This window comes from Amyelois transitella, chromosome 10 (assembly GCF_032362555.1).
Source record: "Amyelois transitella isolate CPQ chromosome 10, ilAmyTran1.1, whole genome shotgun sequence".
NCBI classification, from domain to species: Eukaryota; Metazoa; Arthropoda; class Insecta; order Lepidoptera; family Pyralidae; genus Amyelois; species Amyelois transitella.
Window position 1 is genome coordinate 4,554,479 of NC_083513.1, and position 144,179 is coordinate 4,698,657.

At 33.1% G+C, this 144,179-nt stretch overlaps 1 protein-coding gene across 4 annotated transcripts; it reads right to left on the reverse strand.

Moving 5' to 3' along the window:
* Positions 1-15,665: 15,665 nt before the first annotated feature.
* On the reverse strand, positions 15,666-62,100 carry LOC106137716 (homeobox protein abdominal-A homolog). Of its 4 annotated transcripts, none has more exons than XM_060946126.1 (3): positions 61,396-62,100; positions 54,858-54,890; positions 15,666-19,233 (listed from the first exon to the last, which is right to left on the reverse strand). In XM_060946126.1, exons 1-3 carry the CDS (start codon positions 61,994-61,996, stop codon positions 18,836-18,838), a joined length of 1,032 nt encoding a protein of 343 aa, XP_060802109.1. In that variant the 5' UTR covers positions 61,997-62,100; the 3' UTR covers positions 15,666-18,835. The 4 variants fall into 4 exon arrangements, with proteins under 4 accessions (XP_060802109.1, XP_060802108.1, XP_060802107.1 ...); XM_060946125.1 differs by having other exon boundaries at positions 54,846-54,890; XM_060946124.1 differs by having other exon boundaries at positions 54,858-54,905.
* Between the last annotated feature and the right edge of the window lie 82,079 nt (positions 62,101-144,179).

Genomic DNA, 144,179 nt, shown 5'->3' on the forward strand with positions numbered 1-144,179 from the left:
CATGTCATTCAGATTACAAGATATGTACTCAGTACATGGAGTGACTCTGCAGGAAAACTTTACTTAGCATGATAGTAAGGAAATTGGTGACCCAATTGTTAGGTACCTACATTTTTTTAAATTAGGTAGGTGTATGTTTTAAAAGTAAAGAAGAGATAAAACGCATAATTTTTATTAAGTTATTAAACGCAACTTTAAGTAGAAAGTAAGTTCATATTATACAGAAAAAAAAATGTATTTTGTTTATAATAAGGTAGGTAGGTACTTTATTTAATAGAATTTGTTAACGACTGATACATTATACGGACGTTTAAAATAAATTAAAGTCAATTAATGCATACTAAATTTATTGAGAGTATAAAATAATACATTAATTAATTCGCAGTATTTTTTAAATTTTTAAAACATCTAGTAGATATATAATAAAAAATATTTACAGCACCATCTCTTGGCCACATATTAACTTAAAATGACCATGCCATAAGTCCGTGCTACTGATTAAAAAATTACAAAGCATACTTTTAGTGCCATCTATGAATCAGCGCGTGCAACATTTAGCATGCTGCATGGTGCAAGTGAAGCAGCTGTGTATGCAGTTCTTCGTAGTTTTCATAATTGTCAAGAGATGTTTCTTTTTGTAAGTGCATGACATGATAGTGAAATAGCCTAAGATAATAAATAATTTATGTATTCTAATTATGATTATTAAACAGGCATACTAAAGGAGACTCTGACGTTCGATTTATCTCGCATCGTATTTTTAATAAGTTTCAAAAAACTATCTATTAGGATGAAATTTCTATTAGGTATTTTAAATATTATTTGACAAAGTTTTATTAAACTTCAAAATCTGATTGGTTATGAGCCTGACATGCTGACCGCTCTTTGAATTATTTAATACATAAGTAGGTACCTACTACTTAAAAAATAAAAGATTAGGTTTGAAATACTTTTCAAAATTGGATTAAAACTGTAAAGCACATACCGTAACATGCCTATTATGGTGAAACAATAAATACAGTCACTATAAAACTAATAAAATCCGATGTTATTAGCGATAGATAGAAAGATAAGAAGTAAAGGGCCTATTGCTGTCCAAATTGATGTTTTGTTTATATTGGCGCAATAAAATAGTTACGACGTGTTGAATAATCGTTTCCAGTTTGAGTGACCATAAATTTGTATATTTTTAAAGTCTTGCAGTTTGAAGTCAATAAAAATTTAACGACAGCAAGGGTGCTGTGAGATGAAACAGTTAGGGCTTTTATGGTACGATTTTTTGTGTTTTGTTCAGCTTGTTAAGTTTAGATGTGTCGTTGAATACTAACATCATCACATCTCTTTCTTTGAGAGAGGTAGGCAGAGTCTACATCTTTCAATTTGCTTTGATTCTTGCATACTTCTATTGCTTCCTCCTCATTGATCAATATTTCACCTCTTGTAAGGTTTAGGTTACCTAGGTACTCTTAACCTGAACTTTCACCAAAACGCTCTTAATTTGACCAAGGTACGTTTTTGGGTTTTCTTTTTCTTTAAAAGCATGCAAAACAAAATGTAAACTACTCTGTTTGAAAAAAAATTATCTTGAAAATAAAATGGCAGAAATGTATTGTTATGAAATTCTAATAGGTAACTACAATGCAGCGTCAGCGTTATTCTGATACCTATAATAAGGTAATCACTACGCAATTCGGCACTCGCCCATAAATAGACAATCGTCGGAAAGTTATTTCTGCGTTCCCAAAGTAATCTATCTCGAGGCCTTACCGCAATATCGGTTTCTCGACGATTAACAGAGGGCGTGCGTGCCCTTCGCTTTTACTGCATACTTTTACGACGTCGTAAACTCGACCGTATAAAAGCCATAATCTTTTTCTTCCTAACTCCAATAGTCATTCATAGATGGCGCTTAGGACAAATCTTAAAATCACTGTTACAAATGTTAAAGTTTTATTGTGTGTTTCGCTAATGTGGTGTGAAATTAATAGGTAATAATGCTTTTATGGGCACTCCTGAAGGTTTATGGGGGTATAAAGCTATGGCAGGTGATTGTGGTGTGCTTGTGTTTGTTTTAAGTTGGCCGCAGGTTGTCTTTCTACTTATTATTTATGAGCTGATGGTAGCGACAATAAAAGTATCTATTTAAATGAGTTGATACTATAAATATTGGTAGATATTATGAATTATATGAAACACTGCCAAACTGAAAATGTAAAGAAAATGATGCAGGCAACCTCAGCCATGAAATAAAATAGCTTTGAAGATACACTCAGAATAAAGCTTTTCAATCAGAATTAAAGTTTATACTAACGGTGGCTGAAAATTATTGCACTTAGTAGTTATACCTAATTACTTTTTTATGGAATATTAATAATTAATAATTTTGTCTATCTCTGCAGTTATTATTCAACATTGATATTCGTAAAGCCTTAACTAAAATTCTCAGGAGAAGGATCCTCTCATCTATTGCCACGATACTGGACTGGACTGGACACTCTAGTTCGTTACCGCAATGTGTGCAAGGGATCCTAATCCAGATTGGACCATGTTGACATATCAGTTCCTTCGATCTGAGAGAGCATCGATGAACTGATGATAATGAATGAATAAATTAATTATAATATTCAGATAAGAATCATTGGCAATTTGGCACTATAGCTGTGGTAGGATTTTTTTAGTTCTCTTAGAAGTAGTAAACACACTATAGCCTTTCTTCGTTACAACTCAAGCTTGAATGGCACAGATAGAGTGTTTAAAATAGATCGTTAAAAGTTTCATGAATAATATTCGTAAACACTTATCTTCTTCCTCCTGGCTATAGTCCCGGTAACATCCTCGCCACTCTAAAGAGGAGCCCGGGGTACGCTCTAGACCTTGACCATGTGACAGCCAAGACAGGTTACACGAAGTGACTTCCATCTGACCTTGGCAATTTTCGCAGGGAAACCTAACCCGTATTGGATCATGGTTATAGGTATATTCAGTTACCTGAATGTTCAAGTTTCCTTTTTTTTCCCTGTATGTAAGTATTCGCCAACTCTTATGACCAAAACTAAACCTTACGCGGCACCCACATAAATTTAAGTAAGCGTAAGTTCTATAACAATATATTTTAACCAGAGCGAGTCACGCCTGTAATTTTCAACTTCCAGCAGTCTAGACTGAAACTATTTCGTATTACGGTCAATTACCATAACTTACCCTCCGTCTCTTTTGCTCGTGTGGAGAACAGGGTTGGATTGAAAGGGATAGGTTATGAGGATGTTGGGCGGGCTGAAATCCGCGCGATTTTCCTTGCAATTGAATAAAACGTTACGGTGTGTCGACGTCACAGTGGGATTATTATACTCCATGTTCCATGCAGATAGAAAATAGGACCGAATCCGGGAATAGGCGGAAATTTTGAATCATGACAAGAAAAAAATTAGACATTAACACAGAAAATAATATCGATATGCAGAAATAGAATATATAGAAATATCCCTTTTTATTATGATCAAATTGTTTGTATTTCTGTCTATCTCAAGTAGGTACCTTACGGGTAAACTAGGTGGTCACAATTGTGATTAAACTTATTGTTTTTTTTTTATTTACCCAGCAAAGCATCAGTTAATAAGAAAATCAGTAAGGCAACTAAACATAATTACTAACCACTCTTAATTCAAGAAAGATCATCAACTCTTGTAATACTTGCGCATTTCTGAGAAAATTACCGACAAAGACATTTGTATTCTACAAAATTTCCAGCGAAATTACACAAAAAACACTTTATAAAGAGAAAATAGGTGCATGTTAAGCCTACGGGCGTCGAAATGTTGCTGAATTTTCAGTAATGGCGCCTCGAATGTTCTTCTCGGCTATGAAATGGCGGAGTTTGCATTATGGCGATATTAATACTAGGGTTACACAAAAACGCCATAGCATTATGTAAAGAGTAAGGATAGGACAGATATGTTTCTTGATTTTATACACTTTTTCAGGTACAAGCATGGAGTAAATTATTTATTTAATTATTTTGATATTTTACTGCGCAGATAGACGGACATGACGAAACTACGAGAATGTGACTGTGACTCTTAGCTATGCCTTTTCCATAAGAAAGATTTTGAGACGTGATTTTATTATTAAAATAAATAAATAAATAAAATAGTATCATCTTTATCTCCACGCTCACAACTTAGCATCTAAGCTTCGCAATTTTCGCAGGAGAACCTAACCCGTATTTGATCATGGTTGCATATTCAGTTATCTGAACTAAGTATGAGAAATACCTACCTAATATTATCAAAAACAAAACTTCTATACATTTAATAACTTATATTTACGTGGAAGAAAATGTTTACATAAAAATATTCTGTGCTTTAATTGTGATGGAATGTTCCTCAGATAGTCCAATAAGAAAATTCGTATAGGTACAACCTGATATGCTTTTTCTATTTAGTTGAAATTTGTAAGGCATTTGTTGAAGATAAACTATACACACATACTTATCACGCTTTTATCTCTTATGGTGAAGACTGAGCGTTGTGTAGGTAAATTTAATGTTTAGTTTTTTCATCATGGACGCAAAACTTAGATGTAAGTTGCTTGTAAGGTAATTTATTTAAAACTTTCAAACACCGCCAATTTTATGGAAATTAATTAACTCAAATATTTACCCGATGGAGAGCTTAAAAGATTCATATAAAATTTAATTATACCCTTCCAATTTGCATTCAAAATGTGCGCTCACGTACTTAGATACTTATACAAACAACTACACAAGTACGAAATGTTGGAGCCGTCCGAATTCGCCATTATTTTAATACCCTTATCAAAAAACAAGGCACATTACAAAATGGCCGCCGTTTTCATGAGTTTGCGCGGGAAAATGCTCGTGAGCCAGCCTGGAAAATTATAACAAAAGGCATCCACCGCTATCTTTCTAATTATAGTAAATCACCTTGCTACAGGCGAGATAAGACTGTGTACACACGACTGCAGAAAGTCGTAGCAGGCATATCGCAATTCGTTGCTTAAGACCTTCTTAGTTTCAACTGGGAAATTCCCGAGAGAATTTAGTCTAAAAAGGCGTAAGTCGAAATGTATTATAGGTGAGTCGGTATGTTTGTAAGCAGGAAGGGTATAAGCACGTTTCGGAGGTCTGAACGGCGATTTTTGCGTTGCATTTGATGTGCTATACGTCGTTTTGTTATTGAGTTTTGAAGTCGTTCGATGAACGGATCCTCGGTCGGTATAATAGCATAGAAAAGTGTTTGAAACCGTAATTGGAAACACAGTAATATCAGCTCATTGTTTTTTAGTGTGCCATTTAAGTTGCTTGTAAGTATTATTTAATATTTTCATTAAATTCGAGAGTAAGATTCATTTATATATAAATAGTATTTTTTTTTTCTATTTTAGTATGATTAAGACTCCATATTTTGAATCTGAACAATTACTTCAAACCTACTATTTAACTTTATCATATACCAAGTCGTAAACAACTGCACTGACGCTGACATAAAAAGACATAAACACTTTCAGGGTTAGGTTACTTTTATTCCAGGAAATGACAAGGGAGCCAGAAAGCTTTCTACCCAAAAAAATATATTTTATAACCTGGTAGCTTTTTGTCGAAATTTATTTTTCTACCTGATTTAACGTCAATAAGTGATACCTTGTATTTAATAATAAATCTTTTCTATTCTAATGGTTTTCCCGCTAACTGTACTCATCTATAACTGCTCAGGGTGGTGCACCAAAAACGCACACATTCGTAGCAGCACCTGTATCTACAACTTTCCCCACACACACTACAGTTTCATCTAACCAAACAACAAGACCTTCCCATCCTCCTTGTTTGACTGTTTCGCGGACCAAAAGAGGGATGCGTAACACTTACTTTAAGGTCTAATAAAATTGGTTAAACATTTCAAAGGGAGTGTTTACGCGTCATAGTATGACTTGCTGCAGTAAATTATAATTTAATGCAAAGAAGTTTTTAGTGTTGTTTCTCAAGTGCTGCTATCGTCAGGATAGTTAGTTTACGCGTCTTCTGGGATTTTCCGGATATTTTAAATTTATATTTCAGATAGTGATCTAAGTACTAGAGATATTGCCCTTTCTAAACATTATTGATAAAGGAAAGTAGGTACCTATGTTATATTACTTGTATACCTACTTAACGGGAAGATGTGGTGCAAGTTGACTGCACCGTTATGTGATTGATAAAAATGTTTTCTTTTTTAAGCCTGATGGTAGTTTCAATATGCCATTTAGAAATTGCATATCATGAAAATTGAAAAAATGTCACAGAATCAAGAATCCAGACGTCCACTCTGAAATTATATGTACCTAAGTATTTTTAAATCCATTATTATTATACTATCTTTCCTTCACCATTACGCTACCAACACCTTATTCAATCTTTCCGGAAAACCAATTGGGAAATGAGTAAATTTGTTAATTCGGAATTGGTTCAAGCTTATTCAAATTAGTGTACTTGCAATTAACTTTTCTAACAAGTATACTTGTCAATGCAAACAAAGCACTCAGAAGGTCCTCCCAACGAGCTGGCTAGTCGTAACTTTCGCCGGATAGTTAACTGTACGAGTAACGCCCGATATTGCTCGCGGCTCACTTCGCCGATCTAATACGATACAATTAAATTGTAAGCAATTTATGAGCATTAGTATTCCTATGGGGGTGTTTCTAATTTGTTTGTTTTATAATTATAATTATAAGGATGCTTTATAAAACAAATAAAGATTGGCAACCAGTCGACCTTTATCAATAGAAATATCCAGGTTGGTGTAAATGTATCTTTAGCGACAGATGTTAAAGAATTATAAAATAAATAATGGATTATAATAGTACCTGAAGCATTTCCTAAAGTACAGAAAATTAGAATAGTAATAAGGAAAAGGAACAAGTCTATTTCTTTCAATATTCCATGGCATTTCCCTTTCGAAACTCAATCGTCCGAGGGCAGTAATATTCCATTTTGTTATATAATAACGATTTTCCTTCCAAATAGCAATTCGTCGTCATTGAGCGTAAAGTACGAACGTAGCTCCAGTTGAAACGAACATAGGTAATAATAATATAGTTATTGTTATACCTACCGGCAGCCGAATCTCGTACTCATATTTTTAAATCCAATTACAGTACCGCAAATTATCGCAAGTTTCGATTTCCAATGCTTAGTTCGTTCCAGAGATTGGGTTTAAAAATAGAACGTATGGATCATTGGATTTGATTTTCCTTGATCGTGTTGTTTTTCCTTCGGGGTCGGGATGGAGAGGTAGGTTTCCACGATCCGACCTGCCTGCTATCTGCAAAATCAATGTGGCCATTAGCAAGTTGGCGCGCAGTCGCAAACCGCCTCTGGACCGCTGTCGGCCGGGAGTTACTGTACGGATGCTATGCAGATGCGGTCTCGAATTTTCTGTGCATGGAATGCATTTAGTATTGATTGTTTTACTACTCACTAGTAAATTTAACGTAGAGATTCGATGGTCGAATCGGTAAGGTGCCCGTTTAAAATGCGTGTGGCACAAATAGGCACGGGTTCAAATCCCATCCCGGCCATGTCCAATGACTATTTTCGAAGTTATGTACATAACTTATATATATATATAGTACATTAGTTTGAATACTAACCGATGCTTTTTCGCTGTGGGAAAATATCATGAGAAAACCTGCATATTCAGGCAACTGGATGTGTAGGTATGATCGATCCAATACGGGTTAGGTTCCCGTGCAAAGGTCAGCGGGCAGTCGCTTCGTGGTAAAAATCTGACTCACCCAATTCAGGATCCATGGTCAAAAGGCCCCCTCTCCAGATTGATGTGGATGGCACCAGGACTAATGCCAGGAGGAAGAAGTAAATTAAACTTCGTTTTATATGTTTGAAACTAAGAAATCTTATCTTTTAAAGTAGGGTTGAGATATTTTTTTCTGGCTATTCTTATTAGAAATAAACTGCTGAATGAAATCTCCCCTCTTTCCTTTCAGACATACATATTTCTAATTTCTCTTATACTCAACGCTTATCTTGCCTTAGTTCTCCTTTCATGACTTATCGTCCAAGATAATCCAAGTCTTAGGTGTTATGAAGTTTAAGATGTCATTTTTAAACCAACCACAAGATATTTTTGAGAAGTTTTATCATCTAAAATATTTTTCGTTCAGTCATAATAAATAGTCAAAATATCTGAAAATGATGCTGGAATAAGACAAAAGTATTTCTTATGTCTGAAAAAGAGAAACATATTAACTTTTTTATTTTTTAGCTACTCCATATATGGGTATGTGAAAACCAGAACATGTAAGTAAGTATTCGTAAAATACCGAATGAAGCTTTATAAATATCGAACAAAATCCATGAATTAACATTAACAAATGACATACTACTTAATTGCAAACAACTAAAATCGACTTAGTATCACTGGCGACCGATAAATCTGAATAATGTTCAATTAAAAATCAATATACCAGTAGTTAATTTTGTTACAAGGTGGGCGAATGGAATTGTGCCGCGTTTAAATAATTGGCCATAAATCTGAATAATTATTGTTAAACGCGGTTTATAGGGAGTGTCCGTATATTCTTAAAGTTGGCACTAAATTTAACTGTTCGGTTATACAATATGTAGATTATAGAATGACCTACAGCAACCTTGTTTGGTGTGTTGGCTATCTCAAGGATGTCAACATTTAATTTTGCAATAGCCAATCAATCTTCTTCCATTGAAAGATTTTGACATGATTGCCTATATTTAAAGAGAAATCGTAATAAAGATCTTACCTATCACAATTTATATTGTATCTTTAGGAAAAAAAGAAACAGATAAAATAGATAATGGAAAAAGATTTTGCAAGAGTTGATTTTAAAATACTGAAAATAAGGAAAGTTTACCTTCCCTTGTTACGGATATAAACAATTAAAATTAAAGTAGCAATAGTTTGTACAGCTTTATATAGATCTGCTATTTTACTATAGGTAAGGTGCCAAGTTTAATAAGGATTTAATTATCTGATTGCAAATGGCCGAAGAGGTAGCAAAGGCGCTACAGATAATCTCGTTAGGTGATAAGACCCGGCAGATAAACACTGTACCTATCAATAGACTACTTGTATTAATTTTCTTAATGTATAACTTTACTCGTGACGCTTTCGTTTTCGAAGGGAGTTTCCCCAAGTAAATGAACGTTTTTGTTATAAATTATGTTAGAGATAATAAGAACAATAGAGTAATTTTTTACTGGTTTACCCATATCTAAGATGGTTTTTTATTTCTTATATGCTATCTGAATATGTTCATTGAAATTTTTTGATTTTTATACGCCTGGTGTAAAGCTAAGATGTTGTCTTAAGTTAGACCATACTAGGAAGAATTCCATGGAAAAGGAGCGCGTCCTTCTCACTACCACCCTAAGAATTACTATGGCAAGATTGACTTAAAAAACCTTACCTTACCTAAGGTTAATGAAGAAAAATAAGCAAATACTTTGTGCTTATCACAAATATACCGTAAAATACTGAATTTTCACTTACAGTTGTTTTCGTAAAAGAACATTTTTCTTGAGATTAATCTTAAGTCTTTGATTGACATACCATATGATCATACCAGCTCAAATCTTTCATACGAATATATGACGTGAGATAGAAGTGCCTGTTAGCTCTCGTAACATTCACAAATATTTATTATTATGTTTATGTCGCCATCTGTAAGTGTAAGTTATAACATCACTCCATTTTCAGGTCTGTGTATTGTGTATGTTAGCGTAATGTTAACTTGTTATTGTTACTATATCTCATTTGTTACTTTATTATTAAAAAATACTATCAATCAAATAATAAACTCTTATTTTAATGAGTAATCAAGATAATAAATTACGAAAGGATAATGGTACAGCCTAAAATCCAGAGTGTAGAAAGCTGAAATTTCAGCATAGTAGGTACTTATCTATATTCCTTGAAAAATGACGCACTAAGGCATACCGAAATTCTTGAGGAACGTAAAATATACACATAGGTAGGTATATAATATATATATTTTACGGCAAGCAGAGCATGCATAATGCAGTACTTTTTTTAAAATACGCTTTTCGATATAAGGTACCAAATGGTTCTTCTTGTTCCAACAAATTAATACAAATATGTCATAGACTGCTTTACATATTAATCTTGTGGAACTAAGTCGTCGCAACAGGGAGTCTAATCTTTAGAACGTTATTTTCTTGCACAAGAATACCAGTAAGGATTTAGTCCATAAAATCTACACTACTTACATATATTTTTTCAAGGAATTATTTGACTTACTTAATTTAAATCATTACATTCTATAAGCACATGGTATAATCGAAAGTCGAATTCATGCTTTTTGAATTATAATATTCTTTTTGTATCATCATATTTGTATTGTGTTACGGTTTAAAAGTAGGTGCTTTATCTGTAGTGGATATTTATTAATAGTATTGAGGAGAACAACGTATTTGTAAACTTCTAGCATGCCAATGCTCAAGTTAATGTCTAGGTATAGTTTAAAGTCGCCCCTAAGTTGAGCGTAATCCGTATACAAAAGAAAAACCTCTTGATATTGAGAAGCATGTTAGTATCCTTACTCTTATGTATGTTTATTCGTATATCGTGGAGGGATAGCTCGAAAAACGTAGATAAACTATCTTCGTAGACTAAGGAATATGACAATTCTATGCATGAAATGTAATTCATGCAAATTTATTTCTTGTGCGTCTGTCTTTTCTGATGGCTACTCTCCAAATTGTATGTACTGGTTTTAACTAAAAATGTGGTTTCATTTGCCAAAGTAACATAGTAATATAAATATACCTACATATGTGAAAAGTAAGTAAAGTATGGTATGTAAATTTATCCCAACTAGTATTATAGGTACATTCGAAAGTATGTTTATTTGTTTGTTACCTCTTCACGGGTTATCTACTGAATTAACATTCTTGAAATATCACGTAATTAAGTCTAGAGAAGGAAATAGGTCCCTTCCGTCCCGGTAAAAACTTAAGTTCCCGTGAGATTTGCGAAAAACGTTTAATATTGTCTTTTTTAAAAAAGAAACCTGTTTGATATTGAAAATACGTATAAGTATTAGTCAAATAATCATACTAACACTACCATTACTTTTAACTTTTACTAACTAAAAGTATTCCCATACTGTGTTTGCTAGTAAATAGTATACAAAATACTCTGTTATAATATATGTATTTAATAAATACGTCTCTAATCTATTTCTTTCATATGTATGAGACGATAAAGTTTTCTAAATCGATACTGCAGGCTCTCCCTGACTTCAGAAGCATTGGAAACCTTTCCTTTATTCCAGTACCTTCACGTACCATCGATATTTCGATATGCCGTTACAATACTTTATGTTATCGATATAGGCGATACTTTCGTCCCTAGAAATGACTTTGAGAGATTTGTGTTAATTGAATTATTTTTATCCTCACCATAGGGTTATATTATTCTGTAGCAATAACTGACTTTGTAAAGCTGAAAAAGTTGAATATGAATTCGGACTGACATTCAAAATTGTACTTATACCTATCATGAGGCTTGTAACTCTTGTGAGATTAGAAAAGTACGTGCTGAGAGCATGTTATGTAAAATATTATTTATTTTCTAAGTGTCAATGTTGTAGAAGTTATAGATCCGCAGTTAAATAATATTGTCTTTTATACTTTATACCTATTAATCTAGTTTTTATTATTTCTTTTTTACTAAAGATACTGAAAATTTATAACAATGAAGATGGATACATACCGTAATCTTTTAAAATTTACCAAATTAACTTTTCCGTATGAGACAGTGAAAGGCATTTTGAAACGTGCCAAATGTCTCCTCGCCTTTCTAATTTACCAATCGAAACTTTACACAATGAAACGGAACGGTTTCCTCAATAGAATAAAAGCAAAATCGAAATAAAAGAATTGAGTTTTCTATAGTATCCTGAATAGTTTGCAAGCGGATCGCAGTCGCCATGCTCAATTCAGCTCGGTTCCTATTACGTGTAGGTACCATTTCAGGCTATATTTTATTTTATAGTACGTGAGAAAAATTAATTTTGGTAGGTGCTATTTTATGTGACCAGTTGATTTTAATCAGGGGGTCAGTCAATGTTAGAATTTTTCGGGAAAATAGTTTTGCGAGAGAATGCATACCAAAACTGATGGTTACTTGTACATTTTCAAACAAAGTCAAAAATCCATTTTAGACTATTGAGGTCTAATTATTTCTATATAAATATATTCTACGGTTATATGTTTTTCTATGAATTAACATACATATTTTATATGAGTCAGATCAGATCTGGACTTGTTATTATGTTGCGCTATTTCTTTTTTACTTGCACATAGAATGCCGTAGTAGCTTTCATGAATACTTAGGTCACCTTTGACGTCGGTATGCGATAAACGTCAATATTTGCATCAATAGAATTTAAAAAGAATCCTATATATAATATGGAGGAGCATTCATGAATCCAGAATTAAAGACGCTAAAACACGTATTGAGTGACCTGGTTGCAGGGGAGCGTTAGACCATGAAATTGGCCCACTATACAGTCATGGCAACGCATAGCTATTTAATAGTCCACCAGCAAATAGGATTTTAGCCATTTTCATAAACAAACCCAGGATTCATGCTAATAGTCTTTGGGAAATTAGTTGTAGACGTTAATATCGACAACTGTGTTTTAAAACTCCCCAATTGGTGACTGAAAGGATTAATTGAATTGCGTAACTCGCGTGACTTAGGTATAATAAGGACATTCCGACTCAATGATTTTTTTTTGTAAGAAAATTAAAGTTGTTGCTGGTGTAAGTAACAATAAAATATTTTTTCATGAAAATACAAAACATTAGAATAAACGGTATTATACATATATATACCTACTTGATTTTTACTTATTGAAAACCTACTCGGCTATATTAGATAATGGCAATGTAAAAATAAATGTTAAAATAAGTTACGTAGACATTTTTTAAATTTCTTTATAATAATTGTCATAACATTAACAATTATACTGCAACTGAATTTGTTTTGGTTCTTAAATCTGCTTTAGACAGTTTTAAGAGCCATTAGAATTTGCTATGATCCCTCTTTGTGATATCGGGCGCCATAAAGGTAATGTTAGATAGGGGTGCTCCAAAAAACTATCAACAAAAACTATAAGGCAAAAGTATGAGACGAAAGGTCGAAGCAAAAAATTGTTTGCCATTAAAGCGGAAGATCGCTTGCGGTTACACATTCTTTCGCGATACTTTCTCTTAGTAAAGGGATAGAGGTACCCCAAGCGATTTTCGATTTAGTTCGGCGTAGTCCCACCTATTGTGAATTCTGTAGCTCTGAAATTTATTAGACAGCAACAGTGTCTGTGGAGAATGGAAAATGGCGGAATGGTAGAATATATTGCATTATGGATATAACTCATGGTTTGTTTTTGGCGGGGATCCGACAAACGTTATTGGTATTTAGGGGCAGTTAGCTGTTAGGTTAATGTTTTTTCTGTCTTCCTGTGAAATATGTGACATTGACGGTCTAGGAATGTGCATGCCGACAGTGGGGCCATTAGTTATGGTGGGAATTAATATTGTTTTAAGTATGCAGTGACAAGATAAAAGTTCAAGTTGGGTTTCTTAGCCAATGCTAAGGGATTTTGGTATAGACAAGTGGGGAGACTTTTTTATTTAAGCCTGTAGAAAAAGATCCAAATGTTATATACGATATACGGAATAGTTAAAAAAATAATTTAAACAAAAAATAATTAAAATACCTATTCACTTCAGTACTAATAATGTCTTCACTACAAATTTCTCCCCCGTTTTTAAATGTTTTTTTTTAAGAAACTACACCTAATGTGGTCGTTTGAGTTCGTCAAATTGAAAGAAAGTTCCTGATGACTACCTACCAGTATAAATTGTTTTAGAGACTTCGGAAACAACGAACTTACGAGTACCTAAGTAAAATAATTAAAGCGGATCCTTCTCAGAGTAAATTTTGTTTTTTATTTGAAAGTTATTTTGAATTGAAATGGACTGTCAGTTTCTTATTAGACAATCCATTTTCCCACTAGTGGAGAATTGGAGATAGCCTTCTGAATTCTTTTATTTTTATTTTACTTCAAATTTCTTCCTGTGTCATTGGAGATGGAGGGACAATCAACACGTATAGTAATTTAGACCTAGATTCTACACCAAACGAAATGACCTATGCCTTTCAAGAATTCATTTCATGTTTATCAATTAGATTTTTACTGAAACTGGACGATTTTTTCTACCTCCTATGTCCATCTCCTTTTTTAAAGTTTGCTGTATGCAATTAGGACTTCGCTCTTGCATGACTTTCAAGATTATTTTTTGGGTAAAAATGGGCGATTTTAAGTCATTTTTTTCTAAATAAAATTATTAATTACTTACACTAGCTTAATTTCTAACTGATGTTTTTACGGTGATGCCAAAATTCGTGAGCAAACCTCCTCATTTAAGCAGCTGGATATGATTGCGCAGGTCACTCTCGTCTACTGACCGTGGGTCTTTGAATTGTAACACTCATCATCTTTTGCCCATATAAATGGTATATTTAATAAGAATAGGTGCAAACGAGACAAACGGTTCATTTCAAATTAAAAATTTTTAATCATTATTTTGGGACATTTGAACATCACTTAACAATTGTCATATCTTTTGGTTGCACAACATTGGTTGACGTCAAATAAATTAATTAAAACTAACTTTAATGCCGCTTCCAAAGTGTCAGCGCAGAAGAAGTGGAAGAGAAGAGAAAGAAGAAGAAACTGCACTGCAGCTTTTTTCCTCAATAGACGACATTGTCTTTTTTTCGTGATGTAAAGTGTAGGTAAACGGCCTAAACATATAACCATGACTTTCTATAAGTAAGTATATAAATATAGGATATATGGAAGATAATAGTATAGTTATATGAGAATGGTCAGATGGCGGTCGTTTCATTTTAAATTTGACGTGGTGAACAAAACCCTTTTCTATGATGAGAACTTCTTAATATTTGTAACCGGTCTTAGATTAAGGGGTACTTAATGAAAAATATAATAAATAGGCATTATTTTATTAACTCTTTATTCTCTTGAATTTTTGAAATTAATATTACAATATTCAATGTGGGCTTCATATACAATCACCCAACTATTTGCTTATATACCACGACACAGTCACGTAGAATCGTACCAAAGAATACACTTGACCATAAATGCCATATCAGACCAAGTAATGAGTAAAACCCATCCTTGCCCTGAAATTGAAATTAAACTAAAATTGTAAAAATTGTATTGATTGCACTAGATTATCGTGGTGATCAAATTTTCTTCTAAAACTTGAGAAGAAAATTTTGTACCACGATATTATTTTCAAATACACTTTAGTATTACAACTTAAGTTTTTCTGAATTGTCATTAATGGCCAAGTATAACATAAGTCTCAGTACATAAATACAAAACATAAACAAAAAAATATATAAACAAAAAAATAATGCGCCACATAAACTTTCACAACTATTTACACTTAAATTTAAGACGAATTAATAACTATTTTCAAAAATATAGATATAGATACATACATACATAGCTACATTTATGTTATAAATGATAGTTTAGTTAACTTACAAGGGGAAGTCTTGTTAACATTGAAATTAATGAAATGTTTAAACGCAACAATATAAACTTAATAAAGAATAATTAAACTGATGATAATATGTATTTTTAAACAAACAAAATAGGTTGTGCCGAAAAACTGACAGTTAAAACGATGCTTTGCTATGCAAAGCTTTAAAAAAATAGATCCTTTGAAAATTATAAAGAAGAAAATATAAATGACTTTAAAGAGATGTGACAACATTGGTGAACTTTAAAAAAAAACGAAAACAATTTCTGAATTTGCACAGACATCGCTTTGGTCGACGTTGCATGCATTGAGGATATTCTAGAACAAAATATATTAACCGCAATACTAAGTAACTTGCATAGCAAAGATACGCCATTCTTTTCCATATACACTGAATACTCAGAAAGGTATGTAGCTACTGACTACAAAAATACTAGCAATATGGCAAGACAGCATTACGGATGGAGGTCGTATATAATCTATTTAACAAATTGCTCATTGTTTCTCTGAATTACAACTTTACGAGTCAGAAACAATAAAGAAAACCTGCGGTAAATCATGGACGTACATATACTTACGAGTATCATTACTATGTTACAAGTTTTGCTTATTGTTGAACGAAACTTAATAGCCAATTATGAGGAGACCACCAATTCACTATTTCAAAGTGGTTCCTAATTTGCACTGTCCCATAAAAACGACGGTAAAACAAAATTTTAAAACTGAAAAACAATCATCAAATGCACAAACAACAATTTAATTCGTATACACAAATTGTGTTATTTATTTCAAATTCAACATTGTGTACGCCCCTATTTCCAAAACCAATGATTTATGTAGCAATTACGAACCATATTAAATAATTAAGCGTTTATTCAATACTAACCATCGGAATCGCTTAAATGTCATTACAAGGTCTACGACTAATAACTATGCATTATAATTTATAAAGCCTACTTATACCAAAGTTACTTAAGTACATTTTGTTCGATAATCATTCTCGATTTTATAGTTAAAAGTAAATTGGGGGTGATATATTACTAATGACAACCTTATTTCGTATGTTACTACAACATTTTGAAATTTTGTGGTTGACAGCCGAATCAACGTAATTTATTCTCTGAGTAATATGATGATAAAAATATGAAGAAATTTTTTTCAGCTCTACTTTTGTAAATCAGACCATAATTATTCAACATCAGTACTTACATCCCAAATAACAAAAAATTGTATAAAAATATAGAAAAGAATCAGAAATCATTACTCTGAATAGGTTTTTTTCAAACTTTAATACCAATTATATATCTCGTATAGGAAATCTGGATACGTTAAATAATTTGTGCAATGACTGAGGATGACCTTAATCTACCGACTTTTTCTAATGATATCACGACATTGATACTATTTACGAATAACACAGTGGACAGATATTAAGAGGAGATTTATCAAAATCAAGCGAAGAATTCCAATTTTAATAGGTACAGATATTTATTTATTTCTTTAATTCTACCCTGACATTAATTTACGTATAATGGTGACTATCAACACTAATTTATTTCTAATTTTTGTTCAGATATACGTATTCGGGTTAAAAATTAATAAATTGGACACCGCTGTAAATGTGAATGTGGTACTGCACTAGATTTTGTATATTTTGGCACAATGTAGCTATGAAAGCAACGATAACTGGTTTAGGTTTATTTGCAAAACATGAAACTGTTATGTGAGATGGAGCGCTTGCTTCTTTATTTTTTCAGTAAATTTCTGTATTATACAGACTATTTGTAAAGCCTTATATCGGGTACTCGCTCATTTGGCAAATTTCTATGTGTGTGAATTTACATAAAAAATATAAGAGAAAAATTTGTGAGACGGGATGTTGCTCATGAAATGTTAATATATTTTTTCAAACTGGAATTGTGATAAAGACGACCACTGCTTACTCTACTACTGGGAAAAGGATCTAACCATTATTCTTAGCAATACTTCATACAAAGTCGAACCTATTTAACTATTTATATTATACACTTAAGCTACTCAACTTTAATTTTACGTGTAAAATTTATATTTAGTCACATTATTGTAATTTATTATATGTATCATCGTTACGTATATAATTTTGAACATCTGATGACTCGGAATTTTGGACGCTGCGATACTCACAAGCAGCTCCCATCCTTTCATATTCAATTTGTTCTCGATCTATTTCGATTTATTGGACATGGTATTCTTTAGTTAGAATTATCAAAAAATACCGCATTATAATATCTTATTTATTCTGATAAACAGAAATTACAAAACACAACGCTCGAATACGAAGACTTATTTGCAATTGTACTTCCATACGTATTTTGTTATTAAATATACACTATAAGTTCTTACGGAATTAGCTACGTAGGTAAATCAATATGTATCTTAACCAGTTCTATAATTGTTATTTACTATTAACCAAGTCTGGAATATAATTTAATGATTTTTTTTCCTTAGAGGTCTCTAACTGCACTTCAAACTGGTTAAGATATTATTTTCTTTAAAAATGAAAAGCTCAAATCATACAACAATCTGTGGACTTAACAACTGAAATGAATCACAATCCGGTCGAAAATAAAAGAAACTCTTTTGAAATCAACTGATAAAATACAACAAATTTCACAATCATAAAAAATGTGACCGACAAAACATAACTTCCCCGCTAAAAGCGGGCAAAATAATAAAATATACATCATAATGTACATAATATAATAATCTATTAATAAAAATATAACATAATGGATTAGAGTAAGTGGTAGCAATAAATACTATGAGATTCACAGATTTTAAATCTTAACTAACAATACCGAAGTTCACTCGGGCATCTATGTAACCTTACACGAATCTAACGCTTTTGTAAATTTTAGTAAAATATTATTGCAAAATACAAGGTGTGGTTATGGCAACAAAATAAATGCTTAAAGCACATCACCAGCCTGTCACCCAGCGAACACCTAGGCAAGTCCTTCGCACTAAAGGAACATTAGACGAACAGAGTCCTACACCTCCACAACGAGGTCATATCAGCCGCAAAACATAAACCTAGAGGATACGAGACGACTAATGCACAGTCCATTTGGACGTAACACTTCTGTTCATGTATTCACACTATATGATACAGGGTCAGTCAAGAACGGTGTCACAGGCACCTTACGTAGGGACTTTGTTCACTTTTAGAAGGTCGTTGGAACCTTTGTCGATGGGCATTTTCATAGGGTCGTGATGATGAGTGACGTGGTGCCCGTGGTGCTGCCCATCCAGCTTTGATTGCTTCTCCTGTTGCTGTTGTTTCATCCTCTCCTGCTCTTCTCTGTCTCTGCGTGCCTGCTCGTTTATTTCTTTGACGGCACGTAACTCCTTCTTTAACTTCATGCGTCGGTTCTGAAACCATATCTTTATTTGTCGCTCTGTGAGGCACAGCGCGTGCGCAATCTCTATCCTGCGCCTGCGGGTCAGGTAATGGTTGAAATGAAATTCCTTTTCTAGCTCTAGCGTCTGGAACCTCGTGTAGGTCTGCCGGCCTCGCCTCCGCGGACATCCATTCGGACCTGGAAACAAAGAAAACATAAATTAATTAATCAATTCACGGAGCTGATAGTTACAATGCCGCGTCGGGCAGTTAACTTAGTGACATCCATAAAATAGGTTGAACATAAATAAACATAATTGTAGTAAACAGCTATATTATGGATTTAAAACCGATTTATTGCTCCATATATCACTGAGCTGCATCCCGCGCGAGGATTCGCAGCGCGAAATCTCCTCAACGAGGTCATTAAATTTCACTTTTATACCATCTTAGATTTTAATGGCTCATTAATATTTTATTGCGGCACTAAAGTTAATTTTAGAGTCATCCGCTACTGAACCCGACCTTAATGTAGATTAATCGTCGGATTTACAAGTATAAAGTACTAATCGATATCACCAATAACGGTTGTGAAAAAATGCTAGGCAGAATACTATACCAAGTGGAAGCAATAAAAATAAGTAAAAACAATCTCCTCGCAGCAAAAAGTAACGGAAAGGGTTAAGAACAAACGGTCCACGAACTAACAATAGTGTTTATTCTATAAAGAAATCGCTACAAAGAGTCAGGGATGCGTAAAAAAGGGTTGCGCAACTTTCTAATTCTTTGTAAGGTGACTCTTTATGCGCGTTACAGCGAAGTCATTTCTCGGAATTTGTGAAAGTCAACCCTTCTGCTGATAATAAAATCGATCGAATAATAGCGGGTCCTTATGATAAAACTAACGCATCATCTAACAATGTGGCGTTCTTCAAGGAGGCACATTTCTCACGTACGCTCCACATAAGTCCAGAAGGCCGGTGTAGTGGTATTTACCTCGGATCGGGTTTCAAACAGGTTTTGGAGTCAGCTAATAAATAAGGCAAGATAAATGGCCGTCCCATCGTGTATAAAATTGATAGCGGACCAACGCCGACTCTCGGAATGTCTGGCCGTGTAGGCTGGGCTTTAGTTATAGCTCTCAGAACGGGTAGATACGACTAATGGATTTATTTATAATTAAAAAAAAAATAAACGTTTTAGTTTTCTTTTTTTGCAATTAAGTACATAATTTCTTATTATAAAATGTTATCTGATATTAAGTAAATAATGAAAAGACCAGAAATATAATTGGTAATGGGTTGTGGCACTGCAAGTAGGCTCTAACATTAAATCCACCTAGAAATGAAGTACATAGTACTAAATAAATAAAAAAATTTATGAAAAATCTGAAGAATGAGAAACTGGGACAATAATTGTTGTATTTTTATTTATTTTGGAGCCATTGTATATGATACTTTGATTATTTATTATCCGAATTTATTTAAATGTTAAATGAAATTGAAATCAGGGATCAACAATCAGACAAGGAATTTTCTTACTATCATAACTCTGATACAACTACAGATTTATGTGATTTTCACAAGATTATATTGAAGGATCGAACGTGACGATTGGAAATAATTGGCCACCAAAGATATAAATAAAGTATGAGATTTCTAAAAAAGGTTGTAATATTGTTAAGGTTTCTTATGTTGCAAAATAAATTACTTAAAGGAATTAAAGCGATACAGTAATTGCACGCATAAACCCAAAAACATTTTAATAAGGAAAAATATGCAAGATCGAATAAATCATTTGGCTGCGCCGAGAGTTGAATATCACATTTACATGGGCAATAAATTAATGTAACTGCGTTTTTACGGCCGTAATAACATTTACGGGCCATGCTTATTTCAACAAAAACTTAAAAACTGTTTAAAATCTCATAAATAGAGAATGGAATAATTATGCGACTGCGGTTAGAACAGATAAGGGGAACTTCACGGTGAGAGTGAAGAAGATAGACATAGCTATTCTAATTTTAAAAAGCAAAGATGGAACCCGAAACACAATACACGCATCCCAATAATGCCATTACGGAGAAAGGTCGTAAGCGGTGCTTGATGACGCGTGAAAGAGATCCTTCTGGTTTATATGGTAGAGTCCAAAATCTGTGTAATATGGGGTGCGCTTATCCGTTTTTTTGTAGGGGTCGGTGATATGTTAGCGAGGCAGGTTGGCCACCCTTCGTACGTCGCCATGACAACGGACGTTAAAGCACCTCCCGTCAGCTGGCTTCCATTATTATCTGCAGCATTGTAGTCGCGAGAGACTTGTTATACCGTATACCTGTAGAATTTCTTTTTTTTAATGGTAACAGTCGTAGATTCCCATGGCTTGATAAGGATCTATTTGTAAATAACATAAGATATCAGCCAATTAACTCTATCAGTTTCGAAACGCTTCCAACAAAGAACATGTAAAGAGGACTATTTATCTGACGCCGACGCCGAGCATTAGAAAAATAAAAGTGCGAGTTGAAACGTTGGTTCAAACGCAATATATCTTGGAGGGCGACGGCATAGCATTAATTAGGACCGTACATTGTGAGCCGACACCGGCCGCCTATAAACATACTGCGACAAGACCTGGCTCTTACCTTACCTCCCTTTTTTCTCCGAAATAAATCTCACGGAATGCCGTCGTATATATTTTATTTAACTTTGAATAAACCTGCTCGCCTTTGTGGAAACCAGTTTGGTGTAGTATTTGATTAATATTCGCCGCCGGGATCGGAATATTAAGGGTCTGGATATGAATTATAACGCTTTTTGTAATGTAAGGCTGTTATTTATAGCTGAAACAGACAGCGAACCGGTCAGATTTGTGGCTAAGATGTGGCTAGGTCGACTCTATATAAGTTTCTTCAGAAAGTTGTCTTATATAATTTCTAGGGCTTATCTTCGCAGACCTTTAAACTTAGTTGTTCAACAATATTTATAATTCACAACAACCAATGCAAAATAAATTTTGCTCAAGCGCAGACCAATAAAGCAATCAATTGTGTTGTTTATACGGAGTTTATATCAATTAAATTGACGTTGAATGCTGGCAGGGGCTACTTAATATAGAAAATCGTCAGAAATAATTCAATTTATGCTCTCTGTCATATAACATTATATTTATTTTATACTTTTTTCAAATATGTAGTATCTATAATCACCATAAAATTTTTCCGTCTTACATAAATTAGATTCGAAATGCAAAATCCCATATCTATCATCTTCCTAGCTCTTAATTACTTACTTTTGACAACTGGCAACTCGCTTCCGGTTAAGAAAGAACTAATTAATATAAAATATAGGCAGTGTAATTAATGAGATAGAAAAGTAGGTGGGGAAATAGTATTTTACGGAAGTTCATCGTAAATTCGTAGGTAAATGGCACAAAGCATCACATCAGAGGCGAGTTTTACGATTAATTAGTAGGTATTTTACTAGGCAGTACTACTAATATCTATAAAATACCTATAAATTACACACTTCTTCTATAAATTGAAACTAAAATATTTTGTTGGTGGAATTAAGAATGATACGTCTTACTTTCACAAAATCTTTATTTCCTTGCGCATATAAAAATAATATTTTTGATATAAAAGCCAATATTTTTTCAGTTCTTGAATTTGTTAAAACTAGAACCGACTTCACATGGCAATACGATTGTATGGAACTAATTTATTTTTATAGATAGATTTGTGTGTCCTTAAATTTGAAATTGAAGTTAAAATAAAGGCGAACTTCGTCTCTTCTATATAGAGGTTACCGGGTTTAACGGCAAGACGAAAAGAATCACTAAGTAATGTAAATAATGCAAAAAATATCAATAAATTATTTATAATTGTTAACCAAAACTAACCAGACTCTCATAAATCTTGATAAACAAGATTGAGAGATCAAAAGAAATTGACTTAATACTATCTAATAATACTCTAGTAATCTTGCGAGCAGTCTATATTTCAGCAGCTGAGCGTCGGAAAGGACTATTTTTGCTCATTGCGAGTCAGTTAAATCATCACAATGTGGTTTTGTACTGCGCTCGGCTACAGGACATTGCCTCACAATAGGGTTGCTGGGAGACGAAAATGAAATACCTAATATATAGTGTACATTGCAAAATGGCTAATTTAGGTGACTTTGAATTTCCATGGAGGAAATTTTAGGTTTCAGTTTCTATGGCTGTCTTCGCGACCGTGTCTTAACAGAGTAACTACCCCAGTTTGGATTATGGACTTTTCATTAAAATTCCTTGGGAAGTCTATTGCATTATTAGACAAATATACAGAATTACTTTAGAACTTAATTAGGATACAAAACTTAATTTCAACTATATATAGAAAACAGATCAGTTGATCGCTTTATAAGCCATCTTAATGTAATGTATTATTAAAACCATTCCGTTATTTTCAGCGAAATCTCTAAAATTACATCCCTAATAGATCTCTGCGCTTGCTCCGAGTCGAGTTGAAACGTTCTTTGATTCGCGACGGCGCGCCTCGCTGACGTCACGATTTATTCATCCCGACTGTACTTACATTCACTACAGCTGTACAGCGTGTTTTATTTACAAACGGCACGAGAATACGGCTAGGGATACACTACTTGACATTGGGTTAGTTTATTTTTAGTTTGAGGAATAGGCTGGGCTGGAAATCCTCAGTAAGGAATCCTAAGGGACTTACAGTCGAATTTGCAGATATCTCAACATGCAAATTAAATATAAATAGTGCAATCTTTGTCTTATTCCAAAATGTTAAAAATATGACACCAGGCCTAAAAATTAATATGAAAGGTTTTAGCAAAGTTTTATCGAATCTGGTACTAATTCACCTTGGAAATCCGTCTTTGTCCCCACACCGCCTCTTTTTTCGTATTTGACATAAGTACCCTTAATATAACTGTATCTGTTTTTATAGAAATGACTATAAATTTCCACTGGATAGCTACTATTCTTATATATCTCTTTTGCTTCCTCTTCATAGGAAAATACGCATATCTCGAAATCTCGACGAACACCGGTATTCTCAAAATATCCTTTTAAGGAGATCTTCAATCTTTTCTGTAGGTAGTGAATAATGTTGCAATAATTCACTTCCTATATGCATTTGAGCATCAGGCATAAATGTTACACAGTCGCTTATTTAAATAGAAAGAAATAGGTTATTACTTTACATTTGTAAGTACAATGCCAATGTAAACGCATCCCTGGCCACGATTGCTCCTAACCAGCCAATTGTGTGTGAATGCAGCCGAGGACTATAGCACAAATGCTGCAGCCGACTGCAACCTGATTTAAAGCAGGTCATTGCTCCAACGAGCTGCTTTATTAAGTATATTCTCCACACCCTTGGTTATGGGTGTATCGAAATAAGTTCTTTTAAGGTAGATACGTCATTACTACACATGCCTTGGAAAAAAAATATTTTTTTAAGTTCTTAGATTTTTTACAAACAACAAAAATAGAGGGTCATATATATATACCTAAATATTTAAGTTTGTTTGCAAAATAGAAAAAAAATCAATTTACTTATTCTTGAGTAAGAAGTATTAATAAATTAACCTCATTTTAGGGGTTTCTTTTTCTATTGCAATAAAATTAATAAAAACCTAATTTATTGTTGCCAAATTATTGTGATCATAACTATAAAACAAATGAGACATCTCGATATAATTATGTCACCGCCATATCGACAGCTGGATAGGTATATCGTCGACCCATAAACGTTTTTACGAGACGATAATAATATTTATCGTAACAACCTAAAGTGTTATAATAAAAATACAATAAAACCCTTGTTACATGTCATGAACGATTCAATTATACCTATCACCCGATAGCCTCTAAGAGACAGCGGAGAATTTGCAGATTGCACGTTTATTGCCGTAATAAACTTCTATTTATTACCAAGGAATAATTATACATTGTGCACTGTATGACTTTATTGATAGTGATGACTTTATCCAAGATAAATAGGTTATACGCTATCGCGAATGGCATATAATGATCGATTTAATTGGTCTGAATGTTTCTATTATATGTTACATATTAATACATATTCATACTTAGAGATATAACTGTTATGAATTTTAAATATCTATTATATAATAATTGAATATACTCATTTAATTGTTATGTTCTGTCTAACACTTAGGTTAACCTGATATCAGAATATTTGATAAACTTGCATCATTTAGGTCATTTTTGTTGACACAATTTTGATAAGTTATTATCTTTAAAATTATATTTTAACACTTCTGTAAAATTAAAAGTTTCAAGTTTTAATAGAATTACGTTTATGAAAATAATTTTGTAGGTACTAATTTGGGCACCAAAAATGACTGTTAGAAATAATTATGTAGCTATATAAAGAATAATAATAATAATATCATGTACTTTTACATAATGTTCGCAAAATACATGATATTATTATTATTAGGTACAAAGAAATCTTAGTATTTTGAAAATAATTTTTTAATGTAAAAATTGAAAATATTAGGTTGAATACGTAAATTTAAAAATTAAAAAAATAATATGTATTCATTTTCAAGGTACTATGTAATAGTTTGAACAGAAAGAAGTCACTGGCCTGTGAGAAAAAAAAAAATGCAGCAATTTTACCCCAATTTTAAAAAAAGAACGTAACTATCTTATTTTTAATGCAATGTTTATCTCGAAAAACTTAGATCATTGTCATGGACGTTATATTCTCTGGGTACTTCTCGGTAGCTGTCCAAACGGGTTCGTATGCACAGAGCAAAGCACAAACGCATGCTGAATGCACAATGAACATAATTAAATACGAGTGTGTCGTAGTAGTGAACGGCGCCAACGCAAGTACTAAAATGGAGCAAAGGATTGATATAAAAGCGTAGTAGTTATTAATGACAAAAGGAAATGATAAAGTTTAATTTTCAGACTACCTATCAAATGACAAGAACCTCTTTCTGCATTGAAACGAGTTTTTTGATCCATGGTATCATATTCTGCCGTGTGGTTCCCGGCACCAATACAAAAAAGAATAGGACCACTCCATCTCTTTCTCATGTATGTCGTAAAATGCGACTAAGGGATAAGCTTACAAACTTGGGATTCTTTTTTAGGCGATGGGCTAATAGCCTAAGAGCCAGTGAACCCTCCGAGTAACGGTGTTCCTGTAAGGCTAGAAATTTGTAGAGTGATGATTCATAGCACACCAAGGCCAAAAATCATGACCTGGCAGGCATCTGCCCTGCACGTCATCAACACTTTTATTTCTTAAAATGTAAAAAACATAGGAAAAAAAAAACTTCCTGCTGTAAGCTTCAAAATTTAATATCATTGTAGGATTTTGCAAATGAAAAGAGCGTTTATAGCGTAATTATTAGTTTTAATAAGAGAGCAATTTTATACACACGCAGTACAAGTGATCGTAAAACGGAAGAGAGTGCTGCCACCTTAGCAAGTGACAAAAACCCTAAACTAATTAGATTGCGTTCCATTTCTAACACCCACCCCAGAACGCAATCCCATTTTTGACATACAATAAAAATGTTTATCTACGGTGGTTCCTTTAGTTAATATATCTGAAGTATTTTCTATACCCTTTACATAACAAAATTTTAATTTTGAATTACTAACATGCTCTTTGAGAAAATGATGTCGTATATCTATATGTTTAGACCTAGGTAGATAACAGTCATTAGCAGTTAGTTTGATTGCACTTTGATTGTCACTGTAAATTACTAAAGTCTGGTTACACTGAGCTCCAAGTTCTCCCTGTAGCTGCTGTAGCCACAGTGCCTCTTGCGCTGCTGATGACATGGCCATGTACTCAGCCTCCGCCGTAGACAGGGCCACAGTTTGCTGTTTTCGCGAACACCAAGACACCGCGCCTCCCTGCAAGATAAATATGTAACCTGTGCACGATTTACGATCGCGGACATCACTTGCCCAATCCGCGTCACAAAAGCCTGTGATCTCGCTATTACCATCCTTAGTGTAAGTCAGTCTATAATGTTTAGTACCTTGTAGATACCTGAAAACTCTTTTCACTGCTGCCCAATGCTGGGATTTGGGCTCTTTGTTGTATCTACTTAGTGTGTTGACAGTATATGCGATATCCGGTCTTGTACCTTGTGCCACATAGAGTAGGCATCCAATTGCATGCTGGTATGGGCAGTCATATGGCTCTTCATCATTCTCATTGAATTTAAGTCCAACTTCCACAGGTGTTTTCACAGCTTTACAGTCTGTCATATTGAACCTTGACAATATTTCTGTTATATATTTCTCCTGATCTAACATAACCGCATCTTTGCTTCTAGTTATGTTAAGACCCACACATTGTTTAGCTTCACCAAGATACTTCATGTTCAATTTCTTACATAATTTATTTTTTAACTCATTAATTAAGTCTGGAAGGGAACTAAATATAATGAGGTCATCGACCCACACTGCAATAAAAATCCTCTTTTTATCATCATAATAAATACAGGGATCTGTTTTCGACTGTTCTATTCCCATCTCTTTCAATACTTGGCTAAGCTTAGTATTCCACAGTCTGCTTGCCTGTCTGAGCCCATAGATGGACTTAAGCAAATAACATACCTGTTTCCCTTCAGCATACATCTCTGGCTGTAACATATATATTTCAGTGTCTATTTTTCCCTGAAGGAAGGCTGACACAGCATCCATTTGATGAATCTGCAGACCATTTTGTGCTGCCAGGGCAAACAAATAACGTATAGAAGTGTATCTTACTACAGGAGAATAAACTTCTTGGTAATCTATACCTTTCTTTTGTGCATAACCTTTGATTACGAGTCTCGCCTTGTATTGCACAACATTTCCTTGCTGATCTGTTTTAGTCTTGAAAACCCATTTACTTGGCAATGCCTTTTTGTCCGCTGGTAAGTCCACAAGCTGCCAAGTTTTATTTTCCATCAACGAATTGTATTCTGCATCCATCGCTTTTCTCCATTCAACAGCATGTGATGATGATAGAGCTTCTTCTACATTTTGTGGATCTGAAACATTCATATAAAGACATAACAAACCCTGTTCTTGTTGATCAATGTGTGTACTTGTTTTATTACGTGGTCTGAGGGTGATGTTTCTTGTCTCATGGCTCTGCACTGATAACCAACGCGGTGGATGATAACTTTCATTATGGTCATCAGTGTCAGTTTCATATTCTTCTGAGCTACCATCATCATTTACCGATTCACTTAGCTGAGGGCTAACAGGACCGGTTTGCTTTGTGTCGACATCACCTTCCGCCTTGATTGACTCATTATCAGTAGGGTTTGCTGTAACTGAACATTCCTTAAGTTCATAAACATTTTCAAAAAATACAACATCCCTACTCTTTGTGATCTGATGAGTTGACGGGTCCATAACACGATATCCTTTTGTTTCGTCACAATAACCAACGAATATCATTTGCATAGCCTTTTTGTCCCATTTAAGGCGTTTTTGTTTCGGTATATGCACCATCACCTTTGAACCAAATATTCTCAAATGACTCAGTGTCGGTACCTTTCCTGACCACATTTTATATGGTGTAGTATCTCCTAGAACTCTGGTAGGTGACCTATTAACTAAATATGCAGCAGTGGCGATAGCTTCAGCCCATGTAGGTTTTCCAAGATTTGCATAAAACATCATACATTTTGCCTTTTCTACTAATGTTCTATTCATCCTCTCAGCAAGCCCATTTTGCTGAGGGGTGTATGGAGTACTAGTCTGGTGAATGATTCCCCATTTTTTTAAATAGTTTTCAAAGTTGGAGTTACAATACTCTTTACCATTGTCAGTTCTTATGGCTTTAATGTTAACATTTAATTGTTTTTCTACTTTATTTTTAAAATCTTTAAAGACTTCTAAAATATTCTGCTTATCTTTCATAAAGTATATAAAGACCATTCTAGAGTAATCGTCTATGAAGGAAATAAAATATTTCATACCTCCATACGAAGGATGCTCCATTGGACCACACAAGTCTGAGTGTATAACCTCCAATGCCTTGGATGCTCTGGTACCTGCATGTTTGAATGGCAACCTCGCTTGTTTCCCTTCGAGGCAAGAACAGCAATGAATGTCCTCTTGCAGACCTTGTGTTAATTTTACTCCTTGGGTACACTCTGGTAGTTTCTTAAGAGCTGAAACATTTAAATGTGCCATCCGTAGATGCCATAGATTGATATCATTCTCATTTACCTTATTGGCAGCCCAGTGAGCGGTTTCATCTTCACTTGAATGAGTATCCAACACATATAGTTTATTTATTAAAGTAGCAGAACACAGTGGTTTCCCAGCCGCATTTTCAATTTTACACCCCTTTTGATTAAATGACACCTTGTATCCATTTTTTGTAACAGTGCTGACTGACAACAAATTGGCCGCAAGTCCAGGCACATACAGAACATTTCTTAGCTGTATCTTGTCAAGTTGTGAAACATTAATACTGATGTCTCCTACACACTCCACAGACAACGGCTCTCTATTTGCCACTGTAATTGTTTTTATATTTGTCTCACGTACATTACACATCCATTCCTTGTTGCTACACATATGCATAGATGCGCCTGAGTCAATGTACCATTTCTCTTTATGTTTGTCGGAGAAAGCTGAAAAAGCTGCAATAAAACTATCTGGTTCCTTACTCTCCTTGTTTGGTGTTTTCTTTGATTTCTTGCAAAACTTTGCGAAATGACCATAACCATTGCAATTGTAACATCGTGGGCCTTTAGTCTTCATGGGCGGCTTTGACTTATTGCGCTCATCTTTCTTATTTTTAGAGTTAGAATAAAATGCACTGCTTGAATCTTCAGTTTTCACTTCTTGTAACAATTTTGTTTTGATAAAATCTGCACCAATTTTTGCACCTGAATTTTCTAACCCCATTATCATCGGTCTGTACTCATCAGGTAGACCTGCTAGCATCAACGTGCCAAGCCACTCGTCATTGACTTCAAATCCTATATTTCTGAGTTTGTGAGCTGCATTCATTATTTTACTGACGTAATCTTCAATACCGTTGCTGGATTCGAGTGAAGTGTTAATCAATTCCTTCAACAAGCCTACTTTTCTCGTCAACCCATTATCATCAAAGGCTTTATGCAAGTTGTCCCATACTTCTCTAGCAGTCTTACACTCCTGAACATGGACGTAGTTTTGAGTGTTGATAAGTAGAATGAGTTTGGATTTGGCCTTCACATCTTTCGCCGGGTCGACTGTAGCTCCTTCGGTCGGTTCTATGCATCCCCATAAACCTTCATGCTCCAGATACGTTTTTATACAGAATTTCCAAGTTGTGAAATTATCTCGGCCGCTCAGCTTTTCGAGATTAAACATATTTGAGCTCGACATCTTGTTTTTATGGGACGCACGTTGTGATTCGTGTAACTGTATAACCTCAATTGCACTATTCGGTAAAACTTCGGAATCACTGCTATTTTTCCACTGATATTCTATATTAAGAAACTACGCTCTGCTACCATGTAGGATTTTGCAAATGAAAAGAGCGTTTATAGCGTAATTATTAGTTTTAATAAGAGAGCAATTTTATACACACGCAGTACAAGTGATCGTAAAACGGAAGAGAGTGCTGCCACCTTAGCAAGTGACAAAAACCCTAAACTAATTAGATTGCGTTCCATTTCTAACAATCATCTATTTTATTTATTGATAATTATAAAAAAAAAATTGCCAGGCGATTAGAGTAAGCACAAGTACCTGCCAGGTGCATCGAGAACTGCACAGTTTAGGAAGAAAAATAAACTTTCTTCTGTAAAGTTGAAATTTAAGTATATGTTTTAGTATATCATTTAGAAGAAATGTGTACAATGACAGGCGGTTCTGAACAGCATAAGACCTTGACAGGCGAAGGGAAAGATGCTAAGAACGTGCTAGTAAGAGGCGTTACGTAAATGCATGTAGTGTCAGTGACATGTAAGAAAGTTAAAAATTATAGATGCAATATACATACATATGGTCACGTTCATATCCCTTGCGGGGTAGACAGAGCCAATAGTCTTGAAAAGACTGAATGGTCACGTTCAGCTATTTGGCTTAATGATAGAATTGAGATTCAAATAGTGACAGGTTGCTAGCCCATCGCCTTAAAAGAATCCCAAGTTTGTAAGCCTATCCCTTAGTCGCCTTTTACGACATCCATGGGAAAGAGATGGAGTAGTCCTATTCTTTTTTGTATTGGTGATGGGAACCACACGGCACTCGTGGTATCACCGGCAGAATTTGTCTAAAGTCGCCACAAAAAAGAACAGTTATTCCACCCATGGGTTATTTACACGCATACAATATTATTAATTCCAATAAGAACGACAGCCCGCGTTTGCCGCAAACGGTTCAAGCCAAAGCCGACTTTCGGCGCTACAGGTTACGGCGCTTCATCCACTGCGGGTAACGCAACGTGTGTTCGCGGCTCTACAGAACAATGTCTGTAGATAAAACTGAAAAATTAAGATTTTTTTCTACGTATTTTTCCAGGATAAAAAGTATCCTATTTTATGCCCATGATAATAAGGTATAATTATACCAAGTTTCATCGAAATCGAACCGTTAGTTTTCACGTGATGCCTGAACATACAGACAGCCAAAAATTTTTTTAATCACATATTTGTGTTTGGTATCGATCCAGTAACACCCCCTGCTATTTATTTTTTCAATATTTTCAATGTACAGAATTGACCCTTCTACAGATTTATTATATGTATAGATAGATATAGATTGGTGCATTTTTGTTTTTCTGAAGAATGAATGAATTTTTAACTGTAGAATACATTTCAGGTAATTGTTATTTGATTCAATATACAGTCCTATGTTATTGAACGCGATATTCCATTCTTTATGACATTACTAATTTACTGAAATATTTTTTCAGAGGAGGAAAACGATATTGGAGAGTCGGGTGATGATAAAAAAAGTAGTAGTGAAGAAGGGTCGGATGATGATGATAATTAATACGAAAAAACGTGTAAATAACATAACAATTAGTAAAATACTAGCTGTGCCCGCGACTTCGTCCGCGTGGAATAGTTATTTTGGGCATCATATTTATTTTTGCAAACATCCTCCTCGGCTTTATCAATTATAGGGTCACGCGGTCACGCGTATTAGAAAGAACGCTGGTTCGCCGTATTAAATGTTTCGCTGCAAATTGCTTATAACGACTATATCTCAAAACCTATTCGTCCGATTTATATACTGTAAATGGCAATTTTAGTCTACATGAAAAGCCGAAAGTAATAAATATATTTATTTGGATAAGGATTAATACTGAATTAAAGAAAATTGGTTTCAAAATAACTTATGTTTATAATGAAAAAATAATCTTAAAAAATGAACATAAAAGTGGTTATTGTAAGTAAACCTTAAGAGATAGATATATGCTCTCGCGGACTTTTTTGTGGCAAAAAATGAGTACTTCACATCTTTAGTACATTGTTTTACTATATCTTTGTTGGTTTGCGCAGCGTTCGCGTGGAAAGCTCGCAGATGGCCGACTCATTCAACTTTCACCTGCATTGTTGACGTTTCCCGTAGGAAATCCGGTATAAAATGTAGCCTATAGCCTTCCTCGATAAATAGACTATCTAACAGTGAAAGAATTATTCAAATCGGTTCAGTAGTTTCTGAGATTAGCGCGTTTAAACAAACAAACAAACAAAACAAACTCTTCAGCTTTATAATATTAGTATAGATATTGCATCTATAATTTTTAACTTTCTTACATGTCACTGACACTACATGCATTTACGTAACGCCTCTTACTAGCACGTTCTTAGCATCTTTCCCTTCGCCTGTCAAGGTCTTATGCTGTTCAGAACCGCCTGTCATTGTACACATTTCTTCTAAATGATATACTAAAACATATACTTAAATTTCAACTTTACAGAAGAAAGTTTATTTTTCTTCCCAAACTGTGCAGTTCTCGATGCACCTGGCAGGTACTTGTGCTTACTCTAATCGCCTGGCAATTTTTTTTTATAATTATCAATAAATAAAATAGATGATATTAAATTTTGAAGCTTACAGCAGGAAGTTTTTTTTTTCCTATGTTTTTTACATTTTAAGAAATAAAAGTGTTGATGACGTGCAGGGCAGATGCCTGCCAGGTCATGATTTTTGGCCTTGGTGTGCTATGAATCATCACTCTACAAATTTCTAGCCTTACAGGAACACCGTTACTCGGAGGGTTCACTAGCTCTCCAGCTATAACAACCTGTCACTATTTGAATCTCAATTCTATCATTAAGCCAAATAGCTGAACGTGGCCATTCAGTCTTTTCGACTGTTGGCTCTGTCAACCCCGCAAGGGATATAGACGTGACCATATGTACATACGTGCCATACCGTACCATATGTACATATGTATGTATGTATGGTATCATATTAACTGGAAAGATCAGTTTAAAATAATGTAGGTACCTACTTATATAAAAATTAAAGTTCACTACAAATACGTAAGTACACTCCTTTCATTGGACATAGATAAGAAGGTAAGTTAAGTACATACATGAATTTTGAATACTTATATTAGGTATAATTTTTTCTAAAACTGAATATTTTTTAAAAATATTTTTAATTTTCATTTCTCAAGCTTCTTCAATTAAAATGACGGTTTTAAATTAAAATGTGGCATTCCAAAAACAAACATGTAACATACATATGTGGGCAAGTTATACCTAACGAAGTCGCGCGCCGCATCCAGCCAGCCAGTGTAATCACCAGTTTGCAGGATGCATTTACCTGCCTGCATAGTATACAACATATAACGTACAAAATACTGTCAATATAGCTTCTATCACATACGCATAAGGTCTCATTTTCCCGTGACTTCAGGATTTTCAGTGAGGATTTCCCTTTTTAAGCCGCGTCTGAAATACACTGGAGGCACAAATAAATGAGTGCGCTTGGTGCGCCAGTGCAGGGATTAATTCACTTTGCCTCAGGTATTTTAATTAAGATTTTTTGCAGTCAAAAATTATTTTGAGCGTAAGAAAATTTGGTTTTATTCTGGTTTAATTATGAAATTAAAGTAATTTTTTGGTATTATCTTTTTAAATATAAAGATTCTAATGTTTTTCTTGCGGAATGTTTCATGTGTAATAAATAAGTGCCTATACCTACCTTTTATTAATGTTCTCAAATATGCAGTAACTTGTAAATTGATCGGAGCTTTGATGTTACATTTCGTAGTAATGTTTACAAATGATTTTTTTTCTAAGAAATAGACGATGTTATTCTAACCATACAGAGTCCGGAAACAATTGGCTTACTCTTTACTTTTCAGCTTTAAGTATTTACATTACAGCGCACGTGTTAATACTATGACAGGATGTTTAAAACTTCAAATTACCCCGCTAAGTACATACTTCATTTCCTATTCGATATTATTTTTATTCCTGTTTGAAGATAAGCTGTTTATTTGGTTAAAATAGCTACAGTATAGAAGAGTAATACGCTTTTTTAGTCGCCCGTTTTTCTTTTTCACATGAAACTACATACATACCAAGTTCTTTATTAAATATTTAATATACAAAATCCGCAAGAAAAAACTAAGTATAACCATTCACTCTTAAAAAAATTATAATTTTTATATTAATGACTGAAACTGAAATTGAAAAACTTTTTAACGAATGATATTTTTATACATTATCAAACCTTAGAAACAGTCAAAATCCCACACCGAGCGATTCCAAAACACACATGGAGTGCCGTATCTGTTATTATCTTTAATTTGAACATCCACACTCTTGTGCCATGTTATTTTGATAATATATTAATGTGAAGTGGTCGTATATTCTCATAGTAAGAGAAGAGGGCCGTTTTATTTTCGAGAATGACTCCATCAGTCACAGATAACGTTCTTGGGCGTTAAAAAAAACTGTTATTTGGTATTACGTGTCACGTACCGTTCCGAAGTAACTAAATATTGTTGGGCTTTGTGGGTATTTTATTGACGTTATTGCCTGTTAGATTTGGTAATTGGCATTAGTTTTATAAATAAAAGGTTACTTATGTTGTGATACATATATTTTTTAAATAAAAAAACCACAGAACGAATTTAATAGTTATTTCTTATTGTTTTATACAAGTGTTTGTTTGTTTAAAATCTTAAATTTTAAAGATATAAAAAGATTAAGCAGTTTTAACTGAAACATACTTACTAATAGTCTGAAGAAGTGTTTGATATAGTAAATGGTACCTACTCTTTATTATTTTTTCGCCTGGTGCGAACTCTACAGGTCCGGGTGGAAAGAATCTGTTCTACCGCAGTCGTGACGTACCGCTACTATAAATGTAACTACTATGTATATGTAAACAGGTGAACCTTAGCTTGCAAAAGTTCGGCCAATACCACAGCACACAACGCTTAAGCGAAAATTCAGTGGACAAAGCAGTGATTCATAACCGGACAACGCGTCAACGATTCAATGAAACGGTTTCCTCATCTCAAGACTAAAGTCCAAAATCGCATAGCTACACGCCACAAAGAGTAGTTGTTCTACTTAGCGTTCTACCTACATTGGTCGCATGATAAAAGAGCTTTAACAACATCGTGCTATCTTAGCTGCCATTGAGCCTCGAGTTACGCGATGTTTTGAAAGCGCATAGACCTATTACGATTACGTTTCTTACGAACAGACTTCGGGTTACGTTTTATACCGTCATTTGAATCTCGCGCTCGGATGTTTGGTCCGAAACGCTCGTTCATTAGCATTTTATGACTGATACGACCGATAAAAGTGTAATAAGACGCATTCGACGGGTCATATCGTGTGATAGAACCGCCCGGGCCGTGTCGCACATCAGAGGAAGTCGCCACTATGTTATTGGGCTATACTCGTTCCATCAGAGCGATCTGATTCACTCAATGGGAATTATTGTACGTTTCTGATGCTAAAATAACCATTTTGTTTGTTTTATGAGCTCGGTATATCAGTTTATGTGCATGTTAAGCTCTATGAATCATAATTTGTTTTAGAATTGGCACTGTCTTGTCTTCGAAGTTTAATTTTGAACTTTAGAATGTATTTAAAATAACATTCGATATGTATATTAGAAATGTATGAATTTGTGTTGAAATAAAATCAGTCAGCGCAACGGTACATATGGCGCAGGCGCAGTAACAGCTTCATCGTTTGCTTTCGCGAGACCTAATGAAATATTCACAAGTTGAAAATATGACCTGATAACAACCGAAGTATGTTGAATCAATTTATATAGCTTTGCAAAACGTTTATCAAATTGCTGTGCAGTGTTTTAGCGACGAAGAAAGGACAAATGGAACGTCGTAAAATAACTCGGTATGAAAATATTTTGAGCTACCTTTTCTAATAGGTGGACTGGTCATAAAATGGTCATAAAAGCTGCTTGAAATTAAAATGAAACGAATGATGGTTGTAAAAGAGCCCACGCTGGTGACAAATTATAAAAGTATTCAAACATGTAGAAATACCATTACAAATCATAAGTGTGTATTTAAGTTCCTCATAGTTATCTTTGTATCTTTATTCATAAAATATTTATAGATTAAATATATAAATATTCATAAAAAGTTAATACATTTATATCTATTTGGGCGCCTATATAACTGTAAGAACAATTAAACTTATATAAATTGTGTTTTGTCAGAAGTTACAGACAAAAGTATTAATTAAACAACAATATTCAAATTTTCTAATTCAAATATGGGTATCTAAAAGCAGGTGGTAGTCTCGTGCGGCAGCTGCCTTCGATCCGATTGTCCATGGTCCTCAGTAGCCTCACACCCCCCGCATGTAAACCAAACAGACCAGGGGAGAGGATCGTAAACTTTTTTTACTCTGTCTCTTGACAAAACGCGAATCATAAAAGTAATTGGAGCCCATTCATATTAATAGACGTTTACGAGTTCTCCTCCATAAAACAGAGATTGTCATCGACTTACACAACGCCCGAATCTATAGCCCATAGACTAATACTAATTCGCATTTTGTCCGCTAGAATTTTACTACCGATAAATCATATGTATGCCGGATGTGTTCATTCACAGGATTGTCTTTTGAAATCTTAATCTGTGCGAATAATGTCGCACGAGTAAATCGTCTTGATTATGACATTAATCGGTTTTGCATGTCATCGCATCTGTTCTTATTTCGGTAGCACGCGAGTCATTTTCATCTGGTATATTTCATATCGCACGCGTTATATCGCCATGTATACGTATACGACATATTCCCGATCGCAGATAAATAGAAAGAACATTAGGCCGCGCAGCTGTCGCTCACCCACCTCCTTGGGGAATCTCGCAATTTTCCCTACCCTTAGTTTAATTCGAATCCCGAAAGGTTTTCCTCGAATATTTATTATTATATCTTTATTAACGTTCTCGTTTTCGTTTCGTTTCGTTTATTGCGAATAAGATTTGTGTCGGTAAGTTGATAGTTTTTTATGTGTTATTTTATGTTCAAAGGCTAATGAAATGCGAACATGATTAACAAGTATTAGTGCAAATATGGATGGGATAAGAATGGGAATTTCAATGTATGTATATGTAATAGTAGAACACTTGGCCCGTCGAATCTGAGCAATTGAAATATCAGGTATTTCGCAATTTTATTATAAGTTATACTCTCTTGAATGCATGATTATATCACATTAAATGTCTCATACTTCACTTTATTAACTGTATTAGTCACAAAATTAATGCTACATCAACATTGGTGACCAAATATTCAGATATCGTTTCAATAATAACTTAAGTTCAATTGCTGTCATGGACGAAAATATAAGTCATACTGGAACCAAAGGTATTATCGTTAATTTAAAAAAACATATAAGGCATTTCTATAGTTCAGTTTTAATTAAGCTTATAATTCATCGCGTCTGTCATTTATATTTTACAATCTTCTCAGCATCCGCCATAAATCGCAGAACGGGAGTGCGTATCTAATAGATAATCTAATTACGCGAACCTGAGTGCCTCCTAATATTTTATTCCAACCCTCTCTCGTCGTTTATATCAGCTATATTTCAGCTCGAAACGCAATATCGTAACGTAATTTAAAACGAATTAGTTTCCCCTGCGTTCTAAATTTGAATACGGAATAGTCACGCCCTATACCTATCGTTGGAATACCTTTTTAAAAACAACAGGGGCTCTAAGCAAAGCAATGTTATATATTATAATTTCGCCTTTACCCCATACCTCGCCCTACCGGGGCGGATAGCGGAAAAATGTTTTTAAGAATAGACCCCTGATGTTATAAATGAATGCCTAGGTGAAGAACTTTGCAAAAAAATGTAATCTTTTATCGTTTTAAATGACTGTAGATAGAATGAGGTGAAAGTTACCTAGTAAAGACCGAAATAAGTACAAGACAGTATATTTTATTGAAGTAAGTATTGAAGTTGCATGAATGAATTAATAATTGTGAAAAATTAAAATTACTAATTTTAAAAATAATTGTTTTGAATTGTATTCATATAAAAATTATTCACTCCTCCACATACATGCCTTATATTCTTTCATCCCATTTGATCAGATTGATAAGTAAATAATGCATACTCACCCGCATACCCGTTTAATATTTAATGTTGACCATTGCACCCCTGATGGGCAATTTAAAAATGGCGGCCAACCGGACTTGGAGTATCTAGGGGTGAGTGGGGTTGCCACATGCAAATTTAATTTGTATGCAAGTCTTTGCATTGTCCAGTTATTAATTCAAGTACACAATTTATGGCTCAGTGTCAGATCGCTCTTGGCATAAATTGTTTTAATTGAATCTTAATGCGGGCTGTCTCCTCGTTGCATTTAATTTGTTTGTGGTATTTGTATAGGAATATTTATGAACTGGCTTTGCACGTAAATAAAAAAAGGTATATTGTATTTTGTAAAATGTATCTTATACAAAAACTGACGCCAAACGTGAAGTAATCTTGAAGCATAAAACATTTATTTCATTTATTAAAAAAAATCTTTTAATATAAAATCTGAAAATATACATTTATTTTTCATTTTGTATTTAAATATTGCACCCGGGGCTTGATAAAAATCGTACCTAATCGAATGACTACGAAATTATGTATTTACTTACCAACAAACAGTCTATATCACCTTTTTATATATACGCAAGATAACTGAAAATTATTTAAATCGCTTAAAAAAGACATTATTTATTATGTAAACATATCATTTTAGGTATTTCAGTAATAATAAATCATCTTGTCAAGGTAAAATGACGTATGATAGAAAATATACTCAGTCATTTACGAGTACATTTATGTTTTAATATTGATCGCAATGTATTTGAAATGTGGTTAGTAAAAACGTGAACTGAGTAGTTATAACTTTTCATCTGTTGAGCATATATATTTTAGACACGAAAGACTATTTTACTAAACTTCAAAACTACTCTAAAATTCTGGTTGATCGAAAAAGAGTGAGTTAGAGCTCTACATCTTTAATGAATAGACAATGTTACTGAAAATACCAGTCACGATAATAAGGACTCACCAAAGCCCAGTGCTGTGTGGTTCCCAGCACCGTAAAAGGCGACTAAGGGATACTTTTTTAAGACTATGGGCTAGCAACTTGAATCTCAATTCTATTATAAAGCCAAACAGCTGAAGGTGGCCTTTCAGTCTTTTCAAAACTGTTAGCTCTGTTTACCCCGCCAGGAATATAGACGTGACTCTATGTATGTGCTAGTATTAAAATGACGACAAAATACAATACGATTTTCTACAACCCACCTATTAAACACTTAAACATAACACATTAATCAACAACTTAAGGACTTCTGGCCAACATTATTTATTTACACACCTGTACAAGTGTACAAGTCGTTGAAAACTCCTAAGTCGTCACGTCACTTCATAATTGCTGGTTTAAGGCGGTTAAATTACAAAGGTCCTATTTGGAGGGTGTAATGCGCCCTTAAGCGTCAAACGCCCATAGTACAGTACCGCGTGGAATATTTGTCACATAGAATGCTATGTAAGGCTGTGACTATGTTGGGGAATATTTGTTTAATTAAGAAAATGTGATTATTGGTGTTAAAGCGGTGAAAAGCTAAAGGACTTTATAGTTTGATCCCCTCTGGGACCATGTGAAACTAATAATTTATTAAGAGTATTATTATTTTTTTATTATGAATTTGAATGCGTTTAATCTCAATCTGCCCGATAGATAGAGGGTGTCTACGGTAGGTAGTGTACGTAACATCAAAAAATAAATTCTCTATTTGCCTTAAAACATACTAAATAAGTGATAATTAACAGGATACACAAAATCTGGAAGAGCATTCCAGATTTTTAAAGAATCGCATAATATAGGTAAGATTTGCCATTGTTAAGATATGTATATAGGAATTATTGTTGATGAAACTACTACTTAAATGTTTATTTTTAGAGCTATCCAATGGAACCACAACCTTATAGCTGCCTAGTTTAATACAGTAGATATTATTGTCTTAATAGTCAGTAAGAGTAAGAGTTAAATGTTAACGTTTTGGGTTAATGATGTCCATTTCACATTTTGGTACATTGCGCGCCATACCTTTTAAATTGCGATGAATGGGACATTTTGAAAACCCAATTTTTTATCTTATTGCAATATCATAATATAATTAGATAATATCACATAATAACTTTATAGTACGCGCCGTCGAAAATAAAATAATATTTTTTTCACTTTCCACGATTCCAGCATACATTTTCGCGGTTTTTGTAAATACATTTTAGACGATAAAGGATAATTTAGTTTTAAAGAAATAATTCTGATATTAAAGTTACTCTCCTTACATAAATAATATTAAGAACGTTAAATTTAACATAAAACAGTCATATACGTAAAGACGATGCCACTAATAAGTAATAAGATATTTTCTGTTTAATTAACTGCTTGAATAAACATTACAAGTATTAAATTTAAACCAATTCTCTTCCTCAATGGAAGAAAATATCGTGTCAATGTCAGAAATTTTAATTGCCGCCTTTCGGCAGAGTCTCGAAGTCTCGCGTTGATTCCATTCACGACCCTAAATGTATGTTAGCATTCTTCGCTGTAAGATATATTTATATCTTCGGGCAAGGTATCAGAAGCTTGGGTGGTCCGCACGAGTTATCAATTAAAACTTACTTTATTTTTATTTATTTCAATAATTGCACTTCAAAGAGCTCCTTCATTTAAATTCCCGTCACGCCACCTATTTTCATCCCTACATTTTCATACAAATTGTTGGTATTAATGTAGGATATCTGGGTGTAATTAAGGGGCCCTTATAACTCAAGAATGCGTTTAATATGCCGCCCTCCAGCCCTCGTTATAAGGCGGGCGATTAAATTGCTTAGTTGACGCATGGCGGTTAGCTTCTAGTATGGCTTAGTTTTTTGCATTAAAATTAATAACTAATAATATGCATAGTACTGGATAAAGTAAATTACTTTTGCTGAAATTTGCCATATCTACAGATCAAGCAGTAAGTATCATTCGTTACATAGTAACCAATAAATGACTTGAAGGAAAATAAAATTAATATGTGAATCACCTACAGGTAATCCCCTTTCCAATACCTATTTAAATTTAAAAAAATATGATAAGTAGACACTCCGTGAAAATTCCTCACTAAAACAGAAAATGTACTAGTCCATAACAAATTCATTTTCGAGATGAAAGTGTTCAAAACGTGTAAAATTGGGATGATATTCATAAAGCAGGAGTAGAATCACCAACATACAGTTATGTTAATGTCGGACCTCCCTCACCGGCGAAAAGATAGGATTGCAAATTTGCGGGCCGCAATTTATGATGGGCCCAGAACATAGCTCCCCTCGACTTGGGGTAAAATAGGCCTATTGGCATTTGGGTGAGCTAGCCAGGCTCGTTGTCGGCCAAAATGACCCTAAACATTTTATTTGGTAGCATCGCTGTTCCCGTAACGTGGTGGAATTGCGCCGACTAATCTTAAGCCACCATTTAGAGGGTGTTTCGCACCCGTTTCGTATAAATATAGCCGGAGATTACACGTTCGTGTGTTCCGTATGCGAGGAACAACACATTACTACACGCGTACTATTATAGTCTTTGGGCGCACGCAACATTGACTATAATTGCTTACATTGTTAAAGGAAGTGTTGAACCTAGTCTGTGACATATTAGTAGGTCTGCTAGTGAAGCCGCAGGGTGCATTGTATTACATTGCTAATAAGTCGAATTACAATATGTTGCCAAATAAATAGTAACTGCAGGCGCTTTGTTTAATGAAATTATACTGATGCTTTTTGGAAAAAGGGATATGGGCATTGTTAAGTGTAGGAAGTGTAAGTAGTATATATTTTCACGTAAAATTAATGAAAAGGTAATTCATATCATTTCGTATTCTACCTTATCCTTTTCTATGTAGATTAGTCACACAGAGTTATGTAGTTAGTCGACCTCTAGAATTTCGGATGGAAAATAATACAAGCAATATTGTATCCAATAGTACACTGAAGTACTTATCTGTATTCCCACATCGATATCTTCCCGAATGTAAATATGACACCCCATAAACTGAATGTTTTATCGGCTGCCACTACCATTCCAATTTATTCTGGTCATTTTTGTCTACTTCGAGGGTGACCAATTTTGGGGGAGAATTTATCGCTTTTATTATGTCTTTTTTGGTGCTAATACCTTTGATCTACATGGGCCATTCCTAACTAGGCGTAATTTACTGTCTGTAATCCATGTTTTGTGTACCCAGATCAAGTAACTACAAGTTGGAAATGCAGTGAGCAAGTCATACGTTACACGTTTTATTGATTTCCATAGTAAATACATCAGTGGAATGGACAAAAACTGGTTTTTCTGCCATCGACAGTACTGAATTTAATTTGTATGGAATAACTGCTGGATATTTTACATCAAACCGATACGCACGTTGCGCTCGTAAATTTGTAACAGGTTTACAATTTATCAAGCTAGCGAAGATCGGTATCGTTTCGAAGTAGCGTTCCCGCATTGTAATCCGTTGCTTAGGACGATACGACTACAGCAAAATATTCCGATCTCGTAGTAAAGTAACGCCCCCTACCGCCGGCCCCGCTATTTATACCCCTGTTATTGGCACTTCTTCAATGTCAGCCGCACCCTGCTTCTGTCCCCTGATCCTCTAAACCCCACGGATGCCCCCTCGGATCTTCTAACATACATTACGCAACAACGCTCGAGTAGCTATATAAAATTATATCAATTGCATGGATTTTATTGTCGAATTACAATTTCAGATTTGGTACCTCGTTTGTTATCTGCCCGCGGCAGCGGAAGGGTTGTCGTCTTCGTATTGCGTGTGTCGGGCATGAATGGACATATTTGTAAGTCTCACGTTGTCTGTAGTATTTGTTGGCATAAATTCGAATCTATGCTAAAAATACTACAGATTATATAATGCAAAATTACTTATACATAATAAGATATTACACAAACCATTTACCTATTCTCCAATACTCCCTACAACATGAAGAACTGACCACTGATCCAACATTCATGTTGTCTCCTACCTACATATAATTTAAAATCAACGACCAAACATACTAATTCCCAGAACATATGAGAATAAATTGGCCAGTTTAATCAATAAAGCCTCCATTCCCCGCCCTTCATTAATATTAATAACGACCACAACACACAAATCTTTCCGAACGAAAAACAATCTGCGTCTGTCGACAGCATGTCGTACATAAACTTAGATACAAATCGTAAATTATGCAAATATGGTCTTTATCACTATGTTGGTCGATATATGCTAATGGCTAGGCAAAGAAAAACTGCCCAAGCGCATTGGCAGTGTTCCGTATCACTAACAAAAACATCAATCGCACCGCGTCGCTGGGAATTTCTTTGCAATCGTAATCTTCTGTAAGGTTTCTCACATTTTTCTCTTTGAGTGCGGCCAATTACATTGAGTTCTCTCAATAAATGATTTTAACGGTCCTTGTGGCATTTTTATGCTTATGTGTAAAACTGAAAACGAAAGTTGTACTAATTACATCGTTACAGTAGTTATTAACTGTAACTAGCGAAATTAAAGACTAATAAATTAAATTAATAGAAAATAAAAAAAAAAATTGTTTAGAAGAAGAACCACAAAACGCCTTAAGCAAATTGCTTATAAGATATATGGCGATGTTAAAAATTACGGATCACTAAAATCGAAATACTAATATAGATGATGTTTTAATTTTATAATCATGCAAGGGCTCAATGCGTAGGCAGCACGGCTTCATTGAAGTATACGGTATTTACTTTATCTTCATTGAAGTAAAACAATTTACATTATCGATATTTTTCTAGATTACAGATGTAAGCATCACTATTTATGTCGGCGATGGAGTAGTAACATGCCAGCATAACTCCAGTAATACTCGATGAAAAGATTTTTATTTCCCATCGTATTTTTTTAAATGCTGTGTGATTTTTTTAAATTTTTTTTGTTTAATCTTTATAATTATTATGTATATAAATAAAAAAACGCATGCAGTTTTTGTTTTCTCCCTTTCTCGCGAAATCCCGATATTATCAACTGTCAATGGAAACTCCTAATCCGACCTGTAATTTCGCATACATAAAGCAATTAACGTAACGTAAACAGTGCTTTCTACGTGGGAAACAAATTATAGTGTAAAAGCTAGTCGACTATAAATAGATTTATTGATTACAATCAAAAGACTTCAGATACCATGGGTGGCTCAGCAAAGTAATTAACAAGAGCCGCTCACATTTTCCACGCCCATTTCCATAAAACCTAGGTTATACGACTCGACACTAGATTATAACTATAACTCTTGTACGACATGAACACTGACGGCGAAACAGCAGCACAGATAGAGCCATTAAGTTTCTTAATTATTAAATCTGATTCAGAAGTTGAACGTCCTATAAATATAGTAAAGCGGCTGAATTCAAAAGGTATAATCGCGTCAAAAATTCTCGAAACACAATTAAGTTTCTATACAATAAAGTAACAATTTAATTTCTTATTAGTGCCAATTAAATTACTTAAATGTCACCTTAATTGGCCAGGGTTGCTTTTCTTGTTCTAGAGGTAGGTCAGATGGTTTCGCTTTAAAAATTCTTCAATGAGTTTTACGGTTTGTTTGTGTGTGTTGATGTAAATTTCTGAGTCACACGAATGTGGTTAATTATACCGCAGTACGTAAATATAACGATCTTGATGACTATAAAACAGTGTGAAAATACAATTAAAAGTTTGTTTTATTTTGGGTTATGTTATAACGTGTTTGACGAATAATTTACAAAAGTACAAGGTGTGTATTGTGGTATTAATCACAAAGTACCTATCTCTGCTTGTCGTATAAACAAATAAACGATTGCTGACATTACAGATGATTTCATGCTCCATATGAGTCATTGAAGAATGAATGCTTGTAAATAAACTTCACTTACTTACATTGGTGTGGAACTAGGTAAGCACTACTTTGCAATTGAATAAATAAATAAATTGATAATTTGATTAGATCTAATAGATATGATAGCAGCATGTGCAATCTTTATAAATCTAATATCTCTATAAAAGTTAATATTACCTACCTAGGTAATATTAACTTTTATTCGCTATTTGTTCATAATTTTTTTCTAATCAAAATATATAAAAGAAGAAAGTGAATAACTGTCATATCCTAACTAACATCAACGCATTGCCCAAACCGCTGTGTTTAGAGACCTGAAATTCAGCGTGTAGGTCCTTCATGTGCTCCAGGGGTGCACTAAGAGAGGATTTCTCGAAATTAAAAATTATTTTTATCAATCTTTAGAATAATTTTGCAATTCGAAAATATAAACATATAACTACATAAGTACAACAGTATAATGTAAAAGTAGGTAGAATTTAAATTAAGAAATGTATTATTCTGATAAGAACCGAGGTGTCGCAGTCTTATTCCGTAAGGCTTATGGTATCGTCCCCTAGCAGGTAAGTACAGTATATCAAGATCTGTATCGGAGATTTACGCCCAACGTTCTGCCTGCGATTGTATCTCACAGATTAATGCTGCGTCGCGTAGACCGAGCCTAACCGCCTGTAATGTAATGCCTCTGCCATGATATTTATTTATTTCCGAAGAAATATATTTAACTGTGAATGGAGTCTCGATAGCTTTATGAATGGTAGGTAATAGGATAGTTTTTACTAACATTATAATACATAGATATTTTGGAATAGTTTCTTTTAAACTCTGACAATTATTTCGTGACTGAATACCAACCTATTAATCAAACGCTATCTAATTTTACTATCACATCGCATAAACTCAGTAAAAGTACACAGACTCATTTGAATATAACGACACGCAGCTCGTGAAAATGTCAGTAAATCACCTTCAAGCGTGTCGCCTTCCTCGTACGTGTATAATGGCGGCCCTGGTCAACGGCAATTTGTTTTTATTGAGACTACCCCCGGGTTATGCAAACTGGAAACGCTGAGAGTGCTGTAAACAAACTACAATGCAACCACACATGGAAGAACGTTAAAAATCAATGTTTAACTCCTAAACACGGTTCAACTTTATCCGGCCGTGTTCCACCTTTAATCTCAAGCGTATGTTTTCGCAGCATGTTTGGCCGTGGTCAGTCGTATAAACAATACCCACGGTAATAGAGATATAAATTGTACTCGTTTCATTTAATCCCTTTGAGCCCAATCGACACTTATGATATTGTATGTTATCGCCAAAGTCAGACGTCTTAGCGAAACTAATAGCAGTTTCAGATCACTATTTACTCCCCCCGAAATATATGGCCGATGAATTTGCCGAGGTTTACTTAGGACTCTAAGCTAACATGTTTTGGTGAAAACTGTTTATGTACCAGAGACTCCAGTGTTTGTTTAGTAGAGCGGTAGTCATATATTCTAAGCTCATTTAAATTAATATTTAATTCTATATGCAAATCGGGGTTGCATAGTAAACTGAAGTATAATTACATATTAGATGCAGCGTTGGCTAAATTTTAACTGATTTTTGCTGACTTTTAAATTGGAGTGTTTTATTATATTAAGAGCATATGACGTGATAAGCATCTTTACTTTCTATTAAATCATTAGAAAGCATTTAAGGTAAATATCGGTTATCTATCAAATATTGTACCTTCGCATTGTATTATTTGTTATAAATAGTTTTTGGTTAATATAAATAACGATAGTTGCAAACAAATCAAGCTGGTTTTAAATTTTGCAAAAGAAAGGGACCAGGTACTAATGCAGTAAGGTGTATTTGCCTTTTAACAATAACTATAAAAATAGATATACATAAAATAAAAAAAATTAAGATAAATCACGCAAAATGAGCTATCCCCGAAACAAGTTCAAAGCTTGTGTTTGTTTATAAATACTTTATCTAAACTGATGTTTTCCACTAACCAGTATAATAACACCGACTAACCAATTTCTGTCACCAACCAACATCACTGAATACAAAACAATACGGTTAATTTGATGCAGTGCAATAAACTGTCTCGTACATGCCATTACCATAGGATATTCGAATCATAGCAGACAGATAAAATGAATTCAAAGTATTGGCAGACGAGTCTGAAGCGACATTAGCATAACGTAGCGAATCAAAAAAATAAGGAGAGTACAGGCGAATAACTACGAAAAACGCACAGTCAATGACAGACGAACGTTAGGTAGCTAGTTCATATAGGTACCAGTAACATGGGCTGGGTCAGGATTTTCTGTATTTAGAATATTTTTATATTTTCCTGTAGATATCACTGCTATTAATACTAATAGAATACTTGAAAAATATATTGGAGCTTATACCTATTTCATTATTATTACAGATTTTAAAACCGTTCTGAATACAATCTATTATATATCAATTGGATAAAATCTTAATTTTAATCAATGTTATAATCTTTTTTCTGGCTATTAAATGCAATTTCGTATTTATAAGTAGGTTCCAGTAATTTTTAAACTATGTATTTCTAAATACAGCGTAAAATTCAACTATTCGTAAAAATATCAATGATTCCATCCTTGTCTTAAATTCTTTCCTGTTTATATGCTTTGCGAAGGCTGCTTTATTTAAAAGGCTAGTGGTGTATGCTCTATTTCTTAGCCAAATAAATGAAATTATATCTGTACTCTCCTTCTTCTGCAATACAGAAAAGCTTTCTAGAGGTTCGACGACTGAACAATGCCTGTGGCCGCGATTGAGTCACGTCTCGACTAGATGACATTTCCCACGCAAATTTAATACTTGCAGTGAAGAATTAAGGTTGAAATTTAATATAATAGAGGTGAGCATATGAGGAAGTAATATGTTGTAGTTGTAAAGTACTTCGTTAATATTTTCAATAGTTGTTTGAGTGTTCCCAGAGAAAATAACCCAAAAATATGTAATATAATCAAAAAAGAAGAAATCATTGTCATCTACGAGTATTCCAACAAGCATATACATAAACATGAAAGTTTATTTTGGCTAGAAAAAAGGGATATTTAAAAAATATATATAAAATATTATTTAATTGAAAATTTAAAAAAGTATTTGGACAAAACTGTAAAACTGTAAAATTATTTTCGCCGATGTCAAAACCCTATATTAAATTCAATATTTAAAAATCCAATTTTATTTAATGAGTCACTTTATCATATTGAAAATTATTTTGAAATTATTTTTTTCTTTAAATATATGACAATTTCAGAGGCAAGTGAAGAACTTTCTACGCCGCTAGAGGTTGTTGACCTGTGTTACATCTACTAGCAGGCAACTAGCCAACAAAGTTATGACAATTGTAAGTATAATACTAATTTACAGAACACCAACGATTTCTAAGCAATGTTTTCTTATTTCTTATGTTTTTGAATTATTTGAAAAAAGTTTAATTATTAAATTCTCATTACATTTATTCCATCAAAATATTTAGGAAATAATTTTATAAATATGGTCAATTTAGAAAAAACATTCTGTATGATTAAAAAACATTTTTTTAAATATTAGAAGTAGGTAAAAATTAGGTCAACTCATACGATTATTAAATAAATAAGTATAAAGCAATGCGTTGCCATATTAAAACAAAAAATATATACCTAGATAAAAGTCTGTCTCTTATAATCTGTATTGAATAATGAATTATTAAACCATTGTGCAGTCATTGCACATTTTATGTGAAATGTTTGTATTTGCCGTGTACTGAAACAATACACCACAAAGATCTATTGGTAATAAAATTTAGCTTTTACATCAACAGGATGCGAATTAAAATTGCAAAGTGATGTTCGATTTTCCCCATTAGACATACCTTCATACATGCACGTGAGAAACTTTTACTAAGAACTTCAACGCTTGCTCGAAGATAATTTATGTATCATAAAATGAATATTAATAGGTTTGTTTTATGAGTGAAAAAATGTGAGTAGAGAAAAAAGGGTATATAAGGTATAAGGTTTGAAACATATGTGTAAGATACATTAATATATATCGACATAAAAAATTTCATAGCATATATAATACAACTAAAAAAGTAAGAGTTCCTAAATAAATTTGAAGTCGAACTTACATATTTATTAGGAGTTATTCCTATACAAACAGACGGGAAAATGTCGTTTTACTGTTATTCTAGATTATAAAAAATCAAAATATAGTTTTTTTAAGCATAAATCAGCCAATAATAAAAGGTTTTTAATTGACTATAATACACAGCCACAACATTGTTGGATTCATTATGCATTAATTACTCTGAGAATTAGCTCAATTGATTTCCACTCACAATAACGCTATTAATTTTATTATGCGTAATAGGAATGGTCAAGTTATATATTGACGTAGAAAATAGATATTCACAATTTATAGATCTACAAAATTAGAGTTATTTTTCCAAAATCATGAAATATTTAAAATATGCGGGGATCACTTAACAAAATCGTACTCATACCTATTACCTTCTTTACCACTATAGCTTCTTTTGAATTGAATATTTAAATTGATAAACAATAATTAATTCCTAGTAGAAAATATAAAATAATAGTAAAGAAAACGGCTGTCCAAAAGTCACAGAATTCTATTATAGATGTCAACCAAGACTTGAAAGCGTGTGGGATTTCTATATGATTTTTAATACATGTATGTAAAAACTTATATAAACATTACTGTGTACAAGCAACATTATATAATTATATAAATAATGCAGACGTGTCCACAGAATGTCCTTCTATATCACAGTCCTATTGTGTGCAGCACGGAAACTTGACGCTGTGCCAAGAATATTAAAAAGTAAATTTAAATATATGTCGACATAACATCGAGATAATAAATCATCTGCGTTATGAACGTAGTAATGGAGGAATTTTTAATTATGTTATTCGGAATCCATCTAATTCGATATTCAGAATTTTTGACTGCATAATTAAATCATAAGTGACTCCCCATTGCGTTATTTCGTCTGCGTAGCAGAATTTAAAATGGTTTTATTGGTAATTCTAATAATTTAATCTATATTTTAATATTTTAAGTAAAAACCAAATTCTATTTATTAACGGAAATATATACAATACATAGTTTGATTACATATTTTCTTAAAATAATGCAAACATTTTATATTATTCTTTAATTTAATAATTTGTTGTATGTGAATAAACAAAAACACAATACCTATCTACCTAAACTAATCCGATTTAAGCAAATCATAATAGTTAATAAAGCGATATAACAAATAGCTATACAAAACTTTTCATCTACGTTAGCTGCTTCCTACAAAATTCATTCATAGTTAAAAATGGATCTGTGCCAAGCAGGTATTTGGAATTTTATAAGCATTCATAATTTTTTATTTATAGGTAATTTTAAGAATACACATTCCAATGTTTTACGTAACAAAAAAGTAGAATAACATTATTAAAAAACTCGTCATGATATTCTGACTGAATAAATAGAAACAATATTTGTTAAGATCGTAATGAATAATAACGAAATAAACTCGGGAAAATTTTTAACCTAAATTATTACATCAAAAAAAAATTTGTCACTCAAAGTTGAGGTCGACAAACCTAGATTTTACTCTCTAAAAATAGTAACTGACGTAACTAGCAAAAAGCAACAATAACAACAGCCTTGAACGACAAACGTGAGCGTATGTGTGCACATTGTCCTTTACTAGATACTAATAGGCTTGTAGTAGTAAAGACATTTCACTTTAAAATACTCTCGAATAAAGTAAGACGTCTCAGCTTTTATCTCGCTCACATTTGCTTTTTTAAAGAGTGAAAATAAGAAATAGTAAGCTTTGAGATAAGCTAGACCATGTAGTTATGGAGATTAGCATGGCGGTGACAAGATTATGCTTCAAATGTTCATTGAAATCTTTATTCTCAAAATTCTTCCAACACGACTCAATGAATGTGAAAATAAACGTATTCAAAGTAAATGCAACAAACGACGACTCAGTAGAAACAAACCACAAAAATAGACGCCTGACTTGAATGAAGCTCCGTTAGATTTCTTTTCGTTTTATGCACAAAAAGCGGCTCATAAATCAAGGCTTGTAGATCCCAACTCTTTACTTCTAATTGCCAATCCATGTCTAACGCCTGCACAGATGCGCCACCAGCTGTTTCCATGACAGTCACGTCTGCGTCCACGAATCCGCCTGTGTGTACTACTACAGGCTTGGCTCGTTAAATTTTTATTGCCACAAGGTCGCCACTTTATGGTCAATTCTCAACAGTTATTGTTCGCGGACAAACTTTTTTTTCACTAGCGTCAATCACTTTATTACATCCATTACGATTGACAGTGATTAGGCCTTAATTGTTATGAGCTCGTAAAATGTCTTTTATAAACTCCGAAAGTGTTATGATAATCTGTTTTGTTTGGATCTTTGGTGTAATAACGTTGATTATAACGTTTATAAATGCTGCATGCCGTTTATGCGCAGTAAATTCGTTCAAGACAGTTTTATGTAAACGAAAACAATTCTAATGTGTTCACGTTACATTGTCTGTCGCACGCGTACTCTACTCATGTATGGTTTCTTTCACATGTTAGGTGTTGTCACAGAGCTGTTGTAGTCGCAGTTTTTAGATAAGGTGTTTTGCGTAACATTTGTACTGTTAGACACTGATAGTACTTACTCAAGCCTTTTGGCACTGCAAGGTCAATGTTACTACAGTCATAACTAAACAAGGTTATCGTTATTAGCATATTAAAAAAATATTTCAATGATGTGGGGCAACAAAACAAGACTTAGTTATTATAAAATTAAAGATATTCCCAGTACTGATGATTCATGCAGAGCGTAAAATGTACGTTCTCTTATTCGAACAAAGCTTGCGAGCCTTACTCACGTGTGCAGCCATATGATAACAAACGATGTTTTGACTGCGATTTGGGCAATATCGACTTTCGCCGAACGCCGCATTACTACAGAATATTTAAAATACAGAAGAATATCCAATAAAGACGTATCTATAATTTGTGAAAAAAACATTAAAAAACCAGGTTCATTTTACAAGTCGTCTCAAAATATATAATGACTCAAACATTGACGTTCTTATGCAACATTGAAAAGCAAATTTATCAAAACGAAATCTCTTAGTAGACCAAGATGATACATTCGGCTTTAACAGTGTAACCTATAGTACTAATTTGATATGACCGAAAATTTCCGAGAAAAGCAAGAAAATATGTCCTGAAAATATACCTGCAAACTTGACTTTTGGCGCTGTTTGTTGAGACAATTGTTAAAATTATTCGGCCACACTTTCATATATTATTTTAACAAATCAAAAACTCCATCTTAAACGTTAGGTATATTTGATTACTGTCACTTAGCTTATTTTTTTTTTTCAATCAGAAAAATCCTGTACGCTCATTATTTTGTGGTTTAACGTTCCTAATAAAGTAATTTGCGAGCGTGCCAACAAAACAATAGCCTTCTAAACTCCTTTCAAGCTTCGACTTGTGATTTAAAACCCTTTGACTTTAACCTTATTTGTAAACAAGCAGCACAAAGGATGGCTGTTTCGAACAAAAGGAGATTTTGCGCAACCCCATTGCCGTGAGCTTTTGTTCAGTTTTTTGAAATATTTTTAGTAAATCGAGGGAAAGTAGCAATTTGCGCAGTCGGCTCTTTTTGAATTTTTATTTTGTGTTTAGGGTGTTATAAATTTTTTGAAGTTTTACTTTAGAAAGAGAATAATCAATCGATTATTTTGATCGCAAAAAGCTGTAACGTTTTGTACTGCCTAGGTCTTATAATATGAAGATTAAAATTCTGAAATCTTATGAAATCGGGTTCGATTACTTATTTTTTGTGTCAGATTTAATATTGTATCATGGATTCTCGTATAAAAAAGATTAATTCAGATTCATTCGTAGGTGGGTATTCTACATTTTCCTGCAAATACGCTTTTTACATTAGTAAGTAATATTCGGAATATGAAATAAATTATACCCACGTACCCAGATTTTACAATATACCCAGTAAAATTTTAGATATCAATGTAAAAACGACAGGTAAAAAATCACTCTTTCATGTAAACAGAAGATGAAATAAAACAGCTTTTATAATAAAAAAACTTAAATGTTCGGTCCCACTGACCCACTGTTTGTTTTTTTCTATTAGAAAGTTTGTGTTCATTGCGAAATTTAAACCCTTTCTTTACTTTTTTGCAAATTTGCACAAGAACACAAAAGACATTAAAATTGTTTGTTGCTTTTGAAAAAAACATGCTGCGTTGTTGACGTTCTTTTTTTATGAAAGGTGATTCTTTCATTTATGTTTTAGACATTTCTTTGCAGATAGAATGCTTCTGTTTGGTTTTTGTTTATCAACTTTCTTTAAACTTTAACTTTTTTCAATTAATAAACTAGTAAGCAATATTTGTTTAGTATGGATTTGTCCTATTTGAATTATAGCTAATTATTTTGTGTAACTACAAAGATCTTTTTATCCACATTGTGGCCTTCTACTGTTATTTTATTGCGCGTTAATTTTTTGTTCAAGAGAAAGATTGTGTTCTTTGCGAATCTGAAACCCTTTCAAGTGCTACTTTCGATATAAAGCTGTGAAATCGGTTAAGTACAAAAAAATACGCAAATAAGCCTATAAATGTTGTGATTAGTCAATCGAGAATCAAATTATATTCGAAAAGTAATAATTCTAAGATGGCATAAAATGCGAATTTATACGATTATAAACATTGGTAAAAAGACTTGGTACAGCTTCCTATAATCACTGATGAGCCAATGAAATGAAAGAACAAACACATCCATCATTATTTAGTTTTATGGAAAAGCCTCAAGAAACTGGTATAGTTTTTTGCAAAAATTCAATGAAGCCATATAAAATTAATAACTGCAACAGAAAGTTATAATAGGCTTTGGACTTTCGATGTAACATACCTGTAAACTTGACACACGAAAAACTAAATATAAATCACAAATAAATTAGTTACTAAGTGACAATCTGTATTTCATAAGCGTGTAAGTACAGCTTCATAAAACATTGAAATGACTTTGGCAACATACAATTTCATTACGGCAGAATCTTAAATAGCGTATAGCAAAAGACCTGATCATGATTAATTTATAAATCATATAAAGTATTAATATCTCAATTAATCTAAGATGTAGTTAAATTCACAATTTACCTACTTATAACAGTTCCACCAAAGAATTAGTAATTAGTAATTTAGATTAAGTTCTACGTGTGTCAAGTAATTTATATCTAAGCTAAATATACTTAAAACTAAAAGAAAATAAATTTGAAACGATAAATACCATTGAACTCACCGCAGACCACGCGGTCGAAGGGGCTCATCCAATCTGGAAATGGAAAATCTATTATCAATCGTATTGCTAGTTCACTCGCCGGCTAAGGTACATGCATAACATTGAAACATGACGAACAATAAAATCTGACCTTCTATCAGAAACTCTTGTGGTTCAGAAATTAGTGATCTTCGTTGTAAAAAAGAACATAAATCATAAGTGAGCTATATTCTGAATCAAAAATTAGCTATAAGTCCCAACCAGACTTAGAAAAAACTCTTACTCTAATAATTTATTATAATGCAGAAAGTATATAACCTACGTAACACAAGTACAGTTTTGCCTAGAAAAGTAAACAGTATAACAGTTATGATTCGTTTTGTAAAATTATGAGAAATAAAAAAGCTGAGTTCACACACATGCAATTACAGAAAGAAGCTACAGCAGAAAATGTTACTTTAAGCATGATTATAACTTTCTCAAAAGAGATGAATCAATAAAGTAAAGTTATTAATAAAATAAAAAGTTGCTTAATTAAAGGATTAAAAAAAATAGTTATATTAAATTAATGTTAAACTCTATAGTGTATTTCATAATGAATGCTTATAGACGAATAAGTACCTATATACCTAAAGCACCTGAAACTTTAAGTCCTAGATGGAACAGCAACATATCATCTGCCCTTTTAAATCAAAATGGCAGCACACTATACCATAAAGATTGAAACTATATATGTATTAATTATATTCGAAACTAAAAATTATATATAGGTAGGTACCCAAAACGATCCTTTTTTAGATAGAGACATTGGGTGTTTTTGCATTCAGTCAAAATATATTTCGAGCGATCAGAAATAAAACAAAAACATAGCTCTACCTAACGAAGATTGCCATAATCTGAATCGTTGTTGTTTTATTTTTATCAAGCAAAAAGATAATTGAATTCGTAGAAGAAATTTATGACTTAAATTTTATCAACATCGTGGTAGAATGATATAGGTATTACTTTGAATTTAAATTTTATGATAAGAATGAATATTTATTTAATGTCATTATATTTAATAAATCGGTAGTCGGTATCGGTCGGTATCATCGGTAGTCAAGTAATAACAGTTTAATGGTAAACATGATCGAATAGGTGAATGATTTTTGTAATATAATTGTATGCCAACATTTCACAAAATCATACAAAAAGTAACTTCCCTGCACCTTTTCCAACAGTGTAAATAATTGAAACATAATAATAACAGTTACTAAGAGACAGTTCAACTGCACCTGCACAATATTTATACCTAATGAAACACTGATTACCGAAACCGTGTGACAATTTTTTTGTTCCATATTTAAGTCATTATCACTTACGATTTATCAACATAAATAAAAGTCCGCGAAACAAGATTACACATACGAAACCCAGTTTTAATTGTATGTGTTTTTAAATTTAATGAGTTCTACCGATCGGAAACATTTAAACTGTATCGTTCGAGTGCACTCGTTAATTACACGCGATGTGAATAAAAATCGAGTTATCGAGTGCGGTACCATGTAGGTATCGATACTCACAAATCAACTAGTCGTTCTTTGGAGATAAGATGGCGGGCCCTCATTGGAAACTCCAAGAAAGTCGTATTTCTCCGAGTCGCAACTCTAAAACGGAAAAGGTTAAGAGTTCCATATCAGGTTCATATTTCACGAGAGGAAGATAGTGATGTTATTTTTCAACCGTGATTTTTTATAGTTTTTTTTTTGTAACTTTGCAACAATGTTAAACCTCGTAAGAAAAGAAAAAAGGTGTGCACTCGTTACTTTTAGTTCTTTGACCCCATAAATTAGGTGATAAAATAATTTTATGTGCAGTAGAAACATGAAAATTTTATTTATTCACATAGTAATTATAATCACTTAATTATAACATTTTGATTGTTAATTGTGTTGTTTCTCTGAAGTTTTATTATTACACAATTAGCTTTGAATAAAACGGTTTTTTTTTTCTAGAACATACTTATATGATTTGTACATTATATGTTATCGCTATTAGAAAAAAGGAGATTTAATTATTTGATATACCTAGATAAATGACACTATGAAAATTTATTTGAATTTGAGATCAGTAAATACAAATCGATCAACATATAGGTATTTCTGTAAGAAAATTCTTCTAAGTAGTTTTTGAAGCGCGAGTATTGCCAATATTTGACTAGATTAAGTACCTTTCAATCTTTAAAGAATAGATCATTCTGTCGGTGTAAAATATCTATGTAAGTAAACTTTATTTTATTATATTTAAATTTAACATATTTTGTTTTATGAACACATTGCATTTTAATCATATTAAATTGTGTTTACGTAACACCAGATAAAACTCCGTTTATTACTAGATAAATATCCGTTTATTAGTTACAGGGTCTGTGGTGGTAAAATCCGTGATAAACAAGCTAATAGACGCAGCAAATATCAGACAATATGGCATTAGATAGTAATTAATAAAGTGCTACAAATAGCAATCAATAGCGAGCACTAGCTAACATGTGGGTTCCGCGTTCGGCGACTTCTGATTGGCCACGCTGCCCGCCATCTTTATTTGACGCATGCGCTTTGGGAACGCACACATGTGGTCGAACTTGTTCTTACGGCACACAATCAGATACACCAAGTTGGTTAGTACACAGAAGTTTGAATGAATAGAGGATATTGGATTAATTTTTATCTTTACTTAAATTTTAATTTTTTTTAGAATAAAAGTTATGTACTTTGATCTTATTATTTGAATTATATCTCTACCTATATTTATTGCATAGTAAATGAACTTCATTTTCATCAGTGAAGTTTTCAAATCTATTCTATTTGCGCTTTATATGTCACCTAAATATAAACCCGCGTTTTAGAAAAATATTAAAGTTTGCCAGTTGTATAATTTTTTTTTGCATAATAGAATTATATATATATACTGAAATGCATAAAATTTGAATAAATTTCTTAATCAAAAATTATGTGCTGTTTTTCTGCCAAATTATTGTAGAGCACATAAATACTCTTTCTCTATCTTATTCCTTATCTTTTGCTTCAGCAAATAAATGTCTGTGTATCGTGACGTCTCCGCCATTTTAGATGTGGATGCGCGCGCGCCACTTTGTCGGCACCTGCCACTTTATTTTCGATCTCCGAGACGAATCCCTGCTCACATCGCTCCGGACACTTTTATAACACAGCATTAGCTACAAATCACGAAAATAGACTATTTCTAAATAAAAACAAGTCGATTATAGGCCATTTTGTATAATTTAACTGAGCTATGAGCCTGTTACGTGTCTCCATAGCCTTTGATTATGAGTTTTTTAAGATGTCAACGTTATTAATTGCACACATGTGCCAGCAAGGTCGGCTCTGGAACGATTTTGATTCGTGTTTTTCCTCGCATCGGCTGTAAAAGTTATTTTTATAAACAGGCCATTCGTCTACTTTCTTCATTTTGGAATGTTTATCTCGTGTACGATTGCGACTCATGTCTGGCGATGGAAAGACAAACGTCACGACAAACTTGTTCAATATTTTTAATGTATATCTCACGTACGATAAGATTCAAGTCAGGGAGCAAAAGAAGAAAGAAAAACATATGCTAGCTGCTTCCCTTCCCGTGCAGATCGTACCTAGAAGTCGATCATGGGATAAGACACCGTGAAACTATGCCTATCTTACGGCAAGTTATGGTTTTTCTCTAGGGTTGTGGAGGCCAGACGGCAGTTGCACTGTGTAAAAACAAGTAATCTTGTCAAATCGCTTAGGAGATGATAGGAGTAGCGGTCCTGGGTCTCTGCAGTAAGGCTGGGATGAGACCGGGGGAACGCTTGGGCGGAGAAGAAAAAGAGATAAAATACTTAGAGAAAATAATTCTCTTCATGAAGTAAAAAATTGTAAAGTAAATGAATAAAAATACAGTTGAGTACTGTTATTATTAAAATTTAAATAATAAATATTGTTAGTATTTAATAATGTAGGTATTTCTCAATTAAAAAAGAAATATATTTGTGTCAACGTGACTTTAATTAATATAAAACGAGCATTAACTTCATAAATTATTTTTTAATTAAATCTAAAGCCGTGTTTAAAGTTTGTTTAGTTGAACTATTGACCACTAATTTAACTGTAACGCATTAATACTCACAAATGTATAATTTATTAATTAAATACACTACTTATAATTTTTATTATATTTAAATAAATATAATAATAAAATATGTGCAATATAAATCACTATTATTATCTATATTGTAAGTTTTTAATAACGCGTTAATAAAATTCAACATATTTTAAAAAAATGCAAAAAAAAAAAATTATATATTTAATAAAAATAACAAGAATAAATGTAGAGTAAGACGTCGAAAAGGTAAAATGCATATTAATGTCACACTAAACCCGCAATGGCTGGCATGTAAATATTGCAAAAGATAAATCGGTAATAAAACTGCAAGTAAAAAATAATAGTAGTATTGTATGCTAAGCATACAGACCATTTACTGCTGTAATAGCTAGCCTTTTTTGGATACCAAGTAGACCCCACATGACGTATCGCCAAAATATTTAAAATGCAATTTAAATTGGTCTAGCATTTTAACTGTGACCTAGGTTATGTAACTATCATGACTCATTGTTGTTATCATTTTTAATAGCTCCACTGGACTATAACTCACTTTGTACAAAACAGCCGCACAACATATGCGTTTTAGTTCGTTTTTACAATTTGGAGGGGTTTTTTAAGTATTATATAAGTAATATTATTATAATATTATTAGATTAAACTCATAAAAATGTGGAATTAAATAAATTTATAATAATTTATTTTACTGTTGGTTTTATTTATTTAAAAAATATTAGTAGTAAGTAAATCAATTAAACAGAAATTACATCAATTAAAGGCAATCAATGTTCAAAGAAGTTTAACTAAAAAAATATTTAACCTATGAAAATACACCTTATAATTTTTTTAAACTATTGTAAGGATGTAGGTAAATAAAATCAACAAACAAAACATTAATTTTATGACCAAATAACATTTTGTATGCTGATTGAAATTATTATAATAGTCCATTATTTCATAAATTTAGTTTAATTAGAAGTACTCTTAATAGTATAAGTTCTTAATAAGTTTTTTATTAATTAAATTGTATTTTCCGTTTTAAAAATGCAGTGAAATGGAAACATGCAAATAACATGAATAGAACAGTAAATACTGTTTTACGAGAGGTGTAAGGTAGTTCCACAAGGCAACCCGCCCAAGTGTGGGAGCCGACGGCGGGCTGGGCGGGCAATAGCCGGCGTCGTGGCGGTAGCATTGTTGACTTTATAGCCTACTTATTGTTTTATAGCCCTTTTATATGAGAACTGAGACACTTTGCGAACGATTACTCATCTATTTAAACTTTCCAACTCATTTTATATAGGTAATCGTAACTTTTTGTGAAATAAAAAAAAAAAATTTTTAGGAATATTTATCCCATGCTCTATTTTCTGGAACAAATAGAATATACCTACCTATTCAAATTAATTTTATTTTTCGGTTCAGTACCATAAAGTGGTTTAGTTATTTTGTAATTTCTAGCTAAGATTATTTTTATTTAGGGATTTTTTCTAATTGGTTCATTGAATTCATTGAAGTTCAAATAGCACCGGACTGAATAATTTCAGTACCTGCATTTGTAATTTAAGTTACTCATTCGTAATTAAGTAGTAGCCTCTTTTTTGCTTTAATTAGATGTCGGGAAACAGGTAAGATCTAGGTATTGGTTCTCGATACTACCTACTATTGGCTATTAAATGATACATTTAATGAGTGTGTTCCCTTAAAGTAGTGTTAATTACACCTACGTATGTAATTGGTGATTTACTTCGCAGCTTATTGCATAGATGTAGGTACATATACTTGGTAATAATAACTTTAGGAGGTTATTTATTGGTTTTTATCTTTTCTTTTTGGTGTTCCTACTACCTACACCTATAAGATTATTGAGAAATATGAAAGGTAATAACTAGGTCCTGCGCACCAAAGAAAAACTATTTTTTATCGATTAGCAGGTTATCAGGTAAACCTATATACCTGTTTTCTTAATGAGATACATATTCTGTCTTAGTCGGTGGCTATGTATCTTACAAATTTCAGTAGAATCTATTAAAAGGTGAGCTATTAAAATGAGCTGTGCTTTGATAAGTACTAATGTCGTAACGCGTCTTTGCCTTTTATACAGAGTATCAGAGTTAATATAGGAAAGTCAAAGATTTCGATTGGTAAATCACAGATCATTTAAACTAATGATCTGTGATCTAAATTCACATAAATAAAAAAAAACGTACCTACAACACATCATAAAAAGTACCTAATCTGGATATATGTAAATAAATAAACAAGTAATTAACAATCTACTTCTAAGTACTTAGGTATCTGTATTAAACTACTAAAATATGGATTTTGTAACAAGCAATTTTATCCGATAAAAAAGCAACATAAATTTCATTTCTACTTTCAGAATGAAACAACCAGCATGCAAGTCAAGGAGTAAATTATTTACCGGTGATGGACATCCACGGATACCGCGGTATATCTGGTAGCGGCTGGGCCGAGGGCTGGGCGCACGCCGCCCCCATAGCATCCACGGTGGCCGCCGTAGCCGCTGAAGCCGCCGACGCCGCTGCCTGGTGATAGAACTGAGCTGCTGCTGCCATGCTAGCCGACGCCGCCGATACCGCCGCCCCGCCATTATGCTGACCCAGTGCGTAATTCACCATCGGATCACCTCCTACCGCCGTCGGGTACCGGCAACTCTTGTCATCCGCTGCAGACAAGCCTCCGGCGCCCGTGAACGGTACTGATCCCGCGAACTGCTGGTGGTGGGAAACGTAAGGATACATCCTCGACGGCGCACCCGGCGACGCCGATGACGATGATGATGACCGCTGCGGGCTTCCTGCCCCCGGAGAGCCAGCTCCCAAAGCCGCTGCCCCCAGCCCGCCAGAAAGACTCGAAGACAGCGACGTCGAGAGCGACGACGATAAAGAAGATGAAAGCGACGCCTCTATCGGCGACGCCCCAGCACCCGCGAACAAATTTTGGTGATGGAACTGCTGGTGGTACTTTGGGAGCATGCTATCGATGATGAACTTGGAACTCATCGCTCGGCGGCGACGCGGCGCGCGACGATCGCCTCGCGGGAGATGCGTTTATCGCCGGCGATTCGGATCGATTCTCGCGCGTGCACCTCTACTATGGCCGCGGATCGTTTATGACCCGCGTATGAGGCTCTACGACTCCGAATTCCCCGTCGTGGCGAGCGTTACCGCTGCCGCGCGCCGCTTGCGAGATAGCAGAAACGCGGTATATGCGTGCGAGCGGGATGACAAATACGCGAAGGGCGACGCGCCGGAACCCTCTCCGTCTCATTAATTCCTACCTGCGTGGCTTATATTAGAAAGAGATAAAAGCTATTCGCTAACGACCATTTCGACGGCCATTGTTCGTAATGGCGCCGGGCCCCGCACTTCCCCGCGTTTACCTCGTCTACGCCAATAGTGATCCGGTGCAGAACATTCACCACCAATCACAAACCATTCTGGCACTTCTAGCTGTCAAAATGAATGGCTTTAAGCAAAATTGCAACATTTCACATACAATAAATTGGAGGTTGATAACGATAGAAACACACGTAAGTAGTATTTGCAATTTGTAGATTAAATTAAAACAAGATCAAAACGTGGTAGTCAATTTATTATTTCAGTTTTATGCAATTTAACAACTTCATTAATTAATTAACATTAACAATTTGTGATCAATACAGAAACCTTATCTAATTGTTTATATAATTTATAAAAATGGATTATTGGGGTATCTCCACTAACACCATCGATTTGCCAGCAGTGGTTGTACCATTCTTGTATTGTTGTTAAATTATTATCAAAACAAACTTTTCTTAAAAGTATTGAATTATAGTAGTGTTCAACAGTAATAACCTTTTTTATACGTTATTTTAAATTAAAAATGAAATTGTTAGTATAAGTACTGCTCAGCTATCATTATTTCAGTAATTTTGTCACTATTTGGTATGGTAGTAAATGTATTCTACTTATAATCTCAAAATATCTATAAAGGTCAAATATTATTCTTAATTTTTAGAAATAATGTAATATTTAATAGAAATTTTAATTGTGTAACATCTCAAATAGCATGTTTACAACACTTAATAAAAAATCGAAATAAAAATTGCACCAGCTTGTTTTACGCCGGCCACGTGGACAGACTGGTATCATTCATCTCACTTCAACGCTCTACCCATCCCACTCTGGCATTTCATTCATCCTTACAAGTCGTAACCACAAACGAGCACATGTGCAATAACAATCTTTACGACTATTAAAATAAAACTGTTTATTGCCTGAGAAGTTTATTTATTTACTACACTTTTGATTGTTACGTGTGTTTAGTGCATGGTTTTTATAGGCTTAAGTTGCCTTTTCAGCTTTATCAGGTCGGTGGTACGGCGGTGTGGCAGTAGAACATTGCATAACTATAGCTTTTATGATGTTATTGCAATGTTTTTGCCGTAAACGTATGGAATGCATGATATGGACAGTTAGAGTCATTTGTTTTATTCCTAGCCAATTTTTTATCGATTTATAATTGTTTTTCCATCATAAACTGAAATGTTAATGGGCATTTGCCTTATTAATTAGGTGGAAAAGTAGCCTTAAGCTGGTAAAAGAGCGTTCTAAATGACTTCTATTTAGCCTTTAAATTGGAACAAAAAAATAATAAGTAAACAAGGAGTCTGTAAGTCTGTACCTACTTATAAAAATTAAATGAGTAAAAAGTTTTTGAAATGTTTAAATACCTATTACCAACCTTGGTATGGCACAGTCTATTAAAATAACACAAACCAAGTATTTCTCTGAGACTCTATCGACACTTTCGACTAATTAAAAATTACTTGCAAATTTAATTATTACAGAATTTACCCCCAGGTTAACAGAAAACATTTATAAGGTAGGTACTTATTTATATATGATGGATGGATGTGATAATGGGATATAGGTAACATAAAATAATTATTTATTAATAGAAAATACTTCACACCTAATAAGTAGATAAATTATGAAAAATTCATTTTGAGATATTTTTTCAAAATAATCTATTAGGTAGGTACTACCGTATGTCAAATCCTGATAAGTACCTACTTTAGTTGTATTACTTATCAGGATTTACTTAAGTTTACTTAATTAATTATAACATCATTTTGTGAACATATTTGATTTTAATTTTTTATCGTCAATAATATACCTACTTATTTGTGTATACCTACCTAGGCTGTTCCTTTTCAATCGATTTTTTGTTTTTATTTACCAAATTATGTAACTAATCAAATTCACGTAATACAGTTCTATAATTTGAGTAACATATACCTAATCACTTACCTAATTCCAAATTTCCAAGTAGGTATACCTACTTGATTACTTTAAAAATTAAAAAATAAATAAATCAAGCAAATAAAAAAATTAATATCTACTGGGGCAATATAAATAATGATAAGTACCTACTCTTACTTAGTTAGACTTTCCATAATATGATAACTAGTACTTACCTGGTGTGATCCAGAGACCAATGTAGGTATGAGATGATAAACTCCGTTTTTAAAAAAAATATTTTTTTTCTTAATTATATAGAATAGGTGTTAATCGTTAAGTAGGTAGGTAAATAATTAATATGTAGATTTGGGGTAAAAAGTATAAGTATTTGTGTTGTGTTTTTTATATAATAATAATAAGATGACTGAATACAATTGAATTAGAGAATTTGAGTCAATTTTATTTATGTTCAAACTTAAATAAAATTGACTCAAATTGTCTACAATTACAATTGTCACACCATCAGACCGACGAACTACAAATCTCTCGCTACATAGATAAAAAATTACGCAACCGCCTTGATAAATAGCGTGATATTTGTCACCAAATGTGTGTTTCATTGAGACAGACCGAGTTTATATCGAATTTAAAGCGATCTATAAACTGGTCGTTAAATCTCGCCGCGATAGTTGTAAATTTCCAAGAGTAGTCTTGAGTTTTATAGGCCTCCGCCCACCTGAGACTTTGTGGCCTGTTACATTGGCTTTGTGCACCGATCCCCCATAAAACAGGGCGTGATGGGTTGCCGGCCTTTCTACCTAAAAGGCCTTATTGTCCCATTCGTTTTTTCTAATTAAAATTATAAATAAATCACGGTATCTTGGCTGTAGTGCTGGGCTATAAATTTTGTGTGCTGTAAACAGTTTTGTACTATAGTATTTGCTATTAAAAATGCTTTGTAAAAAGGAAAATGTTTAAAGTATTTTTTGAAATAAAAAATGTTCCTTCTTGTATCTTTCGAGCTCTACATAGCTGTACTTTCTACAACCAGATGCTTTATCGCTTTTACTTCCATTGCAAAGCTATGAATACATCTTCATTCAGATCTAGTTTTATAAGTACCTATTGAAAAGGCTAATATTTAAGAGTATTATTTTGTACTCACAATTTGATCTTATATCACAACTTTACCGGATACTTTACTAGAATGAACTTAATAGATTCTAATTGGTTCTTACAAGATATCGACCATTGATCTAATATGCTACATTAGAATCTTACCTTATAAACAGAAGCCTTATCTATCACCCGAGCTGTAAAAGCATGGCACCAAAGTTAGTTTATGACAAAGTATGTATTTATATAAAAAGTACCTACATGAAGTAAGTTTCATGGACGTGATCAAGCGAATGTGCAAGCCACCAGAACCCGGTTGACTATATTCTTATCAGAAACTCACCTCAAGTCATCCAGTCACCTGTAAAGAAAAAATAATTATCGTTAATAACAATTTCTTATCAGCTTTTGCAGGTCAATTGACAATATTTCCTTTTCCCAATTCCTTATCGTTAATAACAATTCTTATCAGCTTTTGCAGGACACTATTTCCTTTTCCCAATTCCTATTGGATTTTTAGAATCATTAGTGATCTATCAGAAAGTTTCTATGAAATTGTTATTTTCATATATTAAGCAGTTTATGCTGGTGGTCCATCCTGGTGTGACAATAAAAAAAAAAGTGTATCAGCGGCTTTTCTACTTGTAGTACATTCATACATAAGTAGGTATAATACCATCACGCCTGTTTTCTATTGGGGGTGGGCAGAGACTTTGGATTTCCACTTGCTACAATCCTCACCGACCTCTCCCGCTTCCTCCACACTCATTTCTCTTTTCATGTATATTCTACGATAAAGGGTACCTACTCCTAACATCTCCTCGTACTTGTAGTACTAATTTAATTAAGAAAAATCTACTTAAAGGTATAAATAAGATAGCATGAAATATAATTTTCAAGCCCAAAAACACGGGGACGCCTAAGTAGCAATATTTATTTAGCAATTCCAGGAGTATCGTATACAAAAAGGGGGGTAAGTAGAAAATTTTAATTTCACGTCTAGAGGCGGGCGGTACGGAAATTTGTGTGGCATAATAAGTGAGATTGTTGCGAAATTTGCTACAAGAAAAAGAAAGAGGGCTCGCACCACACTAGCGTTGGGCGTAACGTGGATAAGGCTGAAAAATATTATTGACTTCAATTTACTATAATAATAAGTACATCTTCTAAAAACCATGAATAGATTAGATTTTTTCTTTATCTAAATGTAGAAGCTAACATATAAAAGTATTATATTACATCAAACAAAAATCAAAATACTGAACTAAATTTTCTAAAAAAATTAGGAATAATTCTCAGGAGAGTTAGATTCATCGCTGGAAATTCTGACGAGAAAGTCAAAATCAAAAGCTAGTCTTTTTCTTACCTCTTAATATTTACTAGTTAGTTCTTCTATTTTTTTATGGGCATAGGCAATAACTGAAAAAATAAGTCCTTCAATGATTCAAAGATATAAAAGTACCATAGTTTCTAAGTAGGTACTCGTATAAGGTTCAAGAACTCACTAAGTTTAGAGCCTTTATACCCAAACTTCTTTATTTAAATTTGATTCATGCTTATGTTTGGTAATTATTGTTAACTGTATTCTTATAAAAAAACTGTCTAGTAATAACGGTGTATCCTCTCAAATCTAACGCAAGTCGACTGGCGCACGTGTAAGTGGCAGCTTCAATATTTATGTGCAATTTTTCCGGCAGCCCCCGGCGTGATAAAGGATGCAGCGCGCGATCTTCCCTCCGGCTGAATTGCGTAACAATGAGCCTTATTTATGAATTATTATAATTATTAATACGCAAGGGTTAGGTAGGTAGACAAGGAAAGGGCTAAACATGATATTGTTAGGCGATAGGTGTCAACATGTTAACTACTAGTATCTCAATTGTATGCTCAAGGCAGCCAGTTGAATATGGCAGTAAGACATAGAGACGTGATAATATGTATACATACATACATACATACATAAAATCACGCCTCTTTCCCGGAGGGGTAGGCAGAGACTACCTCTTTCCACTTGCCACGATCTCTGCATACTTCTTTCGCTTCGTCCACATTCATAACTCTCTTCATACAAGCTCGGCGGTTTCGGGTACTTTTGACCTGACCCTTTACCAGGACGTCCTTAATTTGATCAAGATACGTTCGTCTAGGTCTTCCCACTCCGACCTTTCCCTCCACACTCTCCTTGTATATCTGCTTAGTCAACCTGCTTTCATTCATCCTCTCCACATGACCGAACCATCTAATATGTATGTTTGTATATATAACGATTAATACACAAGGGTTAGGTTTGCAAGAAAATGGCTAAAATAGAGATTTTGTTATGCGAAAGTGTAGCAACCTGTCAGTATCTGAATTTCAAACCTAATTAAACAACTGGCTGATTTTGACCCTTTCGAGACGGTTATATTTACCTCGTCAGGAATAAAAGTTTGATATATTTATTTAAGGTTAATATACTACCTATATATTACCTGATGTAATTTGCTCCCGATGAAGTCATCAGGAGCAAGTGCTCTTGGATATTTTTGGCGCTTCATTTTGTTGATGTGTACCTACTTAATATGTATCTTACTGAAGTTTATTTTACGTAAGTGCATTTCAGGTTTATGCTTTAAGTTAGTAAACTATTGCATTTATTTTAGTGGACCTCAGGATCTGAAGCATACCTTGCGGTTAGAGGGTGCAAAGGTAGGTATATGACAGAGTGCTGGAATAGATTAAATCAGTGCTACGATCTTAACACGCTTTTGAAGCTAATCAAAAAATATAAAATCACCAATACTGAATAAAATACCCTTATGATTATTTCTTATTTCATCTTACTTTTATTTCGACAGACTTTTTCATCTTAGTTTTAAAAACCTTTCTAGAGACTCAGCTACGAGAACTATGTTTTCAGACATTTTTATCTCAATGCCACACGATCTTCGGCGTCTTCAGTTTTAAGCACGTTTAACTCGCATATCATCCCTGCTAATTTATTGGTACTAAGAACTCAATGAATACTAAGTTTGGATGACTCATGATTCTATTTTGGTAGGTAAGAGTCTACACATTTAGTTTATATATAAGTAAGTATAGCTTCAATTTGTTAGCAAAGTAAAAAGCAAAATGCTTTTCTTCCCGCGCAAATGGGATTGTTTTTTAAGGCGATGGGCTATCGACGTTTCTCTACTTATCTGAATCTCATCTTTCCATCATTAAACCATTCAACTAATCATTGCCTTTTAGTATTTTCGAGACTGTTGGCTCTGTCAGTCTCGTAAGAAATAAAGACGTGATGTGACGCGAAAAAGAAAGAAGCGTCTGCACAGTTTGTTTTTCCTAACAAAGAAGTCGATATAGAATAAAATTCAGCAGAAATTATTCAAGTCCCAATTGGAGTAGGCTGGCTTCACTTTAATAATGTAGATTTCAGTTTATGAACCTCAAGATGGCGGGCGAACAGGTAATATTGGACAAAAGACAGAAACTACACGCAGGATCATAAAACTGGCGTAAATTCAGATCCGGAGTTACGGCTACCCTCACAGTAAACACTGGTGCGAGTACTCATATTTGTGGAAGCTTTAAAGTTTCTCAAGTTATTAGAATTTTATGGCGTTTCTTATAAGTTGTTCAAGGGTGTATAAGACCACTTATGTTACTGGTAGTTGGAAAAAATAAAATAAAATTAGAGTTTAGCTTAGCTTAATTCAAGAAATACTGCATACATTATTAATATTTTTAAGCAGTTGCTTTGATTTGAGAAAGTTTAGGTAAGGCTAAGGTAAGTCTAGATAACGATATACTTGGGTAGGTACATCTATTTCCATTAAATAAAATATTCACACATAAATATTTGGATTCTAAATACTTAATCTGTAACCACTAAGAGTTACGATACGTCCAATTCAATACCACTAAATAGACAATCGCGTAATATCTAACAAAAGCACTCATGCCCCGCAAGGCTGTACAAAGCAATATTATTCAAATAAAAACAATTTCAATTTGTTCCTAAATTGAAACTGAGAACAGGCGGCGATATTACATTTGGGCGGAGGTTACCAGCGGCAGAGCGTGTAAAGTGGCGATAGACGCCGCTACGGGCCCTCTCATAGCCCATAACCCCAGCGCTGGGCTTTCCTCAAAAGCCTTTGAGAACGCCTCAAATTTAGCGACTAGAGACATTTCGCTCTCAATACTTTTATAGCGTGGATATATCATGTGCATTATATTATAGGGCGCGCATCACATGACGAGAAATAGTTTTATAACAAAATTAAAAGTTTTGGTCAGTAACTTATTCATTTTCTTATAATGATCCCTACAATTAGATATAAACAGATACCCGTCCTTTAATAATTTTATAACAGCTAAGTGTTTGTTTCGTATGGGATAGCTAGGGTAAACAGTCCTGAAAAGGTTCAGTTAGAGGTCAAAGCTTCAGTAAGATGACCTAATATTGAAACTGAGATGCTTATAATGCCGGCGCACCATAATGTAAATGACTATTGATATGTTTTTTATCCTTTGACTATTATTAATCAGAGACGTTGCGCGCTCTTATAAGAAAATATTCACTCTAAAAGACTAATTTTATTTACGTCACTTTTCTTTCGGAAAATGTACATGTTGCAGGTTGAGCGTCAAAAATTGGGTGATAGTATGTCGGAGTACAATCAGTAAGGTATTTCTTATTTAGGAAAATATGCCGATCAATGTTTTCACGAAACTTTGGGTGTTCAGTGACATTCTGTAAACGACGACAGGGTAAACATAGTATCGAAACAGTGCTTTGTTTTTATTTTACTTTTTTCTATTGCATAAATAATTTCTCCCGTGTGGTTTCCGGCACTTGTTATCTCTCGCGGGATACGTAATAGGCGACTAAGTGAATAAACAAACTGAACAAAATGATCCAGTGCAAATTTGATCCATGCTGATCTTGTAGCGAAGAAATAATATAATATGAACCAGCCGCTTCTTTCTTCTTGAAAATTGTTTTTTTTTGATTGAGTGAATTGAAAAGTCAATCATAAGATAAGATTACTGTATCAACACATACCCGTCTTGGCTAGTGACCTATATGAAATTATGTTGACAAACAAAGCTTGCATGTAAAATAAAAAATCCAAGCTGTTAATATTGTGGTAGGTTTTCTTAACAATTCATTAGCGGTCTGGTCTGCAACATTGTTGAAGTCGATACTACAGGAATATCAGGTGGCACGAAACTGATATGAGGTGTGTATGCAAACAGACAAACCGGTCCAATATATTGGAATGTTATCTTATAAAACATTATACATAGTCACGTCTAAAGCCCATGCGGGTTAAACAGGGCCAACAGTCTTGGAAAAACTGAAGGGCCACGTTCAGCTGTATAGACAGTGAAAGGTTGTTAGCCCGTCGCCTAATTAAAAATCCCGAGATAATTAGCCTTTCCAGTAGTCGCCTTTTACGATATTGAAGGGAAAGATATGGAGAAGGCTAAAAGGCGGGGAACCAGACGGCACCAGAACATGTTCATAGTAGAACATTAGTCATTTTTTTTTCTATAATAATGGAGTCCATATAAACAGTCAACACCAATAACTGGTACTCGTGGTTATCTATTTAATAAAGGAACAAGGATGACAGACTCATAGTAGGTATATATAATGGGTAGGGCTGAAGTTTATTTTTATTTCTCCACCAATGCATACGATCAAAATATACCTGTTACCAAAACAAACAAATTACATTCTTGATTAGTGGTCAATTTATGATATTTTCAATTCGTGAACTTATTTATGTTATTGATTGAACAAGTATTAGTTTAAAACCATAAACTTAAGTAAGGCACTTTCAGAAAAGCAGTAGGTAGTTTTAAGTAAATATAAAACAATGACCCAAACTAGGTGAACTTTTCCTGTTTCAATAAAATCATACTTCACTTATGTTTGTTTAATCTAACTTACCTATTCCTGGATCGGGGTAAATGGCAGACCCCAGGCTCTTTCTCAGAAAAGACGTCACTACCAACGCCTTTATAATGAGAATTCTATGACATAGGGAATAAATTTAAATATAAGTCAAAAACAAAACCACAGAAAGAGAAAATACATTAAAACGAGACTTGGTGCTATAAACGCAGAATTACGGTGGCTCTCAAATTATTCAGTCTTTTTTTATTAAGCTTAGTTCCCGAACTGAGTCAGCATTCAATTTTTAAACCTCATGAGGCGATTCGTTTTGCAAAATGATGAGCGTGATCTGACGAGATTGAAATTTGAAAATTATCTACTGTAGGTAGTTACTACTACTACTTACTTACAGTAGATTATTTTTTAATTAACACTGACGTAATTTTTTCTTTAATACTAATACCACCTGGATCAAAGTTCTTCAAGGTACGGTAGAATTAAAAAAAGATAAGAAGAAGAATAGAAAGAAAAAGAAATAATTTAAACTTTAATAAGTTTTAATGGCTCTGGCTTTGTTTACACCTTACGTATAAAAACGTTATAATCTGTATGTGTATGCGTGATGCCGTTTGGTTTCCGGCACCAATTTAAAAAAGAATAGGACCACTCTACCACTCTTTCCCATAGATGTCATAAAAGGTGACTAAGGGCTTAATAGGGTTTTAAACTAATAAGCTATTATACTTGGGATTCCTCATTTAGGCCACGGTATAGCGACTTGTCACTATTTGAATCTCAATTCTATCATCAAATCAAGCAGCTGAACGTGGCCTTTCAATCTTTTCAAGACTTTTGGCTCTGTCTGCCCCGCAAAGGATACAGACGTGATTGTATGTATGTAGGTATGGTGTATGTATATGACAAAGAACTTCATATAATGTATCAAAATATGGAAACAGATCTAATATGTAGCTGTGTCTTTTGGTACTAAATGTGTGTTTTTGTTAAAAAGGTACATACTTCATGAAAATATCGCTCAAAATATTTTTAATTATTTTGCTGATAAAATTGAACTAAATTCACTCCTAGTTTATCCTCAAGATGAGCACCTAGTGACATCTGTGATATTTTTTGGAAACCAATGTAAGCCAAGTTTGGCATTAAAGGGATGTTTAAATAGCTATTAGTATTTAATATTACAATTAGCTAAAATTAAAGTTCATAAATAAAATAAATAATAAAAAAGGTACTAGCTATATTTCTTTTTTTTAAATCATATATTTTATGTTAAAATAAACCTAACTGTACAATGTACAACCTAACGCCATCTCTGATGGGGTGAACGAACTACGTCACAGGAAATATGGGATTCAATTGCAGAGTGCAAGGATGGGTTTCAATGCAACTAGCACAATGCATCTGCCATGCTTTTGACATAACATGGTTTATTTTTTTGCAAGAAATGCATTATTGATATGAAATTCTCTCAATACTTCACAAGATATATATAGGCCCCGTGAGCGTGATTATTTTTTAGTTAATTAAAAATTTCACACAACACTCAGGTAACTATTTAGTTAAGCATTATTGGAACGTTTTTTTATCGTTATACAATTACAGTTATCGACCAAACAATGATTATACTAGTCTGAAAACTGAAAAAAAAATTTAACACAAGGTCAAGCTTAATTTAAATTTATAATTCTATAGAAACACCCAAATACCCACACGACAAACAATACGCAAAATATTACCTTTAACTCTAAGTACAATGCGTTTCCTGAAAATTTGAATCTCCCGGAATTCCTCTGAAGGCTTCCTAACACGTAAAACGGCAAGCCACGTATCGCATATTGTCTAAATAATGAATCCATTCTCACGTTCTCCACTGATTTACGGCCGCACACAAAACCGCTATAAGACTCCATAATGACACCTACCGCAGCCACTTTATTTTTGGACCTCATACAATTTTTTTCACACGCAACGTATTAGAATTTTTATCACGTAAATTTTCCGCTTGAAAGGGAAATCCTTATTGTCATTCGGTTCGTATCGCGCATTTCCTCACGAACACGTGTTCTTATGTATTTATATCTTATAGTTATATAACAAAAAAATATTTATTTCAGTCACGCAATTCAGTTTGGGGGAGTTTTTTTTTTCGGATTTTCTTAGTTACCTACGTCGTTTGTGTGCTACATAGTGTTCTGTAGTCGATAGTGACTCAATTATGAACAATTTATTAGAGATTGACACGATTTTGTTTCAGTTCAGCAGTGGTTTTTTGTAGAAATGTGGAAGTTGAGTAATATTTTGTTGCATGTTTCGAATTGTACCGCAACACCATTGGTTAAAAAAAAAACAAAATGAAAATGTAGATTTAATTGCACTTAAATAGAAAACTAAATTTTCCATATTTTTTTTTATTTGGACGGACCACAACTTCTAGTACAAATAAACATTTTCTGCATACAAAGCAATATAACCAAGAGGGAAAACTCAAAAACTAACATGGCACTGACATAGACTAAATCTTCAAGGATTACATAATTCCTCTGAAAATTCTAACGCTGATCGAAAATCTAATACTAAACAAAATTACTGAAATTATGCTCAAGTCTTATATACCTATATATACATATAATTGTTAGGGGATGAACAAGCTGGAAGTAGACACCTAACATGACTATAATTTGAAGGTTGTATTACATATCGCATACAGAAACTGCAAATTATTAAATGAAAAAATTAGGTACCCAAATACAATCCTATATACCAGCATGTAACTTATTTTTAAATTATAAAATGTCTTTTTCAGTAATTGTACATATACTTATAAGTACTGAAAAAGATAAGGATAAAGGTACCCTACCTTTATCCCAGAAAAATACTTTAAAAGAGCATCGTTGGTCTTGAGTTTTGTATTTGCCATAATTAGATATATTTTCATCATTAAAGCTTAAAATAAACTTCTTTAAACCTTTATACCTACTAATAATGGCAAAACTGAATGCGATACGTAATAGGAACCTTCACTCTTTGCAGGCGTCCCTACAAGGGTGGCGCATTGTGCAAACCTAGAGATGGTGCTACTGTATTTTGCACTGAACCAAAAAGTTCCAGTTTTGACGAATAGAGGGAGCTCTGAATATTTATTTAAATTAAACTCGACTTTTTGGATTGATCGATTGGCAAATACAATATAAACTAATATATAGAATAATTTACAAATTGCACAATTGTCAACACAAATATGTTATTTTTAATAGGTATTTCAATGATTTCAGATATTTTATGGTTTGTACAACATTACAATTAAATAAGAAATATCTGTATTTTATTGCCCCTCTACCCATTCCAAAATACCTGTGAGTGAAAAGGAAAGAGTAATATAACTTTAGTATTACGAATCTTTTAAAAAAATGGCAGGTACGGTATACATTTTTTTTTACTAAAATACGTTTTATGTTTTAAATCAGCGAGAAAGGGTTAGCTTTAGAGAAATTCATTGCCATTGTAGTACTTCAATTGTATAACATTCGTCGCTTGTTTATTGTCGGTCGAGTGGTTAATTGCTGACTAAAACAAACAGTGTACTACGAACAAACGGAGTCGATACTTTTCAGTTGTTTTAGCTCGTCGTTTGTTTGGCGTAATCCGAGTGGCAGTTAGTTCTTATATTTTATCTATTTACTTAACGAAGGATTATTAAGTTATTCTACCCAGTCTCATCTTGATTCTATTCCAATGTAATACTTTACTTTTTAATGATTAAGCGAATTCTATAAGAGTTAATGGACAGAACGTATCCTCTTATTCCTAAAAGAATTAATTTTTACAGGTAGTTTAAAAAATATATTAATTTGCATGATCCAAAGTGTTCTGAACAAGCATAGTTACATATATTTCAATTCGACTTGAAGGCTGTGTTTATATACTAAATGAGTAAAATTGTTAAAAATAAATTAAAAAATGTTTATATGTACATAAAATCACGTATTTATCCCTTATACCCCTTATATATATAAGGGACAGACAGAGCCAACAGTCTCCTTAATACCGAAAGGTCACGTTTAGCTTTATAGCTTAATCATAGAAGTTAAGATTCAAATATTGACAGATTGCCAGCCCATCCCCTACATTATGAATTTCAAGAAAACACTAAAAACTTAAGGCTTAATATCTATTTTGCCTACAGTATCAAAATTAGTGTTTCCCTAAAGTTATATCTACGTGGACGCAGCCCACCTCCACGGTGCACAATGCAAGAAAATTGCACAACGAAAACCCATAAAACCATCACCGTTATACCCAACCCTTTGAGGTGTAATAAATTCAGCTGTCAATAGCCACAAAGCTGCATTTCTACACAAAATATAAGCTCTAATCCATTACAATAAAAGTCAAATTGAACTGAGAAAGTCAGTGAAGTAACTGTAAAAGTAATTAAACGACAATAGATGTGATAACAGGTAATAATTGTTAAAAGGGATAGAGAGAATATTGGCAGAAGAGGTTTAGTTGTCGTCATGAGTGGTAAATAAATGTTATGTTGTAATATTTGTGATACTTTATATTAAATAGAATATAATATGCAATTTAAAAGTTGCTTAATGTGGTTTATTAGCATTTGCAAGATTCAAGTGACGCATATCCGGTTTATCTAGTGTTGTGATTCTCGAGTACCTACGAAGTGGTATTACCAAAGTTAAAACCTTGAAAAAAGTTCTTCGAAGATGGAAAAAGCCAGGGCACAGCAATGAGGCTTACACACATGAAGGTATAAGCTATATCAACAATAGACAAGTATGAATGATGATTATTACTTGCCGTATTTTAAGTTTTTTTTTTAATTATGTTTCTTTACTGTTGACTTAAGTTTAGTTATTTATTTCAGTTTATCATCAGGTGGATTTTAACAAACAGGTATAAATGTGAATATAAAAAATTAAATTTAAAGTAGCCTACGTGATGATGGTAGGGAACCCTTCGCGTGCGAGTCTGACTGGCACTTGGATGGTTTTTTCTTTTGTTTAAAAAAATAAACGAACTTGAGACCAAAGCGAAACATGAATGTAGAGCACATTTAAAGTCTATCAATTGAAGCCGCAGGCAGGACCCTGCAAATAACCAAAGAGAAACGAGGCTACATTCCCGCTGATATAGAAAATGCACTTTCTTGAGCAACCTTGCAGAAATGTATTTTGTGTTTCAAGTATCTTTAGACATGAAAAGAATTGTGGTTGATGACAAACGGTCTAAGATTTTTAAAGATAGAGCCAATAGTCACATAAGACGTGATTGTAAATAAAAAATCATGTATTTTTATCAAATGCATTAGTTTGTAACGCAAGACATTACCACATTTCAACTTAAATCTTTCATAACAGATTCAGTTCAGTAAAAATTAAAATTTTAGGCAATTATTTTTTGTTTGGTAATATAAATTTTTCCTTTCTATTATAACGTTATCTTTTTCTTGTATTTTCACACATTAATTAAGCAAAGCACGCAATATTCTATATCACAAATATTTGCAATACATTACCACTATCATTTGTCGAAACATTTTACGCGGCACAAAACAGTACTACATGACATCACGTAAACGCACTCGATACCGTAACTCGGTGGCGGACGATAACATCAGTTTCCTTGGCAGTGGCGCACAAGGCCGCCTCAATCTGAGATAAACGATAGTAGGTTAACGCCACAACTACCACTAGATTTGGGCAATGATTACGGAAACGGTTAGTGAAAATGTTGAAAAAGGGCTAACTCTTTCAGGCGAACAAAGTCGTCACCTCGATTTCATTAAATATATAATTATATATGTTAAAATAATATAAGAGTACATTTGTAGTATTTTAGGTATTTATTAAGAAGGTTTGTATCACTGTCGTGCATGTCACTTAGTTATTGGTACAGTTTTAGATAATAACTCAAATAATACAGTATTTCCATTTGCTTGCTAAAAAAACTGTTAACATCATGCCTAGGACAATATAAAACTATTAATTATTTTATTAAGGTTTGCTTCCATTAATCAGATACAATTTACAGACATCAATTTCCTTGGCGAGATAGAAGGCAAGGTCACGTTAGTCTTCAGATAAACGATAGCGCACGTGTCGGTTTTATATGAAAACATTCCGTAGTAGTTGTATAACTAGGACGTCTTTTTTTACCGAGAGTTTTTTCAAATGTTTTAAGATCCGACCTATATTTCTAGTCCTGTTCTTCAATTATTCTCTTTAGAGCGAATTTTCTTTAACCACATAGAACACAAAGGTGGTTAACTTTCTTCTTGTATATAGTCAACGGTGCATAAGCTATATAAAATGGAAGTTTTAACATATTAATTCGCAAGTATCGAGGCTACGTTTTATTTAAAGCTCAATTGGCTTGACGCCAAACATTTTGTTTGTAACCAATATGTCCAAAAAAAAAAAAAAAAACAAAAAACGGGTTAATGGCCCAAGCAATCGATATGCCTAAAGACTTCCTGTAACAGTTTAAAAAGTATTAAATAAAATTAATTCATACAACTAATTAGCGCACCAAAAAAATTCCGTAGCTGCAATGTAACAAGCAGGCAACCGACTGGAAATCTTTTCCAAATTCTTATTCACAGAATGAACGAAGTATTTTGAAATATGATCATAGACCGGATCATAAAGCGCGTATTCCACTTTGCGAAATTCAAACGAAATTTCAGTAACATCATTAAAGGGGTTTGAATTTAGTCAAGTGATGCATGTCTAAAAGCTTCGAAGACTACAGCTGATGATGCAATTGGGAACACGCTTCGTACGATGAGAGTGTGGGAAATATGCTGAAAATAGTAAAATATTTGCGCTGGAAAAGAAAGATGATGCACTCTGTCAAAACTGTCTTTTATTTTTTTTTCTTGTTTCTTATTTTAAATTAGATTATGCTCGTTTTTTAAAAAGGCGTTCGTAACAGAGAGAGAAAGATCAACATAACGATCCTAACACCTCATAGTGCTTCCACCATTTGAATACCTCTCACCTCAATAATATCAATTTTGTATGGCGCTTAGATACCAATAAAAGCAGTTCCGAGGTTGCTCAGCAGTAAAATGTCTCATAAAACGGTTTATGGACCATACATACACACATTAAACTGATATGCACAATAATAAATCATTAAATTCGTTATAAACAAAACGCGGGGTAGTCTTTAGTAAATAATTTTATGACATTTACAACTTTGGAAGGTTCACGTAAATTTTATCGTGTAATGAATCATTTTTAGTTATAACGAGAGTGATTTAAGTTTCCTTTTTAAATCATTTGTTGGTTCTACATTGTTGTTATCAAGACTTAAATTATATGAATGAATGAGAATAGCTTTGAACCATCTTGAAGCTTTATGAATTGTGCTTTATCAGTATAAAATAAGAAGGTGACCTAGGTCAACTTTATCATAATATAAGGAACTATTATATTAAAAGCAAGTTACTTGATAAGTACAATTGCTCCCATATTGATTCCAAGTACAAGTATTATACAATTAATATGCTAAGGCAATAACATAGGCATAATGAGTTTCGCAAACTACAATAACATATCAATATTTCTTGAATTAGTTGTAGATTATAAACTATGTATACCAAAAGCTAAATTCTGATGACAATGTACAATAGATTAAGTTATCAAGTGAACACTTATGATATTTTTTCTATTCATTAAATACTTCTTAAAATGTAACAGGTCAACTTTCATTTTATCAAACTTATCCCTCCAATCTTTCTTAAAAACAAAAAACACTTCACATCATCTCAATTTTGACCAAATTGCTGAAAAATTCAAACTCGGTGCCTAAACATTTTCTATTTAAAAGTTGGTGACATAGACCGCATTTCGTAGCTAGTTTTACTTTTCTCATTCCAGCGGGTATGGTGGAAACCAATTTAAACTTGCGACGACTGGTTAAAAAGCAAAAGTTTTTGAACTTCGCCGGGTCTTTTACTGCTCGGCCTTTTACGAGCCGTGCCGTGATGGCCGGCCGACTGTGTCATCATATTCTGCCGCTTTGTCCCGCCTTTTTTGCGAACAGAGTCTAAAAAGCGTTTAAGTTCAATAATGTATTTTTTAATTTACAATAAAAACGTATTAATTACATTATCTATATAACGAATCGGATAATAATAATAAAAACAACGAAGAGGCGGCCATTTTTTTTATATTCGAGAATTTTTTATTTGTCTTATATTCGGTCATACATAAATACATAGTAGTATAATATATCAATGCTTTCTCATACGACAACAGATATGTATATTATGAACTCTTTAAGTACCTAGAAACCCGCAATAAGATCATTCGAATTATACATTCCACTCAACTAGCAATTCAAATCCTACTACTTATTTAAAAACATATATTGGAGTACAGTTTCAGAAAACAGTACGTGACGATCCAATATTGTACAAATAGAGGTAACGATTACAGAGTACGTGACATAATACACAAGTAGAGTAAAACAAATTGTGTTGAGTGTCGGATACACTTTATAATATTAGCAAGTAAACTTATTATTTATATAAAACTGTACTAGCAATATTTGTTTAGATATTGACTTTCAGATCATTTCAGTCAAGTTAAGATTTCAAAGATGGTTACAATAGTATTCTACTATGCAATATACCTAGGAGATAACTAAGCTACTTGCTATATATGAAAAGATTATTTTATTTACCAATAGGCTATATTGGCAATTATTTATAAATTGATATGTATATGTATATTGGACCACGCCTAGTTAAGGATCATGTAATTTTTTTTTTACGATTTAATTCCTACCTCTGTACTCTTGTATTTACTCACACAGCTATATGTAGGACTGTAATGATGTTAATCAGCATCTTTGCAAGCAAATCGAGTGCTTAAAACAACAATTAAAGCAAGTTCCTACCCCAAATTAACGATAGCACGAACTTTCTCCGCGCCGACTCCGAATAGAAATGGTTTGATCCCGTTTATTATAGGTGTAATTGTATCTAGGGATTAATTAAAAGTGCAAATTGATTTAGTTGGCCGCATTCATGAATATGTTAACGCGAGGCAGATTTTGTTTAAATTGTTTCTGTGCTTCGAGTATTTAAGTAATTTTGATCATTTGCAAAAATGTGTATGTGTATGGCATTTCATATATGCCGTACCGCTGAAAATATATAGGTAGGCTAAACTTCAGTCCGCTGTCGGTTTGTCTCCTACCTAACTTTGAACGTTTCTATGCACTAATTACACTTTATCCTGTATGACTACAGATATAAGAGATAATTTAATCCTATTCCACATTAAGACATACAGCTGAATGTGTCTTTGCGTTTTTGTTGACTGTGTTTACCCCGTAAGGGATAAAGACATGATTATATGTATGTAGGATGTATTCTACACTGCCGCAAACCTTACGCATTATGATTATAAAACATGTAATTTACAAATAGACTAGATAATAAAATAATAAAAATTAATATAAAATTGGAAATGATAAAAGTATCTCCCCTTTGAAATAATAGTAGGGGGTGTGAAAATTTGAAATTGCAATTTCAATGAAGTGAACGGTAGGTATCTGGCGGTGGCGGTGAATACAAATTAGAAATACCACAGATGAATAACCCTTTTTAACCTTTTATTCATTAGATAGTTGACTCTAGCTTTTTAAATATTTTTAGGGCATTTATTGTGTAAGTTTTTGTCTTAACGGATATCTAGTCTTTAAATCGACAGCTGACAAACCAATCGAGAAATCGGTATACGTTTACTTAGATAGTAGGTACCTACTAGAGTTCTTACTTTACTAGAATAAACTTACCAAGGTATTGAGATATTATGATAAGATAGTTTAATATATAATGAGAGGATGGATAAGGGAGGTTGCACATGGCTTACTTTCAGGCAGATATTTCTGTTTGAAATTTACCAGAAATAGTTAAAGTTAGAAGCGTTATGTAGTTTTATCTGCTCTTGTCCAAAACCGGTATTATAAAATTTAATCAGAACATAAACACATACACCGAAACATGTCTTTATCCTTTACGGGATAAACAGAGCCAACAACTCTTGCAATGACTGGAAGGCCACGGTTAGCTGTAAGATTTAAAGATGGAATTAATATTCAAATAGTGTCATGTTGCTAGGCCATTGCCTATGAGAATTATCTCAAGTTTATTTGCTTAATCATTAATCATACAGATAACATGTAATCACCTTCTTATCCCATACGGGGTGATAGAGCCAACAGTCTTGCAAGACTGAAAGAATTGCGATTACAAATGTATAAAATATTCTGTATGTATATGTCTTATTCTTCTATAGTTCCACGATTTTTACATTATGGGGGTTGAGAGGCGAGACACGATAAGGCAAACTTTCAATTACAACGAAAGTAATTAAGCGCCAGCGCAGCCGGGAAACTTCTCTCATTAATTGTTTCACTTTAGCGCTAAGTGCTTCTGAATTTTTGTTGGCGGAGAACGCTGTCTGCACAGATATTTATTGATCGCCTCCTAAATTCCATTCCAATGTATTTTTATTTTGAACACTTTAGTTGGATTGAGAAATAACTTCTGATATTATCTTTTTGTTACATTTTTAATCGTCCATATTTTTATTTTAGAATGACCAGTGCTCTAATAAAAGGTTTTGCCAAAAATACTCTTGTAAGCAAAATGTAGGACAGTATATTACCTATAACAGTATTTAACATTCGATCTAAATAAAACTTTTACAAATATCAACTAAGTAAGTATAATGGCGTCAAATTCAAAATTAGTTTTATTGGCTTTTGAATATTCAGTTATTTAAATAACTAAGAAATACAATTAAAATCAATTAGCTGTATAAAGCACGGCTAATTAAAATCATTAAACCAGTTTTAAATTTATCGTTTCATCGGGAAACGAAATGGGAAAATTCTTATCACGAAGTTATCTGAAGAACCTGTATCTCGCGGTGAAATACTCGTATAATTATATCCACAATAATTTACACTTTTATCTTGATTATCATGGAATTCACTTGATAAAATTTAAATTAATAATAAATCATAAAGATAGGCAAAAGAAAATAAACATAAAGCTATAGAAAAATCATAGATTTTAATTAAAGATTAAACTAGTTACTCCAAAAATATGTGTTGAGCAAAATATAAATATGAATTTGGATGAATCAAAAGATGCAGGGATCGTGGTTAGTAGAAAGATATAGTCTCTGCCTACACCTCCGGGAAAGAGTCGTGATTAACATATATCAAACGAATATCTTACACAAAAACACCGTATCGTAGAAGCAATGTTCACGTAAATGACCGATATTTTCTCACCAAGTTATTGCTTAATTACGTGCTTAAAACACATAAAATGCGGAACCAAACTGATATTCTGAACAAGCCGTAGAAGGTATAGGTAGGACTTACTGTGGGGTAGATATACTTTAATTAAAAATAATGTCAATTATATTCATATATAATGCGATGGTCTCAATGACTTCAGCTGTCGATGTGCGCTCCGTTACAAACAACAATAAACTGTTAATTTTTAAGCGACAAATCGTTATTTACTCGAAAGCTATTTTTAGCATTGTTAAGTCGTTGATCTTGAATGTTTTTTCGAGCGGCGAGCTTTATTGGTATTCATTTAACGTAAGTTTAAACGCAGAAGTACTACTTCTATATTTAATTCTATGTTCGCGAAATAAAGTACTGTGTAATCATGCTTCTGATGGCAGAGTGTAGGAATTCATAATGTAGGTTGTTAGTCGTACAAATTCGTCATCAAGGTATTCAGTAACGTGCTGTAAAACCTACTTATAATAAAAAATAAATGTAATGTATGACGATGAGTTTTTTTTAGAAATTCTTTAGCTTTACTCTTTATTGTTTAAACTTTATATCTTTCACGAGATATTTCTGTTCACTCCGGAAGCTTGGGTCCGCCTCTGAACACAATCGAGAAGTGAGTAATCCTTAGTCGCATCTTACGATAAAGACACGAAAGAGATTGACTCGTCTTATTTAAAAAAATGTATTAGTATATTTCACAATGTATTTCTGCGAATATTCCATTACACGCTACTTTGAGACGTAAACACGGATCCGAGTTATTTTTAGCGAGTTTCGATTGAGTTATTGGAGCTATTAAATCAGTTATTATTGATTTGATAGGCTCGGAGGCAAACGACCAACTTTAATGAAATTTGTATAATTGAATCATTGCGCACTCTTAATTAAATTATTTATGTAATGGTAATAACATATCAGAGTATCACTTCAAGAACTGAGATACAGGCACATTTTTTTTAAAGGATTTGAATCGACGTGAAAACATTAATTTTTGCAGAAGGTTTCTAAAAGATCTTATATACCTACCTAAAAATATAACGAAAGTTACTTCTGAAATTCCCCATACCTACAAATTATTTTGCGCACATAAAATCTTCTTGAAATATATCACCTATAGATTAATATAGATTAATAAATAGAATAAATAATTAATAATTTTTATTTTCAAAAACGTTATACTAGACAAAACATAACTGTGAAATGTTAAACCGAATGTAGTTATTACAAACTAATAGTGTTAAACTCCTAATACAACGCTCCCCTAATTTAAGTTCTAAGTTTATGCGGGGATTGCCGGCGTCATATTGTTCTGACAGCTTTTAAAATATGCTCACGAATATTCCAGCCCCCACTATGTTAGGATGTAGATATATTATAGGAATTTATACATATCTTTTTATAATAGTTGTTAGTTTTAAAAGCAAGTTTGGTGGTTTTCACTTTTTCCCTTTTCAATAGGTACCTATTTTTGACAAACACGACGAAAAGGGATTCTCTTTCTTGATAATCCCAATTCGTTTCCCAACATTATTTTAAAAAAAGGAACTAATTAGTTTAAACAAATAAAAAGTCATATTGTTTTGAGCTAACTAATATTAGACTGCTAACCTCAAATAAGTAAATTTAATAAAATTTGTACTCACATGAAATAAAATTCCCAGTAATTTTAATATTTATGATATTTTTTTGCTGATGGAGCACTCCTGATCTATCGATCCTTCACACGTTGTTACCACATCTTCTTATTTTAACCACGTTAGGCTCTAAACTTGCCTGGCGCTGTTATAGTTTCGCAAAGTGTAGTTAGTAACAAATATGTTTGATAAGTTTGTATTTTGTACAATTACTGCCACTGCCTATCGTGTACTCCTTTTGAATGAAATGACCAATATTTCAGAGCAGCATATTGGACTGATATTTTTAAAAACTATTGTTAACTATTGTGTAAACCTTTTGTTTATGACGTAATAAGGAAGTGTCGCTTCAACGAATATTTTGACGAAAGGATTGAATAGCACATTGTAATGTCTTTTCTTTACTTTTTATACCTTTTTTAACGTCCGTATCTTCATTGTTGGAAAACTATTGTTTCTTTTTAACTTTTTTATTTGTTGTTGTAATTTTTTGAAGTGCTTTACGTGCGTGGTGGGCATGAGAAATGTGTGGAATAATGGTAAGTCTACGGAATGACGTTTCATCCATAAAATATATCTACTTAATATTCAAAATATTATTAATACAACCACGAAAAAGTTTATTGCATTTCCTATTAAATATCTAATTTATCTACTATCTACATTTTTGACGTGAAGATTTTATAAATAATTCTAACTTCTGTAAATAAATAAATTTTAAATGGTGAGCCCAATATTATGATAATTATTAGGTGTAGTCCGTTTTTGGTTCTTGATAAATTAAACAGTGAAGAATGAAGAATTGAAAGTATTCACAAAATGCAATTACACCTTTACATTACTTATGTTGTAAGTAGGTACTTATTAATTCTGTGAATCATTAAATACCTAACATGTATATAAGTACCTATAACACTCATTCACAACATAATACCTAAACCTAACCTAACAAACATAGGACAAATATATATTACGATGTAAATATGAAACAATTTACAAGTATAGCAAAGAGTACAATAACATTTCCAAATTAAAATTTGCACCCACGCGCAAAGCGCATTGCATCCGTAGTAGCGTATGTGCATACTCGTATATTGATGCACTTATATATTAACACAAGTCGTATGTCTGTCCATTACTGTTGATTGCGGACGCTCGGTGCATTGATGAAGGAAGGTCGTCTCATCCTATATTGTCTTCATTGCTTTTCTTACATTCGTAGAATATACTCGCCTAGTTCAATGCGAGTAGGTATTTTAGTCTTTTATTAGCTGTCACTAACGGTATGAAGTCAAAATAATTTAGTCAATCATAAATAGCTTGTTTTTTTCTACAAACAGATGTTAAATACGACATTTTTTATTTTGGACATGAATTTGATCCTAAATATGTATGTAAAGTAACCATATCTTGTTAATCGTTGAACAGTCTTCGATTTTATTTATAAAAGGCCAATTTGAATTACAACACAAGTATTTGTGTTCGCATCGCAACTGTGAGTATTTTTAATCGCCCAATGTAAAAAGCAATACTCGCCCACGGTGAAAACTGTGCTATTGTCGTCTTTATTGGCCAGACGACGTGTTGTGGCCCTCAGATGAATTTTTAAGTATATGTAACTTGCTCTTGTTTAAACAAAGCACGAATCCGTTTGAAAATTAAAAAAAATATAATTTTGGTTTGGTATGTAACTAATTAATTATGCACATCGAGATTTACATTATGTGAAAAATATGTATATGTTAACGGAAATGTATGTAATCCGTCATTGTATACAATTCCTAGGAAATGTATGTAATTCCTAAAATAGCCCGGAAATGTGTGAAATAAATTATATTAGACACATTTCCTAGGAAATCTATACATTTCCTAAATAGCAATCGGAAATGTAAAACCCGTGGTGGTACGCGGGATTAGCGGGGAGAGGGGCATAATTTAAAATGTTAACAAACGCTAAAAACCGCTTATATCGAAGATGAACGTTATAAAGAGTTAAAAGAAGTTTCCACGGCAAAAACAACAGCTAGAAATAGGGCCGTATAAAAAAGGGCATCGTTATAAAGCCTATTATATCGTCAGAGTTTAACTCTAAGCAATTATTATCTCTTAAAAAAAACTAACCTAAACTAACCTAACCTAACCTAAAAATATTATTTCTCATTTTAATAAGGTGTTTTATTACAGAAAGCCTTCTTTTTATACATTTCCAAATACGATATAGGAATTATATACAATTCTTAGGAAATGTATACATCTCCCAGGATATGTATGTATTAAATAATTTTTAAAACAATATTTTATACATTTTCTAAATAGCTTCGGAATTGTATACATTTCCTAGGAGTTGTATGCAATTCCTAGATTTTATACATTTCCGTTAACATATACATAAAGTAAATTCGATAGACGTCTCTCGCTTTCATAGGGAACACATAATCACGCATTCAACAAAGAATTACATTTCTAAAATCCGTCATTTTCATAAACGTGAATTATTTAGAACAAAACAAATCATAAACCCGAAATTCTTGATTCATTGCATCCACATTTGTGAAACACTCCATATAATAATAAACAGCAATGACAAGCTTGACCAGTACTGCCATTAACAAAATCATAAGATATCGCCATACAACGCCATTGAGCCCATAGACTTCCATGGATTATCCTTAATTATCTCAGGACAATTGTCCGTCTGTCCGCCATTTTACCACTATAGCAGATCTCATAACTCTATGAATTATGCCTAAAATATCTTCATGCAATTATGTGCACTCGCAAAACGGATTAGAGGTGAGATTTGCAAGCGGTTAGAAAGAGCCAGGGGTTTAAAAGGAGGGTTCTAATGTTCGGTCATCAGTTCACTTGACCGAAGGGTAATTTGGAGGCAGACGACGCGCACATTTGCATAACAACGAGTAGGATCCCGTAGGAAAGGGCTTCCGTTGCAAGGATAAGCCCGTTTTGTATGTATAAAAGTGCGGAATGGCGTGGCTCGCTGAATTGTTGAATATTAATTATAATTCCTGGTATGGCGGAGCGTCGTAGTGCTAATGTGATGGTTATTGTTGTAGACACAATTTGATTATGTAGGAAGTCATTTGTAATGTAATTGGTGAAAAAAATAATGTCAATTCAAATCAGACTATTGTTGATGACAGAAAATGATAAATTAGGTAGTTTGTATCATGTTCAGTAAATGCGGCCATGATTTTACAGTACCTACCTATATCTTTATTGATTTAGCACAATTGATAAGAATAATACAAGTAAGGTACAAAATATATAATAGTTTTCGGTGGAGAAATTTATACCATATTTATACCTACATTTGTAACGATAGTTCGAACCCACTATAAATCTAATGTCAATAAGTAAAGAAAGGTTCTATACATACATACTTATTATTTGTAAGTACCTTCACGTCATAAATTGTTAATGATAATCGATGGCACGTGTTAGAACTTATATCATTATATAAAGTCCGTGCACCAACCTGACAAACAAATATGTTTGTATATGAATAGACGGCGCCAGCTTGGTGTGATCGAAATAACAATTATGCAGATAGAAACACTATCAACTGCATTGCACATGCATCTTATAATATATGCAAGTTACAATCCATATTAATTAGTATTTGGAAAAATAGGTATGTATTAACTTCTAAATAAAAGTCTAAAAGGCAGCAAAAACACTTTTACCTATCTGAATCCATTTAACTCCTATTCCATTATCCGTATTATATTTTTGTTATATAAATAAATTTTATCTTACCCCACTCAAATTATTTGCTTTGGTCATAGAATACTTGTTTTTTATAATCCTATGCAAATTATAATAACGTTATGTGATAAATAAGATTAAAAGCTCCCCGAATCTTCTTCTACGCAGTTGTTTGAATTATTTTGCGGCCACCTGAAAATCTTTTGTACAAAACACGTTTATATTGCAAACTTGTTTATAAAACGTGGTGAGATTAAAGACTTCGCATTTTCTCTGGTTAATAAAATTAAATGTGTAGCAATTGTTCACGTACTATCTGAAAGAAATATGGATACCGAAATACGTGACAGCAATACTAAATTAACATATTTAAAAATACAATATGCTTGTTCATTAATCACGCATGAGTAATACGATATAAGCATTCCTCCTTGTTAATACCTAGAAGTTATTTTAATTTTATCATGCCTGCACAACAAGCATGATGACTTATTTTTATATTGGTAGTTTTCAATCACTAAGCAAAATAATGTGATGATGGAATCATCCTTACTTATGACAAATAAGATTTACCTTGAAAAAATTGGTTAGAGAAATCTAAAATACTTTTCTAAATAACTTTCGAAGTCATCAAGTAAACTGTACTTACTAGTGGGTAATTACACATAACATAACCAACGCAGATATAAAAATTGAATATTGCTCATAGTTTCTTACTTTTTTGATTATTATAACCTACTTATATCTAAAAAGATCAAGTATTTCAAAAGCAAGATTAAGTCTACAATGAAATTCAAAGTATAAGCACAAACAGCCATTCCTTTCTGAGCTTATAAACTGAGATAAAAGAGGAACGAAGCAACGAGGTGTTTAGTCCAGACGCTCTCCCCTGGGCAAAGCGGGAACTCTCCGAGCTTCCTCGCAATTTCACAAAACGCGATACACACCTACCACATTGTCTATCCTTTATATACCCACATATTTGTGACTATTATAACATGAACGCCAAGCCCCCCCGCGCCCGTTTCAAATAACCTCTCAAAGAAGGAAGGCGCTGAAAATACAGAGATCTTACTAAACTGGTTAAGTTATGTAGACGGAAATAACTAGACGGACAGAGCGGCTAAATTAGAATATTCTCTAGAGACGGTTTAAGCTTCCTCTAATGTATTTCTAACTAAACTTATGTCGGGTTAACGACTGTATAGTGGTGTTTACCAGAAAGTTGTCTAAACTCTAACAAAGGAATTTTAATGGAAAGGTAAATTCATTGCATATTTTGGAAGCTTTCAGTATTGTTTTCTGTAAATAAGAATCCAAATTTTAGTTAACCGAAGTTGAATAAAATAGTGAATCTGTATAATCTTTCAACTAATTGATAATCAACTGTGATGTGCATTATGGTAGAATAACATTTTCACAAATTAATCCTTTTCTTTATTACGAATTAATTTTGACAATAAGTAAAAAATCAACCTAGATTGCGAGCGATATTACATTCGGCCACATAAATTAATTGTAATAGGTTATAGACATTCATAAATCAAAATTTGAAATAGGAAAACCATTCATAATGGCCTTGTATAGCTCACACATCTGAAATAGATAGACCTCCCTCGTTTAAATACTTGTTAAGAATCTCATATAGGAATATAAAAATCGATGGATCCACTATAAATGGTCATTGTCATTCGTTCCACAGACGAACTGCGGGCGGTATTATGTAGGCACGCCATATCGATTTATTTTATCCGAAACTGCGGCAATTATGACATTAATTCAAATCATAAGACCCATCGATGTTCATATAGAATGTTAGAATCGAATAACTTTATCGAAATGCCGTGAACGAAAGCGTTGTCGGTCGATTTACTTTTTTTTATCTTATAGATATTGGGAACAGGTAAGGTGTGGGAAGATCGTCGGAATGGTTGCATACGGTTGATCGAACACAGATAAATTGAGAGGGAGGTGCGGAACACACGGCGCGGTGTCTTTCCTTGCTATATAACTTATATATACGAGAAACCTACATGCTGGTGTGGTAGCGAAGAAAAAACGTACTGTTTACCTGTTTACGCAGATTGCGTGGAAAAAGAAGCATTTAGTTAATCTAAGAGAGAATTTTATAAACTTGGGATACTTGTTTTAAGCGATGGGCTAGCTAGCAACTCAATTCTATCATTAAATTATTCAGATAAACGTTGCTAATGAGTCTTCGACTATTGTCTCTCTCCACTACTGCAACTAGGTATGAATGTATTTCAATATCTCCTTACCTAGAATATAAACCGGACAGCCTATAGGGATATCGGCTATAAGTTTCACATTTAAAGCACGACACAATCTACATTGGATGGGTAATTATTTTTGTAGTTTAATTTGCAGTCTCGCAGCACATTACCATAGTCGTTTATAGGAACTTTTGTACAAAAAGCGCAAAACGGTTACTCATTGCATACCAATTAAGAATTAAAATGAATGAAAAAATCATATAATGGACTTGATAATCTGATCTCTAGCGTAATAAAATATTGCTTATAATGGTTTCGATTTTCCATTAAAAAGCCTAATCTACTTATGTACTAGGTTTTTTTTAATAAATAATAAAGCAAAATTATGGTTTTGTATTATTATACTAAGAAATCTTTTTTTAAATTAATAACTTTAAGTTTTTAATGGTTCTATATCAATCCTAATTAGATTATTAATAAGCTTCTTTTTTTTAATTTTTCACACGAAGCCGATATATTTTATAAACCATTAAATCATCATATACCTACAAAATATAATTTAAAATTATTTAAAGTGTTATTACAACTTCAGAAAGCCTTTTTTACATAAAAGAAAGTAATAATGTCAGTACATATGAGAGAATTTTCAAACAAATGCCACGATTTATTAGTTCATAACCCATCGGATAGCCCTGAATAATATTACACGCGCATGCGTTCACTATAATAATCCGTAATCCATAGTGGATCATCCCGTAATAGATGGTAGGTATATATAACGATGTTGTAAAAGAAAATAAACTGAACGGACCAGTTAGATATGAACCTAGATCGTTTGAAATATGAGCATATACATAGACTAGATATATCCAAAATTTTATTTTATATAGATTTTTTATGTATTAAAATTTCAGATATCGATTTTATTAAAACGGTACAAAGATTAGTTTGTTAGTAGTATGTAGTATATGTTGGTGGCTTAAAAGGTTTTTGCCCTGTCTCATTGATCTTAAAATGTCTAATTAGTTTTTTGAAATTTAATATAATCTCAAAATGTACAGATGTTTTTAATTTTTATTAATTTAAAAATATCTGGCAATAGTTTTCAGAAACAGTTTTTGTTTGATATGATAAATTTGCGAATGCAATTCTCCTTTCCTAAACGTTAAATACTTATTTTATATCATATATCTACACATCCAATACACAGTTTCATTTGTAAAAGATTTTCTAAATTAAAAAAAAAGCCGAAGCGAATCTGTGGTCTCAGGCACAGTATGCAAAAACGTTGCTATTAGATACATCCACTACACGTAGCCGACTTAATTAATTTCTTAACCCCCCCACCCCTCTTCGTCCAACAAGTACCTACCAAGTGAGGCTGTGACAAAATACGGTGTCACTAAAAGACCCGGGAGGTAGATGACTCAACGAGCTAAATTTGTGGCCGACTCGGGGTCATTAACTGACAATCTCTTTAAATCACTTGTGAATCCTCCCGGTGTACCCACGGCCTTATTAAAGAGGGTAGATGCGTTATATCCGCTGGTTATTAAGGAATTTTGGCAAAGTTTTTATTACTTAATTACGTGTGCAATAAATTCATTTGTGATATCTATTGAATTTATAGAAGTTTAATTTTTAATATGTGAGACAAGAATTTATTTTTTCGAAAATCTTGTTTAAATTCAAATAGAATTAAGAACTAGTTTATTCCAAAATATAACATGAAGTAGAGTGCTAATTTAATGCAAAAATATCATATATGTTTGATAAATGCCTTCTTAAAAACATGCTGGAGGCTATTGAAATTTAGAAAGAACATATCTGGCCTTTTCAATGCATGTTCATGGACAAGTCTTAAGTAGGTAATCATTTTTAACTACCTTTAGCATGTATTTACTTGCTTTTAGTATCTCATGAGCTGGGCTCAAAACTGTTTTGCGATAGTTCGAACAATAAACCCTTGCTAGTTCTTTATAGTCACGACTTTTATCTCCCTTCAAAAACACGCAGAATATTTATCTTTATAACAATTTTGTTGCTGAACTTTGAACCTTAAGTTTTTGGTGTTAGGCATGTTCGAAGGCACAGAGATATTTGGTGCTCAATGTTTTGTTGTAAGTCTCGTTTTACGAGAAATGCTGGCTGCAGGGTCTTGGATATGAATATTTTTCATTTTTGAATGCCTATAGATGTTGAAATGTAGAAATTTTAAGTATGTGTACCTACTGACATTTGTTGAATAGTGAACATTTCAAGTTGAGTTTTAATATTTATTTAGGAACTTTTTGTTAATAAATTGTTCATAGTTTGTGTTTGTAGACTACTACCTAAGTACTTCATGAACATAGCTCATCATAATAATTATTAACTACGAGTATATAAAGACATATAGAGTAAATGACTGTATAAGACTGTATCAATTCCGTTTTGAACTCATTTGTTTTCTTGACATAAACCAACCGAACACCCATTATATTTTATCCTCCTCATAAGCCAAGTGGAGGCTATCTACATCATTCTTGACGCTCGCGAATACTAAGTGCCTAATTTAGATTTTTCAACAAAGCCAATGAGTATCCCGGTTCCGCAGATCGATCGGGTCCCCTCGGTTCCGGTCGCAGCTAAAACTCAGCGCCCGTTTTTAAAATCCCTGAGTTAAAACCGACCACTGTAAGTTAATCCTCTTCGTCCCGCCGCCCAACATAAAATTGAACTCAAATCACTGTGAAATAAGCCTCAACGTAGACCATTTTATTCTGGATGCGTTATCAGCAGCAGGTAGCAGAGAGCTAATTGTGTATTCTTTCCTCGCTTCCAACGTCCTTAATCTGCCCTCCTGCCCCACCCTTTCTGTCCGTAGCACCCCAACTAGGCGGAAAGTTTTAAATACACTGCAATATTATGTAGATTCAGGCACTTGTTTTTTATTACATGAATTACAAGCGTGTTTACGATACCATTGATTCTGGTAGGAAACAAATGAAAGTTTGACGTAGAGAAAACGGTAATGTTATGTATACGGCACCCTTTATTACTGCAAAGTAGCGGTTGGCGTAGATTATGCGTCGTTCTTGCGCGGTTGAGATAACAGTCAATGTACACAGAATTAATGAGAAATATTCGCTTTACCCTCACCTACGTAGTTATATCTAAACATAATGCAGTAGGACTCAATGAGAGCGCGCGGTAGTGAGAAGGAAATTGCTTGGTAAAAATTTGCATTTTTATTTAAATTTCCACTCTTGGTCGCGGATAAAACTATGTCTCTAATACGAAACAAGCTTTGTGTTGTGCGGACTTTACTAAACGTGTGGTGCGGATGTGTGGGTAGCGCGCGGGTGGCATCAGAGATGGGACATTACTATCGATAGCTATCTTTTATCTTTGATCATCAAAATTAAAATGGTCATAGCATCAACTTGTTAACACGATAAATCAATTTTGATTTTACTATCGTGATATAATAATTTAAATTTTAAAATCTTTATACCATTACATTTGCATTAGTTTCACATGTCTTCGATAGTTTCATTTATCATTTATCGACATTAGGACATTCACATCACTATATAAGGACAGCAGACGATTGTTCAAATAGTATGTATACCTATAGTAGTTGACTTTAGGGAGAGGATCATAATAGGATATTTTCTTTGGCGCGTATGCGAGTTGAATCCGATACCCTTTCACTTGTATTGTTTTTATTTTCAGTCCTAATGAAAGAAGTTGCTTCGTCTGTATTACTGTCTCGATATATACTGCTGAATGTAAAAGTTTTAGTTTCAATGGGTGTATTTTTTTCTATTTATTGCTAGTATTCGATCCTGATTATGCACAGCAATTCAGAATATTTCATAAAAAAAATATATTCGTGTTCTTGGTAATCACAGAAAAATATTTTTATTAAGCAAATACAGATATTACCTTCTTACTCAAGAAAACTCAATTAAAATGAGATATTAACTGCAAAAAAAAAATATTTTGTTTCGATTTAAGGCTACAATACTTTTGCTAACATTGCAGTATCATAATTCATTGTTACAAAATTGAAGTACAATTTCAAGGGAGGCTTTAATTTTATTTCTTTTTACCAGTTCATTCAGAGCCGAACAGTTTTTTTATGTCCTGTCTTAAAACTGGAACACGAAAAATACACTTTTTGTTCATCAGCTGTAAATGTCTCCACAAATCGACTATAAATTTCTGCTCTATTAAAATTTATTGCCCGAAAACGTTTATTGTAACATTACGTAACTTGGTAACCCTTTGCCCATAAAACAATGCAGGGTAGGGACATGCGAAAAATCTTTTTTTGCTTACTTGACACCTGGAATTAGGGTTCAAAGTCGTATAGCAAAGTAGATACGATTTTATGACATAGGGGCCAGTGTTTTACGATCTCTTATCGAACCGAAATTTTTCTTCAGAACAAACAAATAAGTGTAAATTTTAAGGAATTAATTTGAATTACAACACATGAACTTGATACCACTTAGTGAGTTTTATTAGAGTTTAGTTTACAGTCATCACTTTTATCATTATGAAGTGTTAATTGAACACATCTGCATATGTTTGTGAATCGTGAAATTTCTTTAGCGCCTAAAAATAAGTGCATAATAATTTGAGTGGTGTGCTACTTATTTTCGTTTACTTTCGGAAAAGAAATTAAGTCATTACAGTTTTAAATTTGCCGCAATAAATAGATAAACAGAACACTTATAAAAAGTTCGTATTTATAGATCATAGCCATCACAATCACTTGCTGTAAGTTTTGTGACATTCGCACACCTTTTCTTTATCCGAGATAAAGCAAACACCGCTCTCAGGAGATAAAGAGTCGAAATCGACCGCAACTATATAAAGGTTTGTACCGATAAAAATACCATGTTTATTTACACGTCCTACATGAGTTTTTGCGGCGAAGAAAACCGACGCACATGCCTCGAACACCCACTGCGAAAACAAGTCTAAAAATGATAGATATATGACTTGTTTTCCTTTGCCGATTTGCGCTAAAAAACTGTGTTTCTGAACACCTAACAAGTTAAACTTACATTCCGCTGTATCAGTAAATTTTGATCCCTATCTTGAGCAATTTTTCTCTTAAAAACGTGATTTAAAAGGCTGCCGGGTCGCATTAAATGTGTGATAGTCACGTTTGATCTCCGGCCTGAACAGGTGGTGCGTGTAACGGATAATTCAACGCTAAAAGGATTAAACACTTCATACAAATTTATTTTTAAAAAGAATTTATTTTTAATGTAATTACACTCATCCCTGTTTGTTCACGAATCTTGAAGATTATTTATTTTTCATCGATCTTCTTTACGACCTATTAATGGATATAATTTTGTATTGGCTTTGAAATCGAAAATTGAAAACAATCTTACAATACCTTAAATTAAAATAGATTTTGTGTTTCGATTGTTTCGTGAAGGGCAAAATATAAAATTGTGCAATGCTTTCATAAAGTTACCAACTTTAGTACTTATGCATTTTAGTAGATATATCGCGAGTCTCCCTACCTCTATCAGTTGATACTATTCTAAATAAGTCAGACAGAGATAAAACTAAGCTTTTCAGTCACATAATTCAGTGATAGTATTGCTACAGTCACGAACTTGGAGATTTTGCTATTAATAGGCAATTTTACTACTCGTCGATTCTCTTTCACGATTTTAAATACGATATCGTATTGCCATATGTTTTACGGTTTGTTCGACTATGTTGTGACAGTTTCATTCATTTTTGTACAAGCAATACCTATAAAAAATTAGTATGGATCATAGTAGTCTGTGATATAATAGGTATAGGTACTATACGTATTACTTAGTTGTTTTCAATTGGTAATATTACCTTTCGTTAAACGTAAATAATGGAGCAAGTAGGTAAGTATTAACTTTGATCATCGTTAAAAAAGAATAAAAATTGTTAATGTGACTCACTTTAAAATGTTAAGTAAAATAATGTGACTGCTTCCTTTGCTCGCAAATTGACAATTATTTTAAAGAATATTTTTCCAAAACAATACCGCCGCTGGAAACTAAAACGAAGCACGTCTGGTCTATAAAAATCGGAAAAAGTGGGGTATAGCAGCGGCCCGGGCATGCCAAGTTGTTGTTATGGCGTTCCAGGCTAGGGTTACAGATGCCACCCCTATAGATTTTAGATAGGTCAATATATTAAATAAATGCAAGTTGATTTAATTTTGTATTAGAAATCCCAAAACACAGCTTAGATTTTTTAATATTAATAATTAATAATATTACGGGAATAATGACTTATACTCCATTGATTATATTTAACTAAGAACTTATTATTAGGTACTTATGCTCTAAATCTACTTGATCAAATCAAACCTCAACCAAGTGAGCTTTATACAAAATATATAAGTATTAGTAACTTATATGATCTTGTAATTTTTCAAAACGAACATTATAGTTGTAATATTATTAAAGTAATGAAAATAAACCTGATTTAACTTGATACTACCATACTTTGTTTCTTACTATTTATTCTACTTTATTTCTTATGAAGAATGTAATGTCGCTATCTGAGGATTGTTTTCTTAGTACTAAAGTAGGCAAGTTATAATTTAATAAGTTATGTTAAGTGCGTTTTGTACGACAATGTGCATGTAATGCAAATTGTGGGCGGTTAAATGTTACTGTTCAAATAAAAAAATATGTTCAACGCACTTCTATAATTGGATGTACTCATTGAATTCTAAATGTTATGCCCTCTTTGTTTTCTTAAGGCTAAGAGTTGGGACACACGAGTGCAATTCTGAATTAATCTTCAAAATCGACATATTAAAAGAAAATCATTATCCTGGCATTAGTACCGGTTACATTCTCAACTTTCTGAGAGGAACCTGCGGTGTCCACGATCATGTTTTTGGGTAAATAGTGTCCGCAACCACTGAAAGGGAACCTAACCCATATTAAATAGTAGTAAAATTATATCAGGTACTTCTACTTCTTTGAAATGTAGTCCTAAACAAGTCAATTTTTATACATACTTACATAAAAATCACGCCACTTTTCTCTTAGAGACTTCTTTCTACTTGCCATATTTTCATATACTTTATCTGTACCTAATTCGTTCTTACAGATGATACCTACGTTATCGCATGAGCCGTGGGATATATAGTATCTAGTTATACTTTACTTATCTGTATTAAACATTGTTTGCTCTATACTTATTCGAAACGATAGATTTCATTAAGCACATTGTATTCATTAAATTTCATTTTTCTAGATATTTACTTTATTTTTATACTGGCCTAGATGTGGCCTTACCCTTCACCTTAAACTGCATGCGAAGGCACGGGTAAATTATTCTACAGATAATCTCAAGTAAATACTTACAATACCTACAGTCTTTAACTCGACAATGACCTCAAGGATTACACCAATTGTCTTGCAAAAGGACGCGCTATCTTTATACGGATCTTAATCAATCTAACATTCTGTGGACGCTACCGGCACTGCAAAAATTCAGCAGAGCGTGAATTCATGAATTGATACTAAATTATTTATTAGCACCAACAAAGGAACGAGTTTTAGGCAACAAATCACTCTCGCATTAATTGAGTTTGATTCAAAACCGTATTGCAGGCAGGTATTTGACCGAATTGTAGCTTATATGGAATTTAATGAATTTATTTATGACAGAGGACGCGGTTTTATTGGTGTTATTAGTTCAGAACTGAAACAATTGGCAGCACTGTCCGGGCTTAACGAGACTGTTATTTATGCGGATGATGTGGGCCGTCATATTTTCATTAATTTCGCAACTCGGCAGAAATCCTTTTTGCGCATTGCATTAAATTTCGGTTAAAGTTTTATAAATCAGTCGATGTTTCGAAAACAGAGATAAATCGAGGTGATTTCACTGAGATGTGATTCCTTGCGTAATTTTGCATCGTTAATTGCCGTATAAATTGAGTTGAAGTCGCGACGTCAACGCGACGTCGACGCTACAACATCGCGCCGGAGTCAGCGCGCTCGCACAGTGTTTGTCCGCTTGCCAAATATCTCAGCTGTACACACTTGCCTTACTCACTGAATACTGATTTAATATGCGTTATTATTTCCTTTTTTCACTTTCGTTCCTGGTCGCCTATTGAATTTTTCATGGTGTGCTTTATCAGAATTCCTTATGAACTTCCCTTGCGTACTTAACATCTATATATATGATCGAATGGCTGTGTAAGAGGAAGTTACGCCATTTATACCGACTCGCTTGTATATTAACATACAATTCGCATCGATTAAACGATCTTGAATTGCGTTTGAATCACTTTTATTCCCTAAATAAAGATAAATGAGTCTATCGACGGACAGTCGTAGATACGAACAATGAATGAACGATAGAAAAATTGCTAGATTTCATTTGTTTATTACTATTTACTTCCATAAATTATTCTCATTACGTACACATCACGCCTCTTTCCCATAGGGGGAGACAAGAGTCTACACCCTTCTCACACTACGAATTATAACAAAGAATATTCCATTTTTATTTCAAGAGAAACATTCTAACTCAAAGATGACTCGGGTCAATTCTACCATAATATTAACGCTACAACCGTCACATTTCGCGAGTCATGTACTGCCGCGTACTGATAACATAGTAACGTAGACGTAACCTACATACCTAAGTTCATCGACCCACAAGGACGAATCCGTCATCCGTAGTTCAAGGTCAGCCATGTCACCCGTCACACGGTATCTGCATCTGTGATCGTCTACACTGATACCTACTGCATCAGTAGGAAATCACAACTCTAATACTTGGACATAAGGAGATCAGAAATAGTCGGTGCAATGACCCCGATTCACGGGAAGACTTGAACGCTTCAAGATGTTACTTTCGTTGGTATTTTAGATGTTACGTGTGGTTATGGTATTTTTGTTTTTTTGTACTACATTAGCTGGCTTATGCAGATCTCTGTACATGGAAAGCGGTTGACTAAATCAATGCCAATTATAGAAATAGTAACAGAAGCTTTGTTAAATTTTTCAGTTAGATAGTACTATCAGACACCAGAGTAACAAAATATCTACTAAGTAGTAAATAGTATTTACATTTGTGTACTTACAAAACAATTTGTTCCATGTTTTTTTTTTAAATTAAGTAGGTACGATACTATTTTAAACACAATTGAATGTGTTAGTTTTGTTTGTCATTGATTAGTAAATTATTTTGTTTTAAGTAGGTACCTATACTTAATCTTTTCTCAAATGCGATCAAGAAGCCATTCTAAAAATTTGTTCAAGTTTATTTCAATCGGGTTATTTAACATCCGAATGTTTTCCTACTTTTCATCTGATTTTGCACCGCTGTTAGATACAAACATAAGGTACTCTACTCTCAGGTAAATAAACAATCATAGACAAAAAAAGCCACCAATCAAATAGGTTCCACCAAATAAATAAAATAAGGTGCGTTACAGCTTACAGCTTCAAGGGCATTTTTGACAAATGGCTAAAACCTTAAGGTCCAAACCGAATGACGTGATTAAAGTCATAAATTGGCGATTTTAAATAAAAATTATACAAATTATACACCGCCGCACACCGGGCTCGCCATTGTAGTCACATAAATAACTAAACAACAGATGGTACCTACACCATTATAATTCCGATTTTTAACATATTATTGTAGAAAAGAGTCGGCTTCACAAAGACTGATACAGTTGTTGGCTTTTAATTATTTGAGTAAATTTATAATAGTTCTCATTAGACGGCACCGGGCAATTTGGAGCCTAATAAATAATGTGTTGGATGTGAGAAGGCCCTTAATGACACTTTGGAGGCTGTTCAACGGCAATATAATGTAGATTTTCATTTGATAATAACAAAGGTAAGTACACGCGTCAGTTTGTAAATGTTAGTACTTATGTATGTATAGTTTGAGAATTATTAATTAAAGAATTACAAATTAAAATTGTAAAGGTATACTTAGTGTAGCTAATTTTCCATGTTATGTTTGATATAACGGTGTTATTTTTTAATTTTTATTGGTATAAAAAAATACTTAATATTACACTCACCTAAATTTTGAAACTAGTTTACAGTGTAATTTAAACATTAGAATACCTACAATTGAATCAAGAACAGTATTATAGAGTCGATCTAAATCAAAAATAACAAAACTTATTTTCAAATTTGAAAAGTATATTATTACTTGTTCAACTAGAAAAAAATCTATGGTTTAAATTAATACTGTTTGCGATTAATTTTTGTATAGACAGCTTCATAAAAGTTGAATACATGTTCATTACAAAATCCCATTACAACTTATGGCCAAGTACCGTTTAAAACCTACAATATGTAACCCGCTGAGCGACTGTGTAAAACAACATAGCTCCTATAAATTACACCTAAGCCTGCTCTACCATTAACGTACACACATACATGACAATATTAGTGCCCATATACCCTGCTAGAGTTATTTAGGAACCTTTCAGCGAAATCCCATGTATTTGACTACAGCTAAAATACAATGTTGCGATATTAGGCCGGCCGCAAACCACCACTGGCCATAACGCGGTATTATGTAAAGGATAATGACCTAAGGTTGGTTTTACCTGTACGTATTTTATAAAGAAACTAGAATTCAAGGTAATAGGCTTTTTTGGGATGAAGAGTACCCTATTATCTATGGGTGTGGTTATGCAATTTTGGGATGATTGGTTAAAAATAAGTAGGTATCAAAAGCTAACAAACAAAACTAACTTAAGTATTTATGGATTTTTTCTTATATAATATTATTGAATTCTTAAATATATTAAAGCTAATATTATAGTTTGCATATATCTATTGGATATGATCGTTTTTGGTAACCTTAATTATAATAATAATTAGTTAAATAAGGTACTTACTATAATACAATGAAGGAAAAAAGGAATAAGTTATTATTCCCAATATTATTCCTAATATTATTTAAAACCACTATACTTCATATTTATTAATTTATGTATTTAAAACTTATTTGCATAAATTCTATCATTGAGCCATATAGCTGAACGTGACCATTCAGTCTTTTCAGGACTGTTGGCTCTGTCTATCCCGCAAGGGATATAGACGTGACCATATGTATGTATGTAGGTATGTATGTTATTGGCATATTTTTTTTACAAAAGGCTGATTTAATGTCGTCTGGCATTCTCTACCAGTCTACTAGCTGACCACACAGGAAAACTTTAACTTGGTGGTTAAATTACCTATTACCTATATAATACCTCATCAATAGCATCGGATACAAGACGTAGGTACTGGTAACCATGACTTATACGCAATTGTACAAAATTATCGTCAATTTTGTAATGCAAGAACAAAAAAAATGGAGTGCCTTCTTATCACTAAAATTAATTTATTATAAATAAATTCATCCGACCGATCTTATGAGTTTTCATTGTCAACCAAAAATCAGCAGGCAATTAAAATCTGTCAAGCCGTCAGTGATAGTCCCTTGTGTTTAAAATGCTCCCCTTGGTAAGATTAGGGTGCATCTAAAAGCTTCTAAAGCGATAATTCAGAACCCAAGAATGCGGCTCGACAAGCAGGAGTACGACACTACCTTTAAATATTACAAGCAAACTTGATTTCTATTATAAGTACAGTAAAGTTTAATATTGTAGAGCGGTGAGAAATAGTGTTGTTTGAATATCGGTTGGAATGGTGGAGTGTCATGGCGCTCGTGACGTCATTCAGCCAATGGGCGCATAGCACTACGCGACGACAGCGCCACAAGATGGCTACCGACGGCCGGCAATGTCGCTCATATTGTGTTTAGGCCTAAATGTCACTGTTTTTCAAAGATATACCTAATTTTACTATGATTTTTTAATCGCATAGTATTGTAAATAATTGTAAATTGATTATTTGATTAACTGAATCAGTATTTTCTATAGAAACATGTGCCAAATGTGATTCATCGAGTTTGTTTACGACGGGTAAGTTCTATCAAACTATAAAGTATTTATTTTGTTTAAAAATATTTTAATGAATATTGTTAATTTATTATTAAACGGTACAAAATTGCACAGTCCTAGCGCCATCATGTTTAAGATTATTTTGGTGTAATTCAATCTACGTTTAATATGTAAAATCTTATAAGAAAATTTGTGACTGAATAATGATCCGATCTAATTAGAAACATATTCCTATATTTCCTATGTAAATAGGAGATAACTAAGTAATGTTAATTGCTTTAATCATTAGTATATATTATTACTAATACCTACTTATGATAACGAATTAGAATTTCTTTGAATCTTCATAGAATGACATAGGTAGGTACCTACTACCTAAACCTATACCATTATTACTTCTTGAATTAAGTAAATAAATCAATAGTTACATTATTATTGCTACTTTTAAACTTATCTTAATAATGAACTACAATTTGTATCTCAGAACTTAAATCAGTGATGTGCTCAAGAAAATAGCGAATAATTATAGAGTTGGCTGCACATCACATGCAAAGTGGCTATAAAAATGTTATGTGCAAAATATAACAAGTATTAACTTGTGGATAATCATTAAATATTTATTATGTATGGAAATACATGGAATAAGTGGTCAGGTATAAGTATTTAATGTATTTAATATTATGCTAGGTAACAAATCAGTCAACTCAAGTTTTATAACCCACGATTCAATAGGCATTGTACTGGATCATTAAAAAGTTAATTATTCCCGTCTTTGATAGTTACTGTAAAGTTTTTTTCAAATTATTTTTAAAGATCTACATAGATGTTACTTATTTTTAAAGTGTCTATTATCAATTACAGGAGATGATAAACTGTACGCATGAAGCTTTGAATGAGAAAGGAATGAAAGTGAACGTAAGTAAAACTAAAACACTGGTTTTTGAAATGGAGAGAGAAATGACAGCATATAATATTTATTCTTATATTCTTATATTCTGTCATCTGATTTCTAAATAGGTACTAAATAAAACTTGTGTGCATTTACCCAATTTATTACTTCATTTTAAATGATCAGTTTTGTTCACAATTACTAAACATTATACATTAAATACCAAAAAATGTTTCTTTATGCATTGCCAAACACAACAATTACAAATACTTTTATTTTTTAAACGTTTCACACATTGCTTACGTTCGTTTTATGCGTTTATATTCTATCTAGTTTACAGAAAAGAAAAGAAAAATAACGCAAAATCTTTCAGTTATGTTGTCAGAAAGTTACATTTGTGAGAAGGCAGAATTATTTGGTTAATTAATCCCTGGAGGCCAATTATGTGCATACCCGGAAAGTTAGCGCGCCGCAACATCAATACTCAACCACATATATCAGTATAATAAGGTATATTTATTACTATATATTAAGTATATATATTCTCAATTACTGATTTAACTTGCATTAAAAGATTGATAAATGTGGATGGTCCAAAAGAAGTAGGCAGATGTCGTGGCAAGTAGAAAAATGTAGCTCTGTCTTCTCCTCTGAAAAAATGGTCGATTCTTTGTATCTTTTGGCACTAAATATATTTGCCAATTGACTTGTGCTGTGTTTAATAGTGCAAATTGATATAGATTTTCGTCGTAGTTTTAAGAAGCCATATAGATATAAAACTCCGACGGCCGCTTTGTTCGAGTTTCATTGAAGTCTTATTCTGATGTAAAATTCTTTCAGTAGTTTTCACGTGATAATTAAGGTATACGAGCCAATAAAATTAATTGTAGATAGTGTATTTAAAAATTAATGTATCTAATGAAGTTTTGTTTATTTATAGCCCTCCATAAACTTTAGTCCAAATACCTAATCCTATGGAAAAAATACCTGTAGGTAGATATACCTAGATATGTATATCTAATATAAAGGAATAAAAGGAAGCCCTAGACAAATATACTTACTTACGTTTTCTTAATCAAATAGGGGCCGTTCTGGGGAAAGTTCAGGTCATGAGTTCCCTTAGCGAGCTTGGATGAACGGAGGATTGACCTATATGGATGAAACGAAAGAAGTATGTTTTTGAAAAATGTAATCTCTGTCTACCCCTCCGGGAAAGAGGTGTGTAAATCTGCTAAATATATAGGTATATATATATAACAGTAAGTAGGTAGGTATTTACGAAATCAAAAACAATAAAAAGATAAAATCACAAAACTCACCGATGCATGACTTGTCGCTCCACTACCGGGCGAGCACACACACAATCATATTCCCATTATTACTATTAGACTACACTTTGGCAATAAATTCATGATTTTTTGCCGGGGGGCCGCCTCGTATGGTGCCACCCCATTTTTTTTTCTATTTGCGCCCCCCGCCCTTGCCGTTCTGGTGTGCGTCCATTTGCCTATCGACCACTGGTGTATTCAGTTCAATGCAGCTATCTGTTTTGGAATAAAATAAACTGATTTGGTTAAATGCAGGAAAATTGTGAGAAGAATAGCTTTCTTTCTGGGAGCGAAGTAAAAACAATGTGTATAATATCAGCTGTCTCTGAAGATTGTAAAGTCAATGAAGAGAACGGCTAATAATTGGAATTCTTCTTCTAGGCGATGGACTAGCAAACTCTCGGTGTTTGAATCTCAATCGCCTCACTAAGCCGTGACAGATTTCATTTTTTTCAAGTCTAGGTTCTGTCTCCTTCGTAAGGGATAGAAACAAGATTATGTATCTGTATGGAAGTGTTAATCTAAATGTATATACTACATTTAGATTAAGTGAAGGGAAAGGGAAGTGCCCTTTCCCTTCACTTCACTTTTTTTGCTATCTGACTAGATAGGATGCTAGCGCTAGGTGGACATGCTGATTCCAATAGTCGCCTTTTACGACATCCACGGGAAAGTAATGGAGTTCTTCTAAATTTTCGGGAACCAAACATTGAATTTCATAATTTATTGATTTTTATATCATATTTTTTTTCTTGTTTACTATTTGTAGTCGTAGCAAATTTCGTAGCAGTCTACGACTAACATTTCTATAAAAAAGACATCAACTGGAAGCCATACACGATTCATATCATTGATAATTATTTTTTTAAGTCAATTATGCCTGGATTACAAGCAAAATATACATAAAATATGATGTGGATATGCCGTGACTCAATAGTTATAGTTTGCAAAGACTAATATGGCGATAGCGCATAAAGTAATTAAGACAAAATGCTTGTAAGCTAAAGAAAATCATAAAATATATAATTAAATATGTTGAGAGAAAGGTTTTACCAATTGAAAATATTAAAAGGCCACGGTCATTTTATTGTTCGATTTATACTACCTTGATATCTTTTCGATATTGTCTTATATATTTATCTGGCCTGTACGATTCTCCAGGTAGTATTACCATAAAAAGCAGCGATTTGAACGAAATGGGTGTCACACCCCATTCATCTGATAGTGGTTAGATAGCGGCTCTACGCCTTAAACATAGTATGGGAAAGCTGTTTCCCTTCCTAGTCCAAAAATATTTTTGAAAAGAACCTACCAACCTTAAAATAAACTAGTTTACCTTTTATAAAATTCAGAAATAACTAAAAATGTTACAATTATTAAAGCTTGATTGACATAGGTAATACTGAAATTTTAAAATTTCATTAATTTATTTTAGTTATATGGTAGCATTCTTTATATTATGAAGTGATAACTTTTTCACATTATAATAGACTATTTGGTCCTTCAAACCCATTCTCTATTTAATTGGACAATAAACTCAATAATTGGAAACTATGGTCTAGATAAATGAAGATGTACGGCGTTGCCTGGTTACAAGCTTTACACGAATCGAATACAATAAAGTGTAATTCACTTTGTTTACAAGCAATTATCAGGCACATGTGATAGCGATCTAAGTTTAAAGATGTCCTGAAATGTTGTAATGAATTTGACCTCAATGAATCAATATATAACCCAATTGGCGAAATAAACTTAAACGGCCTATTAATATAGTTTGCAGAAGGTGTTGTGCTGAAATGAATAATATTTGTATAAAGGATAGGAGGATAACAACTTTCCTTCTAAACGTATAATCTATTATATCTCCAAATTAATGAAAAACGTATTTATGTAAATTTTATCGTCACATCTCAAGTAGCATCAGGAAAACTCATACCCGGAAAATGACACTCTAATATTAAAGTTAATATAATACACGGAAAATATAAGAACAGCGCTACGAAATGCTAATTTTCGAGAGAGCAGGAACAGGTGGCGCAGGCTGCGTCCCTGTTTAATATCGACTTTTTTATCAGAACCGTGCAATCCTGCGGAATAAGTTTTAATTCTGAGATAAGAGTATATGATTGTGGGCTGGAACGTTTTGAGTAAATAGAGAGGAAATAGTAGCGATCCTAAGCAAACTATCAAAAAACATTACGGGGTGCAAATAACAACGATCATGGCCTATGTAATGAAAATCTTGCATCGGGATTAGTCGTCGGGAATCGGCGCGCGCCGCGTGTCGAGGGCGGCAATCGATGCCGCGCCGGGACGCGCGCCCCGACGCCCGGCCGCCAGACCGGCAGACGCCCGGCATCGCCGACCACGACCGCACGCTCCACAGACGCGCCACTCCATCCGTCATCCTTCAATGTTTACCTATCGGACGCACAGAACAGCTGACCGACCGGTAAGTCACGTGTTTCTCCTCCGCGACTCCGTCCAATCTTTCCCGTGCCGTGCCGTATCAACTATCGGTTTTACTTTACGAACACCGCGAAACAGTTTGTGCATTACAATCAATAAGGCCCGGTGTAATGTGCACGGCCTAGTCATAAATTACGAAAATAATGCACCCTTACGCCCTTTCATGTCTCTCTATTCATACCCCAGGCAGGCGGAATTCTTTAGTTATCTTTACGAGTGGTGGTCGAAATGACGCTTTTGTAATTTATCCTTTATGTTTAACAATAGCTGGTGGACAAAAGCGTCTGCAGGCAATTGTCTGTTCGCTGGAAGACAGTAAAAAATGAAATCTCGCTTTGCTACCGGTGGAAGGCTTCGCGAATATAATTTTTGCAAACCAATCAGGGTTTTTGCAAGCTCGGGGCTCTGTCATTGGTCTAAGAGTACAATAGATAGTTTCGCGACATAATAGAAGGTTTTAAAATTTGCAAAAACAATTTCCCTCGCATTGGAATTTACGATTGGCGTAGTTCTCTCGTCTCGGTGGGGGCGTTTCGATAGTGAAACTTATGTGCTATCAGTGTAACCCTTTCCGCTTTGAAAACCCTGGCGTGTTGTAAATCGGCTGCTTTATTTTATAGATGGTGTTCCCGGAGGAGCTGGGAGGTGGAGCGGTACGCGGTCGGTGAGCTTTTAACATATTAGGACCCGTAAATGGTGTGAAAATGCAAAGTTTAAGTCATAAACTTTCATCTTTTGGTACAATTCATTTCCGTCGTGTAATCAGTTATTGTTAAGTAAAAACGTTAGATTATAATTAAGTTCAAATTACCAATAAAATTACTGTCACTGATACCTCTCCACTTAACAAATTAAATGACTAGAAACTAACAAAAAATTCTAGGTTTTCAGGTTTCAGGAAGACTCTTCTAGAAGACAGAAGACAACGCGTCGCCTTCTGTACGTATACTGAATGTATCCTGAGTGCGTCATTCTTTCCGGTATACCTTCAGTATACGTAACAGAAGAGGACACTATTCTTCGATGGAGAAAACAGAAGATTTCTTCGAGCTTCTTCTTGTATTTCATGTTTCTTCTATTTCCCTGTGTAAAAATTCTATTATTTTTTTGTATTTATTATAACAGAATATAGGTACGCAAAAAATATTCTACATTTACCGAACAAATGATTTCATAACTATTATGTTTATATACTTAACGATATAAGTAGGTATACAATATTGTTTATATCTTATGTATATGATGTATATAAATCATGGTATATTTTATTTAGTAATTCGATTATACTATAAATACTACTTTACACATAGGTAGTAGGTATATGTAATAGTATAGGTAGATATATAAGTAATTTAAAGTCATTACATTAAAAATTTTATTTAATGAAATTCATATGACAAAGTATGTTCTGTAAGTAACTCAACCATTAATGTACTTAAATAGGAAAAAATTTTTCTAGTAAACTAATTTTACCATCTAGGAATGTTCTGTATGAAGATTTAAATAAAACCGTTAAATAAATTACAATTGTTTTATTCATTACATCCTCCACCTTTATTAATAGGTATAGGTAATCTGCTTTAGTAGTCATATTTCGAATTATTTAAGATATGAAATAACATTTTCATCATATACCTAAATCAATTGTAGATACATTTACATACTTTGCATTTAACTGTATCAAATAGGTAATTATTCAAATTAATTAATAAAGGTAAAGTTGTATTTTATTTGCAATTTGAATTTTAAAATAATATTTTCTTATTTTCACAAAATTATCATCATTCTGGCGTTTATCAACTGTGTAAAGGTTTGTTTGTTTGTCAACTCTTTATTGTAATTTAAACTTATTATAAAAATAATATAGGTAACAAAATACAACACAGTCGTTGGATTTAAAAGAATGTGAGTACTTACATTGGAGGACTTTTCCCAATTGGGATACCTTGCAGTCAAGGTTTTGGAGTTTGGCATTACAAGTTTAGGTAAGTATTAGTAAAGTATATATTTAAAGTACCTACGAACACATTATTTTGGAGTCGTGGTTTTTATGATAAATTTAACTGTAGAGTTTAATTTATAATAGTATCAAAGATTAAATAAAAAAAAACTCAAATAGAAATGAATACCGAAAATTTTACTTATTATAATAACGAGTAGGTAAGTACTTACTTTTAACGAATGTTGTATTTTTTGTACGAATAAATACTCTGTTTTTGTTATCAGTTTCTTGAATAAACTGGTATACAAATCCCCATGTAGCTATACTTTTTAAGTATTTGAATCAAGTAAACTATAGGTAAGCTTTTGCAACTTCGTTAAAGGTATACCTACCTATAACCAAATCTATAAGTTCTTGTAGTGGTAACTTCCTTGTTGAGATCAGGTGATGAATGTGCATGAAACAAAATAGTATTTAAATATCGTGAAAAGGTATAAGTAGTCTCTGCCTACCCTTCCGGGAAAGAGGCGTGATGTATGTACTTACAAACTCCCTTCCATATTGTCCAGTACTTAGTCATGGCCCATTAATTGATCAGTGTTAATAAACTACTGATTGTTATCATTTCTTGTCAAATTCAATCGACCATGTTGACATGATATGTAGTGTTTTAGACCCATTGTGAGCCAATGAATAATTCAATGTATGAAAATGCGAGTGATTCAGCCAAGTACGGTCGATCCGCCGTATGCATGAATGAAAATTGAATTTTACCTTTGAGAATTTATTTTGTCATTGTGTGAAGATCTTCTTGTGTTTTTAAGATGATGATAGAACGCTGATAGGTACAGGAGACACAAGAGGCTTTTTTATTGTGAAAAATTATTCAACAGATTTGGTCAGATCTGTTGACTCGATCTGAGGACGTGGGTACAGTCCTTTAGACTGTGTAGTAATTAACATAAGGGTATAATTACAGGGTATGGATGAGAAGGTCTGCATAATATCATAAAGGTTCTGTTATATTTACCAATCTACTATAATACTGTTTAAAATGGATTCTTCACTCTGAAAGCCAACATTATGAAAAGAGAGAGAGAGAGAAATTACCGATGAAACAAATAAAGTAATAATTTCATGAATCTTAATAAAATTTGAATTAAAATACATCTACTTGATTTCAGTTCTATGATAGTTATACAAAATTTCAAACAAATAGAGCCTATCCTTCGAAGATCCTACAATGACGTCCTCTTACTTTACAAAATATAGCGCTTTGGCAGCAGGAATATTTTTAAGAACGAAGACAAAACTTTCAAACAAGAAAAAAATGTTTTTTCAATCTTTTAGAATGGCTAGTGTACCGATATCTAGATTTAATAACAATCATTATCCCAGGAAGCCCAGGGCCCACCTGTGACCACGACCCTGGATTGGATAAATCAGGTTTTTATACACAAAGCGACTCCTGTCTGACCTCTGCAACCTTGCAAGGGAATCAATTCCATATTGGATCATGGATACACATTATATTCACAGATGGTCAGTAGACGAAAATAAAGATTTTCGTAAGTGACAAGTATTACATGAGAGTATAAACTTCACACGGGTAGATACTAAGTATGATATTCATAACAAACAAACTCAAAGATAGTTTGGCAAAATAATTTCCGTTCAGAAGTAATGGGTAGGTTAATTTTATTAGGAGATTCATATGGAAACGAAATCTTAGGATATGTAAGGATTTAAAATCAACCTAATTATAAATACCAAACTTTAAGTAAGATTATCCATCCACATAAGTAACATACATTACCTGTAATAAAGCATGCTAATATAGCACGAGTGGAAATCACTGAAATGTTCACATTTGGTATGTAAATGGCTGAAATCCGGAATACGAGGATCATTCGAAGGCCTAATTCTGAAGATGCCATTCAATTCTGTGCATTACTACGCAAGTATTAAGAGCTATACGTGTAACTTTAACATGTGCGATCATTAGGGCCCGCGTTCGTAATACGGGAAGTTCTTATCTGTGGTAACATAAAAGTTTTCATAATATAGGTAAAGAAAATACAATGAGTACTATAGAGAAATATATTAATAAAGTACCTACAACTGTACATAAATATGTACTAAAAGAAATTATTAAAGAGGTTAAATAAACATTGATTTTTGTAAAACTTCATGGGTCGATCAGCTGCTTCAGAAGTTCACTGCAGGGTTAAGCCTTCACTCACAGTACACATTCACAGTCTTGAATTTAAAAACAATTCTATCTTATCGGCAGGCTTCTACTCTTTAATCAGTTACTTAGATAATAAATACATGGTACCTACTTACTTCGAAGAAAAAAGTAATTTTCTTAATAAAAAAAACTCTGTACCTTTATAAATGTCAGATTTGTTTAAAGAAACAAAAAAGAGAAAAGAAGAAGAAGAGAGACAATTGCGTCAAATGACTTATTTAGAGATATTAAAAATAAAATAAATTTCTTGACTTATCAAAAATAAATCTAGTACAAATCTATAGGTAATTTAGACTAATATTGATGTTATTTATAGAAACAAGAAAGTAAAAATCACAGAATTGCACAAATATCAAGCAACTAAATACTGCAGAGATGGTTTTTATTTTTTTTTACATCTAGTCCCATAGAAAAGTAAGATAAAAATATATTTCTAGTTATGAAATAAATACCTATTTTTTGTCAATTCATGGATCACTGCGTGTTAATATGACCAAACAATAGGCTATTTGACAAAGTTCTAAAAACTATCTTAGGCTATTTATTTGTTTATAAGGAGCCCTACAAAAATACTTTTCTGCCTTTATTACAGCTATTTTATTAAAAAATCGAAAAAGAAAATGCAATATTCAAATATGCCGCCAAAACGCGACTTTTAGCAATATGGCGGCCATGGCATGCAGTGACGTAAATTTCGTGTAAATATCATACAAAGCTTGTAGGTGTTTCGAAAAGTTTTGATTTTCTCTTGTTTTATTTAACTTGTGCCACGTCATATGTGTGAAAATTTTTAAAATGAGTTCCTATAAATGTTGTGCAGTGCCTAAATGCACTAATACAACAATAAAATCTCCTACGAAATCGTTTTTTTCTATGCCGATGGATTTGAATATTCGCAAGAAGTGGTTTCAGATCATGATCTAAGATCAGTGGTTACCAAGATATACTTACATTGATGTTTTCACATTCCTCAGTTCGGCAGCATAGAAATCTGGATTGTCTTTGAAGAAGACGCCAACCATTATAGGGTCCACTTTTGGCAAAAGTGGACCTACCAAAAGTCTTTTGATAGGTTTCGACTGTCAGCTTTCGCGAAATTGGTTTCCATTATTAAATACCTATGTTATCTGAGTAATCCTGAGCGATCAAACACTTATAAAATCTTGAAAAATAATAGCAATTACTAAGGAACAGTACGATCCACAGTCTGTTTATGGATAATTGACGTCATAATAGAAATAGCCAATCACGTTCGTTTTTAGTCACGTGACAGCTGCATAAAAAAGCCTAATTTTCTGAGACGGATTTTGTTAAAATAATGCAATATTTTTATCTCGCGTTATTACAAATCGCTCCAAAAAAATAATATTAAGACTGATGACATAAAAGAAATGTATATTTTTATTACAGTCAAATAGCCTATAATCATTGCGTTGTAAATATTTATTAGTTATACTAGCTGCTTTTTTGAATAATTGTTTCTTTAACCTAAAGAATATCAGAAATAAATAGTAAATATAGTGTATTTTAAATATAACATGGCAAAATAGGCCTTATTTTCTTATTTCGTTACTAGCGCCATCTCTGCTCTTGATGTCGAACTTTTAAGGACTTACGGAAAGCTTTTGGATGAATAGGAAGCATAGTTACCTCCGTCATATGTTTTTATTACACTAGGTTTTGCTAGAATATATATATTCTTAGGTATATACATTCTCATATTATTTCATCCGTAGTTTCTGAAATTTTAAAAACAAAATAAAACAATACTTGTTTTTATGAATTGAAATCCCTCTAGTATAAAATATAACATTGTATAAAATATAACTTCACATGATATGTATTTTGTAAGTGCAAAATAATATATATAATCATTATGACAAACTTTTCTCAGTTGAGGCTTTCTGACTATCCAGGGGTTAAAAGTACTTAATAAAAAGGGCTAATAAACTTGAGATTCTTCAACTCTCAACCTGTCACTCTTTGACTCCCATTTAAGTGCCATACAGCTGAACGTGGTTTTTTACTCTCTCAAGATTGTTGGCCCTGTCTACCCCGTAAAGAAAAAAATATATATGTAGGTAGGTACTACGATAGATAAAAGTTTTTCTGGGATTGTTCTTTATGTTACTGCTCTACCACAGAACCAAATATACCAATTTCTTGTCACCTGATAGTTGAATTTAATATTCGTAATAAAAAAACAAAAAATACAAAACAAGCAGGTTCTCTTAAAAAATTCCAACAAAGTGAGCCACATCTGGTAAACTTCGGACAAAAATCATATTGAACAATACACCACAATAAGGCTTTGTTTCAAGGGGTGAAAGTTGCAACCCTTCCGCGTTGAGGTAACCAGGAAGACAAAAATTGTAACAAAAAAGAGAAAGTTATTGTTAGGTAGACCAGTAAAAAGGTTTTATTTGGTCCTTGGCCAATGGGAGAGCCAGGAATGAAACTTTCTAATTTTTATATGAAACTGTCTCATCTTTTTGAGCATTTGTGTAGTAGCTCTAGTGCAGAATTGTGCTGATAATACCGTGTTTAAGTGATTATTATTTTGACTAAAAGTTTAGTTTTCTTAATTTACTTAAAGTACTTTCTTGTACTTTTTTGTAATAGTAAACCAGTATATAAGTTATTAAGATCTAAGAAAAAATTTATTAGATAAAGTGTCATAGAAGTGCAATAATGTTTACTAAGTAAGTACCAATATATTCGCTACCGAGGTTTTGTCTAAATAAATTTGAAGGAAAAGTTAGTAAAATTCAATGGCAGTTAAAGATGTGTTAGCATAATGTTAACTTCGGTAACATATTTTCTTTAATAAGTACTAATAAAACCTAAAGGGCACATAGCCTAAGTATCCAAAGTGGCTAGTATTTAGCCGTCTCGGCCATACATCATTTGGCTGGCGACTAGTTCATTATACCGTTTACGGTCTTGTTCGACCTTTAAAGTTTTCCAACAAGACACCGGCTCATTTACTGGACCATAGGATTTCTGCCAAGTGCCAACCCTACAGCTGGCATTCAGCCATCGCACGTGCGACCGGCGATCACCCAAATCCGGTTCAGCTCTTCTGAATTCTAAGAGAGTAAGCGAGATGACTATAACTTTGATTTTGCGTCTGCGATTCGTCGGTATCGAGCGGCCGGTTGTCATGGCAACAGACAATGGTTTTCGGGTGCATAATATTTTAGGCTGCGTCGGGGTGCGGGAAGCGGCGGGGTGGGTAGCCAGAGAGCGGCAGCCATCTTTAAAATTATATTTCCAGTTTGGACGAACTCCTTCGAATCCGACGTTCCTTTTTCATTCTGCTCAGGGAATTGTAGGATACAAGAAATATGGGTTAAGCTACTCTCAGTATTACAGTTTGAAATTGGAAGAAGTTTGAATTGGTTTTGTTTCATGAATTTTATCAGTTTGGACAAAATATAGCTACCTATTATCTATTGTTTAATGTTTTTTTTTAATTTAATTTATGTTTATTAGAAAAATATTCGTGTATCCAAAAAACCCGGATATTATTTCTGAAAATTATGAAATATTTGTTTTTCATAAAACTTACGTTACGCCTAATGGTTATGGTAATGCCAACATTAAATTAATTATCCGCTTGCGATTTAAATATACCTAGTTTTAAATAAAAAGTAAAGAAAGGAAACTTTGATATGTTTTTTCATCCTAAAAGCAGTAATAACAAGATTATAAATAGACTTAGTGGTCTTTATATAAAGTACGATTGATATAAATAGTACAGTTAAAAGCATATAATAAACTGATTATGTAAAATATCTTTGTTTAATTAACATTATCAAATCATTTCTCAACTTGATACCTAATCATACCGACAGACATGTTTTCAAAATCCTTAGCTAGTAAGATTCAATAGCACACTGCTATAATGCAGTGTTATCTTAGAATAAAACTTTCAACAATCGATCTTTACTCAAAAAGTTCAGTTTATCTGTAAAGCTCGCGTGTACTGCGAAAGTTTCGTCTGCGGCTCAGATTCCCCTCGTAAAGCCTCCGTTTAATGCCGATCCTCCGCAGCCTTCGCCCCGATTAAGCGATATACTACAATACCTGCCTTATATTGCAGAAAAAGGAAGCATTTTGTTGTACCAATATTTTGACAACATATTGTTTGCTACCTAATATTAAAGAAGCAATTATTATTAATATCCTACTAGCGACCCCGGCTTCATACGGGTAGCACTTATGATATTTATCATACAAACTGTCATCCCCCATTTTAGTATTTTAGGGTAGATTTTAGAATAAAAAAATGATGTCAAATTTCATTCGAATCGGTGAAGCTGTAAAAGCCGAACAGACAGACTTTTGCATTATAATAAGGTAGGTAGTAGGTAGTAGTAGTAGGTAGGTAGTACCTATAAGGGATAAAGAAAAACTGATCGCTATTTAAGTTTCGCAGAACATCTAAAACTTGATCGGTAAAAAAAAGCTTAAGTAGGTATGCATGGACGAATCACACAGATTGAGCCACCTCAAAGTAAGTGATTAATTAATAAAATATTTTATATCAGTTTGAATTCTTTGAAGAGAAGAAGAGTCTTTTATATTTTACGTTAAATATGTAGTCATTATTTGTGGTGTGGTGCAACTTTAAATCTACCCAATGACGACTTAGGTTTAAGAAATCAACGGTGTGTCAAATGGATCTCACGAAAGATTACATCCAATATTAAAATATTGTATTAATATTAAAAAAAAATCTTACAAAAGAACTATCTACAGTCAGTCTATCATTAAATTAATTCCAGTTTGGCACAGAATTTATTTTAATAATAGAATTAGAAAAATTAGGGATTCGATAAATATTTGTTGCCCACAAAATCTATCCTTATACTAATTACATATTTTTATGATAAATATGTACTATCAAAAATATTATACATACCTTTTACATAAAAATCCCATCAAATGGCATCTGAAACAAAACAAAACTAAATTACTTTTCCATAACAACACGTGTACTGGTCGCTCGAACGGCAAGTAAAATATTTCAATGGATGTAATATTTAGATATGGCTATTTAGAGCATTCCATATTTGTATCTGAGAACAACCCTTCCTTCAACGCCCTATGATATTTGTTCCTTCCAATTTAAACATATTACATAACACATTGAGGCATATCTCGTATAGATAGCAGATCGTAAAATAAAATACAAGTGGGATGCGCAGGGACGCCACTGCAGCAGAGGGTTAAATAAGGCCTGTAGCACACTATACAGGTTTCGTGATTACAGGCGTTTATTCAATGCACGAGCAAGTACCGTCAGCATTTCCTTTGATTTACGGAGCGTTGGAAACGCGAGGGTGTTTACTAACTCAGCTATCAAGCCAGTTCTTAAAACGTTAAGTGTGAGTATGCACTTAGTTGTCTAGACGGAGCCGCGTTCGGTTTTCGGTCAAAGCCCCGGTCGAAAGGTCGTCCACGAAATTGAAAAGAAAATATCGAAATTCTTCGTACTCCCGCGACGTCCTACGCTTATTTTCCAGTGTAATGAAAACTAGAGCCTAAAATGTAATTTCGGGCGGTACTTTACACGGAATTGAAATGTCTGCGGTACGATAAAACTCTGATTTTTTCTTTAAAAAAATCAGATAGAGACCTAGTTTTTCTTGTTCATATTTAACGAAACGTATATATTCATCGAATCGATCGAAATTACCATTTAAATCAAATGTCTATGAATAAATGGTTGGATTATACTTAAACACAGAACATATCATTACTATGTAAAGTAAATTCTATCATATCCATAACCAAGTCGTATTTGTAAGAGGTCATGAATATAATGAATCGATTTATAATTAAAATGTCTATATTACAGTAGTTAATAAGGTTCGTAGATACCTAAGTAATACTTACCTTATAAGTAGTGAAAAATATTTTAATTATTAGGTAAACATTCAGAATTTTTTTTCGAGTGTCGTCTCAATTTGATTTTATCATACTTCATACATAATTACAAAATACATAATCCTTAAAAGAAATGTCACCATAAAAAGCATTGAATTAAGATTTTATAACTGTCACTGTCGTATGATAGTCGAAATGTTTATTGGTATAAAATATCCTTGACTTTAAAACATGATAAGCTTTTGTGAGTAAAATGCGTAAAGTATGACTTGAGATAAACCTTTTCGAAATTGTATATATGTAGATGAGTAAAAATCGATGTAAATGTATTCTGCATGGGCAGAGAGGGTCTTCGTCCCTAGCGGGAAATATGTGGGAGATAATACCATTCTTAGAGAACTGTTTGCGACACCTGATGCCACGTAGGGGAGGTTCCCGTCAGATTTTTTAATTTGTTTGGATTATTTAAATACCTATAGGGACATAATGAAATAAATGAAAATATTATTATTAACCACGACTTTGCTATGGAGAAGTGAATTTAAATAAAACATGTTTGATTGGGATTCTTCACAACGCAAAAATTTTGTAAGTAACTGAATTAGCTAACTAATAATGTGTTGGAATGTTATTCACATAAATATAACTGGCAAGGTCAAAACAGCAAAACACTATTAAGCTAGCTACATGTAGTCTAGAAAATTGATACAATTTGTCTCATCTAGTTAGGAGCGAAAAAGAAAAACATCGCAATTTTCACCCAAACAAGCATTTTATACTTATATCTAAGCTTGTTATCTTAAGAGTTCGTTTCCATGTAGGAATTACCTAAAACTAAATAATAAAAATCACCTTATATAACACATATTTACCGTCACGGAAATTGCATAAAATTTCATTTTCAACCCTTTCAAACACCAAACAATTTCATTCAGCAAAACGCACAGGGCTTAATTAACACCTGTTTTTGTCCATTACCCAATTATAATTAGGGCGCCCTTTCGCCAGAGGACGGCCTGTTTACCATCCCTAACTTCAGAGAACTCTCTAATTATGTTAATCTCTGAATAAAGTTATGCCACACTTGTAAAGGACAGGCATTTGGTCCCTTTGTCGGTGCTTATGGTACAACATTTTGCGCACTCTCCCTCTCAAATTATTCCTATAGATACACTGAGATACACTTATCTTGATACGCCGCTGGCCGTCCCTTTTGCTCTTTAGTTTCAGATAAAATTTTCCGCTTATTGTTTTGTCTCGTTTCGCGTGAAAGGTCATAAGGTTGATATTTTTTTTTTGTTTATTTCAGTTCAAAGTATTGATACTCAGTCTATGCTTATTGCTATACATGATCGCTGATACTGATAGAAAATGTTATATGATTTTTAATTAAATCACCTATTTATTTAAATTGATGATACAAAAATGAATTGTATCCTTTAAAATAACAAAGGCCATATGAACTAAGTCAAAGTATTCCTTTAAAGTTTCAAATAGGTACTTACACATAGGCATTCCGTTAAAAAAATATCTAAGTTTTAATAAACGAAAATTGTAAATGTATTTATGATTTTTATTCTGTATAATTTGTATGCACTACTTAGATTACATATTCGCTGATAAAAACGTTTATGGGACCTAAGAAAACATTCAAGGGCAATAGTAAAATTAAATAAATGCGTCTGGTTGAATATCAAAGGTCAATGCACTGAGTCTATTCGTGCCCTACGCATAAGTTCATGTGAGCAACTTGATACGGGTTTAACGATAACTTAATTAATTTTTTGTTTATGGGAACATTACTGAAACTTGTTTAAACATCAAAAGGTATTGTTAGATGATTTTATTTTGAATGTCCATAGTTTGTGCATGTCCCCATGAGAAACAGACGAATATGAATGCCTCCTTATGGCTTTTGTATTCGTCGAACTGATTATAAAAATATGAGATAGGTTCTTACTTTGCAAGTAAATCATCACAAAAATGCAATTTAAGTAAAGCGGAATAAGATTATTATCAAAAAAATATGTAGGTACTCTTATCTTTACTCTGCCTAGGTATAGCAAACCAACATTTACAGCTGAAACTATCATCGCAGAACTGTTATATAACTGTTATCTCGGGACTACACTACACTATGAGAGTTAAACACGTACTAGTATAGTTTACATAGTACCTTACCTACCTATTATAATATTAATTTTGTTTTTATCTAATCTTGTTTTTATTTAAACATTTCTGCTCACAGGAACCGTACTTCGCAGTATTAATTAAAGTGCAAATTGCATTTTGGCTGAATAAATTAGCGGTTTAAATTGCACATTATGGGAGTCGCAGTATTGATAAGTTTATTTGCATTTTTGTTTGCATACGTGACAGTTTTAAATGTTTTTCGCAAATATTCTTTGAATTTTGACATGTTTTTCGTAGTAAGCGTTGATGGATGAACTTGTATGAAGTGTAGAATGCTTGAAGATACTAAACTTTGGAATTTATAGTGGCTTATAAAAGGATTTCGTGGGCGTATTTTTTGACTCGATATATATATGAAATTATTTAGTAAGCGCCAAGCTTCAAAGCAGATGCCTGATGTTAACTTGGTGTGTGAAGTTGAGTTCCTGTTATTGACACAGAAATATTTAAAAACGTGAAAATTAAAATATCTTTGTCGGTTTGTATTAATCGAGTTTGGCGACATGTCTTAAAAAAATTGGTTACAAACTTAGTTCTTTATTTCCAGTTTTGACTGACAATAGCTTCTATATGAATCAGTAGCTATAACTTTGTATCAAATCCAAGCTCTCCATCACAATTTTACATATTACCTCTACGATTTCTACTCAGCAAAGCGTGTGTTTACAACGCAATTTTGGGTAATATTTTATATGTTAATGTAGATATAGGGGGTCTGCAGACTGTCTCATTCAAAATATAGCAGGGCCGGGGTGCGAGAGGCGAATATGAAACTGGGTAACGTCAGACGAAACACGCTGAATTGTAAACATTGTCAGTGTTTATTTATTTATACTGGTATATAAATACTTAGTTTAATAAAGACCACAAATTCTGCTCTACGAACAAAATCCTACAGAATATAAATAATTAATAGGACTAACATCTTTTCATTTGCCACAATACCTGCATACTAACTTCGTTTGCTTCCTCCACATTCATCAATTATTAACCTTTTTTATCTTTACTATATGTTTTAAATACCATATAATAACCTTTAAATATCACGTTTATAGCAGGGGTAACTTAATACAGTAGTGGCAAATGTTTCGCAAAGGGCAATGTTGTTAAATTCTATGAAGCAACTAACTTTCGGTTTATTATTTCGTTTAATTATCATGTAAGTTTAATCTGTCAAAAGATGATAATGTTTCATATTTCAAAGTTATCTAAGTACGTAGCAATAAGTTATATCACAATAATAATATGTAGGTAAAATACTGATTTAGGATTTGTATAATGCATCCATTTAATAAATTTAAAGTAGATGATATTTTCCAACGATCTCCTGTTCCTTCCATTCATGAGAGTATTGGTTAGTAGAAGTTTATTTATATCTACACCATTCAATGCATATTTCAGGCAGCTTCTAATCATGGCTCAATTTCGATATCGGCGAAGGTTATTGAAACATTATCGCAAATAACATCTAGGTACTTACGACAAGTTACTTCATAAGGATAAGATGTAGGTAGGTACTCCAATTACTTTTTAAAATGTTTTGTAAACCAAAAAACAATATATAGAAAAACTTGTCAAAAAATAAGAATACTATGAGTTATAAAACCTATCTACTTCAGTAGGTACTCTTACTACCTATATACTTACCACTTCTGTTCAAGTTTGTACGATCATCTTTTCTATACGAACAACGAACAAAATGCGTAGGTCGACTTCTATCGCCGTACCTATAACAGTTTTCCTTTTTCGAACGTATTGTATTTTTTCTTTTTATATTAGCCTTTTCATCTTTTTTTGTGGCCAGTACTACCCAAGCGATGGGTCGCGTAGATAACCACTATCAACACAAATTGTAACCCTTGTTTCATCCACAAAATTGGGTGCATTTTGACGCAAAATTTTAACACTACTCACATGGTTTTGTAAATAACAATTGAATGATTAGGGGTGCCTTTTATGAATGCGCTGTTGAAACTAATCCTACTTAAATCTGTAGTTTCCATTGTAAAATAGTGTTACATATCTATGTTATTCCGCTTTGAAAACTATTGTTTGTATTTGATAGTTTAAAGAAATAACTTATTTGTTTTCTATAATCTTGTTCCATTATCTTATTATAAAGACCCCTTATGAAATAAAATCGTAAAATAAAACGAAAAAATAAAACGCTATTACTGTTCAAGGAAAATAATAATAATTATATAAATTGTTACTATAGTAATCCACCGGACAACTAAGTATGTAAAACTCATTATAGCAATAAAAACTTAAAGGTTAATGTAAGTAAATAGCATCTATAAACACCTCAATTCTTATTTGACATACAGGGCACGATCGTTGATGCTATACTTAAACACTTTGTAGTAAGATAGTGTAACTCTGACATAACAAAAACGTCGACGATTGACGAAATAAAAATACATACAGCAAAGTCAAGGACTGCTAAAGATTCATTGGCCTCTTATAATAAAACTAAAGGAATACAATTTAAATTTAACTTTGACGCTTTATTGAATAAAGTCCAAATTCGTGTTCAGCTAAAGTTGTCATAGGGCTTTTGTAGAAAATCGTAGTTTGTGAGTAGCTAAGGCACTGATGACAGGCCACAAGAATCGCTACCGCTGAATACACGAGGAATAATCGCTACGCGGTTTATAGGTCGTAATAGGTTGTCATAAAATGGTAACAAAAGTTGTTTTTACGTTCGGCACGAGAGTTTATCTTCCCGTAGTAACACGACGATTATGGGAAACCACACGGTTTATGTCATTTTAATTGTTTAACGCATTTTTTTAAGGTGTCTTCTCTCACGCTTGCGGTAGGTCAGGCGGTTTATGGCGATATTTACGAGTAATAAAATACTCGGGTAATAGCTGAAATAAATCTACATATGTATGTAACGCGACGAAACATCAATCATGTCATTTCACGTGTTAGATTGTCTTTCCGAAGCACGTGGCGTTTGGACAGAGGTCGGACAATCGAAGTTTGAAAAAATTGTGTTTTATTTACTTTTTTTATAAGTATTTCCTACTGCAGGTGAAATTCCGACTAAGGTAAGGGCTGAAACAAATGACGATTTCGATTTCCCATCAGGACCAAAGAGATAGCAAACTTGCTTAATATATAAAAAACATATGTATACTGTATACTCAAGCTTAAGAATGGATTGTATAAATTAAAATATTAAATTAAACTTGAACGAAACACGAGTCACATCTGTTCGGGCCTAATGCTTTCTTGAAGGAACAGAGCTGGAATAAAATGATTTAATCAAACTGTTCTTTGCATGTTACATTAAGGTTGAATATAATGATATCGTTCTTAATTATAATCTTATTTTTAAGAAATTAGACTTAAGTTATTTTTTTGCACATCTACCCACCTAGCCACCTGGCTATATATAGGTACCTACCTATTCATAAAAATCCTTTTAGTAGAAAGGTGTTAATCCATAACAAATTCATCTAATTAACTCTTCCCTGGATTGAGATCGGATGTGGATCGGGTGCAAGGCGGACCTGAGATCCTCTCCAGAAAAAAAAATATATAGGGCGGGGAGGTCTTAAACTGCCATCTTTCTTGGTGAGGAAATTGCGCAGATACCAATATCGGTTAAACTGTCTTTAATCCCAGTTTATAAGGTAGCGAGTGTCACACAACCTGCGACGCGTGCCAACATCTTTAGTGTCCATAAACCGAAGCTGTTAGAGGCTCATCTTTCTTCTTAACGACCGCCGAGGATTGTTTATAGTTCAAAAAAAGCAAGTCGTTGAATTAACGACCAAAAATATTTACGTTTATTGTTGTGTTGAACTTAATGGTAGCAGGAAGTTAGTGCGTGATATTTTTGTATGGCGTATCCCAAGATTATGCGGAAAAGCACCGCCTTAAGCCAATATTTGCGCGAGCGTTTGGTTAAGGCGAAGTATAGAGCTACGCAACGCCCCATATATTATTAAAGTCGGTCATAAAATGCGTGAGTTACGGATCCCATCGACGTTTAGTGGCGAACAATCGGTTGTCGGTGAGTCAACCGGCGCCGAGGACGGACGACCGACTACGCCTACATTCGGAAAGTTTTCTACAAAGAAACACTGCAATTATTATTGGATATAGACGCGTATACCTACAGACTAACTTCATTTAGTACCTTCAATACTATGAACTTTATTTCGAAATAAATTACTAAAATAATAAGTGGAATATAGGAATACGCCCTTCGGCGTACAAATTTACTACGTAAAGAAAGTTTCTTTATTAAAGAAGTACCTAAGCACAGAAATAATTTTCTTCCTCTATATTTTTTCCCAAGTGACATGTATGTAGCAAATTTAAACATGTTAATATGTTGTGTTCTCAAAATTCTCGTCTTGCAAAGAAATTGTTCATTTATTTGAATTGCGTTTACGAGTACCTTGCTATGGGGCGCAAGTAGGAAGATGCCCGATTTATAAATAGGTAAAGAGCGTAAATAGAAGCGGTTGTATCAACTATACAGTCACTACCAATCGATACCGATACCCCGACATAAAGCCGATATAAAACCATCACACGCACACACGAAATTAAACCCTAAATTGTACGAAATTACGCTGATAATACGCCGAAAAAACTTCTGGAATGCTTGCGTTTGAACGCTACAAGACGGAAGTAAGTACAAAGGTATGTGTGTGTTGGTATGTGGTAGTTAAAAGTTAAATAGTATGTTGGATGTTTTCTTAATCAAACTAATGGAAATGGCGAGTTTGGGGTCGTAATTTATTTACAGCTTGTTTCTTGTTGTGCGAATTAGATGTGGAATGGATTTGGGAAATTTGTTTAATTGGTTGCTGAAAAAGCATAAACATTTGGGTATTTTTTATATAATATTGATTTCACACGATGAAGTTAGTATCTAGAAGTTAAGTTTCGAATCCACGAGATTTGGGGAATACAAGCGACATAGGGCGGGGCGTAATGGCCAAACTTCACCGAACGAGACGAGGCTCTTAAACAAAATCTTAAAACTTTTATCTTTTACTTTGATAAGGTTACGTATTCGGGTCGAAACTTCTATTACTCATCCCATTTCGGTAAAATGTTATTTTTCTGAAACAAAGGCAAGGTCGGTTTCGTAAACCAATATTTTTTTTGTACATTTGTCGATATTTACATAATATCTTTAGAAGAGAGATCTTCCTAGTCGTTTTGGGATACACATCAACTACACTTGGTAACTTCAATTCAGTCGATTGAATATTTACCAATCCTCTAGTTTTTAGCGACCTCATCTTTTATGTATATGCGCACGCGTTTTGCGTGTTAAGAAACACGTACCTACTTACCTAGCTATATTATGTTTAATCCTTAAATCCTCAAACCAAAACAATTATTTATAAGTAGGAATCATAAGTATATTTAAAAAATTTACACAGAAATTACAATTCTTTTACGATCGGACTTTATAACATTTTTATGAGTTTACGATGGCCCACGGCTGACAAACCAATACGTGTAAACTCTAGCAAAATATGTGTGTGAAGACTTCGTAGCCATTAGTATGCAAATTACTTTAAAGTTAAACTTAAATATTAATATTAATAGACGCTATACGTCATAAATCAACATTGATCGCAAATTTATGGTTAGATAATATTTTTATAAAATTCTAACCATAATATTTAACTTACAAATTTAAAGCAAAGATCTAATACATATGCAAAAAGAAGTTCCAAATGAGAACAGGGAAACGGAAATAGTAAAATCCGCCATTGCAAAATTTTCACGATACTTATTCACGACGAAAAAATGCAGATCAAGCGTTCAGTCAGACTAATTTAGATATTCAAGAGTCAATTTCCTGCTAGCAGCGGACGATTTTTGCAAAATTAAATCATTACTACCATCTGTGTTGCACACAAAGAAAGTCAAATTTAATATCAGGAACAGTTGTGTAATTTTTACTCTGAACTTTAAAAATAGACTCGATTATATTGTGTATTCCACCCACCTCAATATGCAAATGTTTAAATACGAGTTGGTCGTATATAACAGTCTTAAATATCGATAAATCACAGACGCGGGGTTCAAGCTGATTAAACTCTTGAAGGGTCTAATTCATTAAGAGTACGTATAATCGAACGATTAGACACACGTGTCGACATGGCTTTGCTTCATATTTATTATAGCCTACATTTTTCAGACCGAGGTTTTCTTAAAAATATTTATCCAATATACACAATCGGTGCCGCCTCATCACTTATGAAAATCGTTTCTCTTCAGTCCTATAAAAAGCTCATTCCAAATTAAAATTAAGGTCTAGCGTAACTAAAGGAAAGAAACTCTCATCTTCTTGAATAAGATCAAGGTAATTTAAACTTTAATTCCTTACTAGAGAGATAACTTTTGAAAGTAAATGTTTGCACTTGCGATCTATTTAGATATTTGTGCTGTCAAAATAACTAGCTGTTTTTCAAGATCCATTTTGTATGGTGTGGTTTATTGTCGCTGAATTATTGATGTTAGAAGAATAACACGATGCCGATATTTTAGTAATTTTAGAGTGTTAATAGGCGTATATAATAAAGGAGTTATGTTAAGAAACGGTTAAAATTTACCTAAGTGACACTGAAAAAAATCGGGATAATTGTTTTTGTTCATATATACTATACACCAACTAGGAATAAGTGGAAGAATTAAGTAATTTTGGGAATCCAATTTACTCGTAATGGATTTTGTCAAAATCATTAAACATAGAAATCGTATCTATCAAATTCTATATTCGTTACTTTAAATTTTGCATTTTCACCTCATGGACGTCCCTTAAAGAAAATATCTACTTAAAAAAAATATTTTTAGTTACCCAATCTATATTCATTATAGAATTCGAAGACATCAGTTCATTCAACCACATCTAGTATATTTACCCTCTGTATCATGTAGCCGCTTACACCTATTCCAATGTATATTACGGGCTATAGGCACCTCCAAGGCAAGTCCATTAACATCAAGCATTATTGAGGCCATATCTCGGGCTCAACCACTCAGATAGCCCCACGTTCCATTAAAAGAAACCATAAAATTACATTATTATGTGTTAATAATTTCAAGAGAAAGAACGTATTTTCAATTCATAGTGTATTAAATATTCATTTGAGTGTGCGGTAAATCTTCTCGATCTTTTGTGGTATTGATGTTTTTGGATTTTAAATTTTGATTGGGTTTCGCCTTTTTGAGATAGCTGGTTCTTGCAGTAGCTTAATCTGCTGATGGTATGCTGTAGGTAGCAATTTCGTCATGCTCGGATTGGTAAATAACGAGTTTCTTCGCGGTTTGTTTTGCAATCAAAGTGGATGTTAATATCTTTTTAATCCGGTAATATGTTAGCGATTATATACATGTAAAAATTTGGCACATATTCAAACATTATTATTACCTACGTTGTAAATTCTTTAAAAAAATATTTTGTCTAAAACATATCGAATATAAGCAATAATATGATTAAAATATGCAATGCAAGGTATTTTTGTAATATTAAGAAACAGTAGGTAATGATATATGCATCTCGAGTGAGGTATCTTACCTTTAAAGCAAGATATATACAATCAGGCGGGCGTTTACTTGCCGATGTCTCGTAAAATTAGTATGTTAGTGCTGTCTGTTTATCAGACCTGTTTTCAAGGAAGCCGAACCCACATGGAGTCTGTAGGTATTTTAGCGGAGATAACGCTTGACACCTTATTAGGTATACCAACTAAATGCACAAACTGAGAATAAAATATTTGTTATTTTATTTAAAAAAAACTCAGTTACAAAATCTATTGTAATGACAACAAAATAAGTACATACAGAGTCATTTATTTCGTTTGCTTTTAGCTTGAAGTAATATGGCAGAGAATGTCCATTTAATGTAATATTCACCATGGCCTTTTAGTAAAATTTTACTTTAGCGGTATCAATAACGGCGACCATAGTATGAAAAATTTAATGGTGCAACTAAAATTTAGCTTATTATGGTCCGGTTATCTTATTTAGCAACTTCAATAAAAAATAACACCTGAAATATATCCAAGGTTTACAAAGGATATCTACAAAACAAGAAAGATAAGTATCGTATATCTACAAAGCGATCGACGTCGCCCCGCAGTGGGTACCTTTGCCTACCCGCCATGTTTGCCTGCCTATCAACTACTTACTTTACTGCTCTGCAACTTGCCTCAACCCACCCTACTTAGTTAATGGCAGGTTTTAAAGATACATGTATAGATGACGGTCAGATGAGGCATTTAATTGAAATTAAATATGCGAGCAGGTTGAATAGCTTCACCTTACAATTTAGTGTGATTGGATATCGCTGCATTACTTTCTAGTTCTATAATCAAGTGTTTACTATATTCCAAGATTATACATAAAAAGCAAAAAATGAAAACCATTCATGATCGATTACGCAAAATATTGTTCGATTAAATTGTACCGCTTCGTCTGCACCGATGCTTTAGAAGCGGCAGTAAACTTAGTTTTAAGTAATTTATTCGACGTCAAGTAATCTTTTGAAACCAAAATATATGACAATTATTAAGTGATGTTTGAAATGTCCCATAATAATGAAGAAAATTTTGATTTTAATTGACTAGTCTGGAATTATAGAACGTTTTAATAGGAACCGCACATCAATTTATTTCCATTAGGCGTACTTACTGCATACGGTTATCAATCAATCGAAATAACGTTGTTACTCCACAGGCCACTGATGAGAGAAGTACGACTATCGTTTAGTGGTATCCATACCAATAAATATGGTAGGACTCATATTTACGATTAGGTACGAGTAATGCCAGCAGTCCCGCCCGTCAACGCAAAATTTGCCATAAATCTTTTACTTTCTAATAATATATGCCAAATTTCAGCCAAAAATTTATATCTATACAGATAAACTAGGAATTTTCTCTAGTAAATATTTCTTAAAATATATGACCATTATCTAGTTAAGACTACAAAACTACTTATATAGCAAACAAAATTATTCGTTAGTTTTGACTGTTTACGTTGATAATGTTTTTATCATTTTTCTTCAATACACTAAGAAAAATATAATCACGTCTATATCCCTTGCAGGGTAGACAGAGCTGAGAGACCTGAAAAGACTGAAAGGACACGCTCAAGTGTATTTCTTATTGATGAAATAAAAATGCTTACCTATTACCATTGAATCTCTGTTTGGTATGATAAGAAAGAATTTGAGAGTTACATAACCTAATTATTTGTAATAAATTTGTGTGTAAAACTGTATCTTAAACATTTGAAGGAAAATAAATGCATAGAAAAATTCTTTCTTCTTATAGAAAAGGCGGAGTGCTCACACGTCGCGTTTCCCTACATATTTTATTGACCTCCCAGGATGAACGCCGGGGAACGAACCAAAGATCTATCCGAAGATATCGACATTTTGAATAAAAGTTTAAAAAATAAGAAAGTAATGCTGTATTGAAAATAGGTTAGTAGCTACACAATTCTTCAATATTATATTTGACTTCCTAAATTTATTTATTCAAAACAGGAATTATTGCTTTCTAATAGTAATTTTAAGTAGCTCTGTCAATATATTGATAGCTATTTATTACTTTTTGAAATCTTATTTAATACTTTTACCTAACAAACAACATTTCGAGCACTTTGGCATATCTAAAAATGGCAGAATAAAATTATCATAAAAACCTCGTAAATAACATGCAATATCTAAGATTTTAATCAAAGGAATAAAGAGTCGATTCGAGAGATATTTCCAAATCTAGAATCAGTGGACATGAAATGCATAATTTTATTGAGACATATAGGTATATCACAGACATGTAAAGCACATTCATGAGGATATTTTAAACATTTGACATTATTCTTTTTTTGATATACAATAATTGGTATATTTTTATTATTGTGGAAACACGTAAATTAAAAGGTGATACATTTTGTTGTGTTGCCAACCTTTTGTCTACGTCTATCAAGGTTTAATAATTAAATACACTAGTCTACAAGGTTCGGGCAACAGAACACTGACCTATATCACGATGTAGCACTAGCATTACTGATTACAAATATGCTTACCAAAATCTGTCTAGACGTCTGGTTTTTTTTTAAATATTTTTTTTTATAATTTACCCGCATACAGGCTAAGATAAAAATGTAGATGATAGTCAACTATTTATTTGAGGGTATCTTTATAATTCATATGATATGATAGATAGACAAGTATAAAATGAGGGTATCTTTATTTTTCTTATGACACTACTACACAACAAATACTGGCTTTGCGTATTTTCTGTAATAACTTGGTTATATTTAAAATTTGTTATTAAAATGAGTGAAAATTCTGATAAAATAAGTTGTGTGAATTCCCCTAATACGTTTTGCTTCATTTGTGGCAATTTTACACCCGTAACTCAAAGGAGACCAGTAAGTGAGAATGTTAAAGTGATGTACGAAGCGTATTTCGGTTTTACAATTGGTCACCAAAATAAAAAATGGGCTCCTCATATTTGCTGCATTACTTGTGTTGCTAGTCTGAGAAAATGGATGACTGGCAAGCGTTCTTCGATGCCGTTTGCAATGCCAATGATGTGGCGTGAGCCTACTGATCACAGCTTGGACTGCTACTTTTGCTTAACTAAGACCAGTGGACATTCCAGGAAGACGAAAATCAATATTGTCTATCCTGATACTTCTTCATCTACAAGACCTGTTCCGCATGGCCAAGAATTTCCAATACCGGTTCCACCACTCGATATTGCTTCCACTAGTGCAGATTGTATCAGTAGTGCACCTTCAGCATTTGATCCAAATTTTGTGATAAGTACTAATGAACCCCACTTGATAAATCAAGCTGAACTTAACGATTTAGCCCGAGACCTTAACCTTACAAAAGAAAACGCTGAACTTTTGGGCTCCAGGTTACAACAATGGAATTTATTAGCAAAAGAAACAAAAATAAGTGTGTTTAGAGATCGTAACAAACATTTGTCTACGTTTTTTACTTCTGAAAACAATGTCTGCTTTTGTACAGATCCAGATAAACTAATAGAAAATTTAAATATTTCTCATCAGCCCAATGAGTGGAGATTGTTTATAGATTCCTCTAAATCGAGTCTTAAGGCGGTTTTGTTGCACAACGGAAATACAAAACCATCGATTCCTGTAGCTTACGCTTATAATATGAAGGAAACTTACGAAAATATGTCCCTTATCCTTAGATCTATAAACTATGATCGTTATAAATGGCAGCTATGTGGAGATTTAAAGGTCATAGCTTTGTTACTGGGTCTTCAGGGAGGTTTTACCAAATTTTGTTGCTTCCTTTGTCTCTGGGACAGCAGAGCAACTCAAAAGCATTACATTGTCAAAGAATGGCCTAATAGAGATTCTTTTGAACCAGGAAAAGAAAATATAAAATTTGTGCCACTTGTTGATCCCAAAAATGTTCTTCTGCCCCCTCTTCATATCAAGTTGGGACTAATAAAAAATTTTGTAAAAGCTCTGAACAAAGAAAGTACTGCTTTTCTATATTTAAAAAGCGTTTTTCCTAAATTGAGTGACGCTAAACTGAAAGAGGGTATTTTTGTGGGTCCGCAAATAAGAAAACTGATGAAAGATGAAGACTTCGAGAAAAAGTTAAATGACACCGAATTACAAGCTTGGAAGTCATTTCAAAATGTGGTCACAAACTTCTTAGGGAATAGAAAAGCAGAAAACTATAAAGAACTTATAGAAAATCTGCTGAAAAGCTACCAAAAAATGGGCTGTAGAATGTCGCTGAAAATTCATTTTTTGCACTCACATCTAAGTTTCTTCCCCGAAAATTTGGGAGCTGTGAGTGATGAGATGGGTGAAAGATTTCATCAAGACATTCTTACGATGGAAAAAAGATATCAGGGTCGATGGGACTCCGCAATGATGGGCGATTACTGTTGGTTCCTTACAAGAGAATCAGATTGCGAATATAAAAGAAAATCTCCACATTCAAAGGGAAAAACAACTTTAGAATAGATTATATACATTATTAATAATTTTATGTGTTTATTTTTTATTAATTACAATGATTTCTTGCTATTTTATATCTCGGTTTTTTATTTTTTCTGTAACAAATTGTACAATTAATAAAGAAAAAAAAAAAAAAAAAACCTGACGTCTAGGCAAAATTCTAAGCTCAGATTCGAATTAAGCGTGGTCGTTTTACCTAGAATATCATACTCTGGTCTCTGTTGCTCTCCTTAACTTCAATTTTGTTGGGTAGTGATATTAGTAATATCTTCGAACACGTTTCGCCACCGCGCCCCTTCTGTGGCCGTCCCCATACTTTACGTGGTATCAGTCGGTGCGGTATTCCCTAACTGCACTTCAGAGCTCCCGATCCCAACGCTCGTCGTATACCTTGTAGGTATATACCACGATATACATATTACACGCACCGGCGCTCTCATTCGAAACACGTAACGTTTTAGCCGAATTCCTCGTCCTGTATTTACGGACTTACTTTAAAATGCATTTGAAAAAGGAACGATTTTTGAAAAACGGAAAACGGTTCTTTCTGTGATTTTCAATAGCTTGACTTATCACGTAAATGTGTAGGTAGAGTTAAGTAAAACCATGGAGTATCTAGTATTAGAAATTTACAAAAGATAGGTATTTATTGTATTTTTTCAGTATCTCCCTAATTTTCTTAACATTTTTTTGTTTATTGACAGCTGTTATGGAAATCATTATTTTTCAGTCACTGTACTTACTGTATATGTACTCGTATTGTACTAACTTGAATACTATGTATTCTTTCTTTCCTTTCGTGACAATGAACACACTAATTAATTACCGCCATAACAGCTACATAGTGGAATACTTAAACTAACGCAATAGGGTGCCTAATCGCCGATTTAATCTTAAGCTTAAAAATCCTTTTTATTTACAACGGGTTTGTAAAAGAGTGTTAATTGTATAGGTATTGAACAGGTATAATAAACACGCTAGTTTTGATAAACTTGAAACTTATAGGTATTATGATACATACAATACACATACCTACTTACTTAGCTATTTTTAGCAAAATACCTACATACCTCACATTTTTTACGATTTTACTTTAAAATATAATTCGGAAGAACAGAAAATTATCTTGACTTAAGTGAATATGAGTACTTAATGTCAGATACAGCAAGCAATTTTTGTATTATTAAAATAACATTTCATCCAACATATATTACCTACAGGAGAATTAATTCTCATCATCGGTTCAGTATTTCCGAAGATAAGTCTTTACAAACATAAAATGAAAGGTACAAATTTGATCTCTTAATAATATCAGTAGGTAAAGTATAAATAAAAATATTTTTTTTACGAAAAATAAGTATCTTTATGTCTCAAAATAGGCGATGAAAACCTTCTCGCGTGCACATTCGCGCCGTAGAATAGCCAATACCCAACAACTTCAATTTGTGCCGACCATCTGATGTTCCCTATTTCGCCCCTTTACTGCAGTCCAATTTATTTGACAAGTCCCTCGCCTCCCTTGTTGCTAATTCAGGATAGATAGGTAATATTAATGGTAATTTTACCTTTACTTATAGAGTTTAAAGTGTCCGAATAAGCACATTTATAGCAAAATAATAGTCTTTAAAAAATGTTCCTTTCAAGATCTTGATTGATACTGTACTATGAAGTGTTAAGTAAGTTCCTGATCAAATTATTTAAAAAAAAAACGTTCATTGTTTCAGGTTTCATCACATGACATTATTCTCAAGATCCGCCGTGCGAGATAATTTTCGTTAAAAAAAAGAAATGAAGAAGTACCTACTGTAGTAAGTAAAATAAACTTAAAATGACTTTTTGTAAATTTTAATGAAGTATAGGTACCTATATAATATTGATAAAATAAATTAATAGAAATATGAAAAATTATCTTAAAATAAATAATCTATACAAATAGAAAATGATGTATGACTCTTGTGGTTCATACTACCTTGATATAAGTATTATATAATAATTATTCTTTCCAAAATTTGTATCTTGAAAGTTCTTTTATGCAGGTAATGTAGTAGGTATTAAATAAATGACACCTATAAGTTTTGATCCAGAATAATCATCCATTGAAGTATACATTTAATTTTCGTAATAAATTTCTTTTACCGCCATATTTGCGAAACTTTAGTGACATTATGATGTTTGTGTGACAAAAGTGTAATAAATTTCATACTTTACCTTTGTTTTATTCCGAATACGACGTGTAATGGACACAGCCACATGTGTCTTTATTTTTTATCCTGTTCAAGCTTTTGCGTAATGACGAATAAGCAGAAAGCTTTTACCTGATAATATTAGCACTTCTAAAGTTTCTCTCGTCTGTGTAAGACTCTACTCAACCTGCTTTTTCCTTTGTCTTCCTTTACAAGTTACACGTGTAAGCGATGAAGTTTGCATCGATACCAGCAAAAATCTCCCAGCATAAACCTTGATAGCATTGGCTCGAAGGGAAAGACTTGTCAAGTCTTTAAATAGGTATGATGACCGTTTTTTTTAGATAATCCTGTCCTATCTACGAATACTTAATTATTATTAAAGTGAAAATTTTAGAGATGTGTCAGCCACACATGTGTTTGTTACTCTTTTACGCATTATCTACTGGACGGATACTGATAAAATTTCGTACACGGGTGGCATACAACCTGGAATAACATATTAACTACTTTTAAGGACCAAATTTCGAATGTCTTGAAAAAGGGAGATGTTAGGAGTACCCGTAATCGTCGAATATGCATGAAAAGAGTAATGAGTGTAGAGGAGCGGAGAGGACTGTAAGGATCGTAGCAAGTGGAATTCCATAGTTTCTGCCTACCCCAATGGGAAACAGGCGTGATTGTATGTAAGATATTAAGTACTTTTTATCCCGTAATTCCCTCGAAAGCAATGCCCTGGGGCACAGCTAGATTATGATTTTTTTTTGTATGTAGAGAATGGAAACAGCTGTTTACCGTGTAACAGAATGCCTACAATGTAAGCCGCCGGCAAAACAACATGGTGATTAAAAGCAGAAAATCTTTACTTCCAAAGGTAATAGGGCCGGGAGAATAGACACAATTACTGCGGCGGCCGTATAAAAAGGAGGATATTACCAGGCTGCGTGTTTAGACGGTAACTACCTATTTATGTTGCTCCGAACTGCCAGTGTTTTTATTTCTGGGCAGGCCTTGACCGAAGAGGTGAAATATACAAAGATAGTTTGTTTTAATTGTCAGTGTTTAGGTGTAGAAATTAAGGTCACATTTCCCTTTGGTTTAAGTATATATACTCGTAAAATATATCGTGAACTTAGTTTTAATAGAAAAAAATAATTAATAATTCTTTTTTTAAGTTTAGGAAGATACACAAACCATATACCTTCTTTAAGTGATGGTATTTTTTAAATAGCTGCCAGGAACAGGGATAGCGTTATTCTTTTGTGGTTAGAACCTATAAATGTAGATTTTTTTGACAATAATTCAATAATTTCTTTACCTATGTGTGCATTGAAAAACAAATTTTAAAAACTCATATTTAATTACATACGTTATACAGCATTGTTTTAAAAGTAGGTATATACATACAAATAGTCACGTCTATATCCTTTGCGGGGAAAATAGAGCCAACAGTCTAGAAAAGACTGTAAAGCCACGTTCAGCTGTATAGCATTGATGGTAGTAATAGTAGATAAGTATTTTTTAGATTAACAAGCCTACACTATTACTATTAATGAAGAATTAATAGGTGCTCATATATTATCGAGCAAACTAGTTAACATAACTTACTCTTCAAAAGTAAGTTATGTGTAATTTTTCAGGTATTTTTACTGAGCTATCTAGATTGATTTTAAATGGAGCAGCAATATTAAATATGTACCTACTTGACAAATCCAAGTTTAAATCGCTTGTTTTACGATAATCGAGTACTTGAATGTAGGTACGCTAACGAATACAAATTTGTATCGAAATACTCACGCAAACTTAGCATAGAAATACTATGTGAAGCGAAAATGTTCTTTGTTCCGTTTACAGAAAGTTCAGTGGTGATTTTTTTTGGATGTGTAAGGTTTTTAGTCTTGATAATTTAACATTTCATGAGCAAATTTAGATAGGTTCTTTCGCAATTTAAATGTACTTTAATAGAAATTGATGGTAATGAATGTTATTTACTGCTATTTACAAATGGACAGCATACAGTCTATTAAGCAGTGGAAAAAATTTGGTATATAGGTAAGCCACAAATAATCAAAATTATCGAAAAGTGAACTTAAGTGTACTTATTAGGAGTGTATAATGAAAGAAATAAGCAAAACAGCTCAAAACATATTATGATGTGAGAGATATTTAATACCTAAGGTACCTAAGTATTTTTGTTACGGTATAATATTATACGTAATAATGATATTTAACCATATTATTATCAATAAAATATGCCAGTTAGAGATAACGTATCAAATGTGGCGTGACCCACGACACTTCGAGTACAGATTTATTGTTTTAAGTAGGTATGTAAGTACGTGATTGTGTAATAAATATTTCAATAGCGCAATTTAATTGACAATTTCTTAAGTTAATTAGTGTAAACACATAAAGGTAGGTGTTTTACATAGGTAGGTACATTTACATATAATCGCCTCTAGGTATATCACTTGCGGGGTAGACGGAGAGAAAAACTGGCCACGTTCAGTTGCTTGGCCTAATAATAGAATGGAGATTCAAATAGTGACAGGTTGCTAGCCCATCGCCTAAAATAAGAATCCAAAGTTAATAAACGTATCCCTTAATCGCCTCTTTCGACATCCATAGGAAAGAGTTGGAGTGGTCCTATTCTTTTTTCTATTAAAAACACATGGCAGTTATTTTTGTTATATAACCCAGAAAAAAAAGGTTGTGTTTATCCATCCATTATTAACGATATTTCACATGTTACGTTACGTACTTTAAACTTGCGGATATTTTGAAAATAAGTACTAAGTCTAACGAAAGCAGTAGGTTCTTCCAAGGATTACTTTTGACTACTACATTGTCTTAAGATAACTAGTAATTATCAATGTAGAAGTAGGTAAGTATTTAAATGAACCCTTAATTTAAAATTGCGTAGGTCATTATAAGTAGGTAAGTATTACTAATAGCAGCAAAAAATTTAGAGCCCTTATAAATAATCACATTGCAATAAGTATAGGTATACTAAAATCTACTGGGCTTACAAGAATCATAAAATACCTAGTTCTTCAGTAGTTATCATGAGAATTATTATTTTTACTTCTTTAAATAAACCACTTTTCTAGTCACCTGTACCAATTTATTCTAAACGATTATGGAATAGATTTAAAACGTTATTATAATCGATCATATACATTTTTTTTAATATTGATCAATTTACATCGTTTAGGCGTTTATTTGAATGACCATGAATTGAACAGGTAGTAGTTACTACCACTTACTATAGCTACAATAATACTAGCTTCAATGACGCGTGATCGATACAATGCTGCTATAAGCAATCAATTGCGTCATTCGATTGCCAAGAAATCGATTTACTTGGCTAGACGTGAGTATTATCGATAGGAGAATCGATTTTATAGCCAATTGACTACCAGGTGATTGCAATGGATATTTTTTTCGGTTGCAGGTTAAAGAAATAAATGAGATATGGACACTTATCGATTTGGAATATTATTCATGGTAAATCCGAAATTGAAAAAGATGGTAGAAATTAAGTTACTTTTAGTAAATACTTATACGTACCAATGTTATGTAATGTAATTAGGAAGGTACTTCTTTAGTTATAATACAATTCACCTCTAGTTTGTTGGCCTATAAGCTCACCTAGGTATCCTAGAATTTAAGTTCACCGTTCATTTTTTTAAAGATAAATACTAGGTATATTATAAAAAAATTAAAATGTAACACCTTATCCAATTTGTTTTATTTTAGCTATGCAAAGCTTCTATAGTTAGTATTTGTAATAGGTATACAGTAATTAGGTAAGTACCTACTCCTACATCTCTATTAACTTTTAATCTAAACAATGAAAAAGTCCTTAAAGTCTAAGAGTTTTTGTTTGTTTGTTTGTTTGTTTGTTTGTTTTTAATATCTTTAGTGTCCATACGAACACAAAAATACAGTTTCTAAATTTGTAAGAGAAAATAAAAAAACCCATTTAGGGATCTCTTCTAGTCACTATCACACAGTCTTGTGGTCCACTTTATGAAATGTTCGACAGTAAGCAGATAACTGAGTATTCTGAATTTAGCACTAAAAGATGTATCCACATGGTAAATACCTAAGTACCTACTTCAGCTATCATCCAGCAAATTGTGGTCGTCGGGTCTTGTGACCAAGCTCTGTCCACCTTATTTACGATAAAGGTGTGATATTTGTGTGTGTAAATAATATACCTAGAGAAAGGTTATGTTAAAAGTCGTTGTAATAGGTAAGTTAGTAGGTATGTTTACGCTTAAACATAATAAAAAAAATTCTCTCTCTTTTTTTCATTATCTAATTACTTATAATATGAAGGGAAAAGTCGTACTTACACTAACTACGAGATTTGAATGACATTATGCAGAAAATCTGGAGCATTACAATAAAAGTTTGCACTGATGAACAGCTGACACAGTTAAAATGCAATGTGGCGCCATCTAACAAAAATGAGATGAACTTCGTTGTAAAGTACGCCATCTATGTGTTGCGGTCCGAGTCACTCACAAATTCACCATCATATGTATAGCTCTTCCCAGCTCGCTCTCTCGCATGCATAATGATAGAGATAAGCATATCTCCCAAGATGTCTTCCAAATTGCATTCAAATTTTCCGTTCCCATTGATTGGTCAATATGGGAGCGGGTAAACTAGTTTTTTTTAAATAAACCAATCAGGTTGCGAGAGGCGGGCATCGACTCAGCGGCCATGATATTTCAGGCGGGGTTTGGCTCGAGTTCCTCCTTTATATTCCTGACGTATGCAGTCATTTGAGTTATGGCTCATGGCGTAGGAATACGTATTTATAAGAAATCTGCTGAGTTTTGCTATGGCTGTAATATTTTCACTAGAATATAAATACGATGATAGTGTAGAGTCATCGATGAATTTTTATAAGGTGATGAATAGGCATAAAAGTAGAATGTAGATTTAGGTTTTAGAGTGTCGTCATGTGACATGCCAATTGAGGCAGTAATTTTATTGCAAGTAGGTAGGTATTTAGGTATATATTTTTTTCTGTGGAATTATTTTGCCCAAAAGGTTTTTAAGTAGATTTAATGACACTGGTAGGTACTCTTCTGGTCAACTTCTATAGGTATACAAATGGCATACCTAGTTATTATTGCTAACTATTAACAAGGTAAAAATATTTTCTCACAACTTGACTCTACGAAGGCCTTTTCTTAACAATTCAAAAATAATTAGATGAAATAGGGACAGTATTCTAGTAGAACTCATTAAAAAGTTCACCTGTCAACTTAAAATAAACCTTAGAAAGCCTTACCTACTTAAGTTTTAGAAAAAAATTAAGATTGAAGATTGCGGTGATCTTTTTACTACAAGTTCAAGTTCAGCCATCAACGCGTCACATCGTAAATCCGTATGAATGAAACATCGGCCATAATTGGCACATTAAAACGTTCATTGACAAAATTTTATTGACACAATGTAGGGTACAACAACAGGTGACCGACACCACCTATACTTTTACGATCTCTCGCGCGTGGCTCGCCATAAAACTACGTCAAAATCGTAAAATTGTAAGGAGCGCTTAAATTGGCCCCTAATAGAACATTATAGTCCCAATGACGTGTTTAGTTTTATGTGATTTTGAGTGTGGACACGTCTTTATGAATCGGAATCGCGGCTATAAAGCGGAGTTCCCACGGCGGCGCTTAGATTGAGCGACAATGTAGTCTAGTTTATGTAGATCGGCATTTATATTTTATGAGTGGTTCTTTTTACAAGGAGTAGTGTTGAGATATTTTTGAATAACTCTGTATTCAAGTCAAAATTACAGTGTTAAGTAACGTTAAATATATTTAGATATAGATAGGTAAATTTTATAACCGTTATAATTGTATAAACTTAATTTTCTATCATTTGCGACAACATTGTAAATGGTAGTAATTAAGTACTTACATGCTACGAATCCAATTGCTTATACTTCCTTATTTTTCCTTGCAACTGCCCCAATAAATGGGCTCACGACCTTTTCTTTTCATCTAGCAGTCTCAATAATCCTTACATCCAATGAATTATACCCCGAGTGTCAGCCATAGAGCCCTTTCTTATTATGTTTTTGCTGGCACGAAGTTGGAATGTGTTATAATTCTTCATACTCTAAGGGATCTGTAAGATTCTATTAGGTGTCGAACTTGAGCAGGTTTTGATCTCGCCTGATACATAATGTACTAAGTACCATCAATTTATAAGAGGTAGGTACTTACTTATCTACTAGGTATAATTATGATATTAATCAGGTGACGATCGAATTAAAGTATTTTTTAAAGTGAACGTTTGAATGTGTTATGAAACTGAACCTACTCAATATGTGTACAATTCGATTGGATATCAGAGCATTGTTCTGTTAGATTTTCATCCTAAGTAGGTATCACCTTAATTCATTAATTTGTATAACTTTACAGCGATGCCAAAAAATTATACGGGCTAAGAATCCACTATAGTAAGAACCTTATTTTCGATCAAAGTTATCCAATTATCCTGAAATCCAATGTATTGTACCACGGAACCCTATCTTATTATCTTTGTGCTGACACGTTGCGCTAACCAGATTCATTGCAATCTGGTTAGCGCGACGTGTCAGCAAAAAGATATGTTGTTATGAAACTGTACTCTAAGGGATCTGTAAGATTCGACTGATACTCGTATAGAACTTAATAGTTTAAGGACTGTTTCTTGTTATTCTTCCTATAGTAATAGGAACTGTGATATGCTTAACTGAAATAAAAATAATGTGCTTATATAAACTTAAGATTCTGCTTTTAGACTATGGGCTACCAACCTGTCACTATTTGAATCTTAGTTCCATACTGTCTGAGGTCTTACAGGCTTATTTAGATTATTAGCTTTGCCTGGAATAAAAACGTAAATTTTTTTTTATATGTACCTATCTACCTTATACCTATAAATTTTGTGGCATAAGTAAATCAGCTGGCGTAAGTATACCTATTAATGTTCTTTGTTTTTCTACATACCTACTCAATTCAAGGTTTTTTTTTTTAATTTTAATATTAATTTCTATCTACCTTTTCACTTTATTCATCCATATTCCTTGTGCATCTGAAACAAACAGAAAAAAAAACAGTTAAGGATAAGAACTATTCACAATTAAGTTGGTTAGTACTTAGGTACCTACGCAGATAACTTCATATACCTACTTATTGATAGGTAACTAAGTAGGTACGGAGGCAATGTAAGTACCTTTAAGTACCTACATTTCGTTAGTATGTGTGTCCTATTTTTCTATCGAATTCTTTCTTCCTCCTGGCTATAGTACTGTTTACATCCTCACCACTCTGGAGAGTAACCCAGGTGACGCTGCTGACCATGGATATTAAATTGGGTAAGTGTACGTGGGATTTGAACCTCTGCCTTTATGCGACTTTACCGATTCACTCACTTACACTCTTCTTTTTTCTATTGAATTTATTATATAAAGGCGAACTCTTTCGTATATACCTACATAGGTATAGATACCCACACGATATACAATGCAAATAGGCTATTATTTGCATGCAACTGCATCAGGTGGAATCGCTGGCAGCTGCCGCGGCTCGTAAACTTGTCTGAGTCTAGTCTGCGGGTTTTACGACCCGAAGCCTGATATGGACACATACTTACGAAAAAAAATATCTGTAGAAATACGATGTAAGGTGCAATGTAGGTAATATACCTGCACCTGGCTAAGTACTTTCATACTTAGGCAAGTAAGTATTTAATGAGAACTTATTATAAGCCGTAATAATAAGTTCTCATTAAAAAAAGATCTTGAAATAACAAACAAATTCGCCTTAACATCACATAAAATTTGTATTATTTCATCACAAGTAAATTACCTATAAAAAAAACGCAAAATGCTCGCTAAAGGTAATTCGCAAAATACCTACCGCAAAAATACATAAGAACATTATATAATCATTATGTCTTTATCCTTACGAAGTGGACAGAGTCAATAGTTTCGTAAGACTGCTAGCTGCATGGAAACATCTTGAAACGTAACAATACTTAAATAAGAATTGGTTTATAATTTCCATTATTACTTTTTCCCAAACTACCTATAGATTTCCAAACACCATATAAAAGATAACATAACCTTATTATAGACGTTGGTGTTATTTTTATGTCATAATATTATGAGTGCAGCGTCACCGAGTTCTTGAACTTGAGCAACAGTGACACCGTTTGATGTAAATGTTTTATTGTCAGTCAATGGACGACGAGCGGTTTTACGACTTATTAAGGCCCTCGACACACTGACGTATTAAGCGGTTCATCAGACACGCATGCTAAAATATTGCTACATTGCCATACTATATTGAATTTTTTTACAAAATATTCATTCTGTAAATGTTGTGATAAGTTATAAAGTATTAACTGAAACAGAATTACCCATATGTGGCTAAGTATACCTACTTCACAATACATTATTGTCATCATATTGAAAGGTTTAACTAATATTACTTATATGGATATCTGATTAAATTACCTATTATAATAAGACTAGAGAGCGCCCGCCGCTCAGCACGCGTAAAACAAAAAAATGCGTTTTTTCCTATTCCTGCGGAAATTTTCATTTTGAAGCTGACTTTAAAATAGACAAATTATTTCATATATAATAGTATATTTCTAGTGCTTACTTGTATTATATATCGGTCTTTATAATATAGTATAGTATAGTAAACCCAAAGTTTTGAAACAGACAGCTACAAATGCAATCAGAAACTAGCAGTAGGTACAATAAGAGAGGGGTTATTTTACTTTCAGTGCAAGAAAATCCGCAACGTGTTATTTTTCCAGAGCCAGTGTTGAAGAGAGCGCTAGTGTGTAAACACCCTAAAATATGTGTGTACTACATACTGAGTCATAGCTAATTTGAATGCGACTTTCTGTTTCGACTATGAATCGTATAGAACGACTATTTTTAGAAATAAATCGAGTCGGAAAATCGATTCTCACAGTTAAAGTTACATAACAAACAGATAACCGGTTCAACATTGTTGAACTCACGTGTTTTGACCGTTGCTTCTTATCGGCGTCTTGATAAGTTATAGAAAAAAATGTGGGAAGTCTCAAGGTCTATCTGTTTACTTTTTGTTTCTCTACCTACTTTGGAAGGATGAAGTAACATGTTTGTTTTATTTATTTATATAAACAGCAAAACTTAAAAGCCAAGCCAATGCTTTTAAAAGTTAAATGTTTCTTTACATTGAGGAAAATATGATGAGAAAATTTACATAGGTAACTGTTTTGGCAACTAAATATGAAACCAGTCAACCGCACCTTCATTGTAGTAGTCGGTATACATATTCTGCCAAGAAGGGCCGAAAACCGGAGAATGGAATGAGTATACCTACCTACTCGTATTAGAATGATCCTATAGGAACTTGTGGCTTGACACAAATGGTGAGTGATTGAAGGACAATTCTATTAAAACCTAACGATTTCCTAGTGATGAAAAATTTCAAGGGTAATCAATCAACCGATAAAACAAATTAAAATTTCAAAGAATATATTTGACATCGAGAAAAAAATACACCTCCTTTTCATCATCCAATCATAGATTTTTCACTGTGTTAAAAATTGATGCTCAGCGAAGTTCACTCGACTCATACATTGGAAAGCTCTATCAGAAAGCTCTCCCTATTTTGTGCTTGCGATCCGAGCGGCATACGAATGTTGTGTTCATTCTGATGAGAGATGCATTTCCTGCAGCGTCGTCTAGCAGCGACAGCAAAAAAATAGTTAGTTTCAGTTATTCTATCTAAAAAGTAAAATTATTAGATTATTGGTTTCGTGTTTCTAAATTAAGCGTTAGCATTTGTTTGTCTAGATGAGTGTAATCTCCACTATTCTTCTATGAGTGTTTTGTCGGGATTCCAAATAAAGATGGCAATATGAATACACTGAAAGTGCAACCGAGAGACACTATTTTTAAATAAAACATATACTAAAACGGGTTAAGACCAAAAACGCTGACTGAAAAGTACCTACAACAAAAATCCCTAAATCTCCTTTAATACGTATATTCAGATATATGTACGTTGTAACAGACTAGTAAATATAACATATTTATGTACCTACTAAACATCAAATAGTTTTCTGTTAACCGTACTGCAATCCCGTCGCCCCATCTCATGACGATAACAACATCATATCGTCTCCACAAAAACACGAAACAAACAAGAACCGAAAATTACCAAATGAATGTGAAATTTTATACTGACTCCTTCGACAAAATCTGAAAGTAAGGTCACGATACACTGTCACATAATATCGACGGGTTTATTCGCACATTTAAAAGGTTTTCGGCATACCGTAATGCAGAAACGGTGTTAATATTGCATTTTATGCATTTAGAGAGCCCCTCTCAGCTTGATTAAAAATTTCGTTGTGCAAATTCGATGTCGGAAAAGATGGGTAGGGAACACTTACATATTTTAACAAATTATATATCGCCACTTATCGGCCAAGTAATGGGGGTACTTAAGTTTTTGTATATAATATTGGCTTGGGCGCTTTGGTGCTTTACCTACTGATTGTTATTAAGTCCGAATTATGTGAAGCAGTTCAAGAGATTACAGCAATAAAATTATTGGTTGTAAAAATGCATGCGTGATATAAAATCACATGATAAAAATATATTTAACTACAAATAATACCTTTTTCTTTAACATAAAATTACCTACAGTTATAAGAAGGAGTTAAATGTAGAAGGTATACGGCTCGCTTGAATAATGCAGTTCCCCAACCACCTAAATAACATTAGGGGCTTATAAACATTTTAAAAATGTCCGAATGGTAGGTACACTAAATAATTCTGAGCAAGCA

Coding starts and splice junctions, on each gene's coding strand:
- LOC106137716 (XM_013338621.2), bottom strand. CDS start 61,996: ATGAGTTCCAAGTTCATCATCGATAGCATGCTCCCAAAGTACCACCAG. Junction 54,906..61,395: donor TCCGTGGATGTCCATCACCG/GTAAATAATTTA, acceptor GATTGATAATAG/ATTTTCCATTTCCAGATTGG. Junction 19,234..54,845: donor GGTCTGCGGTGAGTTCAATG/GTATTTATCGTT, acceptor CTTTGTTTCCAG/GTCCGAATGGATGTCCGCGG.